General features: G+C 43.0%; 1 protein-coding gene across 1 annotated transcript; it reads right to left on the reverse strand.

Moving 5' to 3' along the window:
• Nucleotides 1-1419: 1419 nt before the first annotated feature.
• Nucleotides 1420-90960, reverse strand: F13A1 (coagulation factor XIII A chain). The gene is made up of 15 exons (XM_030552345.1): nucleotides 90818-90960; nucleotides 89738-89917; nucleotides 77630-77818; nucleotides 58057-58308; nucleotides 48353-48471; nucleotides 43937-44044; nucleotides 41143-41317; nucleotides 36761-36899; nucleotides 29901-30004; nucleotides 26168-26256; nucleotides 25079-25232; nucleotides 21925-22212; nucleotides 18177-18337; nucleotides 8780-8916; nucleotides 1420-4085 (listed from the first exon to the last, which is right to left on the reverse strand). Exons 2-15 carry the CDS (start codon nucleotides 89895-89897, stop codon nucleotides 3932-3934), a joined length of 2229 nt encoding a protein of 742 aa, XP_030408205.1. The 5' UTR covers nucleotides 89898-89917; nucleotides 90818-90960; the 3' UTR covers nucleotides 1420-3931.
• Between the last annotated feature and the right edge of the window lie 53219 nt (nucleotides 90961-144179).

The raw sequence follows: 144179 nt of genomic DNA on the forward strand, positions 1-144179 counted from the left end.
TCATGGGTAAATTGAACCTCACATGAACATGGATCCACAGACCAGAGCAGGCTCTCCCTATGCTATAAGGCTGGTCATTTATCAAAGCTGTACTCTGACTTTACAGCTGTTAAAATGATCATGTTTATGTTTTAAATCAAAGGCACTAAATCGCTCTTTTGGAGTAAAGATGCCATCACTGGGGGGAAAAATGAAGCACTCACTGCTGTTGGTCTTACAGGGATGCTAAATGCTGCTGCTTTTTCCTCTATACTATCTACAGACTCTTCTCTCTCCTTGCTATCACCATTGCAGGCTCTCGGACATGCTCTGCTGATTTCCCGCTTTAACAATTGTAACCTTCTCCCCTCTGGCAGCTCCCTCGCTCCTTAGGTCTGTCCAAAACACTGCTGTTAAGCTGATGTTTCTTTCTCTCATCCTGGCTATGTTTTTCCCTACCTCCTAGCATTCAGCGCTGGTTTCCCTTCTTCTGTATTCAGTTCAAGCTTCTCGTTTAACACATTCAGCAACTCTCCACCATGTCTACAGTCTGGACTCCATTTCTCTGACAGCCTGTACTGCTTTTCCTCACTGCTTTGTTTGGTTCATAGATCCAATTCCGGCCATGTGATGTCATTCAGGCCTTCTCCAAAGTTCAGAGGTGTTGGGGATTTGGGTTGGGCCCATTTCTTTTGTTGTTAGTGTAATTTGGGGGATGGCAGAGTGTGTATAGAATAGATTCTCCATATAGCATCATATGTGTAAATTAGGCCAAAGCCTGGCCCATACTCACATCAAACCTATTAAAAATCTATGGCTCTAGTTCTGAAGTCCTTATTCAATTTTTATTCAGTGAGTCCTTATGTTTAGCTGGGCAACTCTTTCTAGAGAACTGCTCTGTAGAGAGTGGAGAGGCAACGGATCTGAGAGTTCAGTGTTCTTGGTTCTGCCTTAGACTCTAGTCAAACCACTGTGCTTCACTTTATAGCTCTGTAAGTTGGGTATTGTCTCCCAGGGCTGTTGTATAGCTTAATGTTTGTGAAATGCTAAGTGTATATTTAGCTAAGAGGTGCACATTTTAGAAGCTGGGATGTTTGTGAGGATTCATTAGAAGAATATTGGCCATTTAAAGTCCATGGAGTCTTTCTGCTGTCACTGTGATCTGTCCTGCAGATGTTCACTTCCTTGCTGGATAAACGCATTAGGTTCTCAGTTGATAAACCAGGGAGCAAAGCAGTGGCTGTAACAGTTTATACTGGCCCTGGGAAAACATTTTAGGTAAGGAAAGGGCTTTCTCCTTGGTATCACAGAGGTGTTTCTTAAGCAGCCTTTAACTTTCCCAGCCTTCTTTTGCCCCTTAACAGATGCTATAAGTAGCGTACTATATTGCTGGATTGTAGGAGAAATGACAGTTCAAGATACAAAACACAGGCTATGAGCTCTATTCCATAATCAGACTGTCTTTATTTTAAGTTTCTATTATGTTCTAATTATTAAAAATGCACAGAAGAAAGCAGATTTATACTCAGTAGCAAAATGTGGCTATTTTGTATTAGATACTGTAGAATTTAGCAAGGAACATATGATCACGAAACATAATTTGCCGTAACGCATTTCCAGCATGTTATTAACTGCTTAACACACACAGAGAGCTCCTTGAGAGCCTTTGGACACGTAAGGACAAATTTTCAAATGAGGTAATGTAAGTTGTGCTGGCAAAACATGTGTGAGCATGGTTGCATTAAAGCCCAGGTACTCTAAGTACACGCCTACCCATTACCCATATGAACGTGCCCACTTAGGCATGCAACGGGTACTTATCTTTCAGTCCTATACTCATCACTGTAGTATGAGGTGTATACATACACATTTTGTATGTGCAACTTACGTGTCTCTGTATGAAAATTTGTCCCATATAGTCTAACAAAAAAGCAAGCCATCTCTCCCCTACGTGGCCTTCTGTCATTGAGAGAATTCCTGCGCTTAGCTGTCCTAAAAAAATTACTTTTACCTGGGTACAATATCTGTGGGTGTGGGGAGGGGAGGGAAGGGGTCATGGGAAAGAAGAGGAGCATGAGACTTCAGAGGTTAAGGCAAATCATCTTTCTCTCATTGATCAGACCATAACATGATGTTACCTATAAACTGCACAGTAAAACTATATTATTTAATAGATGTAAGGCTTGCACCTGCTTCCTCTCTTATCTCCCTTTATAATGATGAAGTATTCCACACATGCAGTTTGTTAGCATGGGCTGTGTCCTTTTATGTACAGTAAATCTCTACAGCTGGGCAAGCAAAGGTTTTTACTGCAGATGCAGAATAATTTGAGACCCATCCGTCTCCCTCTCCCCCACACACTCATTTTATAATGAATAATATGCGGTGAAGTATTGCAGTAGGCATTCATAATACACCCAGGGAAACAAGGTGTGTTTTGGGGTTGGGGAGGAAATGTGTATTTAGGAGTAAAATTCAAATCCCCTAGAAAAATTTTAGTATGACTCAGGGTCAATCCCGTAGCTGTTTGGCAGCACTGTATCTCCTAGAGCTCCTAAGTCACATCAACATCATGGAGAGCCACACCATTGCACAGAATGCATCAGGGCGTACTTCCTTTTCGGCTGCGTAACAGTGTGCAAGAAGAACAGTGAGCCTGGAATCAATAGAAATGTCAGGAACAGCTATGGGTAGGATCAGTCTTAGAAATGAGAAGCCTGGGGCCCCATTCTTCCTTATGCAGGAATAAGTTGTAAAGGACAGGGGATGCTGAAATCAGGTTGTGGAGTTTCCATCTCACCCTTCTCTTGGGGTGGGGGTGGCTGTACCCTCCCCCTGGAAGAAGCTATGATTCCATCCTCTTACCCTAGGAATATCCAGAGATCTGTGCCAATCTTCCCTCTCCCAAAACTAAAGAGGCATCTGCCATGCCCAGCCCCACTGGCTCCGATTCGCTAATCAAGAATGCTGCTCCTGCAAAAACTGAGATACTAGAAGCTCACTTGATCACAGCTGCTTCCTGAACCATCCCTAAAGGTTCCACAGCACAGAGGGGACGTATTCATTTGCACTTGGTTCCTTTGTGGGTTTGGGAGGGGTAGAATCCAGAGACACCCAGCCTGCTGTCTGTCCACACCTTTGTATCCCTATTTGCCCACTTTCCAGGGCTGTGCAGCCTGAACTCCATAAAGGTACTTGGAACACCTTCTGTCAGCACTGGCTGTCTGCTACACACACCTGGCACTAAGGATAATAAGGTTCCCCTACTAAGCGTGGGGAAGGAGAGAAAGTAGGTGTGGCAAGACGGAAGCCTTGGAACACAGGTGAAAGGTTATGACTAATGAACTGAGGGCTTAGTGCAGTGACCCCTGGCAGAGATATGGTAGCCTAGGGACAAACGAGAGGGACGGTGTGCTAGCAGCAGACAGAGTGGGGGTAAAGACAAAGCAAGAAGCCAGTGTCTGTATGTATGGGAGGGCATAGCGGAGTGCTAATTGGGAGCAGCTCTGAGGTACCAAACCCTGATAAATCCTTTCAACAAAGTGAGCTGCTCTGTGCATTTGAAAACTTTAACACCACAAGATATAGCAACCCGTTAAGCTACATAAACCATGTTTTACCATAAAAATGTATATTTTTTTTGTTCAGTGAAATATCAAGCCCTAATTAAAACTGAAGAGTGTTTCTTCTCCCTCCCAGTACCAATGCAAAGGGGTATACATTCATGTGAACTATAACATATGCCCTGAAGTTACTTTTAACGAGTATTATTTTAATTTGGAACACTCATAACCTGATAAATGCATTCCCAACCCTCCCTGGTGTTTTCTGTTACTTTGCTTCATTGACATGTAGATTTATTCGGAGATACGACAATAAGAGCTGAAAATATTTCTTCAGTTTTTTTCCTATAAACACTGATAAATGAAAGGCTGAAGAAGAAAAGTCTTGTTCACACAAGTGGTTTCCTTTCAACCTCTAGGTCCAGCTCGCCATAGACATGTCGTAGGGCATCACAATTCAAGCTTGCAATTAGCTTTCGAACTCCAGCTTGTCTTGGAAAACATTTTTCTTCCCAGGTCAAAGTAGAATTCTTTGGAATTTCCCTGAGGTTATAAAGCAAAATATCAATGTTTTGACAGATTGGCAGGGTGAGATTTCTCAGCCTCATACAGAATTTGAGAAGTCCAGAAATGATCAATCTAGATTTTTTTCATACTGCTCCCATCTCCTGGACATTGCAAAATTGTTCTTGCAATATATTTTCTAGGATTTTTTTCCAACCCAATTTAAAATTTCCCCCAAAATAATGGGGCTTCCCACACTTCTCTTGGGAGTCTATTTCTCAGTCAAATAGGTCTGACTGGGAGGAAGTTTTTCCAGCTATTCAATTTACATTTTCCCCCTTTTAATTTAAACCCATAGTTTCTGTCAATCCCATAGGGTGGCCCTTATTTTCAATGTATCAAATTTTCTGCAGGTATAAATGGGCAAAACTCGATTGAAGCCAAGGTGGCTATGCTGACATGCAACAGCAGAGAATTCGACCCATTATTCTGTGTTTCCATGAATCCATGAAATCTCGTTCAAAATTCTGAACTTTAGTGTAAATTTAGTCTTTCAGCTCAGTTTTCTGTAATAAGTTATTTGGGTGAAACCTGCCCCCACTGAAATCAATGGACGTCTTACCGTTGACTTCAGTGGGACCAGGATTTCACCTAGTCTCTCTCAGGTGGCTCAAGGAATGCATATTCATTTTAGCATCTTAATCTGCACTATGCTGCCACAAAATAGTATTCAGCAGATTTTGTCTAGTTATTCAGTTCTTCCCCTTTCCCCTCTGGTCCTGGGAGGACCTGAGAAGATTAGCTGTAGTTTCCAATGCGAATACTGAAAGCAAATTCATGTATGTAGTTCAAACAATTCCTTATCCAGAAATATCCAGTAGGAGGAGTGGTGATAGAGAATTGAAACACTCTGCCAGCTCACATTGCAGTAATCAGAGAGCATCTTGTCATGGTCCACTTTTACAGATCACTTCCTTTTGTTCATGAAAACAAGTTGAAATGTTCTTATGAATCCTGCTGTTAGCAGTTGCACTGTTCCATTATGTATGGCTCCTGATTGCTTATAGCATCAACAAATTGCACTCTGTACTGTTCTTGATTTTCAATTTTATGCTAAGGTTTAAGTCACATAGACAGCCTCATGTATTGGGTTTGTGTGTTTTTTAGGCAGTTTCACAGCCTTCTCCCTGTCCCTGTGTACAGAAGTTGATAATTGGTACTTACTGAATGTGTTTAGGGGAATGCAGCCTGCTTAATGGAAGCAGTGGAGGATGTGAGCTAGGTATTTATAAAAACAAACACTGTTTTACAGCAAGGAAGAGGATTATGAACTGCACACTTCTGGATTGTGAGGTTGTAGTGATGTGGGGCCTGATTCTCTCTTCTGTGTAAACATCTGAACAGAGTGAGTGCAAGGTGGCTTACTACCATGAGTTTAAGTAAAAGCAGAAGTCAGATTTGGTAACATTTTACACTGTGCACAGGTGTAACTGACTACACTAGGTTCAAGGCAGGGGAGAATCAGGGTTGTGATGGGGATTTCTTGAGTAAGTCCCAAGCTAAGCACAAAATACTTTGGAGCAGCTTTAATGCATGCACCCTGCAAAAAACCAAAGCACACTGTTTTGAAGAGAATATATGCAAACTGCTCTTAGCACATTCCTTCTCTTTTCTTTGTTCCTAAAGAAATGTATAACCTGTCCTTCTATAACTGACTTGTCACCAAATACAAACTTACAATGGCAGAATGGTGAATTACATGACTTAGATGCCAGTGCCAGCTAAAATGCCATTAGTTCAGAGTGTGTGGGGGAAATGTCCAATATGGGAAGCAATGAAGGCATTATATGCTCCTTTAGGTAGAAAAAACTGTTCATTATACATTGTCAGACATGAGCCAGATCCTCAGATGATGTAAATTGTCATAAGATTAAAGTTTAAAGTGCCTACATTTCATTGACTTTCAATGGGACTCAGGCTTCTGAGTCAATTGGGTTCTTTTGAAAATATTACCCATAACTCTAATGAAGTCAATGGAGCTACACCAGCTGAGGTTCTGGCCCTGTGGACTGACATTATAAACTTTCCTTCTTATGCAACACTTGTTGTAGGCATGATCTTAGTATAAATGTAATTTGGAGATTTTTATTATCCTAAATCTGCCATTCCACATGCACTATATCTGTCTGATCAGGCCCTGACTATACAAAACAACTCTCAAAGCGCATTGAAAGAGGCCTATTGATTTAAGTGGACTTTATATCAGGCCTTTAGCTAGTATGTTCACTCTTGAGGTACTTATATGACCTTGTCCTCACTGCAACTGAATGTCTTGTGGCCATTAATGTATTTATCCTCACAGCAGCCCTGCAAGGTAGGGAAGTGCTGTTATCCCATTGTACAGATGGGGAACTGGGGCACAAGGTAGATGAAATGATTTGTCCAAGGACCACAAAGAGGCTGGGGCTAAATTGGGAATAGAATCCTGATCTCCTGTGTCCCAATCTACTGTCCCATGCACTGAATCAGCCTTCCTCACCTCCATCACCTTTAATTCAAGCTCAGAGTTTTGGAAAAGGATAAAGTGACTTGAAGGAGGATCTGAATATGGGCTGGTCCTAAATCATTTTAATAATGCTATTAATTGTGTGGCTAGTTGCTAGCTTTGAGACGTGTAAAGGCAATGCCCCCAACTACAGGGGCTGCAACTGTTAAAGGCTTTTGCACAAATCATGCTCCTTTCCCTACTCAGGCCCATGGCTAAGCATCAATATATAGCCCTATGTGACATGCCTAAATCAATGGGCAGAGGCAGGAAAAACAGCCTGGTCTCCTGACTCCCCGCCCAGTGCTTTATCCGCTGGACCACACTGCCTGTTATCTCAAACCTTATACATAAGTCAGTACTATAAAAATACAAGAGCTGTTATAGACATTTCTAAATTCTTATCCTCCTCAATACCCCTCTCTCCAAACAATAACTAATTCCAAGAGACCAAAGGGAACACCTCCAGTGCGAGATAGCCCAGTGATGGATGGAGATGCAAACTCCCCCCCCCCCCCCAAAACCAACTGATTTTAACTTTTTTGCAAATGAAGTCAAACTGCCCTAATTATATTTGCCTGGGAGTGAACTTAGTGATGAATGATTCTAAATAATGTGCTGAGCCATCGACACACTGCAGCCATTTATCACCTTGAATACATAGAGGCAAATGGGATTATTATTTAAATAAACTACAACTACCCATGGTTTGTCCCCTGTGTGCTTGTGTGTAACTTGCAGCCTTTATCCATCCGAGGAAAGTTAATGACATAGGCAATCATTTCCCATTTTTAAATAAGACCTAGGACATTATCTTAAAGGGATGGGGGGCAAGGGGGCGAGCGGAAACTGTGGCTTGAAGAAAGCAAAGTATCCGCTTGATTAATCATGTTTCCTGGTAACTCCCTTTCTTTGGATGCACCTGACAACTCTCACTTCCTTGAAGGTGAGAGCAGTCAGCAATAGTTTTTAGAATAAGTAGGGCTGCAAAACAATGGGTGCTCTGCCATGATTCTCTAATAATTGAGGCCATTTTCAAAACTAGTATAGCCCCTGTGGAAGATCCTGAGCCAAATTCAGTCATGCTCTAAACTGTAGTGCATGTTACACACTGTCCAATGCCCTTTAACACCTATTTTCTACCCAACTCAAATCCAGGATCTGATGACAATCATTTTTACATTGGTCCAAGTGTGATCAGAATCAGATCCCTGATGCGCAAATATGCTATCCTTTATGCTACTGCTGAATTACTCCAATTTTTCAAAGGAACCAGGGCCTCAATCCAGCTTCTAAATTTGAGTGCCCAATACTGTGCCAACAGCAGAACTTGTGCATGCAAATAAGACTTGCATCCAAAAATCTTTTATGCACACACAGTTCTACTGTTTACACACACACACACCACATCACACTCAAATGTAAAGTGAGTTCTGGAAAATTTAGCCCTTACATCTGGAAGCAGCTGTGCCAGTGATGAGATTCTCTCTAAATGAAACAAAAGATTAGCCAACAACACAGGACAGTCCTGTTTCTCAGACTTGAGGTCATTCTGCATCAGGCCCCTGCATTTCAGGATAGACCTATTTAGGAATGCTGTAGGGACACAGTTATTTACTCCCATGTTCAACACAGTGATCCCCTCCATGCTCTGCAGTTTCACCATCAGACCCATAGAGACAGATTTGAAAAAGGTGTTTAGATTCAGATAGGTGCATAAAGGGATTTGCAAAAGCATCTATCAGAATCTTTAGGTGAATCTTTTAAAATCTTGCTCTGAATCTATGCAGGAGCGGGGAATCCCTTTTTGGAACACCCTCCCTAAAAAGGGGGTCCTATTTATGGTTTCACCACAACCCTTGAGTAGTGGGCAATATGTGGTTGAGTAGTTGAGGCAGAGATTAGATTTGACACAAAGAGGACAAATAAAAAAATAACGGAGTTGAAAATTGCCCACATCACCAACATCTCCAAAGCCCCTTCCCAACTCCCAAAACCCTCTAGTAATGTGCACAGTGACAGACTGACCTCTTCCAACTGTTACTCCCCCTCCATCCATTACAAATCCTTAGAATAAGAAGCAGATGCTTGAATTACAGTACATAGATCAACAGGGATAGTTACTTTGTGCTAAATCCCATATGGGAGAAGGGAATGAACAGCCCATTATTTCCACCCTCTTCCCTACCTGAACATTTTTGTGGTTGTCCTCAGTAGGCCAGGTCCATCGAGACGTACCAAGACATTCACAAGCTTTTGGTTCAGTGGGTTGGTGAATTCTACTATCACAGACATTTCTTTGCCAACTACCTTCTCTCCAGGAACCTACAAAACAAGGGAAGAATGTAGATAATAAGCAGAAAATTATAAAATCCTAGCATGCAAAGTCTCAATTGTTAGATGCACATTTAACAAAATGTGTATTTATATAGATGGCTTTTTGTGAAAGAAACAATGTAAAATGAGCTATTAGTTTTTTGGGCTTGGTCATGCACAGAGAAGATGACCACCGCCCTCCCCCGGTCCCCCGCCCACAACATGTGGAACCACGTTTCTTTTCTTTGTGCTCACTGCTCTACAAATCAAAACTAGTTAAAATACCTAGATGCAGCTGGGGTGACTGGCCATTCACTCTATGGAAAGTAGCAATGCATTCTTTACTGCACCAAATTGCAATGGATACAATGACCAGGCAAATTTTTCGCTGGTTTAAATGTGGGTTTTCCCACTGTGAACGATGCAGTATTCAGAGACTGAAGTAAGCTGAAGTGGAAAAAGAGAGAGAGAGAGAGAGAGAGAGAGAGAGAGAGAGAGAGAGAAAGCGCCAAGCTTCACCTCATTTCTGCACACAATCTGTCCGAGAAGATTTCATAACATGTATGCTAGTGAGGATAACGGAACCACAGAAGGACCTGCTATACAATTAAAGTGGAGTAATGCACACATATCTATTAAAGCACTATTAGCCCTGGTCTACACTATGGGGTTAGGTTGAATTTAGCTGTGTTAGGTCAATTTTAAATGAATGCGTCCACACAACCAACCCCATTCCGTTGACTTAAAGGACTCATAAAATCGACTTCTGTACTTCTGCCCGGTGAGGAGATTAGCGCTAAAAATCGACCTTGCTGGGTTAAATTTGGGGTAGTATGGATGCAAATCGATGGTATTAGCCTCCGGGAGCTACCCCAGAGTGCTCCATTGTTACCGCTCTGGACAGCACTTTGAACTCCAATGCACTAGCCAGGTACACAGGAAAAGCCACGGGAACTTTTGAATTTCATTTCCTGTTTGGTCAGCGTGACAAGCTCAGCAGCACTTAGCAGCACAGGTGACCATGCAGTCCCCCCAGAATCATAGAGTGTAGAATGTTTCTACACTCCCCCCTATCATCTCCATCCCTGGTTATCACAGATTAGAAGGTGAGACAAATGCACTCACGGTGACATGTTTTCCAAGCTCATGCTGTCCACCCGCACTGATAGGGCACAGCGTAATGCATGGAGGCATTCAGTGGCAGAGGCCAGGAAAGAATTAAGTGCATGCGAAGAGCGGAGGTAGGACACGATGCTAAGGCTAATGAGGGAGCAAACAGACATGATGAAACATCTGTTGGAGCTGCAGGAAATCCAACAAGAGCACAGACCCCTGCTGCATCCACTGTATAACTGCCTACCCTCATCCACATGTTCTATAGCCTCCTCACCCAGATGCCCAAGAACGCAGGGGGGTGAGGAGGCTCCAGGCACCCAGCCACTCCACTCCAGAGGATGACCAAAGCAACAGAAGGCTGTCATTCAAACAGTTTGATTTTTAGTGTGGCTACAATAAGCAATGTGGCCTTGTCCTTCCCTCCTCTCCTACCCCACCTGGGCTATCATGTCCATTATCTCATTTTTTTTAGTTAATAAAGAATGCATGGTTTCAAAACAATAGTTACTTTATTTCAAAGGGGGGAGGGTGGTTGGCTTACAGGGAATTAAAATCAACAAAGGGGGTGGGGTTTGCATCAAAGAGAAATACATACAACTGTCACACCGAAGCCTGGCCAGTCATGAAACTGGTTTTCAAAGCCTCTCTGATGTGCAGCGCACCTTGCTGTGCTCTTTTAATTGCCCTGGTGTCTGGCTGCTCAAAATCGGACACCAGGCGATTTGCTTCAACCTCCCACCCCACCATAAACGTCTCCCCCTTACTCTCACAGATATTATGGAGCATGCAGCAAGCAGCAATAACAATGGGAATCTTGGTTGCGCTGAGGTCTGACCTAATCAGCAAACATTGCCAGCGAGCTTTTAAACATTCAAAGGCACATTCTACCACCATTCTGCACTTGCTCAGCCTATAGTTGAACTGCTCCTTACTACTGTCCAGGCTTCATGAGCCATGGGAGCAAGGGGTAGGCTGGGGTAGGTGCAACCGTATGGTGCTGCCGGCTGTGAGAGTAGCCTGAGGCAGAAGCCTCCAGCTCGCATGATATTCCAGGCAGGACTGAATCTCCATGAGATGAAACTTAAAGAAGAGAATGACCTGGACTCTCTGGCTCCTATTCAGTGCTCTAGGAGGAGGATAGCCATATCTGTCTAGGCACCCCTGATCGACCTCACCGAGGTCTGCCAGGAGCACCCAGGAGACATACAATGGCTACCAGTCCTACTGCACTATCTGCCACGAAGGCAAGGAGCTGCTGCTGAGTAGCAATGCTGTACCGCATCTGCCAGCAGCACCCAGGAGACGTACGGTGACAGTGAGCTGAGCGGGCTCCATGCTTGCCATGGTATGGCATCTGCACAGGTAACCCAGGAAACAATAGTCTGCTGTTGCTTTCACGGAGGGAGGGAGGGAGGGGGCCTGATGACATGTACCCAGAACCACCCGTGACAATGTTTTTGCCCCACCAGGCATTGGGAGTTTAACCCAGAATTCCAGTGGGTAGCAGAGACTGTGGGAACTGTGGGATAGCTACCCACAGTGCACCGCTCTGTAAGTCAATGCTAGCCATGGTAGTGAGGATGCACTCCGCCGACTTAATGCCTTAGTGAGGACACACACAATTGACTGTATAAAATCGGTTTCTAAAAATCAACTTCTGTAAAATTGACCTAATTTCATGGTGTAGACATACCCTTAGAGACAGACTTTTTATGTATGATAGATAAGTCGGGGCCTTGATTATTATGAATACAAAGAGGATTTTATATTGAGGTAGAGGACAGAAAGAAACCTTGTAGATCTCATTCTATTCTATTGCTATTCTTACACTATGCCCACTACCTCTGTCCCTGGCATACTGGCTTCCAGACTGAAACAGCCTTTTCTGCCTTGTCACTTCTGAGGATCTTCTTAATTCTGGCCTGGTAGGGGGACCTCTGATTACATCACAGTTGGGAGACAAAGTGTGTCCCCACCTTCCATGCACTTCAGTAAGAGAGGAAGATGCTCAGCACCTTGTTGGGGTGCTCAGCACTCCAAATCACAGGGTTAGTGAATGATAGAGGATGAAGAGTGGGATCTTGTTTAACAACTCTGCTTTTTTCAGGCAATGCGTGAAGTTGTGCACAGCCCCTTGCACTATCATGGTTGGTGTATGTGCAGGGTCTTCCTTTTCTTAGTTGACTTAAAAAAAGAAGTAGAAAGCTTTGTTGGAATATGCAAACTTGTGGCTGTAAGACCAGCCAGCAGAGTGGGGTGGAACTTGGATCTAGAAAAGGGGCTTTACAACCTTTAGGTCGAATTCTTGGGTCTGAGCAGCACAAAGCAGCAACAAAGCTGGCTTAAGCAGCTTCCTGAGGAATCCACCAAAAATGTAGAGCTGGGGTGGTGGAGCCTACTCCAAGCCCACTTCCTCTCTCTGTCCCAGCTCCCGGTGCAGGAGGTGTTCCCAGGAGAAAGAAGGTGCTCCTGGGAAGAAAATGCTCCTGGTGTTGTTTATCTAGTCCCTTTTATCACTGTGGTGATTAAGCACTCCAGAATGCACTACTAAAATATTTTTTCGTTTTCCGTACGATAAAATTAGGAGCACTGGTTTGTGCCACTCAGGATCCTCTAAAGTCTTGTGCACAGCTTTCCATTCTTTTGCACTCATCTTTAATGCTCTGGAGGGAATTCCAGCTCAGTCTGTTCTCTGTATATAAACTTTCTATTTGGCTGTTCTCAAAACCCCCTGTATATAAGAACTGGAAATGGATGCAGCACAGATGAGGTAAAACTCTTTGGCCAGTATAATACCACATGGCTGATGTGTAATGATAGCATTAATAGCCACATCTGTGACAGTCCAGTCAAAAAGTCCTGGCACTATCAAGGAACCATGATGTGATTGGAATATCAGAAACTTGGTGGGGCAGTTCACATGACTGGAGCACTGTCATGGATTGGTATAAACTGTTCAGAAAGGACAGGTATGGGAGGAAAGGTGGGGGAGTTGCATTGTATGTAAGAGAGTGGTATGACTACTCAGAGCTCCAGTATGAAACTGGAGAAAAGCCTGTTGAGAGTCTTTGGGTTAAGTTTAGAGGCGAGAGCAACAAGGGTGATGTCGTGGTGGGCATGCGCTATAGACCACCAGATCAGAAGGATGAGGTGGATGAGACTTTCTTTGAACAACGAACTGAAGTTTTCAGATCACAAGCCCTAGTTCTAATGGGGGACTTCAATCACCCTGACATCTTCTGGGAGAACAATACAGCAGTGCACAGACAATCCAAGAAGTTTTTGGAGAGTGTTGGGGACAACGTCCTGGTAGAAGTGCTGGAGGAACCAACTAGGGGCTGTGCTCCTCTTGACCTGCTGCTTATAAACAGGGAAGAATTGCTAGGGGAAGTAGAAGTAGGTGGCAACCTGGGCAGCAGTGACCATGAGATGGTTGAGTTCAGGATCCTGACAAAAGGAAGAAAGGAGGATAGAAAATATGGACCCTGGATTTCAGAAAAGCAGACAAACTCTCTTAGGGAACTGATGGGCAGGATCTCCTGGGAGGCTAATATGAGGGGGAAAGGAGTCCAGGAGAGCTGGCTGTATGTTAAAGAAGCCCTATTGAGGTTGCAGGAACAAACCATCCCAATGTGCAGAAAGAATAGCAAATATGGCAGGCAACCAGCTTGGCTTAACAGTGAAATCTTTGGTGAGCTTAAACTCAAAAAGGAAGCTTACAAGAAATGGAAATTTGGACAGATGACTAGGAAGGGAGGAGTATAAAAATATTGCTGGAGCATGCAGGGTATAATCAGGAAGGCCAAGGCACAATTGGAGTTGCAGTTAGCAAGGGATGTGAAGGGTACCAAGAAGGGTTTCTACAGGTATGTTAGCAACAAAAAGAAGGTCAGGGAAAGTGTGGGGCCCTTACTGAATGGAGGAGGCAACCTAAATGACAGATGATGTGGAAAAAGCTGAAGTACTCAATGCTTTTTTGCCTCGGTCTTCACAGACAAGGTCGGCTCCCAGACTGCTGCACTGGGCAACACAGTATGGGGAGGAGATGAGTAGCCCTCAGTGATGAAAGAACAGGTTAAGGACTATTTAGAAAAGCTGAACATGCACAAGTCCATGGGTCTGGATCTAACGCATCCGAGGTTGCTGAGGGAGTTGGCTGATGTGATTGCAGAGCCATTGGCCATTATCTTTGAAAATTTGTGGGAATCAGAGGTGGTCCCGGATGATTGGAAAAAAGCAAATATAGTGATTATTCCCCTCTATTCGGCACTGGTGAGGCCACAGCTGGAATATTGTGTCCAGTTTTGGTCCCCCCACCACATCCCACCACAGAAGGGATGTGGACAAATTGGAGAGAGTCCAGTGGAAGGCAACAAAAATGATTACGGAGCTGGGGCACATGACTTACAAGAAGAGGCTGAGGGAACAAGGGTTATTTAGTCTGCAGAAGAGAAGAGTGAAGGAGAATTTGATAGCAGCCTTTAACTACCTGAAGGGGGGTTCCAAAGAGAATGGAGCTAGGCTGTTCTCAGTGGTGGCAGATGACAGAACAAGGACCAGTGGTCTCAAGTTGCAGTGGGGGTAGTCTAGGAAAAACTATTTCACTAGGAGGGTGGTGAAGCACTGGAATGGGTTACCTAGGGTGGTGGTGGAATCTCCATCCTTACAGGTTTTTAAGATCCAGCTTGACAAAGCTCTGTCTGGGATGATTTAGTTGGGGTTAGTCCTGCTTTGAGCAGGGCATTGGACTAGATGACCTCCTGAGGTCTCTTCCAACCCTAATATTCTATGATTCTAAAAAGACCCTCTGACATCTTCAAATTGATGTCAGTGGTACTGAAAAGTTTTCATGGAGTCCTCCTCTCCTCCCACCCAAAATTGTTTTCAATGAAAAAACAAAAGTCCTTAAAGTAAAAACTCTGGCTACCCTCCCTACCCCCAAATCAATACTTGCTGGGGGTGGGGGTGGCGGGTGGACAACACCTCGAAAGTTTTCCACTGGGGATAAAAACCTCTTCTCTGACCAATTCTAGTCAGTAGTACTTTGTTTTAATATTACTTCTAATAGTCTAATAGTCTAAGGACTTGGCAATACTTGCAAGTGAGAGCACATTAAATCAGCCCCGAGTGCCCTAACTCCTGAGGCATACACACTGGCAAGGCATATAGAGTACCAGGACTCTGCAGCTGGACTGCTCCTGGTAATCCACCTCCACAAGAAGCATAAAGCTTGCTGCGCCCTGGCTGAAATGCCTGGGTGTCAGTGTAGACAATGTGTTGCATTACTGTGCTGTGATTGGCCTCCAGAAACGTCCCATAATTCCCTGAAGTCAAGTGGCCACTCTTGTCATTGTTTTGAACTTGACTGCAGGTATATCCCCTTTCAAAGCTCAGTTTCTGACAGCCGGCATGCTTATCTGCTCTGGGACAAAGCAAACCATTACTGTAGAATGCTGCTGCTGTGAGTGTGTGTGTGAGAGAGAGGTGGAGAGGAGGGGGGTCTGCTGCTGTCTTAACTTACAAGACAGCATGCTGACATGCTCTCAGCCCCCCCTAAACCCACTCTCTCTCCCCCCACATACACACAACATGCTCCCTGTCTCACTCCGCCCCACCTCATTTGAAAAGCAAGCTGCAACCACTTGCACACTGGGATAACTACCACAATGCACTGCTCTTTGTGGGGCTGCAAGAGCTGCTAATGTGGCTACACCAGTGTGCTTGCAGCTGACAGTGTAAACACATGGCAGCATTTTCTCTGCTGTGGTCTCCAAAGGCTGGTTTAACTCCCAGCGCTTTACATCTGCAAGTGTAGCCAAATCCTAAGAGATTGCTATGGGCCAAATCCTGGTATCCTCACTTAGGGCTTGATCACCTCCACCCTGAAACAGTAAAATGTAAGACTCCCACTGACTTCAGTGGCATAGGATAAGGCATTTAGGACCAAAATGTCAAAAGTGCCTAAAGTTGCAGGCAGACACGTAGTAGGATTTCCAAAAGTGCCTATGTAGGTTGGCCACTGAACTCCCATTGAAATCAATGGGAGTTGGGAACCTAATTTATTTAAGTGCTCTTGATCACGTGAGTTAACTCCATAAGAGTTGAGTTATTCTGGGTTTACACAGATGTGACTGAGAGCATAATTTCATCATAGCACACTAAGGGTACGTCTACACTACCTGCCGGATCAGCGGGTAGTGATTGATCTATCGGGGATTGTTTCATCGTGTCTAGTGTAGACATAGATAAATCGATCCCCGATTGCTCTGTCGTTGACTCCGGAACTCCACCACGGCGAGAGGTGGAAGCAGAGTCAACGGGGGAGCGGTGGCCATCGATCCCGTGCCGTGAGGATGCGAAGTAAGTGATTCTAAGTCGATCTAAGATACATCGACTTCAGCTACACTATTCTCGTAGCTGAAGTTGCGTATCTTAGATTGATTCCTCCCCCATTGTAGACCAGGCCTTATTATTGTGACCTGGCTTCAAGCTAAATTTGAAAGAAACCATTATAATTCCAATGATTTTTTAGCCAGACATAGAAAGATCAAGATGTATATATGAAGACATATGAGGAATAGGATTTTTCACCCTTTTCACTTACTTAAGGATTTCGTAGTCATCCAAGTCACATATTGAAGGCTCCCAAGAAAGTTCGGGAAGATGAGACTTGCATTTCTCACATTTCTAAAATTAAAATTGAGCAGATACCCCTACCACTTCTCTCTTACATGCACTTGAAAGAAAAAAACAAAAAAGCAGGCCACCTTTGTACATCACAAAGCAGCGAATAGGGCACAAAACACAATTTTGTTTTTTTACCCTTTGCAGGTCACCTTAAGCTTTTATCGTTTATAGAATACATGGTTATTGAGCAAAAACCTATCACTTTCATTAACTATTCTCTCATCACAAGAGAGAAGGGTGGATAAGCTATTTTAGAGCTTAATCTGGGGATTTTGTGTTGGAGGTTCTGTCTGAATACTGAAGGTACAGGATTATACATTTTTAAATTTGGCTACTGAAGATGCTCTGTAAAACAGAACCTCCCCTGTCTGAAGAGAATACTGATAATCATTTACATTCTTTAATCAGACCATAGTGACACTTCTGTATTTCATGAGAGTTTTTCTGCAAACGTCTCAGTATTTTGAGTCTACAATATCTGTTCTACTTTCTCACCTTTTTTGTAGCTTATCTGCTGTTTCACATGGATATAACTATGATTGTAGGACCTCAGAATTTTTGTATGTTTATTTTAAGAAATAAAGACTCTTAAACAATGCTGCCATTTGAGCTACCTCCATTACACTTCAGAGCTGACCCTCCCTTTGAGATGATATGGGGTAGTTCATAGCTATTGCTTCAGTCTGTCTGCAGGGTCAGGAAGATTGTTTTGTATCTATTCACATTTGGAAGGATAGTTATATAAACCCATCTTGCCTGTGCCCCCACCATTTCCTAGTTTGCTGCTCCTCCTACCCAAGTAATAAGAGGGAAAGTCCTGCTCACTTCTGCTGGAACATGTTCAGTGCAGCTGAATTCAGGAGAATTTAGCTGCCAAACTAACAACCAAGTCTATCTGAACATGCACAAACTGAGATTTTTCAGAGGCTCATAACTTGGCCTTCTTGGGTGAATTTTCCTGGGGATGGCAAAAGGCCCATACCTGACATCAAGGTGATGTCCTTACCAAATTTCAAGTCTCTCCTCCAAAGTAGGGAGGTGATAGACCTTAACAAAACAGTTGTAAGACTGTTTAACATGTGCAAAATATATTTTCTTCATTTTTGCTGAGCCTTTCAAAAAAAAACAACCAACAAATAAATTCAGCCTCAGGCACACACCAACATGGAAAATTTCAGCCAAAATGAAATTTATAAGCAACTGAAAACAGGGTCTGAGTGGGATGCATGAGGCAACCGAATTAGATGTGATGCAATCAACTCTACTTATTTTTATATCTGACCCTGTTTTAAGCTGTTTATAATATTAGCTTCTAAAATTTGTTTGGAAAAAGACCCCCAGGTTAGCCACCTAAGCGCTGGCCCAACCCATAGATATACATAATAGAGGTCAGTGTGACAGTGATGCAGAATGTATCCTGAACTCAGGATAGTTGCCAGTTTCCTTTGTTGCGTTCTGAAACTGACCTTGATGTGCAGCTTGGGGATTTGCAATACAGAGGTCTTCTGCTTGGCCAGAATCTTTTTCGTTTCATTGAGACGTGCTGTGACGAAGAAATGCAAAGAGGCCTGTTCCAGCAGCTGACTCATGTACTCCACCGATTTGATTAAGACCTCAGAAATTTTAGCTGATGGGAGAAAAAACAAACACACATAATAAAACTGAAGCTTGAAAGCAGTATAGTTACCTATTATTACTTTTGTCCTGCTGATGCCCTGCAGACACAGTACAGATTTGCCCCCCACTGAAGAGACTGTCAAAGGCACACATGGGAATTAGGTGGTCAGACAAAAGCTGCGACCCCTCATTTTCTGCTAAAACTTTCATTGTGTGTTACCTCCCTTTCCCACATCTGTTCCTTTTGTCCTCACCTTGTGCAACACCTGTCATTTAAGATTGAGTTCTCTGGGATAGGGACTATCTTCTTTGTTACATGTCTGTCCAGCGTCTGTCCAGTGCCCAGCATAATGGAGCCCTGATCCTTGACTGGGGCTCAGAGGCACTACCATAATACAAACAAGATGTAATAAATAACTCTCATGGGCTTTTAATGGGAGAGTGAGGTGCTGAAATGCCCTTGGTGAATCTCCCTCTAAATGTTTACTTCTCTACTTCGTTCCTGTGCCACTTCCACTTCTTTTTGAGGGTACCCATGCAGGCGGAACAGCAACCAATTGGAGGTGTGAATGCGCACAGTGCTACTGGCAAGGTTTCCTGTTCCTCAGCGCAGAGCCCATTGCTGATGCCAGCTGTTGACCTACATCAACGCTATCTGCAGCAGGAATCTCTCAGCACTCTCTCTCTCCCTTAAGAGCTTTCACTCTGGTCCTGGATGACAATTATTTAAAGGAACAACTTCCTGGGTTGGAATGTTAAGATGCAGGGAATCATTGATTTTAACGGTATTGAACAGCAACTTCCAGTCCAGCAAGGGTGTTAGGATTCAACAGGCAGAAGCTCACATAGATCACCTAGGCAATCAGTCACTATAGATCCTGATTCCTTGCCTGGGCAAACTCCAGTCTTGTTTTTCAAACGTTATTAAAAAGTATCAAGGTTTTCCACCCGCTTATTATTCATTTGTATTATCGTAGCACCTAAGAGCCTCAGAGTCATGCTGGACTAGGCCCCCAGTGTGCTTGGCACTGTATAAACACCCATGACATTGAATTCAAACTGGGTAAATCATATTCACCTCTTTCCACTCTTGTTCCACCTACATCAAAATGGGTCCCTAGAGTGGGCTTCAAAGCTATTCCCAGGATGACCACCTGAACTAGATTCACCAAGCCAGCCTGGAATTTTTTTGGTGTGGTCCCATCTCCTGTAAATGAATTTCCCATCATATCTCAAATATGTAATTATAATCAAGACTAGGTGTTTTTTATCTGTGCAAAAAATATTTGTTGTACTATACGTGAAATTTAATTTACAATGGAGAAAAAAAGAAAAATTTCAGATTAAATTTAATCACAGAGAAAAAAGAAAAATGGAATCTCATTTCTGGTAAGATGCCAGTACAACTTACTGTGCCCGGGAAATCCAAAGGAGACACAAAACTGAACTGCCTTTCAAAAACACAGAGAAAGCTAAATATAACTAGTGGAAGCAGCAGCACCTTTGAAGGCACTGGCAGGTTTAAGCTATTCAAATCCTCAAAGATGTTTCCAACCCCCACAGTTCCTTTAATCATTATTCTGAAAATCACGCACCTGGTTTCTGTTTGAAAACTTATTTTGCTCCTTTCAGCAGTGCAGTCTAGAAAGAATGCCTTTGACATATTTTGATCATATAGTGATATTCTATTACCTTCAAAATACACACACACACACACACACACACACACTCTCTTACTTCTTGCTATGTCACTAAACCTACAAATTCTGCTCACATTCCTCAAAATACGTTAAGGTGATTCTGAGGGTTGCCAACATTGTGTTTAAAAAATAAGGGACTGTTTTCTTAGCACCCTCACCCCACCCATCTTCCTGATATTACTAATTATTATTATTATTAATAATAGTAGTAAGCAGCTGTACTCACCTACATTTGCCAGGGCTATTTCTTGCTGCTTTTTGCAACACTCAGCAACTCCCAATCTTGTCATACAGCGGTGAAAAAATAAGGTATGTCCCTTATAATAAGGGACTGTTGGCAACCCTAGCAATTTCCCCCTGGTATGCTAGCTTATTCTAGATGGAGGCCCAGTCTATATTCACTAATCATCATCAGTCATTAGAGTTTGGAATTTATGAAAACATTCCATATACCATGCCAAAGCTTAGCAAAAATTATCATTGTGGCTATAAACGTATCCTAGTAAATTCACCTTAGTGCAGAGGATTTCAAACAAGTACCACTGCATCATTTAAACTCTTTGTTAAGTGGAGTCAGGGTGACTTACATAGAACTTCAGCACAGGGCTGAATCTGACCTGTGCAGTTTAGCTTGGAAAAGAGAGGGAGTGCTGAGATATTTGCACATCTCTACCGAACATCTAAATTATCTCAGTTATAGGGATGCAATGGGATTGCAAATGAGAGTTTAGCCGAGAATTGAAATTGATTTACTTTAATGGCTAGCCACATATTTTTTATAAAGTTTGACAACTTTACAGGCGACATTTAATAATTGATTCAGAGCACTTAAAAATTGCTTGTTATAATAAAATCGGTTGGAACAAGTCGATGCAGCAGAGAGCAAGTACATTAACAGTTACTGAGTACTCACAAATGAATTAGATGAGTCAGAAACAACCAACAAACAGCTATTGTCTCATCATATGAGACTGGAGCTAAAGTTTTGATTAGGGTCCATCTGTAATTTCTCATTAAGTGGATGATTATTTTATGGAGATTTACAAGCTCAAAATAGAAATTTACAGTTGTAGGGAAAAATCCTGCCCTAAGATGTGCAGAATTGATGAGGGAACTTTTTATCCCAGGCAAACAACAGGGCAGTATCTCTCCCTAACAGTCCAGAGAGGGCTAGAAAGTGGGTACCACCATCACAGCATGCTCCACAGGGTGCACGGTATCTCAGATAGGGAGTGTGCTGTCAGCTGGCTAGCGCATATGCTGTGGTTAGCAGCACATACTAGCTAGGGATGTATGCTGTTCCTTTTTAGATTGCCAGAAATATGCACCTAATACTGTATTCTCATAGCCTCTCCTGAACCATCTTATGCTCTAACTGCACGATAGCTCCTGTGCCAGATGTGCACCCGGTGCCACTCTACTCCCTTCTCTTGTAGGGCTCTCTCAGATAAGGGAAAGACTTTGCTTTTATTTTGTCATTGTAACCTCCACCCGGAGAACCAGAGTTTTCCCTTTCCTTTCAGATAAATTACAAGATGGTCAAAGATGTGAAAATGACAGTTTACAGCTTAACACCTGGGCCCATGCTCTCTCTTTCTCATTAAATAATAACAATCCTTATCACTTATTTAATAATTCAGCACTTTCATTCTGTAGAACTCAAAGTTCTTTTTGAACGTGGATAAGCATTATCATCCCAATTTCACATATTGGGGATGGTCACAGGCAAATACACAGTAGACTGAGGAATAGAACCCAGGTTTCCTGACTCCCATTCCAGGGCCCTAGCCATGGTTATGTAATTTGGGCCTATCACTGGAGGGAGCTTCACGGGTGTCAGTACACGCAGATAAGAAAGCAAACAAAAGGCTGAGACTTAAAGTTTTCCCCATCTTACATGCCAAGGGTTCCAGTGTCACATCAAAAGTATGGCTCTTGAATTCATTCTTCGTGACACCCGTATAAAACACAATATTGCCAGACAGATAGGCTGTTGCAGTATAATGGTTGTGGCTGTTGTTTCTGAAAGTTACAGTGACTTTGAAGTCACTGCCGAGTGTTGCATTTTCCACTTGAAAGTCCATGTCGACATCGGTCCCTGCCTGCTCCATAGTATCCTGGGTAGCCTGCTTTTTAATGCCATACATCAGAGCTGTCTCAAGGGCCAATCTCTCTTCTTCTGTGCCTAGGACAGGATGGAAATTATGTTAAAAAAACCTGAAACAACAGGACCTAATTACCCGGTTCATAATGATGCCACTTTTCCGGGGTCCAGATTGGTGTTTTCTGTATGGCAGTAACAAACATCCCCCAAAATCTTTTACAAATATTTTGAAATTATTTCTCTTTTTAAATTACTTCAGTTCTTATAAAAAACTACTAGATCATGGGCCAGATCTACAGCTCATTAGTCAATGAAAAGACTCCCCTTAACTGTAATGATCTCAGGATCTGGCCCTTAGGTTTCTGGAGACCTGGAGCTAGGTAGAGGACAATCTGAGCAGTGGCAGGGGTAATGCATGCTTCCCCACCAAACTGGCCAGCTAATGTACTAAAGAGACCACATTTATGAGTAAGAGGGTAGTTCAGTCTCCATGTCCATTCAGTTCCTGGCCCCTTTGCTGAGACTTCCAACTATTGTACCAGTCAGAGATTGGCAAATACTGCAAATAAAAACAAAAAATCACTTGCAATTTTTAAAAATAAAAATAGCCAAATTTAATTCAATGATATTTGCCTTATTTGTTTTCTGTGAATTTTTTGTTCACAGAAAGACAGGATGTTTCAAATACTTATGCACATCTGCAGTTGCTTGAATATTTGTGCTGAAGAGTTCATTGAGCCATGCTAATAGCTTGTGGACTGGGAATCATCCAGTCATGGCGCAGAAATGCTACTATATGACGTCAGTGATCAATCACACTGTGTGACTAGTGAAGAATAAGTAGTGAATACTTGAAGCAATAGTCAGATAATAATTACTGTGGTTCATCATTAACCTAAACTCAATTGATCAGTGGGACTTAGAAAGAAAAATCTCTGTACTCCAAACCATGCAGTCCTGGGTAGAGCATCTTACTTTGGATTAAAATGTTATTTTGCTTTCTCTGCTTCCCTAATATCACAAATGAATGGGAGAGTGTTGCTAAAGTAAATTAGTAGAGAAGACGGAAGAACACTACCAGCTTTTGAGTATATCTGATTCTAGATACGTGTCACAGCCCTGTGGACTTAATTGTTAGCATTGGAAACAGTCTCAGGGTAGCAGGGCTGTGTGACACTCATCCCTTTTCTGTTAAAAAAAGACGCACTTACCAAGACACTGTATTTGATGTGGAGGAAGCCCATAAGGAATTACTGTCACCCAACATGTGTCAGACCTTCTGTAGCGGATGATGAAAAATTAGCTAGTCCCCTTGTCTCAGCTCACCTCAATTGGTTGGGTTGGGGTTAGAGAAGAGCCTTGCCTCACCCACTCTGCAAAATTCCTGTTTGCAGGCCCTTAAAGAAATAGTAACTGATTTTCTCCCACATGCTGCTTATTTCTGGGATCACTTCCTCTCCACCAATACTTTTTATTTCCTAGGGCTCTGCATACTTCAAAACCTCTCAAAATTTTAAAGGACCCTGCCATGAGACCTAGGACATGCTAACCTCTAGTCACCCCTACTCTTAAGGGTCACACTACCCTGTCACACTTCTGAAGTGGATGATGAAAAACCACTTGTAAAATCTCCTCTTCCAGACACACACACATTGTCCATATTAATGGTGTGTTTTATTTATTTATTTATTTTTTAACTGTGCACAGTGGAATCAGACTGAGGAACTGGCACTTGGATTGCGTATGAGTTCCGCTGGGTCTCATCTGCACAATAATTAATGAAGCATGACTGTGTATGTTTGTCAGTACTCTGTTAAAAGAGACTTTAATAATTAGTTGTCTTGTAATACTGCCCAAAGGTTTCAATCAGGATCAGGACCCCATTGTGCTCACCACTGTATAAACACACAGGAAGACACAATCCCTGCCCTGAAGAGTTTACTATCTAATTTACATTACATTCATGTAGTTTGCGTCATGTCAGAAATTAACAGGAACATGGCAGAGCTGAACAGCACGTATGCAACATGCCTTTCTCCTCTCCCACAAAAAGGCATTCCACAAAACGTTACGATGACAGAGTCCTGCTTAGACCTAACCTCTTGCTAACAGTAGTCAGGACAGAAGGCCCAGCAAACCTTTTAGCCTACGTAAGAATGTTAACTGCATTTTGGGAAAATATGACTATAATTCTTCATGGAATAAATATTTTTTTATTAACTGTTTTGACTCTGGTCCTTCAGTAAACACATAAATGTACTTCAGATACTGTTAGTCTCCAGGTGAGAGGATTGTCTGTATTCAATGTAGGGAATAACTAAGTGGCCCACGTTGTCTTTGGCAACACCACACGTTTACATCAGAGGCAAATGTATGGAATGATTATCGCAAACTGGGACAGACATGATATGAAATGTCTTTATTGAAGTGCATACCTCAGAATGGTGAAACTTCAAGGGGTAGAGTTAAGCATAAGAAGATCCTCACAATCTCTGAATGGATTGGCCTTAATGACCCAGGACAGATCTAGGTGGCATAAATCGGGCCAGCTCCACTGACAGTAGAGCCAGGCCAGTTTACACCAACTGAATGTCCAGACTTCATGTTTAAAGCATTTGAGTACAGAATATGAGTGATCTTTGCCACAAAGTCTCACCTATTGTATTAAAAGCATAAATTCCTTTTGAATTAAGTAAATTCATCTATGGTTTCCCTCTGTTTTCAGATTTATCAACTCCTGTCCACGGTGTTTTTGAGTGACAGCCTAAGGAGATTTGTAATGTGTTTGACGTGGAATTAAGATGCACAATGTTTTTCACATCACTTGGAGAAAGCTGTGTGAGAAGCCACCTTGCTAGAGGTTTACATATCAACTACATGAGACCTATTTAAGAAAAATCTACGTCTGTATATACAATACTTTGTTTTGCCATGTGCAGTAAGTTACCTTCCTGGAACTTGTACTGCTCAGTAATGTCCTTGGTTCCATCACGACCGATTTCCTTGGTCAAGATTAATTTCCCAATGTGGGTCTTATCAATGTGTTCAATCACTCTGGTTCCATCTTTCATTGCTTTTGAGTAAACAATATCACTATTTACCTATAAAATTAAACAACAAAGCATTACATCTTCTGCTGGGTTTAAAACCAGTATGTCTTCCCCTTGACTCAATGACACAATCATCAAGTCCTGCTGATTTCAACAGTCGGAGATACATGTTTAAAATTAAGCACGTATTTAAACACCTTGCTGAACTGGGGCCCAAAACACTTCCAAAAAGGGCTTGTGTTAATGATAATTTGGTAATACTTTAAACTAGCTGCCAGATACAATTCTCATGTGGCTTTCCTACCACAGTTGCAGGGGCAGACCTTCAGCTAGTGTAAATCCGCTCCATGTATAGTAATTGGAGCCAATTTTCACCTGCTGAGGATCTGGCCCAATGTGTCCTTTTGAATAATCAGTAGCTATTTAATAACACATTTCTGAAGATTGAGAAGTACTGGCAGCAAGTCTGGTCTCCATGATGCCTGTAAAGGTACTTTCCTGAGTTGAGGGGCCCCACCATCCCAGCAGGAGCACAATTATTTTGCATTCTAGTAGAGTCCCACTTTGTGCTAGGTGCTGTCAACACATACAGGAAGATATGTGCCCTGGTCCAAAGAGTTTACAACACCACCCAGAGCTTCAGAGCCTGCTGGGGAGCCTGCCTGCTGTTACAGTCCTTTATGAGAGGCAGGGGCTAATGCAGATTGTGTTACGGAAAGCAGTGACTAACTTTATCTGCTGCTCTGGTAACTCTGGTATAATTTCAGCTGGAGCAACTTCTTCTGATTACTCCTTTGGCAAGCAGTGATTGGTGAATTTTATCATTCACAAGTGTCATAGCAAACCTACTGATCTAAATATAATTCTATATTTCTATTTTACATGGGTTGTATGGGAAATAACACTGCAGCCCATGTATTATACCTAGAGACTGACTTACTGTCCCATTTAAATCACTCAAAACAGTATTTTTTTCAGGTACATACCTCTGCAAAAACAAAAGGAGCATCGAACTGGAAGCAGACATGACCATGTTTAATAGCTTGAACGGAAGCAGGGCCACATCTATACATACCTGAATTGAGAGGAGAGAGGGAAGAGAAATAAAAGGTTGAATTTGTTCTTTTTAACTTTAGTTAAAGTTAATACCTTGAATGTGCTCGATTGGGAAAAAAAAGTAGTCAAAACCATTAGCTTAAAATAAGAACATAAAAACAACCACACTGGGTCAGACCAACGGTTCATCTAGCCCAGTATCCTGTCTATAGACCGTGGCCAATGCCAGGTGCCCCAAAGGGAATGAACAGAACAGGTAATCATCAAGTGATCCATCCCCTGTCGCCCATTCCCAGCTTCTGGCAAACAGAGGCTATGGATACCATCCCTTCCCATCCTGGCTAATAGCCATTGATGGACCTATCCTCCATGAACTTATCTAGTTCTATTTTGAACCCTATTATAGTCTTGGTCTTCACAACATCCTCTGAGAAGGAGTTCCACAGGCTGACTGTGTGTTATGTGAAAAAAAATACTTCCTTTTGTTTGTTTTAAACCTGCTGCCTCTTAATTTCATTTGGTGACCCCCTAGTTCTTGTGTTATGAGTAAATAACACATCCTTATTTACTTTCTCCACACTAGTGATGACTTTATAGCTCTCTATCATATCCCCCCTTAGTCGTCTCTTTTCCAAGCTGGAAAGTCCCAGTCTTACTAATCTCTCCTCTTACAGCAGCCGTTCCATACCCTTAATAATTTTTGTTGCCATTTTCTGAACCTTTTCCAATTCTAATATACATGAAATAAAAAGATAGTCAGGCTTATGACACTAAGTAGAACCTGTCTCCTCTGCTGCAGGCATAATATTCCTCTGGTAGCTGTACTGCAAAGATCGCATATTACACCTGGTACAAGCACAGCACTGCAGGTGCCTTTTGACTCATGTGCTAGGTGTGTGATGCAGCAACAAAGCTGTTTATTAATGAAAATGGAGACTTTGCTTCCCTTCCACTTTCAGGGCCTCATTCTGCTACCCTTACAAACTCTGCTGGCAGTGAGACTACTTGCAGAGTGAAGTACTACTCAGTATGATAAGAGTATCAGAATCAGGCCTTCAGTGTCTGAGCCTATTTAAAGAAAACGAAGAAAAAAAAGCTTTTACAACACTTCTCCCCTCCCCCGCAATATTCCCCACTCTAGTTTTTTTGATGTTCTAACCTCAGCTTGCCCACAGGTGCACATGCATGCACAGACATGCGCACTAAATTCAGCTAAGGTAAGATCATGGCCCTGATTCTTACTTGAAAATGGTGATGTTTTCATCTACTTTTTTAAAGTGATTTGGGGGTTTCTGAAAAGTGATGAACTGACAGAATTTGGCCCCTATTCACCATGATTTCAGTGGAGTTACACCTGTGCAAAACTGGAGTAATTAAGTGCTGAATCAGGCACTTTGTCCGCTGGTTAACCCCTGACAAAGCACCGACATGTTGCTCCATGTTTTCCTTATTGCCCCACAAGCATGCTTCAATCCTCAGCCACAGATACTACTTCAGAGGTCATTCAGTCTTTTCTTCTCTGCTGGGATTGTTAGCAACTGTCAATTAATGTCAGTTTCATGACACAGAGCCCTGTTTCCTAGGAACTGGACTGATAGCATCAACTCATTTCCCATGCTCTAGGCCACAGAACAGCTCTCTGTTGGTAATACCGTATAGCCACAACTGACCTAGACGGGAAAGGCTCCATGTTCTATTACCAACTCAGTGAACCATCCAGTCCCAAATCTGAAGCTATCTAACAGTTGGCACCTTAATGACACACTTTTTGCTCCACTGTTTAGCATAAGCCTCAAGTGCTGGAAATGTCATTCAGTACGAGTTGATTTGAGTTAAAGTTGACAAGCCTGGAGGAGCTCAGTCTGTCAGAGTGTGAACTTAGGAAACATCTGACTGCCGCTGTTTTAAGGATCTATGTTTGAACGGAGTGAGGAGGAAATTAGGAAATGTAACAGCAATAGTGGATTTTCATTTTTCTCTACCATCTAGAGAATGCAGCCACAGGAGTTTACAGAGGGATTGTAGCAAGGTGGCTACCTGCTCCAGCCCTGATAGGGTTAAAAAATGGGAGAGGTTGGGAAAACAGCTCAGGCTGAGTGGGAAGTAGCCACAACTGGATCATGCCCTAATCAGGCCTCAACTGGCCCTATATAAGAGGCTGGGAGCCAGGAGGTCGGCAGACTCCCGCTAGCTTCTGAGAGGGAGGGACCTGGCTGCAGGGATCTGAGCAGAGTACCTGAGTGGAGCAGGGCTGGGAAAAGGCAGAGGAGCTGGGGAGCTCCAGCCTGGAAAGCTCCAGAGTGCAGCCTAGCAGAAGGCCAACGGGTACTGGGGGTTGCAGAGAACAGCCCAGGGGTAGGCCAAGGCAGCAGGTCCAAATCCAACCTTGCCAGTGATGAGTAGACTAATACTGCAATCTGCCCCAGGGCACGGGGCTAAATGATGACTGGCAGTAGCCTTATACTGAAGCAAGGTGAGAACAGTGAGTGGTGGTTCCCCAGGGAGGGGAGACCCTGAGAGAAAGGGGTTACTGCCAGAGGGGCAGCACCCAGAGGAAGGGGCACCGGGGTCCTGGGAGGGACACAGGGCCAGCGGGAAGGCAGATCACTGGCCTGAAGAGGGTGCTCCAGGCTGGAAGTTGAGCTAATTCCCTGAGAGACCAGCAGGAGGCACTGCAGAGGTGAGTCCCACAGGCTTACAGGGAAATTAGCATTATGGCATATATTATATACACCCAAAATACTTGGTTTAAAACTGTTACATCTCCTTTCACTCTTCCACAGGGCAGTTCTGTTATCACAAATACATTTAACATTCCTGGGGCTGGGTCCAAACTCCAGTGAAAGTAACTGGAGTCCTTTCACTGGATTCAATGTTCTTTAGATCAGGCACCTTTCCCTTCCCTCACTCCACTGTGCTATAAGTTGGCTTGCAAACTGGTCACAGGACTCATGGAAATCAGGAGTCCCATGACTTCTCCATTTTTTGCCTTGAGCCCTTTGACTTTTGGTTGGCTGTGCTGTGGAAAATACCTCAGTCTCTCCCCACCCTTGAAGCCATCACTGGGCTCTGCTTATGCCACTTGCTGAGGCTGAAGGGCGGGGGCCATTCCTTTACTGAAAGGGGATGTAAATATGCCTCAGCCTATAACAATCAGTATCAAAATGTAGGACCAACACCTAAATACTATGGTGAGGGCACTTTAGAAATCTGATTAAATAACGTTTGTGGTTTCATCAAAATTTTCCATGTCTCACCTGTGATTTTTTCAAAATAATTTCCATTATAAAATTCTTATCATTCCTATCAGTATGCACAGAAATTCTGCTTTGAACATGCTTTCAATGGGAAACAGTATGCAGCCCTCCCACCCCCTTAACAGAAGTCAAGGTTATACATGGGTTGCATCAAAACCTTTTGGTATTGCAGAGTATGGAATGCGAGTCGTTAACACATAATACTATATGAAGTACATACTGTCCAACCCAACAAGAATGGCTGAATTATGGCACAGAGTGTCTTGTTTTCCTCTGACCAAATTCTATGCCCACTGAGATAATTGGTGCTTTTACATCTATTGGGGGAGAAGGAGGAATACATCTCCAAATCTTCTCCACAGGCACCGACTTCAGTCTAAAATACAAAGACTGCAAGCAGGATTACCATCACTGTTTTCTTGAGGAGTACTATCTACGACTTGCCATCCTCCAAAACCAACGGGAAGATCAGGTCTTGTCATCCATGCCTCGTTCCAGCAGTGATAGTTCCTTACATGGGAGAACAGAAAAGAATATTCAACACTGAAGCATAGAAATAAATATCAAAACAAGCCTATGTCTTAATGACTCACTGTTGCAATGAAAATCTCATAAGAATTTCCTGGGTTCAGCAGTTTATACGTTGCAGAGGACAGATCAAGCCAGATCCCCAGGCCCAATAATTTGGTGCCTGCTGAAGCTTGATGGGGAGCATCAGAAAGGTAGGTGTAAGCCTTCTTCGCAATCCCCTGATCCTCAAGCTCCCTGGCACCAGTGCAGTGCCAAGAAGCCAATTAGAGGAGCCTGAAACATGCTCTAAATGGCACTTAATTGCATAGGTCCCTAAAAAGAGATTCAGGTATCTGGGGATTGTTGGTGCAAAATGGTACTCCTGCCACAACCCTTTTTTGTCAACCATGTTCCCAAGAATGGGGGCCATGAGAAGGGTTTCAGTCAACTCTATTTCAGAGAATGCCTCTATGCAAGAGAAATCCCTAACTGTGCATGCACCCTCGTGTTAACACTGCTTTGTGCCTCTTGAATGGTATAAAGCAGACCTAGCCAGGCTGACGACTTGGTATATCTTAAACAGAGGTTTCAGAACCAACAATACACCTGGCAATATGCACAACTATGTTCATTCTGATGGTTAAAACAAACAAATGAGCTTGTCTGGTTTCTGTGTAAAGTTGCAGGTGCAGGTTTATTAACTGACCCTGCGCTAGATATAAAAAAATATTTCCTTAACTCCTTGTAGGTCATTTTTGAATGCTTCAGACCAAAGACTAAACTTTTTAAAGAGGAATAGTTGCATTAGTTTGCAGACGATACTAAGCTGGGAGGGGTTGCAAGTGCTTTAGAGGACAGGATAAAAATTCAAAATGACTTAGACAAACTGAAGAAATGTTCTGAAGTAAATATGATAAAATTAAATAAAGGCAAAGGCAAAGTACTCCACTTAAGAAAGATGAATTGCACACATACAAAATGGTAAATGACTGCCTAGGAAGGAGTACTGCAGAAAGGGATCAAGCAAATATCATTCTGAGGTGTATTAGCAGGAGTGTAGTAAGCAAGATACAAGAAGTAATTCTTCTGCTCTCCTCCACGCTGATTAGTCCTCAACTGGAGTGTTGTGTCCAGTTCTGGGTGCCACATTTCAGGAAGGATGTGGACAAATTGGAGAAAATCCAGAGAAGAGCAACAGAAATGATTAACGGTCTAGAAAACATGACCTATGAGCAGTGTTCCCTCCAATTTTTTCACCTCATATGCAGAATGAATTTTGTTATGTGCCCCAATATGCAGGTGATGCGTCACACATCACTTGCATATTGGTGACACATCACCTGCATATTGGTGCACATAACAAAATTCATGTGGTGGGGGTGGGGCCGAGGGGTTTGGAGTGTGGGAAGGGGCTCAGGGCTTGGGCAGAGGGTTGGGTATAGGGGGTGAGGGCTCTGGTTCCGGGTGCAGGCTCTGAGGTGGGGCCAGAGATGAGGAGTTTGGGGTGCAGAAAGGTGCTCTGGGGCTATGGTGGGGAGACTGGACTCCCCCTAGATCTCTCTCCCTGCAGCAGCACCTGGGCTGGGGGCGATTGTGGGGGGAAAGGTGCCTCCCCATGCTGCAGGAGCGCTGGGGCTAGGACCGCATGATAGGCGCCCTTCCCGCAGCAGGTCCGAGCCAGGGCTGGGTTCAGGCCTGGCCTGGCTGCCCCACCCCAGCTGTGGCTGGGTTCAGATCTGGGTAGAGGCAGAGTTGGGGGACAGACTAGGCTGGGGCCAGGGGAGGGACCCCTCTCTCCCAACAGGTCCCCAGGAGGATTCCCTGAGCGCCTGAGTGGCGCTAAGAAGGCAGCTGCGCAGCTTACAGGGAACTTAGCCTATGAGGGAAGATTGAAAAAATTGGGTTTGTTCAGTCTGGGGAAGAGAAGACTGAGGGGGACATGTTAACAGTTTTCAAGTACTTAAAAGATTGTTAACAAGGAGATGGGAGAAAAATTGTTGTTGTTGACCACTGAGGACTGGACAAGAAGCAATGAGTGTAAATTGCAGCAATGGTGATTTAGGTTGGACATGAGGAACAACTTCAGGGTTGTTAAGTACTACAATAAATTGTCTAGGGAGGTTGTGGAATCTCCATCACTGAAGATTTTTAAGAGCAGGTTAGACAAACACCTGTCAGAGATGGCCTAGATAAACTTAGTCCTGCCATGAGTCATGGACTAGATGATCTCTAGAGGTCCCTTTGTATGATTAGGTCTAACTTTAAAAAAATATGCAAAAAGCAATTTACTTAGTTAGAATTTTCCCACTCTCCCTTGGTAATACTGCAGAAGGTAGAGAGACCCCAGCTGAATCACCAGTGCCATGTTGCTAAGTTTACCTTGGAGGTTTTCCATGTAAGCAAAAACTAGGCCCAGATCTCTTAGTTTCTAATTAGTTCACAGCCTCACATGCTATGGTTGCCCATGTGAGAGGTCATATCTCCATGGGGCCAAGTTCCATTGGTCTTGCAACTAGGTGTGCTGGGGTGCTGCCACACCCCTTGGCTTGAAGTGGTTTCCATTACATACAGGGTTTACATTTTGGTTCAATGGCTCTCAGCATCCCCACTATACAAATTGCTCCAGCACTCCTGCCAAATGCTGTTCCATGAGCCACATGCGTTATGTTTAAAGGCATTTAAGTGGTTAATCTAAGCACTGAGACTTGAAATGCCCTCACTTGGCTGGATGCTTGAAAAACACCATCAGGTCACCTCATTTACAATTTGTCCAGAATATTTCAAAGATGAACAGCCCTAAAGAAAAAGATGGCTCTTGTAACTTTCTGAAATTTTATTAGCGCTCAAGGAAGAGCACAAACAAGGAGGAAAAAAACCCAACACGAGTTTCTCGCAACAGCTTCAAGAATCAACCAAGTGTTTGAATTCTGTTATTGCCGAAAACTGGATAGGGGAAAGTAGCGATTTTCTTTGCAAATTATGTGTATCCTGCCAGCAGAGATGACTAAAATTGCACCTGTGTATCCACTGATACTTCCCTAATGCATGCAATATTAGCAATAAAATTACAGACAGAATGGATTGTTAAACTCCAACCACTTCATTAATAATAGGTGAAAAAACAGAAATGGAGAGGAGTCAGTGGGATCTGAGGCTTGTCTAACAAGACATTTCAAAGCAGAAATAAATGCTTGGATCAGGGAAAAACTTGTCAGTTAGGAGAGTTAATGAAGCAGAAGTACAGAAAAAGAATTATTCAAGAAAAGTGATGCACACAACTTGAATTTTTGATACTGCTGAATGCGGTGCACTGAGTCATTCTCACAGAGTCTTTGGTGAACCACTCTCTGGTAGGTGGATTTTTGAAAGTCACGATGATGCCATGTGAGACGAACCAATCTCTGCCCTGAAGCACTTAAAATCCAACTTTGAATCAAACTCAGTGTTTTGAGTGTGACAAAAGGACAAAATGTAAGAAACAGTGAGAAGGGAGCCATGAATGAAACTAATCTTATTTGGCGAGTAGACACTGCAATGTAATAACTTGACTGTAAGCTCTTTGTGGCAGGGACTGTTTTTTTTGGTTTGTTTTTTGTTGAAATAGTGCCTGGAACAATCGGATTGAGATTTATATATGTTACTGCAATACAAATGATAAATAAGTATGATGACATTGGGTGAGGATGGATAGATATTCACTTGCGCTGTCCCAGCTTTTGGGGGATTCTTCCATCCCTAAAAGGTAATATAAAGTTCCTTCCGGCTCCAAAACATACTGGGCCACATGCTTGGCTAGTGCAAATGGGCACTGTTCTACTGACTTCAATAGAGCTATGTCACTTACTACCAGCTGAGGATCTGGCCCTATATATAAACAATTATTTAAACTGAAGTTGTAGCTCTTATATCTAAACCAGCCAGAGACTAAACAACGTGATAGAATAACTAATAAAAGATGACCAGGTGGGTTTTAGGCCTGGCAGACAATTTAAGAAGAGTACTTTACATGGTTCATATGGTTAGGACATATTGGATGAGAGAGGACATTAGGATTGAGAATAGTGCTGAAGACCTGTCTTCCACACCACAAGAAATTTGGTTTTGGAGTGAGAGAGAGGGTGGAGCATGGAAGATTGGAGTTCATCACCTCAGAAGAGATCTCTACTAAGGCCTCCATCCTACAATGAGCTTGGCATGGAAGAAGCTCCTGCACCCACATGGAGCCTCATTGACTTTATCAGGGATTGGAGATCATACTAGGATCAAGGCAGGATAGTAGGATCCTTTCAAGGTATATTCCTTACATGTCTATACATAATTAAAAGAAAACTAAAGTAAGGAGAAGCAGTCAGTAATGACAGTAATCTGACCAAGTTTTTAAAAATAACTTCTGGAAAAGTCTGTGTAATTCTTTATATATGTTTTTATCCTGGGGAAAAAGTGCTTTTTTCTAAAAATAAGTAAATGCATATCAGATGCCAAACACTTTGATGCAGCCCCACACCTAGAGAAGGGTCTGAACAAAAATCCTGGATCCAAACATCCCTGAATTCCAGAGATGTTTGAAATAGGAACACAGATCCATCTTTTGCAGCTTCAGGGAATAAAGCAGTAAACTGACATATATGTTCATAAAGGAAAGAGAGCCTAACGTCCAGTTACCTAGGGATTATAAATAAACTAAAAAAGAAAACTCAAGAAATTGTTTTCAAAAATTGTTATAAATACCTTGAATGTGTCATCTTAAAAAACCAAAAGGCTACATGGAAATAATGTCAAGGATAAGACACAAACCATTTAAAGTCTGAGTTAGAGCTACAATAGAGTGGTACAAGGTAATGAAGAGAAAGGACACAGAGGAGAAATGGAAAGTGCTGTAAGATAAATTAATGTGCGCCCAAGGGATTACGTGCACCATGTAGCAATAAATACATTATGAGGAGAAAGGGATGAACAAGGAAGTTCCCAAAGTAATCAAAACAAAGAAAGAGGTATATAAAGTGTGAGGTATAAAATATTGCAGGCTAGTTCCTCAGCTCAGGGGAATTGGCACGGATCCCTTGACTTCAATGGAGCTTCATCTATTTACACCTGCTGAGACTCTGTCCCTAACTTCAGAGGAAAAATTGAACAATTATTGAATGAAGTGAAAAATATTGAAAAATGGTAGGGAAATGAAAAGGTGGGGACAGAAAAAGGAAAATTCACAAGCAGTTAAGACAAATGTGACTTTGAGTACAAACGGAAAAAGAGCTTGATGAAGCTGTCAGTAGAGTGTCTAGCAGACTGCAGTAATACTTGGCTATATGCACAGGGCCTGATTCTCCTCTCACATCAGTTATACACCACTGTATATTCAATGGAGTTACTCTGAATTTATACCAGTGTAAGTTGCAGGAGAATCATAGCTACAGAAATGTTCTAATGTCTTCTGATCATTAGAGTAAATGCTAAATTTTAATTTTGGAACCCTGGAACCCCAAAGTATAGGCTTCAAAATAGGGATATTACAGACACAGAACTACGCAATGTTGTTGTAGATGTGTTGGTCCCAGAATATTATCTCACCCACCTTGTCTCTCTAGATACAGAACTATTTGTTTTCTGTGCAATTCATATAGGATGGCACATGGGTGGTTCTGTGAGATGCACTGACTTATGCTATTATGAAAGAGAATTTTTTTTTGGAAATTGACATGTAATTCTTACATAGATTCCAAAACCCAGATCCTTTCCTGCTGACAATGGAACTCATGGGGATGACATCAGGGATGCAATTGTAATAGGCTCAGTCTTTTTGTCCTCAGGACAATAGATTTGTTCCAGTTTTTATGTTATAAAGAATCCAGTTCTTGGAATGTTAATGAAGTGTCATGATGAATGAATATTATTCTACCGATGAGGTGAAGAAATCATTCACACAAATCAGGAACATTAACAGTGGGCAGAACAAGAATCTACTGAATGTAGGAATGTGTACAGAAGGCAGATTGATTGCTCCACAGAAAGAGAGATGTTGTGGTATGGTAATCCACAGATCATTTCTGCTGAATGTAGCACTTAATCAATATATATTGCTGTTCTCACTCCAGACAGGAGAATGGGAAAGTTTGAGGGAGAAAACAGCAGAATTGTCTTCTGCAAATCTAAGAAGGTCTTGGGTCAAACAATACACTGATCAGATATCCTGTTATTTTTATAAAGCTAATTGAAGTATTAAAGAGACCTGTCCTATATCTTTTAAAAATGTGCCTGGTTTATTTTAAAGTTTGCCCATCTGCAACTCTGGATGCAGGTACCAAATTTAAATAAAACATGCAAATAGGAAACTATCAAAAGCAACAGAAAATTTCCCATGACTTCAATGGACATTGGATCAGGACTTAAATCCAAGCTGTGAAATGCTGCAAATACCAGCAAAATTGGAGATACCCAACATATAGCAAGATTGGGCCCTTTGTTAGGTTTGCTAGAGTTCAGCAATTATTGTACTTAAGTGTTCACCCTCTCTTCCATGTTGCTTACATGTGTGGTACATTGAATGCTGACTCTTGAACTGATCCCTTGCCTTTTTCCATGTTGAGCAATTTACGTTCATTGGCCTATTTATTAACTAGCTTTTATTCCACAGTTTGCAATTATGTCTTTCTATAATCTAGCAGTATTCTTTAAGGTATACAGCAGAGACAAACTAAACCTCGACCATCTGTCATGTTTTATGTGCACAGAGACAATAGATTTGCTGGGACAGCTCACCAGATTGAGTCTTTTGTGAGTTTGGGGTCCACTTTCCCTTCTTCATCCACAAAGACATCCAGTTGTAAATTGGCATCATTATCATGGGCAGAGGAATAATTGGTAACAATTCTTCCAGGTATCCCTATGCACCTCAAAACTGGAGTGGAAAGAGAAAGGAAATTAGAAGGATGATATGAGGCAATATGATGATACATGGACAAGAGGATGAGTAGATAGGATGAGTAGATAGATTGGAGGAGATTATAGGTATACTGCAGGTAGAAGCAGGGTGGGAGGATGGAAAGATCACCTGAGCCTTTATTCTTTCAATTCTTTCCATCTGTAACACACACACACACGCACACGCACACGCACACACACAGTCTGCCTTTAGCACATGAGGGAAAAGTAACAGGTAAGCTTCCCCAAAAAACAAGACACAATAGAAGGTAAACACTGGACCTTCCAGCAGTGATAAGCTTTGAAGTGAATAGAAGACTTTATTAGAAGGGCAACCATTAGAAGGTTTCTTGGTTTTAACTTTAGTTGGAATTTTCCAATGTTACATTTGGAGGAACCTAGAGAATCCAAAGAATATAACAGAAATCAATTGATATTGAGAAAGAAAACTGAATTATTTACAAGTGTCAGGGTCAGAGAGTTTAAATAAAGCACATTACATAATTTGAACCAATCGCTCAGTAATAATACTTTGAACTTCTGTAATCACCTTTTATTAGACGATCTCACATGAATTAACAAAATGCATTAAATCCCAGAACATTTCAGTGAAGCAAGTAATTGTTATCTCTATTTTTATAGATGGGAAAGCTAAGATATAGTCAGATTAAGGATCTTGTTCAGATGGTCTGGGGCATCATGGGAGTCCCATGGCCATGGTATAGCATAGGAGATGGAAGTCCAGCCAGGGACGCACAGCTCTCAAAGAAGAATGAGTGGTAGGGGGAGGGGTGGAGTCTGAGGCATCTGAACAACAACTTTCATGAGACACTGCAGCGGCATTTCTGAATTGCATATTTCAGTTTTCAGATGAGCTTTTGTGTTCTTCATTTTTTGGATGAAAAGCCAAACGTTTCCACAGAAGGCAGATACAGTTTGGGGGAGGAGAGGGGCTTGAAAACCCAATTTACTGTCACAAAACAATGTCAATGGAAAAGTTTGGACAGCGCTATATGGTACTATTTTGGCTAATCTCACTACTGTGACTTTCAATAAAGAGCAACAGCACACATTTGTTTTAAATTGTTTGATGATAAATTACCTGGATGCATCTCATACATTCATCTCATACATATCTATGGATTAAATTTTTTTCAAATGCCCTCCCAGACTTCCAGCACATCAGCACCATCGGGGCTCATTGAAAATAATTCATCTGACTATTTCAAGATCAATGATTTAGCTTACTTTTCTCCAGAATGTTTTTTCATTTTAAAACAGATGATTGTCTTGAATCAGTATGGTAACCTTGGAAAACTGGATTGGTTACAATTGCAGTCATAAAATGTTACAAGCTTCAAATAACTCAAAACTCAAAGCAATCATTTTAGCTGAATTAGCCTTCCCCATATTCACCGTCGTCTTCTTGACGCTCATTTGCAGGGACTCCTTTTCATGTAAGCAGCCTATGCTAGATATGCCACTGCCTAGCGTTTTAACTTGCTAGTCATCCATTTTTTTTGTTTGTCATCCGGCTTCGTAACAACAATGCATGCTAGATCTCTGACTGCACTTGTTACGTTAGTAGGCCTACCTTGCCAGATTCTGTCCTAAGATGCGCAATACAGGTGGCCCTGAATCTACATTGCATTACTTCAGTTTTATAAATAGGGTATAGCAAGAGGAATGCAGAAATGAATCAGTACCAATAGGAGCTGTGCACTTGTGCTTCAGAGGGCAAAATTTGACCGATTGTGTATAATGGGATGTCTGCAATGGAGGAGGTTTTAGGCGTACTGCAGGATGGAGGTGGGAGGGTATCCAGGGGAAAATGCATCATCCATTGACTATAGAAATTTCAAATGGCTGGTGGTACCTACCAGCAGAGGCATGATCACAACACTTGTAGCATGTAGAAGATAAGGTTGTATTGGAGCCCTGCTAGTCTTGATATAAGTATGATATTTGTTACAGTGTGTGGGTTTCAGATGAAGAGATGTATATCTAAACTAAAGACACACACACAGTTCTCAATATTCAGAAATGAAGGTTTTGGATGTCTCTCTCTTGTCGTAACCATTCCACAGCAATAGAACTTCATGGTTTCAGGTCTAGCTCTCTGGCTGCTGCACTTTATAAAACAGAATTTTTACTTTTGTTTGGGGAGTCAGTGAGCAGAAATAACGAATTTAGTGCTTGTCAAAGGTGGAAGATTGGCAGCCCTCACAATTTAAGAGGCTTAATTCTCCACTGGCTATTCATGCTATGAGCAGGGCTATACCACACATTCTTGTCTTGGCTACTATTTTTGGAGCTGTATCAGGGCAGTGAAACGGTGAGAAATTTTAAGAAACAGCTGACTGTTGACAAGGCCATATAGTCTTCCATGCTAGTCAGGACCTGAATTTCTACTGCAAAAATCAAAGGGAACAAATATTTTCAAAAACCTTTCAGGTCTTCCTCCAGCAATTAGCTGGAGCTCGCAGAGTGGAATGGTCTCTGAAGATTTGCTGCTGCTTTTACTATCTTTGTTTAGGATTATCAACACCTGCAAACATCTGGTAATTGAAATTCCATGGGGAATTGACTATGGTCATAGTATGTTGGCTTTACTTTTGCTCCCAACCAGGAATCAACCCACTCCAGAAATCCACATATTCCTAGATTCTTCACTAGCAGACACTTTGGGGAGGGCCAAGTCCTAGTTGATGGAAATTGGCATTGCTCCCAAAGTCAATAGTACTACACTGATTTACACCAGGTAAGAGTCTGACCTATGTTTTCCCTTATCTTATTAGATCCAGAAAGGTATGGAACAGAAACAGATAACGCGGCATAATCTTAACCTAATTGCTCAGTGCATTAATAATGCAACTTCCAGGTCTGCCAGTATGGGTAATATCACTGATATAAGAATATAATGGAAACAAACAAAACTGATGTGCCTGTATAGGTCATGGATACAACATCAAAGAGAAAGTGAGAGGGTTTCTTTGGGTTAGTTTGTTTATCTAATTTCTTCTTAACAACTTAAACATGGAGTCCCATAACCTTGGTTTTGGCCAATGAGTTTATGGCTGCAGCTCAGAATAAGGTGTTGCAAAGATGTCCTTTATGGACATCTAGTGATCCTGGGATGACTATGTGCCACTCTGTCACCAGGCTAGCAGTCATCTTAGTGGGCCAACCAAGAAGTTGGGGATCAGTGGGGTTTAGAGAAACCCAAGCCATATCCTTTATACTCCAGCCAAGCCCCTTACACTTGTAGCAGGGACATTGATATAAGAGCTGCTATACTGGCTTTGAACCTATAGAGGATCCCTGTATACTGGCATAATCGTCCTGGACCCAGTTATGAAAACACTCTGCACTCCCAGATTTTGGCATGGGCAGAGTATTCACATGTCTCACAGTTCATGTCTTTCTTGGCCTCTAGAGGCTAGTAGTTTGACACCGGTGTCGAGTGATTATTTGCTATGGTGCTCCTACAGTTTCAATTGACAGTGAAAGTTATGACAAGCATTGCTTTCCCTCACTGGGATATGAAATCTAGAACCTCTCTGCCTTTGATGCAACACTGAAACAAACTCTGATCTGATTGTTTAGTTTAACCTCTTGGTGTACCAAATACATGATACACCAAGCCAGTATTTTCCTCCACAGAGCTGACTCACAAACTGCAAAGAAGTGTTGATCGTGTCAGTTACACAGAATATTACAGGTGCTGTGTCAATACACCTCGATCTTGCCAAGAAGAATCCTTGCTATTCCAGTCATTAGGCTTTCTTGAGCAAAAAGAGACTGTCAGTTGTGCCGCACAGTGCAATGGCTTTGTGATGTGGTCAGTTGCCCACAGTGGGTTTAGACCGAGATCACTCATTCATGATTTCCATCTCAAATTTCCAGAGGAAAACAATGACTATTCCATTTACAAAGTATCCACCTGTCCCAATCCCCATTATGCCCCCATTGCCCACAAATCACTAAACACATATTTTACCAGCCATTTTAGATGCAAAAGACAGACTTTAGATAGCTAGAAGATTCTTGTAGAAGAGAAGCAAAAGTTGAATGCATACAAGCATGTTCAAAGCATGGCTGTTTTAGCCATGTATGGTAATAACTCCTGCTATTTTTCTTGAACATTGTAGAGCCAACAAATATCTTAGATCTAAAAGCTATCTGCACTAGATAAAAATATCACTTTTTAAAATACTTACATGTATTGAAGACTCCAGCAAAGACCCAGCACTGACCGTACCGCACTGGTGTACCAGAGCTATGATATTCCAACAGGATGTCTACACTTCCAGTCCAGGCTGACGGTGCTACTCCATAAGCATAAATATTGTCCCAACTGCCAGCAACCACGCCCTCATCATCTTTAGCATTGATCTAATGAAAAAAGAAATTTTGTAAATCTCCCAGTATGTTAAAGCAGCAAAGAGTCCTGTGGCACCTTATAGACTAACAGACGTATTGGAGCATGAGCTTTCGTGGATGAATACACACTTCATCGGATGCATGTCATGCTCCAATAGGTGTTAGTCTATAAGGTGCCACAGGACTCTTTGCTGCTTTTACAGATCCAGACTAACAAGGCTACCCCTCTGATACTCGATGCCTATATGTTAAGTACGTCTAAAATTTGACAAGGGTAGAACTAGATCCAATGGTTGGAAGGTGCAGCTGGACAAATTCAGACCGGAAATAAGTTTCACGTTTTTTAGCAGTGAGGGCAATTAGCCATTGGAACAACTTACCAAGGGCTATGGTGGATTCTCCATCACTGAAAATATTTACATCAAGATTGGACGGTTTTCTAAAAGATATGCTCTAGTTCAAACAGGAATTAATTCAGGGAAGTCCTCCAGCCAGTGTTATGCAAGTCAGTTTAGATCAGGGTTTTTCAAACAGGGGTGGCCGCTCGTGTAGGGAAAGCCCCTGGCAGGCCGGGCCGGTATGTTTACCTGCCCCATCTGCAGGTCCGGCCGATCGCGGCTCCCACTGGCCGCGGATCGCTGCTCCGGGCCAATGGGAGCTGCTGGAAATGGCAGCCAGTACGTCCCTCGGCCTGTGCTGCTTCCAGCAGCTCCCATTGGCCTGGAGCAGCGATCCATGGCCAGTGGGAGCTGCGATCGGCCGGACCTGCAGATGGGGCAGGTAAACAAACCAGCCCGGCCCGCCAGGGGCTTTCCCTACACAAGCGGACCCGTTTGAGAAACCCTGCTCAAGTCCAATGGTCATTGGACCAAATGACTGAAAGTTTCAATCATGTCACCAAATGATTAACTGGGTGGAACTGTTTTGACACAGACATGCTAAGCTGTCATTTGTTTGTCATGGACTATTCAATTATATGAAGTGCATTTTCTACTGGTAGTTTAACACTCCATGGAAGTGTCACACCTGAAGTGGGACCTGGGGATGTACCATCCTCCAATGGGGGAAAGAGAAGTAATCAAGTCAAGGACACGATTCTTTGCCAGAAAGGGGACGGAAATGGTGAACTCAAGTCAAAATGCAACATATATACATTGGCAGTTTTCAATGGTTTACTATTAATAAGCATGCTTACTGGAAAGTGAATATAGACTAATAAGTGACTCTGAATCCTACTGAGAAATATTGGGCTTGATTCTCCTCTCACTTATACCCCAGTGTAACTCCAGTGACTGCACTACAATTATTCCTGACATATTGGTGTGAGAGAAGAAACGGGTCCACTGTTATTTTTAGAGCTGAATCTAATAGCATGCATCTAGCATGCATGAAAACAAGAAAGATTTTGCTGCGTAAGTTTTTTCCTGGTAAGACTATATGTGGAATTTTGCTGACTAATGACTGAATTGATAGTCATTAACGAGCAATACATTTCCTAGTTAGTAGCAATCTGAACCAAATCAGTTGAGGCTGTGTGAAAAACCTCATTCGCCATGTACCATTTAATTATGTTAATGCACAGCAACTACACTCTTGTCAAATAAATCACAATTTTCATTTAAAAGCTTTTGGTTGGATTAACTACTGTTTTCTAATTAGAAAATCCTGTGACCTCTGGGATGGAACAAGGTAAGTATTCAGTGACAAAACCAAAGGGTGAGGGGTTGCATCTAGCTAGCTGTCATGGGAGACATACTGTACAAGACACATTTCAAGGACAGTGCAGTATTTCAATCTTTAATCTGTGCTATAACCAGTCACTAAAAGGCTACACTGTGGCTGTTAAGATGCAGCCCTGGGGAGAATGGCTGGGGGTGGAAAGGGGAAAGAGGGACACTGCAGAGTTGATCTGCACAAGCAGGAATCCTGAGAAGCACTGGGCACACATGTCTCAACAGGGGCTGTTGCATCCCTTATCAGGGTGGAGTGTGTGCTCCTCCACCTACAGACTTGGGTCTACTGGATGGTGAAGGAGGTCCAGGGTCACGATTCTCACCCTTTGGGGTGCCTCACACTGCTGGCAGCCCCAATCAATCTATTACAACAAATAATTATCATCATCCTCATTTTACAAATGAAGAAACTGAGGCACAGTGAAGTGGCTTTCCAGAGGCCAAACACCAAAGCCAGGTCACAGTCAGAATGAACATCCAGGCCTCCTGACTCCCAGTCTAACCACCACGTTGTCTTCCCTGCTCCGGGAAGATGGACGTTAACAATTATTTGACCTGCTAGATACTGGCATGGTGCCAGGTGGAGTGCCATCACATCAAGAAGTGCGATGGCTGAAAGTGGCACTTCTATCAGTGTGGTCCTAGTGTCAGACACAGATGATGGGCAGACACTAAGATATCATCCCTCCTGGAGTGAGACATCATTCATGGTGGTCTCTAGAAGTCAGCATGAGTAATAAGAATAAGTCAGATCTGACCTTAGCGCAGTACACTGGAACAGGAAAGTGAGCTTCCACCTATTCAAAGTGGCTATTCATGATCAGCTTTCAAAATAGAAATAAAGTTGAATAAATAAAAACATGCTATTTCCAATACATTTTGGGTCTTTATTGCATACCACTGCAGATCCAACGCGACTGATTTTGACTGGGTTCCCCCGCCCAGAGAGATCTAGTTTTGCTCTATCCATCAAGTGTAGGCAAGCATCCAGAATGCCCTCTTCAAACTAAAAAAAAGGAAAGACAAAACAAGAAAAAAGAAAAGAGGCTGCTTCAGTTCTTCTTCTAGAAAGCAAACAGGAATCTAATATTCTTTGCCCCTACAATAAATTGATCAAGGTCACGTTTTAGTTCAGTGTTTAGATACACAGGTTGTTGAGGTTTTTTGTTTACTAATTATCCACATTGAGCAAGAAGTGTTCCATTGTGAGAAAATGTAGTCTCACTTTCATGTCACTTCTGATCTAGACAGTTAAAGGTTATGGCAACAAAGTAATTTTTACATTACATAACATTTTAAGTGGCTATCAAGAATATAATAGGAAATTCTAACAACAAGAAGAATGCTGATCTATTCAAAGAGAACTCCGTGTCCTTCACAAATCCTAGACCTGTTGATTACAAGGACCTTTCTGACATAGCCACAGTAGTGCCCAAAGCTGAACAATGAATGCTTTACCAAAGTTAGGGCAAAGTCTCCATACTTTAAAAAGTAATATGTTTATACCAGTGTTTAAAATTAACTAGCTATCAGATACATTATATTGATTTGTTCTGGCCTATGCAGTTTGGACTAAGAAAATGGCAAGTGACCTAAAACGGTCTTCTTTAAAAACATAGTCTAAAGACTTCAACTTCTGAAATCCAGTAATAGCAAGTGCAGGAATGAATAGGGGGCAGAGGTGACTACATAGACCAGAATCCATCATCAAATAACTTGCCCTTTGGTGTAGTTCAATTTGCTTAGGAGAAATTGGATAGCAGCAGAAAATACCATAGTCCCCTGAAAGAGGCAAGGGGACAGAGAAATGCACATTAATAAAATGATCATCTTCTGTATTCACTGAAAATGCATATAACAAAGTTACATTTCTATTGCAGGCTGTGACATACATCAAAAGGTATGAACTACAAAGCTCTTCCTCACTCATTTAATTCCATACGAGGAATGGGAAGGCGCTATATACAGTATGCATCCATTTCTTAAAGAAACAAATATACTATAAAGGTTTTGTTTTCTAATTGATCTAAAACAGAAAAACTGAATTGATGATGTCAGCACCTGTCTAAGGTACTGATATATTGTTGCACTCTCTACTACAGTATCAACCAAGAAAGTCAGTGTACATTTATCATCATTCAGCTCCTTGGCTCTGCTAACCACAATTGCACTAATTTGGTTTCTTTGGCATTTAACAAAAACTCATTATTAAATAATCAGTTATAATCTTAGAGTGCAAAACTGAGTTCAGTGGAGGTCAGCATTCCCCACCCAAGGAGCTAATGACAGAGTCATATCATCCACGGAGTGTTCACACTGGAGATCAGTTGGATAAACTTATTGGTATGTATTGGAAATAATCCTGGACCAAGGATAGCTCTGTAAAGACACCCCTTTCTAAACAGCATCCTCACAACAGAGGATGTAAATCCTCTGGTTCACATCTGCCGGCACCAGCCCTGTCTGGTACAATTCACTCTGCTCCGGGCTTGAACTAAGGACATGTCGCTTTCACCAAAGTCAAAAATCTGTTTTCTTTGCATTTAGTCTTCACTGGCCTCAAAGACCTGATGCAGTAAAGTATATTCTGAGTTAAACCCTTGCCATCTACAGTTTATTAGGTACTCATTTAATTATTGCTGCCTGAAGATCTCAATCTCACTGGCAGAGAGAGAGAGAGAGAGAGAGGGAGGGGGGGAGAGAGAGAGAGAGAGAGAGAGCGAGAGAGAGAGAGAGAGAGAGAGAGAGAGAGAGAGAGGAATTGCTGTCATCCTGGTGGTGTTAAGGCCCCACTGGCCTTAAAAATCTATGAATTGACATAGTACGTGTTTAGAGAGACAAGGTGGGTGAGGTAATATCTTTTATTGGACCAACCTCTATCGGGCCAGTAAAAGCTGTTACCTCACCCACCTTGTCTATTATCCTGGGACCAATGTGGTTACAATACTGCAGACAACAATAGTAAGTGTTTGTGAAATAACTGGGTTAAAAGGACAAGAGAAGAGATAAATGGCCGTCAGCATACTCTGGTGACTTCGTATCACTAGAGCAGCACAAAGCAGCCATAAACCAGGCTAGACCTATACTTCTTCACCTTCCATGCCAGTTATTTTGCAAAAACTACATCAAACTCAATGTCATGTCTTCATCGCTGGCATTCAACTACTGTCTAGCAAAAGATGGACCTGAAGCAAAACACAAAATCTGAAGATCTCCCAAATGTAGGAAGTGAATGGCTGCTTTTGCATTGCCATAGCAGTGCCAAGTATCCAGAGAATACTGCTGAATTTAGCCCATGCAGCACAGAGCAGTCACTCTCTGCTTGAGACAGCCAAGGACAAAAATAATTAAAAGCTGGATTCAAGACTGAGGTGTTTTGGCAGAGCAGTTTGGAGAAACAGCTGCAAGTAATGGAACAGCTACATGGAAAACAAAGCTGGGGAGGAATAGACAGACACAGAGATCTTGTCTACACACAGACTTGCACTGGTTTAGTTAAACTGGGGCAAACCCCTGTGTAGACCCTCTTATTTCAGTTTAAGTTAAACCTGTTTCTAATTGGCATATGCTAATCTGAAATAAAAGCTGGTTAAACCAAGATAAGAGTGTCTATAGGCCTGTTGTACCAGTTTAACTAAATCCATACTTTTTTTTTTAAATCATGCCTTAAATTAAGCTGGTGCAACTTTGTATGTAGACAAATTTGAGGACCTGATCATAATTGTATTGCAAAAAGCACGAAAATCACTGTAAATCTGAGCTCCCTAGTTTTCTGGCTAAAGCACCCTTTCTGCTCAGATCTCTTCGAAACCTTGATTTTCCCTGTATTCCCTTTGGGTTTGGCTTTTCTCAGTGACTAGCAATTTACTCAACACAAGGGGAAAATCACCATCATGATGAAGGGTTCAATTGTTTCCCCATTCCCATTTATTCCCAGTGTCGGATTCCCTCTATTATTCTTCCTGGGTCCACTTTTCCTGCCCCCGCCACTCGCTTACTTTCCAGAATGGTGCTGGCCATTTCTAAAATGGCAGCCACAATCTCCTCAGCACGTAGTGGTCCTGTTTTGGAACTTCATCTCCCATTTTTAAACTTTCAGTTTGAGCATAACATCCAAATGAGCATGTCTGAAACAGGCTTGTAGGATATAAAATATCACTATTCTCTATATACAAACCAAACCACCAATACTGCAAATATGGCCTCATTTTCTTCCCTCTGTCCTATCCATGCATGGTGCCTGCCTGCACTTTAATTCACTCCCACTCATGTTCTTCATTCCCAACATCCATGATTCCTCAATTAAATCACACATTTAGAAAACAACATTTTCAAAGTGACTGAATATTGGGCAATACCCAAATGAGAGACAATTGTGGAAGTTAGGAAACACTGTAAACTTCATTTAGTTGAAAATTTGGTTGAAAATACAGTTTTCAGGCCTAATTTTCCATTGCCTTCAGCAGCTTATTACACCTGTAGGACTTCAATGTTCGATATCACTTTCACCCAAGTTCCATCTGTGTTTCACTAAAGGAAAAGGACAGCAAATGGAGCACAGCAGTGGAAAAAGTTGGGGCCTCCAGGTTTAAATGAAAAAATGAAAGCACCTGACACAGGTACATGGAACAACCAACATGTCCATGGACAACGAGCCAAGTGTTTGAGAGGAGTCAGGGGAAGAGAAGGAAAATCAACCCATGCAACTTCTCACAGGAAAATCAGTTTATGTTAGGAAAGTTCCATAATCCAGAACTATTTAAAAAAAATCAACATATCTTATAACAAAAAAAGTTTTAAGACCCCTCACAGCCTGTGTCAGGATAATGTGTGAGAAGAGAAGGTATTTCCACTGAGCTGCTAGAACTAAAGAGAAGAAGAGGAAAAGGCACAAACTATGCCTGGAATTGTATTAGACAACGTTTGAGGGCTATTTCATTTTTAAAAAAAAATTAAAGCTTAAAATCACTGTCCTCCTTTTGTCTTGAGCCAACTGTCTTGATCCTGGAGAGGCAATAAAGCAGCAGAAGAAATATTGGCGCATTTCAGAAATGTCAGCTGATTCCTTTAATTCTCAATGGACAGCCTCTCAATATCTGAAATGTGCCCCTAAAACTAGCCCTTTAAATATTAGATATTAAGAAATTACTCGTCTGGATTAGGTATATACCCACTTCATGCAATATTAAAATGATGCCCACTGTGTTTCTCAGAAAGGGAGTGATAATGCACTCAAGAGCCTACAATCTGGTATCAATTAAACTAACTTGCAGAGTACCACTGGGGCCAGCCAGAGAAATTTTAAAGGGCTCACCTGACCATAATTCCAGCTTCTGGATTTTATATTGTTGATGTCTCCATGGAAAACAACACCAAGGTCATTCAGGACATACTCTTCCCTTTCCTTCTCGTCATCCAGAAACACAGAATCCTCTGCATCAGAATTTACACACAATAGCCATTAATACTGCCACTTTGTTTTTATAGTCGACAGATTTTAAAGCTACTGTATTCTAGTCATCTTACGTGAAAAGTGTCTTTTGTTCACCAGGCCTAACTTTATTTCTTCCAACACAATAGAAATAATAACAATAATAATTATAGCAATCACAGTTAGAAATAAGACATACGACTTAAAAGTATGCAAGATGAAAAATGCTGACAACTCCTGACTGTTTTCAGCAGGATCTGTAAAGCGTGATTAAAATGTCACATTTTATCAACCATTTTATGATTACTGTGCATCGCTGATTTAAAAGGCTGAGCGCCATGACGCACTTCTATAAAACAGATCAAACACCAACAATTTCAAACTCATTAATGTTAATGGAAAATAGCTCAGTATCGAGTGAGTTAAAGAAAAATCTGTACTGACTTAAAAAATGATTATAGTATTTGGACTGTAGGTTTTCCCTCATATGAGCTAAAGGGTTTGGATTCTTTTCCCGTAAATATGGGTGTTTTTGTACATTTGGCCAGGAAATACTTACCTTTCCAAGAGGAAAACAAGTTGAAGAGTACTTTGTCATAAATGTTTTAAGAAATCTTTTCTAAATTGATCTCATGTCAATCAAGAGAAGATAAACTCTGAGCCTGCAAACACTCTCTCACAAGTTTAAAACACATGAACAATTCCATTGAAGTCAATGGGACGCTCACATGCTTAAAGGCAAACATTGGTAGATCAGCAGTGTAAATTGACTTGGTTCTGTTGACTTCAGCGGAGTTACCACACACCACCTGAGGATCTGCATCCCATGTGTAAAGGCTTGCAAGATGGGAGGCTTAGAGATATAATGTAATGGCACCTGAAATCATGTGTCGTATGCAATGAAGTAAAAGCACAGCCACAGGTACGAAATGAAATGAAAATAATGGCTTGTGATATGAGGCAAGTATGAAACTATGCTGTGCCACCACTGTGCTGGTGGCTCTCCATTGTGCCATCGAATATGAATAATAGTGTAGAGTGGAATATATAGTTTATTTTAAATAGCCTACAGTTTTGAAGCTATTTAAATATGATATGTATTTCCATTTTAAAAATTCTTACTTTGTCCATAAAACGGTAGCTTGGGTTGAAACTTGGGGTGAAATCTGCCCGGAGGAGCCCTGGGTTGGCTGAAGCCCAGAGCACGCACCTCCCAATCTTGTCCAGAGGAGCTCCAGGCTGGCCAAAGCCCCGAGCCCTCCCACCTGTCTGGAGAAGCCCTGGGCCAGTTGCAGCCACAGCTGTGCCTCCCCTCCCCTCCACTCTGTTCCCCAGACCCAAGCCACCTAGATATGTTTTTCATTATTATTTGGATTTCTATGATGTCAAAGCATTTTTAAATTTACTTCATAATTGTTATACAGACAACTACTTTTACCAAAAAAGAAACAAAAAGAAACAATAATTAGAAAGACAAGAACCTTTGTTTTTATTCTGTTAGGTCCAGTAAAGAATAGAGATAACTGTGCATGATTTTTATTACTGAGTCTGCAAAAAAAAAAAACAAAAACCCAACCTTACATAAATAAATTACAATGATTTGGATGAATATATGTGCATAGTAATTAATTAACTTTAGGAAAAATAAATAATTTTAGGAAAAAGTGTCAGTGCAGCCACCAGCAAGAGTTGGTGGCCACACTCTGAGCCCACCAAAAAATTTGTTGCGAGAACCCCTGCTCTAACGGCTGGGCCACCAACAGATAGGTTTATGAACCTGCTACTGCTATGCACTGAGGGTATAGCGACACTGCAAGTGAAGGTGTGACTGCAGCTCAGGTAGGCACACTCACAATAGCTTTAATCTAGTGAGCATGACAGAAAATAGACATGAAGATATGGCTGCACAGACTCCAATGCAGCCTAGCAACATGAGTACGTGTACCCAGGGAACCAGGTGAGCTTGTATGGGCCACACTGAAGCCTGCCCAGCAGCCATGTCTTCACTACTATTTTTAGCATGCTAGCTAGATTAAAGCTAGCAAATTGTGCCTACCTGAGCTGCAAATCACACCTTTGAATGGCGTGTAAACATACCCTAACAGACCTGGGTCTTTTAGCTCAAGCAGCAGAGGATCACAGTTTTTGATTCCGAGGTTACTAATATAAATTTAAAAGTTCAAGACAGATCTTCAGATGGCATAAACTGAAACAGTTCCATTGTTTTATATGAGCTGAGACTCTGACCCTAAGGAAGTAGCTTGTCAGGTGAGTTTTTCAATTTCTGATTCCTAGCTCTGAACAACTCCTGCATAGCACTTTGCCAATAATGTTGCAAACTTCACAGATCATAAGGTTTCTATAGCCTATTTTATTGGTGTTGATTTGCGTAGTTTGTAAATTGAGCTACTGTATATATTTACTCACTGACCTTTGTGTTTTATTAAAATTTTTTAATAAATTAAAATTTAAAATTTATTAAAATACCTTTGTAGAAAATGGGTGGAGCGAGAATATTTAAGGGAATGAAAATTGCATTTTCTTCCATCTTTACTGATAATTTACCCATTCAGTAGAGACAGCCTATGATTTCATGACAGCAGATATTTCCTTTCACAGAATAAAAATATCCGTTGATCTTGTGGCTATCAATCCAACTGCCTTTGTTATTTGAAGATTATGTAATCGTTGCAAAAATCCAATGAAGATTGGTTAAATCCTTTGCCATTCTGTTTTTGTTTTAAATATTTGTATTTTATTAAACAAAAAAAAAAGGAGAAAAGGATCTCTGCTTTTACTGAAAAGTGGAAATAAGCCCTGGAAACCAACTGCTTTGATTTTTGACAGCTTTCAATACCACTGCCGCGGTTGAGAAGAAAACATGAGACATTTGTGAACTACTTTGATTCTAAGCACTCTGCAAGCAGTACAATTCCAAAATTATCCTGTGCTAGTGGAGCTACAGCGGCAATGAACAGGAGGATCCTATTAATTCTACTAATTAGGTTTTACCTTGGAAATAAATAAAATTCTAGCAATGCTAGAAAAAAAGTCCTACGTTTAATTGCCTGTATTTTACCTCTATGAAGATTAGTAAGAGTGGTCTTAATGAAGTAATGCAGCTAACGGGCCCATAGGTTGGCTCCTTTGTGAGATCAAGAAAGGGAAGTCCACAGGAAGGCCTTCCCGCCTTGCCCCCTAATATACGGGCCAGAGTAGCATACCCTGTACCCTCTTGAGCACAGGAAATGCCCTCTGCTAACACTTCTTGAGAGAGTCAAGTCTCTCCCAAGAGGGCAGGGAGGAGGTGGGAGTCACATCCTCCATGCAGCTGACCTACTGCACAAGTGAGAGCCTAGGCTGCCTCCCTTTAAAGGGCGCATCAACAAGCACTCTCCATGAGCACTGGGGAGCTCAAGCACTGTTGTGCCTCCCTGTAACCAAATGGCCCCCAGGGCTTCTACTGTGACAGTATAACTCTGTGTCTCTCCTAAAGCCACAACAGGGCTCAGAGTAAGCAAGGGTTAGTATGTGTGCCTGCAAAATGTACCCAACACATGGCCAAGTGCAGTGCACCTCCCCATCCCCCAGGGCTGCTACTTTAGCCTACGAGCTGGATTAGCAGTCAGATCCCATCGACATCACTGGGGCATTAAATTAGGGACTTTGGGTGAATTTCACCTTTCTGAAATCGATGACACTTAAGGTATGTCTACACTATGTCACCACCACTGAGGTGTATAGCTACACTTCAGTGAATGGCTCTGGGGAGGAGGGGAGGCAGTGGGGAAAGGCTCTGGCTGTGGGGAAATGCCTGCGCCTTTTCCCCACTGCTGGGGGGGAAGGCAGTGGGGAGGACACAGGAGACTACAGGAAGTAGGAGACTAAAAATAGCAGTGTAGACATGGGGGGCACTGCTTGGTGACAGAGAGAGCAGTGTAGGGTATACACTAGGGCTGTCAAGTGATTAAAACAATTAATTGTGATTAATCACACGATTAAAAAAATTAATCGTGCAATTAATCGCGCTGTTAAACAATAGAATACCATTTATTTTAAATGGTTTTGGATCTTTACTACATTTTCAAATATATTACTTTCAATTACAACACAGATTAAAAAGTGCACAGTGCTCACTTCATATTTATTTTTTATTACAAATATTTGCACTGTAAAAAAACAAAAATATTGTATTTTTCAATTCACCTCAGACAAGTACTGTAGAGCAATCTCTTTATCATGAAAGTTGAACTTAAAAATGTAGAATTATGTCCAAAAATACTGCCTTCAAAAATAAAACAATGTAAAACTTTAGAGACTACAAATCCACTCAGTCCTACTTGCTTCTTGTTTGCAATGTCACCTGAAAGTGAGAACAGGCATTCGCATGGCACTGTTGTAGTTGGCACTGCAAGATATTTATGTGCCAGATGCACTAAAGAGTCATATGTCCCTTCATGCTTCAACCACCATTCCAGAGGACATGCTTCCATGTTGATGATGAGTTCTGCTTGATAATAATCCAAAGCAGTGTGGACCAACGCATGTTCATTTTCATCATCTGAGTCAGATGCCACCAGCAGAAGGTTGATTTTCTTTTTTGGTGGTTCGGGATCTGTAGTTTCCTTATCAGAGTATTGTCCTTTTAAGACTTCTGAAAGCATGCTCCACACCTTGTCCCTCTCAGATTTTGGATGACTCTTTAGATTCTTAAACCTTGGATCGAGTGCTGTAGCTATTTTTAGAAATCTCACATCGGTGCCTTCTTTGCGTTTTGTTAAATCTGCTGTGAAAGTGTTCTTAAAATGAACATATGTAGGGTCATCATCTGAGACTGCTAGAACATGAATTATATCCAGAATGTGGGTAAAACAGAGTAGGAGACATACAATTCTCCCCCCCAAGGAGTTCAGTCACAAATTTAATTGGCAAATTATTTTTTTAACGAACATCATCAGCATGGAAGCACGTCCTCTGGAATGGTGGCCGAAGCATGAAGGGGCATATAAATGTTTAGTATATCTGGCATGTGAATACTTTGCAATGCCAGCTACAAAAATTACCTACTAATGCCTCTTTTCACTTTCAGGTGACGTAAACAAGAAGCAGGCAGCAGTATCTCCCGTCTATGTAAACAAACTTGTTTGTCTTAGCAATAGGCAGAATAAGTAGGACTGAGTGGACTTGTAGCTCTAAAGTTTGACACTGTTTTGGTTTTGAGTGCAGTTCTGTAACCAAAAAAAAAAATCTGCATTTGTAAGTTACACTTTCACGATTAAGAGATTGCACTTCAGTACTTGTATGAGGTGAACCGAAAAGTTCTATTTCTTTGTTTATCAGTTTTACAGTGCATATATTTGTAATAAAAATAATAATATAAAGTGAGCACTGTACACTTTGTATTCTGTGTTGTAATGAAAATCAATATTGAAAATGCAGAAAAACATCCACAAATATTTAATAAATTTCAACTGGTGTTCTATTATAATAATGGCGATTAATTGACAGACCTAGAATATACCTTAAGGTTCTGGCATGTCTTTAATCTACTTGCCTAAGTAGTGCTTTACTGTCTACACTGCTATTTAGATCCATGCTGGGGGGTCATGCACAGTATGTACTTGACATGCTGCTGCAAGGAGTGTGCGGGATAAACATAACCATAGTAGTTCAAATCTGACCCACAAATGCAAATCTAGGGGAAATTTCCTATGACACAAAGTTGGATTCACAATAGTTTATCTGAGCAGTTCAGGGCCATCCATTTATATCTCAAATTATATATGGTCTATTCAAGGATGAGCGGAAGAAATTTGTAATTAGAGCAGCAAAAATGTGTACAACTCCAACAGCTTAAATATACTGCTCAGTTAGCAAAAGGCTGTAATGAGTGTACTCCTTTGTGTAAGTATGGCCCAGATCGGTGATACTCAGACTGAGGCTTACGAGTAGCAAGTAGCTCTTTAATGCGGCTCCTGCAGCTCTTTGCAGCACATGATATTAAAACCCTGTGTGAGTTAATTATTAACCAATCTAAGTTATTAACCAATCAGGGTGCTTTTATTATGTTGTTAACCAATTATAGGTGATAAAATAATAATGCTTGGTTAGTCATTTCGCAGTGAGAATAATATTATAGAGAGAGTTTATATAGAGAGATACACATACATACATACACAGAAACAGAGAAAATGAAACAATGAATTCACACTATTGTGGCTCTTTTGGGTAATGTGATTGCTAATTTGGCTCTTGAACCACTGAGGTCTGAGTATCACTTGCCTAGATCCTTTGTTCCTAGATGTACACATTTACATTTAGCCAGATTTAAGAATATATTATTTTCTTGCACCCAGCTTACCAAGAGATCCAGATTGTTCTGCATCAGTGACCTGTCCTTTTCATTATTTATCATTCCCTGAATGCTGATGACAGCTTCCTGGGTGCTGGTTGGTGAGTCTTGCCCACATGCTCCGGGTTTAACTGATCACCATATTTGGGCTCGGGAAGGAATTTTCCTCCAGGGAAGATTGACAGAGGCCCTGGAGGTTTTTCGCCTTCCTCTGCAGCATGGGGCATGGGTCACTTGCTGGAGGATTCTCTGCACCTTGAGGTCTTTAAACCATGATTTGAGAACTTCAGTAACTCAGAGATAGGTTAGGGGTTTGTTAAAGGAGTGGGTGGGTGAGATTCTGTGGCCTGCATTGTGCACAAGGTCAGACTAGATGACCATAATGGTACCTTCTGACCTTAAGTCTATGAATATATGAATCTACGAGCACTTCATTGCAGTTTGCAGCATGTCCTACTGGTTTCCTCCACTGATCTATTTTTATCTGATTTTTGTCTGTTTGGTCATATTCAACAGGTGTACATAGCATGATAGTAGTGAGTTCCTATAGGGTTGGCTAAGCATGTGACATGAAATGGTTGTGCATTCGTCATGAGGATCTGCTCGATGACTTGACTTCTTAGGAGGATTTTGCACTGGTTTGGCTCAGGATGATTGGGGGATGGCTGTCATCTTGGCCAACACACGGGACATTGAACCAGAGACGTCCAGAACTAAAAACACAAGCAGCTACAACTTATGCTAAGGCTCCCTAGCTGGGGCTGTAACAGACTCATATCACCTACAAATCAGACATGGAGGGAGATCTGTTAACATCCACTCAGCAGTGAGTTATATTTGCATGGCTACATCTGGCTGTGACTCCACCCACTTTTCTTCTGGCTGTGCACCTAGTTTCTTCATGGAGCATCTTCTTACTGTGCAGTTTTAAGGAACAAAACTCTACAGTGTTTTTTAGTACAGTTCATGGTGCTGTAGCATCCTGTCCTAGCCATGGGCGGATTTACAATAAAACACACCGTGCTCTGGCACAAGACCCCTCAACAACATGGGGGCCCCAGGGCTGGGGACTCAGGCTGCTCAGCAGCAGCACTTGAGTGTGGGGGGGGGCTGCTCCATGGGATGGGGGCTGCAGGAATAGAAGCTGTGGGGGCCAGGAGAGCAGGGAGGGAGGCTCACTCCCAGCCTCAGGGGAGCAGGCGGGAGGTGTAGGTGGTGGGAGGGCTGCGAACACTGGCCGGAGGACTCAGGAGCACAGGGCAGTGGCGCAGCTGGCCGAAGAGAAGTGGCGCTTTGAAAGGGAAACTGCCACTTCTCTCCAGCTGCGTGACTGCCCCTTCTCCTCCTGAGTCCTCCAGCCTGTACTTGCAGGGCCGGATTCAGAAAGGGGGCAAGGCTTTAGGGGCTGCAGCCCAGGACTCCAGGGCCCACTTATCCCTGGCCCACAGCCCATAAAGCCCTTGTGTTCCAGCCCTACCTGGCCGGGGGGTGGGAGGAGAGGCAGCTCTGAGAATCGCGGCCAATAGGAGCTGCAGGGGGTGGTGCCTGTGGGGAAAGCACAGGGCCACACGGAGCCACCTGAACTCCCCCCACCTGCATTCCACACACCAAAAGGGAGCTGCCCCATGTAAGTGCTCCGCACTCAAACCCCCTGCTGCAGCCCTGAGCCCCCTCCCACACTCTAACTCCTGGCCAGACCCCTCCACCCCCAGCCTGTTCCTGCACCCTAACCTCTTCCCAGATCCTGCACCCCCACCCCACTCCTGCACGCTAACTCCCACCCAGACCCTGCACTCCCAGCCCCAGCCCGCTCCTGCACCCTAACTCCCTCCCAGATCCTGCATCCCAACCCTGAGCCCCCTCCCGCATCATAACTCCCACCCAGACCCTGCACCCCAAGCCCTCTCCTGCACCCTAACTCCCACCCAGACCCTGCACTCCCAGCCCCAGCCCGCTCCTGCACCCTAACTCCCTCCCAGACCCTGCAACCCAACCCTGAGCCCTCTCCCACACCATAACTCCCACCCAGACCCTGCACCCCAAGCCCACTCCTGCACCCTAACTTCCTCCCAGACCCTGCACCCCAATCCTGAGCCCCCTCCCACACCTTTACTCCTATCCAGACCCTGCACCCCAACCCTGAGCCCTCTCCCGCACCATAACTCCCACCCAGACCCTGCACCCCAAGCCCACTCCTGCACCCTAACTCCCTCCCAGACCCTGCATCCCCAGCCCTGAGCCCCAGGAGGAGACTGCAGGGGAAAAAAAAGAAAAACAGGGGGAGGGGGGATAAGAGAGAATGCTCCCCCCCATTGGGGGGGCAAAAATGAAGCTGAGCACAGGGCCCCACTAACTCTAAATTCGCCACTGGTCCTAGCTCCTTCTCCTCCCTCCTTTTTAGTCCTAATTCCACTTAAGTAATGTCACTTCACTCAGGATTAATCATACATCTTCCTAAACAATATATAAACTAATCATTGCCTATGTTCTCTTGGACCAGAGGCAGGTAATGAACTTGGGCCAAATCACTCCATGTACAAAACAAAGTGCTGCAGAGTACTCTATTAATAATGCCAAACATTTATCACAAAGTACGATGCTTGTTATTTGAGACTAAAGAAACTTATATAAATATTATGGGAAAGAGATTATATTTACCAAGAAGGAAGAGTTCCAGGACATCATTAAAGCATTAGCTATACCAAAAGTTTGAAGCCATTCTAGATTCTGGATCTGTCTATATTTCAAGTTTTATCACGTTAAGGCACAGTGCTCCTAAACTGTTTTGAAAGGGTGCTGATCGGAACTTGCAACTTATTTGTACTCACTTCAAAAATGCCTTGAACATAGAATTCACTTTGTAAAATGCATGTGTGATCACAAATTCTGATTTTATAGGCACAAATGGAACACTGGGTTTTAAACATTTAGTTCTTTGCACCCTGAACCAATGCCCACTGAAATCAGTGGAAATACTCATTGAATCAGACACAGAGAGAGAGTGATCAAGCAGCTATCCAGGCTTCTAGGTACCTTTATCAAAAGTTAAAGTAAAGCCACCAGCTACTGCCCACCCAAACTAGAAAATAACTAACCACAAGTTAAAAAAATAAGAAGACAAGCCCATACAATAACCCCCTCCAAACTTTATCAACCCCTGCCTCCCCAAAAGCCTGGGGGAACAGATGGGCCTTGCCGCAGAAGTATGAATATCTGAATATTGCACACCCCTCACCTGGGCACCAGGGATTAAAGAGTATGTAGGTGTCAGTCTCTGCGTTTCTCTTTGTCCGGAGGATGCCATAGGGAGTCAGGACAGCGACATAGAGGCGGAATTTCCCCACAATGCATGTCGGAGCAGACATGATGGACAGCCTAATGGAACTGTCCTCCTTCCAGGTAATCTTGGCTCCCCATGTCCCACTTTGCAGTTCTTCAACCAAAGGGATTGGGATGTAAGTGCCTTTGTTTTGCTGTGGATAACGACCTACAGTAATGAAAAGAGAGGAGGATCCTTCTGTGAATGTATTCAACAGCTTTCTAAATGCCTCAATTTAAGTTTCTCATCATTTCCTTGTGCTTCCCCCTCCTCGCCATGTGTTTGATGCATCCATCAGTTGTCTCCTATTCAATTTATATGGGACTGTCTTTGTTATATGTTTGTACAGTCCTTAGCACAGCAGGGCCCTGGTCTGTAGGCATTGCTGCCATATGAATAATAGATAACACCATATCTCAGTATTGTTTAGCTATTGCATCACACTTCTCCTGAACTCCAAACTGATCCTTGCCCTAATAAATCGTAAGTCAGCTCTCAGCAAGCTCTTATACAGATGACTGGAAAGCAAATGCACAGGGACAGACAAGTCTAATAATAGAGTGAAAATATAGCATTTATGTACTTTGAAGTGGAGTATGCGGGCATGTAACTGATTTTCCTTTCCAATTATTTTTATAATGCTGACATAGAGATAGTCCCAAATCTGAACATCCCTACATTTTGGGATAACATAAATCCAGCTCTGGATCTGAACTTTATAACACAGCCCAGCCTCTGAGTTTCTACTATGCTTCCATCTGATGGATTGTGCAGGACCACATACATAGCCATTTTTGCCCTAAAGTCCAGGGATGGTCATGCAGCAACCCAGATACCTTACATATTCTGTTTATTGGGGCATGCAACCAGAAGAAAGAGTCCTACTAAAGAAAAAGGAATTAGAAAGAAAAAACAAAAATTGATAGCAAACATAGGAAACTGAAGTGCAGGGCATCTTAAAAAGGCAATTAAAAATTAAGGTGTAGAGGGATAGGAGATGACAGTTTTGTGGCTACTAACAATTTGGATCTGAATGTAGGATTGCCCTTTAAACTGGTGCTGGATTTGATCCTTCTTCCCTTTACAGTGGGTATTTTGCTCCCACTTCTGATGTACAGTAATTGTATAAACCAACAGCAGCAGATGACAGCAGAGCCAATCAACTAGCTTAACCCAGACACTTGAAACCCACATACACGTACTGATTTTGAAAATACCTTTCTTACTCTTTTGTAGGGGGTTGGTATTAATGCTCGAGTGCACATTAGACTTAGGAACCAATTCTGCCATTGGATACACCAATATGGTACCATATAAAAGCTGAACAGGATCCACAATAAGGGAGGTGAGAGTTCCACCAGCACAGAAGCAGCATGGGGCCTTTTGTAAGCCACCTTTGTCCCCAGTTCCCTGGACTCCAACGAGAAACTGCAGAACTGGAATTAATTTGCAATCTGGACACCATCAAATCAGGCCTGAATAAAGACTGGGAGTGGATGGGTCGCTACAAGAACTAAAAAAAAACCCAATTTCCCCATGCTAATTTGCCCCTACTGTTACTCACACCTTCTTGTTAACTGTTTGAAATGAGCCACCCTGATTACAACTACAAAAGTGATTTTTCATCCCAGCTGATAATAGCCTACTTTAACTAATTTGTCTTGACCCCCACACTGGGTAAGGCAACTCCCATCTTTTCATGTATTGCTATATATATCTTCCTATTGATTTTCCACTCCATGCATCTGATGAAGTGGGTTTTAGCCCATGAAAGCTTATGCCCAAATCAATTTGTTAGTCTATAAAGTGCCACAAGTACTCCTTGTTGTTTTTGCTGATAAAGACTAACACTCTGAAACCTCTCATGAGGTACAGCACAGACTCTAGCAGCCCTTAGATTCAGATGTTTAATAGGAATTCAATGGTTGCATGATAAGAGAGAGGGTCAAAAATCCTGACAAAACTTCTGATCTGTGCTGTAGTAGGAGCTGTGCTACTGATATGAAGATTAGATTTGTTAAAGTGATAATGGCTAGATATTTTCTGCATTTGAATGAATATATATTTTTAGAAGAGACATTATCAGGCACTTAAGGACATGTTCAGCTTGAAGGACATGGATTGTTCTATTGAAGTCATGGGATCACTCATGTTGGAAGTTAAGCACATGCTGGTGAACTGGGTCTATTGTGAATAAGATTCCATTTATATATTAGAACTCAAAAGGGAAATAGTAAAGCTAAATTACAAAGATATTAAGAATCGGATATTGCTCTGAACTTCATAAAGTGAATTCATTGAGTGAAGTTGAAAGTAATAACAGAGTTCAATGTAGTTCAGAGACAAGGTCTCATAGCTGAGTGTTATTGCAGAAATCCTTATAAACAAGTTGGATTATTCAGTAGACATCACTAGCAACTTCCAAACCATCTAATCCCAAAGAGCAGGTAAATTGCATGGTTTAGTCAATTAAAAAGATAAGATAAAAGTCTGAACTTTGTGCTGCTGAAAGTTGCCCAGCTGACAGCCCATTAAACCAAGGGGCAAACTTTTAAAGGTGTTTAGGTGCCTATGTGCTTTTGAAAATTCCACTAGGTGCCTAACTGTATCTTTAGGCACCTATATCTCTTTAAAAAATATCTGTTCCAAGTCTTCTGTTTATCCATAGAACAGATAGAGCAGTACAAGCTCCTTTGATGTGCCCTGAGATGTGACTCATCCTTGATCTAAATGGTCCTCTGGAGATGGGAGTAGACATCAGTCTCTGGCCCCTCTGAGATTTCCAAAAGGGTGCTACTGTGTGATGTTATTTTTTATGAAGTGGGTGTATGTCCACTCAAAACTGAGCTGTGGCTACAAATAGAGAGATAAACAATCATTAAATGGTAATGCCTTTGTCACAGGCCAAATTCAAACTAGTGAGCTAACACTGATATCCCTCACAACCACCTAACAATCCCTTGCACTGACTAGTTCTCATTTTTCTTAAGGTATGCCTACACAGCCGATTTTAAAGCACTGCCACAGCAGCACTTTAATGTCGGCTGTGTAGTTGCAGCTCCAGCGCTGGGAGACAGCTCTCCCGGTGCACTGTAATAAAACCACCTTCGTGATGGGAATAGTTACCAGCATTGGGAACATGGCTACCAGCACTGGTGCACTGTCTACACTGACACTTCACAGCACTGAAATTTGCTGCGCTTGGGGGGTGTTTTATCACACCCCAGAATGAAGAAAGTTTCAGCACTATAAGTGGCAGTGTAGACAAGGGCTTAGTCACGTTTGTCTAAAGACACCTGACCACAATGGAATTGTTCTTAGTCACCGGTTGTGTCCCCTTTGCTAACACTGCCATCAAAGTTGCTACTTTTGGTGGTTTCCATAATATGGACATCTGTCCATTGGAACCTGGATTGACAGCAAATTCATTTCATACGAATCACCCTGTGTCCATCACACAGTGACAAATTTTAGTGACCAGAGACCTGAACTGATTCAAGCCAACAACTTTGATGAGACTGGGTCTATTTTGTATCTTTTTACGAGTACACTTAAGGGGATGGCTACACTGCAATTAAAAACCCAGGGCTGGCCCATGTCAGCTGACTCAGAACTGTGGGGCTTGGGCTAAAGGGCTGTTGAATTTCAGTATAGATGTTCAGGCTTGGGCTGGAGCCCAGGCTGTAGGACCCTGCAAGGTAGGAGAGCCCCAGAGCAATTCAACAGCCCCTTAGCCTGAGCTCCACAAGCCCAAGTCAACTGGCATGGACCAGCCACGGGTGTCTAATTGCAATGCAGACATGCCCGTAGCCCTCTCAGACCTGGCAGCGTATTGCTTTATTAAATGTAAACAAGTAGCAAAAAAGAATTGCCTACTAAACATCGCATTCCTCTGGTAATTTTTAAATTACAGCTTTTGTCATTATCTTTTTGTTTTGTTCCCAACTTTATGCCCTTTCTGGCACTACTTGTTTTTAATCTAAGGTTGTGTTTAGTGGTATCAAACACTGTCTGCCAGTCTAATAAATGAATTATAGTTCCATCTAGTTGTAAAGCACATCTTTACTTCAACACAATGAGGAAAGCTCCTCAGAACAGCAATGCCTCAAGGAAAAGGGCAATCCTATTCACTAGCTTCAGAGTTAAGTAGAGTTTATGCAGAAGCTTTTGCACCTGATCGCCCCACCCCTTAAACCATACATGTGAGTGTGAGTGTAAGCGAGAGAGAGAGAGAGAGAGAGAGAGAGAGATGTGTGGGTGAGTGTGTGTGAGAGAGAATGAAGATGTGAGGAAAAAAGAAGCTATGCAAATCAAAAGTGATGAATGGGTCGACTTTGACATTGTTTAAGATTTCTTTAGCAGATAAAGGCCTAATGTTAAATGTGAATTGATATAGTAATACAAAGTTGCAGGATAGAACTTAGTGATATTGTCTTTTTTTTGGCCTGTAAGGCCTTTAGTTATTCTTTGTCATTAGGTAAGATTTTTCTCACTCCCCCTCTTTTTTGGCATGATTATCACTCAATTATTAAATGTACAACACTGCCTTCTGCAAGAATTTCCCTGAAATATTGCTAACACATCTACCTAAAATGGCCCTCATCGCTACAGTATCTGAGCACCTCGTAATCCTTTTATCCCATTAGTCATATTTTAGCCCTTGAAAATGTTACCTATTGCAATTTGTTGGTGCAGAAACTGGATGAATTTGAAAGTCCACGAGGAGAAACTTGCTTGAGGAGGGGCAGGTATTACAGGTTGTTTAAGCAGGTAGGAGGAAGGGTCATATAGGTGTGAGAGATGAGAACAAGAGAGGTCCAGAAGGGTAGCAGAAAGGTCTGGATGGGTGTAATAAAGGAGGCCCCTATTGCTAGGAGTCAGTCAAGATTTGTTAGAGAAGAAGCAAGAAGGTTTAGGAGTGGAGGTGGCAGAGACTGCCAAGCAAGGGATGTTGGGAAGGTTCTAGAGTTGGGAGTGGTTAGGGTGCCTGTGCCGAGTGAAAAAGCTGGGGTTGGTTTGTCACCATTTGCAATGAACTGAGGGCTTGTGGGAACTGACAGAGTGATTCTGATGGATTATGCAATGCATAGTATGTATTCAGTCGTCAATACACATTTACATACTATTTTTTTCCACAGGACCCTGGCCTCATTCAGTACACAGGATGGATGGTGCTCACTTCATGGTATTTTACTTTCTCCTCATTATTCAATGTGTGGCCATAGGCCTTATTTACCTCACACTACTCAAACCCTGCTTTGAAGACAGAATTATTGATTTCCTCATGCACTTTTCTGTGGCACTCATTACTATAGCATCTGAGTGTTTCACAAACATTAATGAATGTTCACCATAGTGAGGTGCAAGGTTATTATGCAGAAGGAGAACTGAGGCACAGAGATTAAGGTCAAAAGTATCCATTAATTTTGAATGCCCAAATTGGGACCTCATTTTTCAGAGAACTCATTATCTAGCATTTTCTATGTTAAAAGCACAGCACCTATTGAGTGCAGTTGCAAGTGCTCAGCACTTCAACAATTCAGACCATACAGTCTTAACTCAGGTATCCAGAAAATGAGGAACACCCAGTTAGTGACCAGCTGTGAAAAGTTTGGTGAAAGAGACTTGCCCAGCATCACAGAGGAACTCTGTAGCAGAGGCAGGAATAGAATCCAAGACTCCAGGGCAGCGTTCAACTGCCTTAACCATGAGACCGTCCTTTCTCTTCCTGCCACCCCATGCCTCTTTCACTACACATCTTCCAATTTGTGAAACAAATGGGGGAGGGGGAAGGGGAAGTATGTAATTATATAATTAAAGTCCATATCATAATACAAGGAGACCAAATTAAGGTTGCCCCTGGCAACTTTAGTTCTGTCATATTTTAACTTTTCAGTGCGTGTCTTTGTAACCTTAATGTTCTTTTAACATATTCTGTGTGTAAATTCTTAGTTGTTTTTTTTTTAAAGAATCTAGCAAACAAACACCATACCCAAAAATCCCATCATGTTGACACTCACACTGGTCATCAGCGGGGCTGGAAGCTTTAGAGCCACCACACAAACCTCCACCACTTGAGCTAATGGAATATCTGATAGAAATAGCAGGTAGTCATCCTCCAGGTGGATCAGCACTAGAAGGGGGTGAGCATTTGGCAGTGGATGTCACAGATATTTGCTGACTTAGAGGAATGGTGAGACTCAGGGATCTTTGACTCCATTCCAGGATCTGGAGGGAGTTTGGTCCAAAGAGCACAGACTCTTCTGCCCACAATCCTTAAATGTGACCCCCTTTTACCCAATCCCTTCCAATCTGACCTTATCTCAGTCTTTCCCACCCATGGTCTCTCATCCCAGTCTCCTTGCCCAGCTATTCCTGGTCCTGCCTTCTGTTCCTCCTCTCCACTAATTTTCCATTCTCTCTCCCTAGACAACTCGTCCAATCTCCAAGCCCCTCACTCCTGTCACAGTCTCTTTGCCCAGCCAGTCCTAGTCTTTTCATCTGTTCTCAGTGCCCAATTCCCCCTCTCCACTGACACACCCATTTTCCTCCCTGGCTCCCATACTCATTCACCTTGTCTAACCAGTCCATGTCCTCTGCCCACAGGCTCCTTGTTCCAATCTACTTGCCCCCAATCTTGCAGACCAGGTGCTTCTCCCTTCTCCATTCAAATCTGGCAGCTTCTTCCTCTATGCTTCCTGGGCCCAGCAGGAGGTCATTGAGAGCATAGCAGAGATACTCCTAGCTCTCAATTCAGATAGCCAGATAGCCTATAGCAGCCCCGAGGTGCAATTGCAGAGAAAGTCCTGGCTGGAGCATGCCAGTGGGGGTAGAATCTTCAGGGAATTAAGCTACTAAAATCTAAGAAATCTCTACTGAGCATGTCCAAACTATGATTCTTCAGAGGCTTAAAACTTGGGCAAATTTGGCAAAAGGCAAAAGGCAAAAGGCACATCTCTGACAAATTTCAAGTTTCTGCTCCAAAGCATATAGGTGCTAGAGCTTCACAAAAAAATGGTCACCAGACTATTTTAACATGGGCAAAAAAACCCATGTATTTCTCTCTAGCCTCATTCTCAGAAACGGCCAAACCATTTTGGCTGAAATTTTCTAAAACAATTCAGCCTGAGGAAGACATCCACTGAGCATGCAAAATTTCAGCACAAATGGTTAAAATTTGCAATGTTAGAGACAATTAATGATAGGGCCTTATAATGGGAAGTGTCAGGCAACCTTAATAATAGGTGATGCTACCAGCTCTGCCAATCATAAAATATTTTCCCTTTAATATTTTTAAAAAGTGAATTTGAGGGTTTGTGAAAAGCCAGACTGATCACACTGGAAGTGAAAATTGTTTATGTACTAACAATACAGTGGTACTACTAGCTCCATCATCTCACAGTCCCACTGACATGCCTCAGGGATCACCTCTTGATGTAAGAGGCAAGAGGAGTTCAGTCTCCAGGCTCATTCGGTCCTTGCTCTTTCTGTGGCCTGAGACTGACAACAGGAGTGTCAGCGATGGCACTTTCTGTGATGCAAACATCTGCCTACTAGGGACTGGTCTGAAACGATCAACACATTTTACACAGGGCACCAAAGGGACACCAGATGGCAATAACGTTTAGTCACTATTGATCTGGTCTGAATTTAAAACAAGACTTCTAAACATGAAAGGCTCACTCATCAATTATTACCTAGAACCATCCAGTCCTCTCCTAACAGTGCTCTGAAGAATGTTTATGGAGTAGTAACTCATCATAATGCTCCAGAATAATCCCTCATTATAAGGAAAGTGCCTCACTTTGGTGCCAGCGTTGTCTCACTTCACTCATGAAACTCAGAAGAGACTACTCCTCTGAAGGCAAGTGGGACGTGGCCCATATTTGTACATTCAGGTCTCAATTGTGTGTGGCTTGTACGGGCTCATGGGGTGGGATGGGGTGAGGAGAAGGGCATCGTTTGCCACTCCTATGTAACAGGGTAAATGATGCAGGTGTGTGGCCATGACTTCACTCAGTGTTCTCACCCCATTCCAATACATGTTCTTTGGGATAGCTAGCATGGACAGTAATACTTTGCACTCTCCGGTGCTGGGAAACTGACTGTGCTTCTTCACCTCATGGGTGCACTGATGTATGGCTCATTAAACCCTCCCGAGTCTAGCTCACTTACCTGACAGAGGCATGTGTGACAGGTTGGATCACAGAAACCTCTGTGGGACTGCCAACTGATGTGCTGAGACTACTTCTGACCCGTTTTCCCTGCCAACGTGGGACTCCAGAACCCTGCCTAGTTTGAGCCAGACATATTAGCCTGCTATAAATCCAGACCCAGGTCTGAACCATGTCCCCCAACAGATGCAGGCTTAAACTGAAAACAGCTTAAGAAGTGTTCCTGTCTCTAACACTCAGATGCCAAGCTCCCAATGGCATCCAAACCCCAAATAAACCTGTTTTAGCCTGTATAAAGCTTATACAGGATAAACTCATAAATTGTTCACCCTCTATAACACTGATAGAGAGATATGCACAGCTGTTTGCGCCCCCCCTCCACCAGGTATTAATACATACTTTGAGTTAATTAATAAGTAAAAAGTGATTTTATTAAATACAAAAAGTAGGATTTAAGTGGTTCCAAGTAATAACAGACAGAACAAAGTGAATTACTAAGCAAAATAAAATAAAACACGCAAGTCTAACCCTAATACAGTAAGAAAGTGATTACAAATAAAATATCACCCTCAGAAATCAGAGGGGTAGCTGTGTTAGTCTGGATCTGTAAAAAGCGACAAAGAGCCCTGTGGCATCTTATAGACTAACAGATGTATTGAAGCATGAGCTTTCATGGGTGAATACTCCCTTCGGCAGATGCATGCCCTCAGAGATGTTTCAATAAGCTTCTTTCACAGACTGGATGCCTTCCTAGTTTGGCCACAGTCCTTTCCCAGTACTGCCCTTGCTCCAGCTCTGATGGTAGGTAGGGGATTTTTCATGACTGCAGCCCCCTTTGTTCTGTTCCACCCCCTTATATATCTTTTGCACAAGGAAGGAATCCTTTGTTCCTCTCTGGGTTCCCACCCATCCTTCTAAATGGAAAACCACCAGGTTAAAGATGGATTCCAGTTCAGGTGACATGATCACATGTCATTGTAAGACTTCAAGCCCTCATTCCTCCCAGCCTGACTCACAGGAAGGCCTGCCTGCAAACAGAGCCATCCACAGTCAATTGTCCTGGTTGATGGGAGTCATCAAGATTCCAAACCACCATTAATGGCCCACACTTTGCATAACTACAGTAGGCCCTCAGAGTTATATTTCATATTTCTAGTTTCAGATACAAGAGTGATACATTTATGCAAATAGGATGACCACACTAAGTAGATTATAAGCTTTGTAACGATACCTTACAAGAGACCTTTTGCATGAAGCATATTCCAGTTACATTATATTCACACTCATTAGCATATTTTCATAAAATCATATAGAGTGCAACGTCACAGCATGAATCTGGCTCAGAGTTTACTGGGCCTGAGTATGCCAACACTGCCTAATTATTTGGAAGTAAACAAATACTTAAGAGTGAACTCCTAACCTCTTTGAAGTCAATGAGAGTTCTGCCATTCAATATGGCTTGGATTCCATCCTTACTGCTGGCTTGAGGCTTTCTCCTGCTGGTGTCCAGTATCTTATTTAGTAACAGAATGTGCATTAAGGAACTCCAAAAACATGAGGAAAGGCACCTACAGAAACCACAGCCCTGCCTTTTGTACAGGGAGATAAACTATGACCATCCACCATCATATCAGCAACTGCTACAAGCATATTGATTTAGAAGTAAAAGAATAAACAAGTTCAATTAAAACAAAGACCTGTAGTCATCTACACACATATCCCACATAGAAATTCGCTCTATTTAAAGTATGTCTCGGTTGCTTGGTATATCAGCATTACCTCAAGGTTCTGTCAGTTACTCTAGTCTGCTAGGCTTACTGGCGGATATAGTTGTAGAGCATAAGGCAGGAATTTACAGTGATTGTGGGGGAGAGAGGAAGGAAGGCAGAATAAGGTTCAGTCAGTAACACAAGAGTGATCTTCCTCCAGTTAACAAGCTCTTTAAACAAAACCCTGCCAAACAGATACACTAATGTTGTTATTTTCAGTTTAACAAACATCAGGCCAGTTCTGACTCAGGGAAAACTCTCATGGGCTTTCCTCCTTCAGCTTCATTGTTCTAATCAAGATTGAAGCTAACATGTCATTTTGGTTTAATACATTGTATGTGCACCAGTGAGCACATACTGATATCAGTATTGCTCTGCAATTAGGGCATATTCGTTAACTACTGCTACAGGGCCAGCAGAGGGAGTGCAAGATGTTTTTGGATAGGTCCCACAAATCAGTGGCAATACTTTTGTTGGCAGACAGAGTAATGGGATTTTCTTTTAAAGATATATTTAGAATCCAGAGGATATTCCCCCATCCGCTCCAAAGTGCATTAGTTTTAAGATATATATCAAAATGTGGGGACCCCACACTATTTCGCAGTATCCCTTTCAGCCACATTCTCATTAGCAGATATTTAAAAAAAGAGGCCAGAATCTGTCTTCCTTTGGGAGACTTATTATATACACAGTGAGGTTAATATTTTTCTTGTTCGACTCATTCATTTTACCCAGAAAGACCCTTCATACACAGCATAAAGAATCCATTTCCAGGCAGGTCCTGGAAGTATAATAATTGTGACAGGATGATAAATAAGTTGGAGCTGAGAGCCAGAGTATAGTAGCCTTGTAACAGAGGTAAGCCTTATTATAACAAACAGCCTAAGGATGTTAGGTACTCTGGGACCATGATCAGCTAACACTCATGAATAATTTTTACAAACATGCAGCTGTCAAAAAAGCAACAAATAAAAACAAAAAACCAACCTTCCTGCCTCAAATGATCACAGCCTGTAAGAAGAACAAATCCTTGAAGATATTAGTCTCTCTAAGAGGCTGCCTTAGTGTCACATCTGGTTCCCTCCTATCTTCAAACAGCATTGCCTTTAGAAGGTTGGCATGCAGACTTGAAAACATTTATAAAAAACACACATCAGCACAGCTTTACCCAGATCTGACCACATTCCCTGGGCTAAAACCTGCTAAACACCCACTGCAGTTACTAACTCTTAGTTATTAAAGGCATTTAAAAAAAAAAAAAGAAGCTAAGTTTTAAAGTTTCTGTTGTAGCATAGATGCAATTGGGCAACAGAATCTAGGTCTTTTTTGCATAAAAAAATCCTGATTTTGTAAAAGGTCTCAGAGAATTCCTTTCCTATGCCTTTCTAGCTGTTGGCAAACAACGCCAGGGTGAAAAAATATATATCCTTGACATTATCATGCAGAAAACAAACAGATTTGTTGTTCTTAGCTAGCAGCTGGCATGAAGTTGTTTTTATGTCCTGGACCAAATTTTAGGAAGCGTGTTCTAATGGTCATAAATAATTCTGGCTCCAAAGAATGGGAATTTCTTTAGAAAATGGAAACAATATGGGACATGACACGGACTCTCTGCTCAGCCCATCATGCGTTCCTGCATGTTTATGAGAATCCATTCTTTTTAAAGGGGGAAAATATTTACTTAATTAAACCATGGTGTTTGATTAAACAGGCAGACAATATGCTTTGCCACAATGTCACAGTGACTGAGGCAGTCCTCTTTTGCATATTGTCATAATGACCCAGACAACGTGCTTTACCAGACACGCTGTCGAGAAAACAGACCATCCCAGACAATGTTCTGACCATCTCAGGCAATAGTCAGAAATCTTTTCTGAATTCAATGGGCAAAAATGACTCCACTGGCAAAGTTAATCTCACAAAGCACGAGATTTACTGCTTCTGTATTAAATGTCAAAAAAAGTTCTGCTCAATTAAGAGTGACATTTTTTTCTTTAAAAGTAGACTAAGGACCTGGGCTCTGGAAAGACTCCCATTGACTTCTGAGGGCTTTGGACCAGGCCCCTAACCCTGTAAGTCTTTTCTCAGGCAAATACTCTCTTGACTTTCCTGGGAGTTTGGCCTGGATAAAGCTTAAAGGATCAGGCCTTAGAATAATTTACTCTTGACTGATTTCATATGAGTAACAATCCCTCTGAGCATTGCCCTATAAGGCTACAGAAAAGAGAGAAGGAAGTTTCTGCTCTAGTTTCAGAGAAATATTCCATGATTTATAGATGCATGGGAAGTGGGGGTAAGATTAGCTGAGAGGTCTGGGATTTATGACCATTTCTGAAATGTATTGATAAATTAGAGGTTTATGATAACATTTATAGATAGACCAATATCTATGGATTTATGAAGCAATTTAAGGAAGGTATGACTAGCCCTAAGATTTACAACCATGCATAGAAATATCTCATTAGAATAAGGATATACCATATAAAGTCATCAACAGTTTTGGTAGTGTACAGGAAACTATTCACTCCTGGGGGAATTCTGTGTCAAAAATTAAAAATTTTGCACCAAAAAATTAAAATTTCTGCAAAATTCTGCATATTTTATTTGTCAAAATAACACAATATAATCGCACCAGTTTCAATTATTTTGGTAATTTATTTCAAAATACTGGTCAGCAAGAATGTCCGTAATAATACAGACAACAAGAAAGATTCCTCCAGGAGTAGAGAGGTAAAGAACCTCTATGACAAACCAGTTCCTGTTTCTCTGTTATGCTTTTGTTGGGAACCTCTGAGTGGGTGTGTCACATGTGCCAGCTGGGCACATCTTGGGGGAAAATTCTTCCCTTCCAGTCTCAGACACTCACTACCCTTTTCTCGCCCCTCCCCACCGAGTCCCTCCATGGGGCATTCCCCACCACCACCACCACACGGCCCACACACCTGTACACCCTATCTCCAAGAGCCCAGCCGCAGGACACCCTCAGTCCCTACCCGCAGATAGGAGTGGTGCCAGGGTGTTTGGCGCCCTAGGCAGAGGTCCTTCCGCGCTCCCGGTCGTTGGCAGCAATTCTGCAGTGGGGGGGTCCTTCCATGCTCTCGGTCTTCGGGGCACTTCGACGGCGGGTCCCAGAGCAAGTGAAGGACCCGCCGCAGAATTGCCGCCGAAGACCCGGAGCACGGAAGAACCCCCTGCCGCTGAATTGCCACCAAGGGCAGCAAAATGTCGTGGCCCCAAACCCTGGTGCCCGGTCGCCTAAATGGAAGCGCCGGCCCTGCCCCCAACACCCAGCCACAGTGAGCCCCCCAGCCAAGACACCTTCACCCTGTACACCCCAGAGCCCAGCTGCAGGGTGCCCCAGCCCAGAAACCCGCAACCCTACCGGACGTGCTGTAGAATTCCCCTGGGAATAGAAACTACTATGAAAAGTGAGATTGAAGGCCATATTAGCAGCCCTAATCATACAGTTGTTTTTCAAAGAAATCATTGTTAGAACTACCAATTCTAAATAAGCACTCATATTGGAGCTTTCACAGCACTGGTGCCAGCTTGGTTATCTGCAGATGGACAGATTCATGACAAGCTCCCTTCCTGACTGTGAAAAATCAGCTGTAGAGCCTCCATTGGCACAAAATACCTGCATTTGCCCCTTCACCAGGAGGCTGCCAGAAAGCCAACTCGACCAGTAGTGAATAAGACCAGGATGTCTGGTGGATTCCTTGATTCAGTGCATTCATTTTATAGCCTCAGCAAACAAAGCTGCCATTGAGCTCCTAAAGCTAGAAGAACTTAAGTTACTCTTCCCCTGGACAACCTGTTCAATGAGGTGTTACATGTGAAACTTAATTACGATTGTCTAAAATGTTAACATTTACATTACTTCACTACTGATCATCTTAACAGAAACATTCTGCTAAGGTACTGTATTCATTAGATAGCTTTGTGGTACGGTGTTGTGAAATGATGTATTTTTAAATGCAGCTGCATGAACTATTTGTAATGAACAATTATTCAGTTAACTTCACTCTGCTTGGGAGTTGTTGGCAATCAGACTGAGTTTTTGCAAATTTGTTATTCATAAAATGTCTCTAGAGAACAAATTTCAGGCTATTGAGGGTAGCAAGGAGAGTTCACCCCATGTGACTCATTACCAACTAAAAGGATTCTGCAATCCAAATTTAGCTTAGTTCATAGTCCTGTTAGGAATGCACAAGCCAGAATGGAATCCGGTTCACTCTCCCATAGCGGCATTAGCTCTGCAACATTAACAGAACTAAAGAGTAGTAAAAATTTATTTTAGACAGGAAAGTAAACAGCGATAACTCAGAATACACGCACGGACCAGGTCTCTGGAGTATACAAGTGCCATTGTTACTCAGTCATTTCAGTGGTGCTGGAACATTTTTAATAATGGGGTTGCTGAAAGCCAGCCCTCTTATCCCTGTCCACTCCCCACATCCCCCGAGCTGAGGCCAGGAGCAAAGCCTCAAGCGTGGGGTGGCCTCAGAGCCCCAGGGTGCCCTCAGATCCCCAGAGCCAGCAACCAGGGCCCTGAGTGCGCGGGGCTGGCGGCAGCTGGTAGCATTCCTACTTCCTGTGCCTATGAGTAATTTTTTAGAGCAGAACTGGTCTTTAATCTATTAAATCTCCATGCTGAATTACTGTCAGCAAGAATCATCTTTACTAAACACTAGGGTGACCAGATAACACATGTGAAAAATTGGGAAGGAGGTGGGGGAGAATAGGCAGTTATATAAGAAAAAGCCCCAAATATCAGGACTGTCCCTATAAAATCAAAACATCTGGTCACCCTACTAAACACATACGTTCTGTGTTGGTATCTACACAGCACTCACTAAGGGCTTGATCCTGCAAAGAGAACTCCCTGCAAGGTGCTAAATATCCTCAACCTCCACTGAATTGACCAGGAGCCAAGGGCATTTGCTCCTGCTGAGATACTCAGCACCACACAGGATTGAGCGTTAAACACCTCAAGCCCCATCCTGGAATGCATTAAATCTGCTGTAAAACTTGGGATGGTTTCTTTTGTGATGGTCTCTTATTTGATTATTTTAATTTACATATTTGTGAATAGAGGAGAGGAGGATCTTTGCACGTCATTACAGTCACCTGTAAGGCTGCTTAATATCCATCAACTTGAAAACTTTCAAATCTACAACATTCCTCTGACTCACTACTTCTTTTCATGCAATACCTTTTACATTCTTATCTACCAAAGCTCTGGCTTGGGTTGCAATGATTTGCTGCTGCTGTCTGCCAATTCCTTTGCAAGTACTGCTTTCATTTGGTAAGCCAGGCGCCTGCTTCCCAGGAATATGACACTAAATGCAGACAGAAGTGAGTTTCCTCATGGGCATGACAAACAAAATGCAGAATCTTTCAGCAGCCTCTGTTTGTTCCTAAGTATTTGTAGAGAAACCTCTTCCTCATCCCCTCAAGATCATTAAATACTGAACCTTCCATTAGAAGGAAGTAGCAAGAGGTAAACAGACTGCAAATAAGAAATGTCAACTTAGCTCTCCTACATGACTTCCTTCTCCCATGTGTACTGTTCTGTTTTTTTGTTGTTGTTGCTGCCCACATAAAACCCCACCCCCAACGTGGTTATAGAGAAACATGTGTCGGAGTGCAGAGTATTAAGCAGTGCTCTGGATTTAGTGCTGGCAGTGAGTTCAGTAGGGCTGGAAGCTTATCACAAGATAGAGTAGCAGCTCCTTGCTTGCCTTTTGGAAGCTATGTCCTGCACCAGGATCAGAAAATGTGCAGCAGATCTGACTGCTGCTAGGGTGACCAGACAGCAAGTGTGAAAAATCAGGACAGGAGGTGGGGGGGTAATAGGAGCCTATATAAGAAAAAGACCCAAAAATCAGGACTGTATCTATAAAATCAGGACATCAAGTAATAAACAGTGTACTGCCACCAAGTATTTCACTAATCAAGGGATGCTCACTACCCTAAGTATTGTGAAATTCTATCATCTCCTCAGGGAAAGACATCCTGACCTGTGGGAAGAATGGTGACTCTGAAACACGGCACTCTGTATGGCTACATTTGGAATTTCAAAACGCTGCCCCGGAAGCGCTGCGGGAGTGCTGCCGCGGCAGCACTTTGAAGTGTGAGTGTAGTCAGAGTGGCAGCGCTGGGAGAGAGCTCTCCCAGTGCTGCATGTAAACCACATCCCTTACGGGTGTAGCTGCTGCCCTGATTACACTGACGCTTTACAGCGCTGTATCTTGCAGCGCTCAGGGGGGTGTTTTTTCACACCCCAGTTGCAGCGCTGTAAAGTGTGAGTGTAGCCAAGGCCTAATAAGAGTAAAGCAGCTAAGTCTTCCTTCATAAAAACTAGCTCCTTGTTCTCCTGCTCACCTACAGCTTGAGTGCTTTCAGTTCCCATTGGAGCCTGCGAACATGAGACTGCAAAAAAGAACTACAGACGAGATGCTCAGCAAGAAACAGCAGGATGGCTGAATATGGATTTAGATTTGTGGAAATAATTTGCCACTCATCGATAGGGCCGCACTGAGCTGGTCTGGCTCTGATTGGTAGAAGGTTGGGCAATCAGGCAGACCACCTACAAAGACTAGCATGTGCTGCTTCCCCTAAGCTAAAGGACTAGGTCCATTAGCTCATCCCTCTAAACGTCTGAGATCACTATCATTTCCCATTGGGCTCCTGTTTAATGAAAAAGTTTGCAGTAGCTATTTGCTGGTGACTTCTCTCTGGCCTGCTCCAGACACAGCACTGGAGGGACTGACTAGGATCAGGATGAGAGAGGCCAATGGCTGGGCTGAGCATTTGGAAGTTGGGAAATGCAATGTTTGTGTCTGAATAACACAGAACACAGACTAGAACTGAGCCCAAGCCCAAACAGATGGATCTGGATTTCAAACACTCCAAAGCTTTAAAAAGAAAAAAAAAAGTTTGGCTCTGGGGTTTTGGTTTGGTTCATCATCAAGAAAGGAGTCGATTGCAAAGTTATGATATTGAACTGGGTTTGTATTGCAAGCTTCTCCACAGTGTTCGGATCCATCTCTAATGTGAACTAGGGGGAAGTCTTTCCACGGACTTCAATGAGCCCTGGATCATAGGTTCTTCTGCAATCACTGAAATACCAGACAGTGCCCCTTGCATACCAATACACTATGCATTCCCATGAAGCCATGGTGTGAAACTTGGAAGATGTATGTTGCGAAAGAGCCCTGTCAATGCACATGTATACTTTGTTTAATTGCATCGTGTTATGTATGAGAAATCAATCTAAAAAGTTTCAGAATTCTTCAATAAAAAATTTAAACAAATATCACTTTTATAAAGAATTCTGAAATTTGTTTTATACATCACGCAATGCAATAACAAACTTTCCATTTTTCACTTCTTCCAACTATAGTGTTTGTTTTAAAGATATACAGATGAATTGGAAAAGCCTTGAATTTAATTAAATCCCCCAAAAGACTAATAATCTTTGTGCATATTGAATTTTAAGGCAGTTACGGATGTTCTAGCCAATCAGCTCATTAGACTACCACAACATGCGTCCTAACTCTAATTGAAATGAGAAGTAACAGAGTGCGGGGGAGAGAGGATGATGGACTTGCAGACTGCAACTTCTTCACCATGTATATGTTTAAAAGATAGAGTATGTCTATCATAAAAAGGTAACAAATCTAATAAGTGGATACATGTTCAGAAAAAAATTACTAATACAAGTTTCAAAATGCAGTTCTCAGGAAGGTATATTAAATGTCAATTCAAACCAATTTATACATAATCTATAACAGGAAGGAACAGAGACATCTTAAAAAAAATTCAGAGAGAACTCAGGGTGAAATTGTGGACTTTACTAAAAGCCCTCTGTATGAGGCAGCATATGACTCCGCTGACCCAGAAGCAGAGTGGGAAGCAGTTTGTGACTCAGACCTGCAGTCTGCTTTCTTGCTTTCCCCTTTCTTTACAAAGCACATATCCTGCAGCCTATACCTTGTTTGCACTGGCTGGTGCATTGGGGGAGGGGGTCATTTTCTCTCCCTGTGATGGAAGTATCTGGTGCAAGGGGTCACCATATGCCTGCTTTTATTCTCCTGAGTAGTCGTGCAGGATGACTCATGATCTGGTCTTTATGATTGCTATACCTTTCTGATTCCAAGGTTGCAATCTTTTTTTCCCCTTGCCTAAGAATTTTCCAGTTTAATATATTGAGCAGCAAGTACACATTATACAAACTCTCACAGCTCTATTGTTCTGTTTTTCCCTTTGCGCATAGAACTATTTTTTATATCAACACACACATTTCTGCCATTTCTCCTAACTACGATCTCTTGCTCTTTTCTCTAGATCCTCTGAAATTGCAAGTACAGTAACTCCTCACTTAACATCCTCCCGGTTAACGTTGTTTTGTTGTTATGTTGCTGATCAGTTAGGGAACATGCTCGTTTAAAGTTGTGCAATGCTCCCTTATAATGTTGTTTGTCAGCCAGCTACTTTGTCCACTGCTTGCAGGAAGAGCAGCTCATTGTAGCTAGCTGGTGGGAGCCTGGAACCAGGGTGGGCCGGCAGCACCTCTATCAGCTCCCCTAAGTTCCCTGTGCAGCAGACGCCCAGCAGGCTATTAATTGCCAGGCAGTTCAGTTGTCCCTCCCCCACAGACGAGTGCTGCTCCTACCCTCTGCCTTGCAGCTGCTCCCAGGAGCCTCCTGCTTGCTGTGCAGGGGGTGTAAGGGAAAAGGGGTGCTGATGTCAGGGAGTCCCCATCCCTCCGCTCCTGTACCCCATCTCCACAGAGCAGTGGGGGACATGACAAGGGTCAGGACTGAGGGAGCTCCATTCATGTTGCCTTGTAGAGTGTGAGGCTACATTAACAAAAATGTGTTAACCCTTGAGGGCTCAGCTGAGTGCAAGTTCATCATTTAGCAGCAAGGCATTCCTGGGAAATATCTCTTCCTCTTCCACTCTCTGACTCCACCACCTCAACCAAGCTTCACAATCATCATTGCTGTATACAGAATTAAATTGTTTAAAACTTGGACTGTGTGTGCGCGTATAATGTCTTTTGTTTGGCGAAAAATATTTCACTGGAACCAACCCCCCCCCCCATTTACATTAATTCTTATAGGGAAATTGGATTCGCTTAACATCGTTTTGCTTAAAGGAGCATTTTTTAGGAATATAACTACAACGTTAAGCGAGGAGTTACTGTAACAAGTTTTTCTAATCTGCCGTTAAACATAAACCAGTGATAACAATGGTAATCCAATATATAAAAGTACAGCTTTTGAATATACATAGAGGGACAAACCCTGCTCACATTTCTCATATGAGTAGTTCCATTGACTTAAATGCATGAATAAAGCTAGCCAGATTCAGGCCCTGTTTCAGCAACACATATGCTTAGCTTTAAGCATGTCCTACTATCTCACTGACTTTAATTGAAGAAGCTCAGGCCCTTAGATACTATATTATTTGGGACTGATATAGATATTCTATAAACTTGACTTTGCTAATACTACATAGCTCTTGTTTGGCACTTACCTATAAGGTATTCCACCCAGAACTGGTCCTTTTCAGGATTGTAAGGCCGGTTGAAGTCAATTTGGATAAGGAAAGGCTGTCCACGGCGTACAATCAGCTTAGGGTGGTAGTACTTGTCAGTATGGTGCTCCTGCTTGTTAACATCCCGGTCACCCTTGAACATGTGAACTTCCTTAACTTCCAAAAAATCTATGTAGACACACAAAGAGGGGGGAAAAATCAATTTATTTGTTTCATACTGATATCATACCACTTCTGGGCTCTGATCTTGCTCACTCACTCACATTGAGTAGTACTTGGTAATAGCCCCACTGAAGTGGAGAGAAAATTAATATCTGATTGAGTTTTATACTCATTTGGCACATGTGTAAATGTCTTTGTAGGGTTCAAGAGAGAGGAGAATCAGGCCCCTTATATGAAATGAGTTACATAATAATCCAGTGCTCTAGGGATGAATCAGGGCTGTGTCACAAGTGAGGCTGTTGACTATATAGGTTCCCTGCCTCATTGGTTGCAGAAGCTTGAAGGTGCATAGTGCAGGAGGCTAGGGATTGCAGGATGAGAAGTGGGGTGTGGCAGGGGCAATGGTCCCTTCCCCTCTGTGGCCCCACCGCTGCTCTTCCTCTTCCCTGAGGCTCCACCCCTACTCAAGCTGGAAGCTGGAGCTGGGTTGGGGAGCCCAGGCTCTTCTCCCTGCCCGAAGTGGGGGGGAGGGTCCGACACCTAGCCCCCGGCCTGTGTCCCCGCTGCCTATGTCCCCAGTCCAGGGCAGGTGGAGGATCCATGTCTCCCCACAGCTGCCCATGCAGCTCTTACCCCAACCTGGATCCGGCTTCCGCCCTGGGCGTAGTGCCTCGAGGGCAGAAGAGCCACAGCCGGGCCATGTGCATACAGATAGTATTTAAGGAGTTGTGTTTCTATGCTGAAAATTGGGTCCTTAAGGTCTTGGAGTTAAGGTAGATGACCAAAAGATGACATGTCTCAGACATCTTCCCTTCAGGCAGGAGGTAATAGACACCTATCTCCCTCTCTGGTTATTTGAGTATCGAATGCCTCACAATGTATGCCTATTGGCGCCTGGGGAGAGGTTAAGGATTATAAAATCTACAAGAGAGAAATAAACAAGCTGTGTGTGTCCTATTTATGAATAAACACAAAGGAATGGTATGGAATATCTTGGGGTGGAAGGAAACACATAGGATCCTTCATGTAGGAGGCAAATTGGCAGTATGCATGTCTAATAAAAGGAAAGTCACAGCCAACCTGGCTGTAAAGTGATGCAAGGATTTTGGGTAAGCAATATTCTACAAGACGTGAGAGGATCTTGTTAATTAAGTCTAGGCTCTAGAATGTTTGTTGTGATTTTGTGTGTAACCATTTGTTTCCAATACTACTTCTTGCTAACACTTGAATCGCTAGGCTTTTTTACATAAACTTACACTTGATTTCACTGTCAACATATCTAAGTGCTGTGAGTTAAGCAGAGCAGTGATGTGAGGTGGAACTGGCAGAGCTGAGGTGTACTCTTTCTGTGGAAGCAGTGAATCTGTGAATACTGTGTGTGTCCAAAGGAACAGGGGATGGACACTTCAGGGAGACAGAGGGCTGGGAGTTTGGGATGTGCCAATTGCTAGTCTGTAGAGTAACAGTACGGTCTGTGAGGCTTAGAGGGCACTGCTTGCATTGCCTGGGGCTGGTGGAATTGGGGAGCTCATCCACGGCAGGTACAGAAAGGCTTCCTCACACTAAGGGCAGATGGTAGCGAGATGCCTCACACTCCTGGGTATCCCCGGGAACCATCCCAGAAGAGCCATTCTCCAGAACTTGGGTTGAAGGAAAAGGCTGGCTACATAGGAAAGTGGACCTCCTCCTCCTGGTGCTCCAGGTATGAGCACCTGGATACTGGGCTCTTCTGAGCAGATGTCACAACATCACTAAGTAAATATCACATCACAACAAAACAAGGTTGCCCAACCTGAGCTTGCTGAAAGTCAAGCTCCTTTGTCAAATTGGAACAGGGATGGTTCAAGTAGATTAGCAATTCAACCTGAGCCCTGCACTACTCATATTTTCTAAAGATCAGAGTGTTTGTTCTTGGCACAGCAGTGAGATGGTCTCCTCTGCTTAATTTCCATCCAAGAAGTTTCAAAATTGCCTCTGTTTTGGGTGCCCAACTTGAGACACCTTGGTCCTACTGAAGGCACGGGTATTGCATGTGGTCAGCACTTCTGAAGGGCAGGCCAAAGGTGGACCCTAAATTGGGGATCCAAAAACTGATGTATCCAGAATCAGAGGCCACATCTGAACATTTTGTCCCTACTTCTTTTGACCCATTTGCTTGGTTCATGGGGCAAAAATTCGCTATAAACAATACTAACTTAATTAAATCTTCTACTCAGGTAATTATATCACACCTATCACTGGGATACCTGAACTCCTTGCAGAAAATATTCATGCTATTATCTCAAATTGGCTCACAGCAGTAGTTTATTCCTAAAATGAGCCCTGGGCTAGAACAGCTGCAGCACTCACATATACAGATGTATCTATCCTAAAACATCGGTGATCCTGGTAATTATAACAGTGCATCTGAGTGGTGACGCTTTGGGCACAATACATTAGAAATTTTCCCATACCTGGATGAAATCCCAATAGCTGAAGTTAAGAGACTTAAGGTGGTCTCATGAATGATGCAGATACATAATGCATACTGGAGACAATCCTATTGTCTCTGAATTAAATTTTAATTCAGCAACACAGAGAACTGTGGTTACCCAGTTGTGGGGGATGGAGGGGAAATCTACTGCCTCAGATGCTATCCTATTGGCCTATTATGGGAACACTTTAGTAAGGCATATCTCTGAGTGCTCCAGAGTGGAACATACTGGTGGCAGTCAGAGGGTTAATCCTATTGCTATGGTAAAACTATGTAACAAGCTGTTTCCCCATCTTAATTTTCACCATGCTTCACAACACGTATCTCCCACTGAGCACTTCCATTCAGTTATGCTGTGATCTGAACTTGCATCATTCTGTCGCCAGTTGTATGAGTCAACTTTTCAAGAGCTTCTTCTGTTCTATCTAAAGCACCACTGTGACTAGGACTCTATGACATAGGTATCCATATAAATACCTATTTAAGCTCCCATAAAGCTAATATTTTTTCTGTCCCACTTGCCTTCTATGGCTTGCTTGCTTTCAACATTCGCGCTGATAGAATCCTTTGCATTTTCCTTAGAAGGCAGATACCCTAAGTATATTGGCTTGTTATGCACACAGCATTTTCTTTTTATATGCTAGTGCCCTGAAACACAGGCGCTGACTCCATGTGGGGAGCTGGCTGCCAGTAGGTACTAAGCACCCATGGAAAAAATTTAGTGGGTGCTTAGTACCTACTGGCAGCCAGCTCCCCTCTTCCCCCCCAGCACTTCCCGTCTGCCAGCGGCCCCGCTGATCAGCGCCTCCCCTTCCTCCCAGCTCCACCTGCCCGCTGCGATCAGCTGTTCCATGGTGTGCAGCAGTCACTGGGAGCGAGAGGGAAGAGAAGGGATGGTGCACGCTCGGGGAAGGGGTCGGAACTGGGCAAGAAGAGGCGGGGCAGGGATAGAGGGGGTGAGAAGAGGCAGGGCACCAGGGCATGGAAGAAGATGGTGCCTGTGCCCTGCAAGATCTTTGCAAAAACCTGGGCAGGTTCATTCCTGTGTCTATACTGCAGGCATAGGCCTTGGCACAGAGCCCCAGCAGCAGAAAGTCTGACAGGAAGGGCAATTTCAGCTGTGGAGAATGGTAACAGCCTAGAGGCGAAGATGAGGGGGACCAGCTCAGCTCAACAAGTGGACAGTGCTAGTAAGGGAGGGTATGTGGCTGGGGCAGCTGGAGGATATGCTGATAAGCTTATCCCTGCTGTAGCTTCCTCTGGTTCTGGAGCCTCTGGTGAAATTTAAAGCTGCTCCCCCACCTCCTTCTGAAACCCCTTTGGGTTCCCCCTCTCTTGCCCTATCCTCCCTCAGGGATATCTCCCAGGCAGGGATGAAGCATTTTTGTAAACATACAGCTTTAAATTAAGCTAGTGAATGGCCTGTGTAGCCATTTATTGCTAGAGCAGAGTGAAATTTTGATTTCCTATATAGATGACAATGGGTTAACTGTCAATGTTAGACTGTCTGATGACAAGACAGAAAAATTGGGGGGTTATCCGGGGTTGTTTTGTGACTTGTGACAAACGGCCAATAATTAAAGTGGTTCCTTCCAGTAAAAACTGATTTTTGCCAAGCTAGTCTGAAAGCTGTATGTATTGTAACTTGATGGAGCTGAAGGTCAAAGTTCAAGTTCAGCTTGCAGCCATGTCTGGTCCCAAATCCTGCCGCCAAGTTCAAAGTAGAGCAGCATCAGTGCCTACTCACTAGAGTACCTGGCTAGGGGTCTGAAGATCAGAGTTCTATTTCTGAGTGCCACTAATTCCCTGTCTCACTCCTGTGCGTCAGTTTCCTCTTCTGAGAAATACGGTTAATACCGCCCACCTTGGTAGAGTGGTTTGAGATGTTGGGTGAAAGGCACTATATAAAAGATGTGATTTTTGTTAAAAAAAAATCAAGCTCACCCAACCCCTTAAAGTCCATTTGGTGGTTGTTCTAAAGCAGACACCCCATAGCACAGAACATTAGCAGTAAATGGTTCCAGTTACTACAACTCAACTTAAAAATGTTTGACACAAGGAGCAGGGCTTTACCTCATCACCATTCTGTAAAAGGAAGTTTTGTCTTCCTTCTTTCCACCCTGGATGTGCCTGTCCTTGCAAAAAGATCATGGACCCGATCCTCAGTTGGCATAAACTGATGTAGTTTGAATGTGGCTGCAGCTATGCCAGTTTACACCAGCTTCAACAGCGCTATGCCAGTTCACACCGGCTAAGGATCTGGCCCTCCCTTTTGTAGACCTTTAACAAAGGTGACTTTGGGGAAATTGAGACTCAGAGACATGTAAGTGGCTCTCACAAGGTCACCCAGCAAGTCAGTGACAGAGTCAGGAATTAGGCTTCAATGGAGCCATGTACATTTGCACCATCTGGGTATCTGACCCAGAATTTTCTTAAGCTTTCTGTGGGTGCTTTTGAATATGGAGTACCAGAACTGAACCTTAGACAGAAAATAGGTCCATTTCATCCATTGATCTTAATGGAGTAACACACAGGATATATTTGGACTAATGTTTCATTGTCATTTCATGAAATAACTGACAAGATGAATACCCTTCCTTGAATAGTCTATTTTAAACTAGAGAAACAAAGTTCTGAGAATTATAATTAAAGAAATATTCTCCAGTTGACATTTCCTGCTGAGATCAGGGTCATATAGACCTAGCCTGTTTGAAAAATACCAGAGACACTTGTGGTTACAGTTAGATAAATGACTATGCAAAAATGGCATCTTCTCATGCCACTATACACACAGGGAACAGATGTAAGTTATATTAGCTAACTTCATAACAAAACCATCCCCCCATCCCCTCAGCACTCCTGCTAGCATCAATGTAGCTATGAAAGAATGGGCTGGAGTCTATTCCACCTTACACACCCTCAGTCAAAAGGTCAACAGGATCTGCCTGGAGGATCTTTATAACTGGTCAATATTGGACCCCTTGATGATCAGCTGTCAGCATGAGTTTCCAATGCTGAACTAGGAGAAAAAACCACACCCATCTTTCATTTTAGGAATTTGTAAGCTAATGTTTGCACTTTCCACCGAAGACTACAGCTGGGTAAGCAGGTGTGGCTTTGTTCTAAACTGACTTGTGCTCCCTTACAATCATGTTGCATTGGCTTGGAATGCATTATATAAACTGCCACTATTATAATTTGATGAAGAAATGAGATATGTAAGTAATTAGGGGCTAAACCAGACCACTGTACAGTGCTCAAGTAAATCAGCCTTGCATAGAGGTTCTTCTTGGAAGCAGGGAGGCACAGATAGGGTGACCAGATAGCAAATGTGAAAAATCAGGACAGGGGGTGGGGGCTAATAGGAGCCTATATAAGAAAAAGACCCCATAATCGGGACTGTCCCTATAAAATCGGGACATATGGTCACCCTAGGCACAGAATCCAGCCTGCCCTCACTGGGGGTGAAGAACTTGTGGTCAGAGGATCTGTGGAGTAGCAGATTCAGAGTTCACGCACTCATCCTTCACCCATTTTGCCCCAAGTCTCCCTTTCCTATCCTTGTACAAAAGTGGGGAAATGGGCGATGCTCTGCTGGGGAAGTGCAGTCCACATTCATGACCTTCCTGCACCTGACAGCCCTACCATGAGCTACTTCCTATGTCACTGATCCCCTCTCCATCCCTCATTGCTCAGGCCACTGAATAAAAATAAGTGTAGGCCCTCACAGTTGCATTAATGAAAGCCATGCACCTGATTCATTCCTTTTCTAAGATTATTATTTATCAGGTACCGATTGATGAAGCTGTTTAAGTGTAGTTAAGGATGCACAAGTAAATCATAAAGATGCTGGGCTGAAAGGGGTCTCAAGCACTCATCTAGTCCAGCCCCTGCATGGAGGCAGGACCAGTATTCCTTAAGACCATCCCTGACAGGTAATTGTCCAATTCGTTCTTAAAAACCTCCAATGATGGGGATTCCACAGCCTCCATTTGAAGCCTGTTCCAGAGCTTAACTAGCCTTACAGTTAGGAAGTTTTTTCTAACATCTAAACTAAATCTCCCTGCTGCAGATTAAGCCAACTACCGCTTGTCCTACCTTCAGTAGTTATGGAGAACAAATTGATCACTGTTCTCTATATAACAGCCCCTAACATATTTGAAGACTCCTCAAGGCCTGCTCAATCTACTTTTCTCAGAGGTAAATATGCCCAGTTTTCTTAACTTTTCTCCATAGATCAGGTTTTCTAACCTTTTCATCATATTTGTTGATCTCCTCTGGACTCTCTCCAATATGCGCACATCTTCCTTAAAGTGTGGTGCCCAGACCTGGACACAGTACTCCAGCTGAGGCTTAACCAGTGCCAAGAAGAGTGAGACAATTGCCTCCCCTGTCTTACGTATGATATTCCTGTCAATATACAACAAGGATTAACTTGTCTTATTTATTTTTGCCACTGCATCATATTGTTGACTCATATTCAGTTTGAGGTCCATTATAACTCCCAGCTCCTGTTCAGTAGTACTAATACCTAACCAGCAATTTCCCATTTTGCAGTTGTGACTTTCATTTTTATAGTGTAGTACTTTACACTTGTCTTGATTGAATTTCATTTTGTTAATTTCAGACCAATTCTCCAATTTGTCAAGGCCACTTTCAATTCTAATCCTGTCTTCCAAAGTGTTTGCGACCTCTCCCAATTTGGTGTCATCCACAAATTTCATATTTTCCACTCTTTTATCCAGATCATTAATGGAAATATTGACTAGTACCAGACACACTGATCCCCATGATGATACACCTTCCTAGTTTGACAGAGAACCATTGATAGCTATTTTTTTAGTATGATCTTCCAAGCAGTTATGCACCTACCTTACAGTAATTTCATCTAGACCATATTTCCCTTTTTTGTTTATAAGATTGTCATAGGGGACTGAGTCAACAGCCTTACTAAAGATCTGGATAAATCACATCTCCAGTTTCCTCCCTATCCACTAGGCAAGTAACTGTATCAAAGAAGTAAAATAGGTTGGTTTGGCATGATTTGTTCTTGACAAATCCATGCTGGCTATTCCTTATAACTTTATTATCCTCCAACTGTTTACATATTGTTTAACAATTTGTCCAGTATCTTTCCAAATATCAAAGTTAGGCTGACTGGTCTATAATTCCCAAGGTCTTCTTTGTTGCCCTTTTTAAAAGAGAAGTACTATGTTTGCCCAGTCCTCTGGGACCTCACCAGCCCTCCAGGAGTTCTCAAAGATAATGGTTCCAAGTTCCTTAAGCACCCTAGGTTGAATTTCATCAGGCGCTACTGACCAGAATACATCTAACCAACGTAAGTATTTTTTAAATCTCTTCTTTCCCTATTTTGCTGTGCATTCCTTCCCTCTAGTTATTAATATTAATTGTGTTATGTATCTGGCCACAAGTAACCTTTTTGGTGAAGACTGAATCAAAAATAGGTGTTAAACACCTCAGCCTTCTTGGCGTTGTCTGTTATTAGCTCTTGTTCCCCCACTAAGTAGAAGGGCTATACTTTATTTTGTCTTTCTCTTACTCCTAATGTATTTATAGAACCCTCTTCTTATCATAATGTATTTCCCTTGCTAGATGTAATTCATTTTGTGCCTTAGCCTTTCTGATTTTGCTACTACATACTTGTGCTATTCTTTTATATTCATATGCATAAGGGTTGCAGAAGTATGTCCTTGTCTTTTCTCATCATCAGCTGTATGCTGCGTTGTGGGAACCCGATCTAGAACAAATCAGAGAGGGAAATGTCTGTTTGATGTAAAAATGCTCAGCATATTTCTTACTACAGCCCTTATGGAAAAGTCCAGTGGAATTTAAAAAGGATGAAACTTTCGTAGCAGTTACTCAAGAAGCCTATAGAATTAAACAAAGAACAGAAACCTTGTTCTAGAGTTTTTAAACCTGCTGATTATCTAATAGGGAATTGTGTCTAGTCTGTGGACAGACTTATGACAAATGTTGGGGTTTAAAATTGTATATAAAAAAAGTTTATCATAACCCCATCCACAGAGAGGATACATGATAAGCATTCTCTATATAGAATTTTAAACCCCACCCATAAAAAGGATACAATTCCTGATTAGAATGATCAGAAGGTTTAAAAACTCTACAGCAAGGTTACTATTCTCTATTTAATTCTATGTAACTTTTCCATTGGGGAATCCTGAGTTCCTCATTTCCCACTCTAGTTTGCTCTAGATCATTTTCTTATAGACAGAGGCATACAGCCAATGGTGAACTAACAGAGCCCTGGTGGGGAAGGGCAATATTTTGTCAGAGCCAAAGCACATTTTTTTCCTCGTGCCTGGAACATCTGCTCACCTCACTCCCTCAGATTTACCGACACTCCATTTATAACAAGGCTAACAAGATCATCATTAACTTATGTGAGGAAATCTCATGAGTTTCCAGTGGAATGATGTTATGCAAAGGTGCTATCTCATAGCATCTCCTCAATTCCCTCCCAGTGCAGGAACACTCCACATAAAAGTTGCAGTGCCCCCTATTGACAGAAATTACATGTGGGACTTCTGTGGAGTTGGAGGAAGAATGGAATGTGATGCATCTTTGTCTCAGCATTCTGATTCCTCTGACAAAATTTGGGACCATTCAGTGGGAGTTTACTTCTATTTTCACTCTGCTTTCAGAAATAAGAAGCCAGGTCACTCCTTCTGTTATTTTCAGACCAGCACCTTCAAGAAACTAAAAAGGAAATTCATCCTATAGCTCCAGTATCTGTTTGCTTCATCTCATGTCTTTTTGAAGCTTGTGTCAAAGTGCAGCGATCTATGCCTGCAGAATTCCCACACACACACTTTCAACATCAAAAGTGTTTAAAATTAACAACTGTACATTGACTGTATGCAGCTGACCTGTGCCTTTACAACAAAAGTTGTTGTTATGTTAGTTGCAATGGCCAAAATATCTGCAAGGCTCCTGGTAGTTGTATGCTTTAGACTTTAGCATTAATAGAAAATAAAACTAGGAAAGGGATACAATAAAAAGCACAGGGATGCTTAGAGCTTTCTACAGACCCCTTTGAACAGCTGAACCTCTTTGTTCAAAACAGAGAGCAAGCCACGGAGGGACAGCCTTGAAGCAAAATCCTCTTGATTGGCAGACATCAGTGTTGGACCAGATGTTCAGGGCAAGCTCGTTTCATGTGCAAGAAGGAGCAATTTGATGACTTAAAATATGGCAACACATTAGCACAAGTTAAGGTGCTTTGTTAATAAAAAAAATAGCCTTCAAACTTCATGACTTCCTAAAGAACAAGACAGAAATGGCTCCAAACTAGAAGAATTGTGGGGACTTTATTGATTTGAACCTCAGGTAGTTCCAGTCCCAAAGGCATGGATCATTGGTAAGTCTTTGGATGGTGCAAAGGAGGATGCGCTGGGTGTTTCCTGTCCAGTGCTAGTAAGAGTGGACACAAGTAAGGATAAGTATTGAGCATATCTTCCACAACTGAGCACCAGGAAGTTTCAAGCCCCCAGACATGCTTCTGCTGAACTCACTTGGGTAAAAAAAGGGGCATGATATGGATGAAGAACGAGTGTGTCTGGGGAGATATGGATGTCAGTCTCTAATTTTTAGCTGGTTAATGAAGCACTCATCTATTAGCCCACCATAAAGCCTTATTCCTCCCACTAAGTAGGAGTAACTTTGCAAGCAGAGCAAAGGAAGGATGGTCCCGTGGTCAGGGTGCTGACCTGAGAGCTACAAGTTCAATCCCTTCCTCTACCACAAACTTCGTGTCTGACCTTGTATAAGTCACTTAGTCCCCCATTTGTAAAATGGGAACAATAGCACTTCCTATGTCACAGAGGTGCTATGAATATAAAATCCTTTGGTTACTGTGAGGTGCTCAGATATTGTGGTAGCATAGGCATGGAAGCAGCTTAGGCAGAAAGCACGCTCATTGACACAGGCCTCAGCTCCCCGGCATGTCCTGTCCTGCTGGCAAATTCTTGCCTTGTGCTTGTCTGCACAACACTGTACCTGCTCTGTGCAGCAAGCACCAACCCCAAAATGCAATACTCAGTCAGAGTTGTGTGTAAGACATGTTGGTCTAGAAAAATAAGAGGCCAGGTAATTCCTTCTGTTATTTCTGAAAATGGGGTGAAAACAGCAGCAATTCCTCTCTCCCCCCAGTCACCATCACACACCCTGCAGATCCTTTTCAAAGTGTATTTTCCTGGCTATGCTGACTGCATTTTCCTCAATTCTGCTGGAATAACATTGCTAAGGGATAATGTGGGGCAAATGAGTCCCCTCAGAAGCCGCAAATCTTTCCAGGCAGATTCTCCCCTTCAGCACATTATGATATAAAAGAACCTCTACACTTACCTATTTAAAGGCAGAGTTCTAGGCCATCAACTTCCTTGCCTTGTACATTAATAATCTCTCGGCCTGCCAGCGAGGCAGGAGGTGGACATTTCAGACTTCTTAACACCTTTTACTTGCCCTTGCCAGTCATTACAAAGGATTCAAAGGCATTATCCAAAATTTATGTGATCAAAACAGTAAGTAAATCCATAATATTTACCGCTAGGGAGGAATCTTCTATTCAATTCCTTCCTCTACCACAAACTTCATGTATGACCTTGTATGAGTCACTTAGTCCCCCATTTGTAAAATGGGAACAATAGCACTTCCTATGTCACAGAGTGCTGTGAATATAAAATCCTTTGGTGACTGTGAGGTGCTCAGATAATTTTAATTTTGTTGGTGGAAACCCCCCATAAAAATCTACCCCAACTCTACCCTTATACATGGGTTCTGATTTCTTTAAATGTATGTTGTTTATAAGTATTATTTTCGTATTATTTTCAACTGGCATGTGAACTTGTTTGTTCTAAAGACTTAGAATTGTTACTCAATGCTGTGTGAGATTCAAGTCACATGATATCAGTTCTGATCCCTGATTGTAAGCTTTGTAACCAGGAGCATAACAAGCAATTTCTGGTAATGTTAAAGACTAATTCAAGATTTGCAAACATTTTCAGAAATAACCTGCAATCATCTGAATGCTTTTGAACAACAAATAATATGATCCCCTCAAGTCACAATGCACTGAACTTAGTGTTATAGTTGTCAAAATATTCCTGAATCTGCCTCCTCCATCTACTACTTGACATGGTCAACCTGAGGCAGTCCACTTAATTTCTGTGCATCAGCTTCTCTGCCTGCAAGACAGAGAACTTCCTTTCCTCTTTCTGACAGGGATGGTCATTGGTTAAACCCTATAAAGGCCTTTGAGATCCTCAAATGAAAGGAGCTACAGAAGTACAACAAATTATCATTACCTACCTTTGTTATTACAAGTGTTTTTGTTTTACTTCGTAGACATAAACAGAAGAAGGTACTGGAAATATAGAAAGGGTTCAACACTTAAAATGTACAGCACACTGTACCTTTCAGGTTAACTCCCCTAGGTACCAAAGCAGTCATCTCCATGACAGGGACCTCATCTTCTTCAGCATTGGAGATGTTTGGGGGGAGGGCTCTTCGGCCACTCAGGCTAGAGGGAATTGGTTTTTTCTTCTCTTTGTCAGCGTGCGTTGGTTCAGACATTGTAACAGTGTTGCAATCCCCTAAAAGGAAAAAGGAAAGCAAGAGAAAAGAAAAGCAAGTTAGAACCCCACGTCTAAAAAGAAGAAACAAATAATCGTGTGCAGTGCCAATGAGCTACACCTTGTCAGTCTCACATAAATAAAACAAAGGCAGAAAGCATCAGTCTAACAATGGATTACAATCCCCTGAGGCTTGGAAGGTATTTTGTGATTGTCAAAACATATGAAAAAGAGAAGAAAGAATAAACCCAAACACAAAAGGGTTTGTCTGGGAACAGCAAGACTTTGAAACATTTGGGAGATTCCATGGGTTAGGATTAAATACATACACAACCCTCCAAAAAGGCATCACTGCAGATTAAGTGGTGAATTAATATCCTTGATGAGTGAATCTCACAAATTCTCTACCCTGATTTAACACACACACACACACACAAAGTATACTGCATCATGAGTCTGAAACACTACAAAGTGTTTGAAATGAATGCTATCATGTTTTGTATAGAGCTTCTACATCTTTTACACATACAAAATATCTGAAGATTTTCCTACAGACACACAGACAATAAAATCACCTCCCAAACCCTGCAGGTTGCAAGAAAAAGGGGAGAAAAACTTTCCCTCCACTGAGTTCTCTAGAGTAAATCAATTAAAGGGAAATTGCAGATATTGGATGATAAGAGATTTCTCTTTGAGGCAGCATAAAGCTGATTTCACATCGTGTGTGTGTGTGTGTGTGTGTGTGTGTGTACACGCATGCATGCATGTGGCAATGACAAAGACACTGCAACCTGCTCAGAAAAAATACTCAATGCTGAGAACTCAGCTTCTTCCAAATACCCATTCAGGCAGCATTTCAAAACGTGGAAATTATTTAATAGCATTAATCTTTTAAAGAAAGTGTTTAGCTAGCCAGGGTACCTTCTTTTCAGATGTTCTCTTTCCTGTTCCTGGTAGACTTTCTCAAGTGCAATGAAATCTGGAAATAGTCGGGGGCTCTTAAGTAACTGCAGTATATCCCCTTTCCTTCCCCGCCCCCCAGCCCCCGTGGGGCTGGGAGACTTCCCTTCTTGGCAAACCCTCCCCACACCACCTCCAGGCAGCAGCAACAGCTGCTGGAGCCTTGGATGCCTCTCGCTCTTCTGCCCCACCCCTACACATATACATCAGGAGGATTTCAATATACAATTTTCAGTGTATATGTTAAAAGAAGTTTTGCCAATGCAGAACTCAGCAGCACCTCAAAGGGGGTGGGCGGGCAGGGGCAAAAGTAGCTATAAGCCACCTTTACTGCTCCATACTCCTGGGGCTAATCCTGGACCCTCTCATTGCTGCTCAAAGTTCTGCCAGGTGCACAGCCCCCAAGGGGATATTATTCCATCTGAGGATTGCCAGATTATAAAGGGGCATTCCCCTTTCCCTTAAGCATGCCCCTGAAGACAATGGCACAGATCCAATCATGCTATCTGTATGCTACTTGGGCTTGTCACACTCGGGAATTTCAGCAAGCTGGTTAAACTTGCTGTATTGCCCCTTTGCACCACTAGAGTGGTGCACAGGGGCCATGTGGATCTGGCCCAAAGCTGGGTTATTTCACTCAGTCTTAAATACAGGCCAGATCCTTAGTTGATGTAAATCCATACAGATGCATTGAAATCAATTTATACCCACTTGAGTATCTGACCCAGAGCCTCTATACTGTACATGAACAAATTTCCCACATACTGTACATTGAAGTTCTGTGCACGCAAATATCTACATGCACAATTTTGCAAGTGCAAAATTAAAGTCACATTTATCATTTGGGGCCTGTATATCTGCAGTTAAATGGCCACAGCTTGGGGAATTAAATCACCCTTCTGTCTCAACATGTATTAACTGCTCTTTTACAGATAAATCCTAGTAGCAAAATGTGCTCTGATCCCCTCAGCACCAACGAACCCCCCACATTGCCTCCAGACACAATAATGTTCCTCCTCCACCCCACATAGTAAGAGTTGGTGGGAAGTAAAGGGGCAGAGAAAATGCATGAACTGAAGAGCAGCTGTTTTGTACCATCAGCGCTCTTGCTCTTCACATGCATTGCAAGCTGAAACTCTCCTGGAATTTAGTCCTGATTGAATCAGCAGGAGTGCCCATGCCTCACAATGGTGTTGGTGTAGCTGACATACTATGGCCCTGGCTACACTTGAGAGTTACAGCGCCGGTGGTGGCTTTATAGTGTTGTAACTCACTCCTCATCCACATTGGCAAGGCACATACAGTGCTGTATCTCCCAGGCTATAGCGCTGCTTGTACTCCACCTGCACGAGAGGAATAAAGAGTATAGCGCTGGTGCTGCAGCGCTGGGGTGCCAGTGTAAACAGGGAATAATCTTAGTACGCTGTAACTGACCTCCGGAAGCTTTTCATGCTGCTTTTAAGTAAAGATAACACTCTTTGTTTTGTTGTGATGCCTCTGTTTGTTTTGTTGTCAACTCCGGGCTCCTGGAGCTGCTTATCTAAAAAAACAAACACAGCTACTGTTTGCTGTGACTAGGCAGGCAGGGGGGCTCCCTTTGGAACGCACACAGCTAGTGTTTGCTTGAGGAGAGAAACAGCACGGCAGGCGGTAGGCATGGGTTCCGTTTTGGAGTGGCTACTTATCTGGTTTGTGAGGAAAAAAACGCTGTTTGCTTTCAGTGAGCGTGAGGGGGTGGGGGAGAGGGTTGGAACTTGCAAGGTAGGGAGCTGACAGTGTCGGCTCCAAAAATCCACTCTGTCTCTCCCCCACACTCCCTGTCACACTCCACCCCACCTTCCTTTTTGAAAAGCACGTTGCAGCCACTTGAACGCTGGGATAGCTGCCCATAATGCATCTCTCCCAATGCCGTTGCAGATGCTGCAAATGTGGCCACGATACTGCACTGGTAGCTGTCAGTGTGGCCAGACTGCAGCACTTTCCCTACTCAGCTGTACGAAGACAGGTTTAACTCCCAGCGCTGTACAGCTGCAAGTGTAGCCATATCCTATGACACCTGGAGAGCTGCTTACACCTAAAGAGTTGTGCAGAGGTCCTGGCTCAGGTGGGGCCAAATGGAACTCCACAAGTGGCAATTTTTAAAGTAGAACTCTAGAGCTTTTTCCATGTAGGGAGAACCTATGTCTCCATAGTTGGTGAAGGAACACAGTGAAGCAAAGAAAGTATTGTTTTAGGAGGGAGAGAAACTCTTGTGATTAACATATAGTGCACAACACAGTCAGTGCTCAGTAAATAAACACCACTAGTCCTTGATTTCCCATGCTCTGAAAGACAACCTCAAATGTAATATGACTAAAAAGCTATTTGAAATACTTGCTGAGGTCTGATCCTCACCAGTGGAATAGCCCCCGGGGCCATTTTAGACTCATAGACTTTAAGGTCAGAAAGGACCATTATGATCTTCTTGTGGTTTAAAGATTTTAAGGTGCAGAGAATCCTCCAGCAAGTGACCCATGCCCCATGCTGCAGAGGAAGGCGAAAAAACCCCAGGGCCTTTGCCAATCTTCCCTGGAGGAAAATTCCTTCCTGACCCCAAATATGGCGCTCAGTTAAACCCTGAGCATGTGGGCAAGATTCACCAGCCAGACATCCAGGAAAGAATTCTCTGTAGTAACTCAGATCCCACCCCATCTAACATCCCATCACAAGCCATTGGGCATATTTACCACTAACAGTCAAAGATCAATTAATTGCCAAAATTAGGCCATCCTATCATACCATCCCTTCCATACTTATCAAGCTTAGTCTTGAAGCCAGACATGTCTTTTGCCTCCACTGCTCCCTTTCCAGAACTTCACTCCTCTGATGGTTAGAAACCTTCGTCTAATTTCAAGTCTAAACTTCCTAATGTCCAGTTTATATCCATTTGTTCTTGTGTCCACATTGGTACTGAGCTTAAATAATTCCTCTCCCTCCCTGGTATTTCTCTCTCTGATATATTTATAGAGAACAATCATATCTCCCCTCAGCCTTCTTTTGGTTAGGCTAAACAAGCCAAGTTCTTTGAGTCTCCTTTCATATGACAGGTTTTCCATTCCTCGAATCATCCTAGTAGCTCTTCTCTGTACCTGTTCCAGTTAGAATTAATCCTTCCTAAACATGGGAGACCAGAACTGCACATAGCATTCCAGATGAGGTCTCACCAGTGTCTTGTATAAAGGTACTACCAACTCCTTATCTCTACTGGAAATACCTCACCTAATGCATCCCAAGACCGCATTAGCTTTTTTCACAGCCATCTCACACTAGTGGCTCATAGTCATCCTGTGATCAACCAATACTCTGAGGTCCTTCTCCTCCTCTGTTACTTCCAACTGATGCGTCCCCAGTTTATAACAAAAATTCTTGTTATTAATCCCTAAATGCATGACTCTGCACTTTTCACTATTAAATTTCGTCCTATTACTATTACTGTTACTCCAGTTTACGAGGTCATTCAGAACTTCCTGTAGGATATCCTGGGTCCCTCTCTGTATTGGCAACACCTCCCAGATTTGTGTCATCCGCAAACTTTATTAGCACATTCCCACATTTTGTGCCAAGGTCAGTAATAAAAAGATTAAATAAGATTGGTCCCAAAACTGATCCCTGAGGCACTAGTAACCTCCTTCCGGCCTGACAGTTCACCTTCTTAAATCCAGCTCCAGCAGTAGGGGAAGAAGGAGCAGAAAGCCAGCTTAGAGTCAGCTTTGCATCCCTTCTCCCACCTCTCACTCAGCTGTACTGCGCTCTGCTCTGGCACAGTTGAAGATTAAGACAGGAGGCCTAATTCTGATATCATTTGCACCTGATGTGTCAGGAATAACTCCATTAACTCAATGGAGTTACATGAGGGTAAACTAGTGTGAAGGGAGACTCAGGCTCAGTGTCCAGCTAGTGGTTGCTAGTTGGCAGCAGATACAATAATGTGCATACAAAAACCAGACATATATGTGCACAAACTGGCTGGTGGAGATCACCCCTTACTTACAGCACAATGTTTGTGATCGTTTAATCAGATCAGACCACTCATCATGTTGCAGTGTGGATTAGAGACTGAAAAGATGGGCAGTTGGCATTCTGTCCCCCACACAGAGAGCTATTGCCTACAGTCCAGTAATGTAAATTAAGGATCAACCCTTCTGCTGGCATAACTCCACTGAAGTCATGCCTTGAGTTACAACTGTAGAGAATTTGGCCGTATTCCTAGCCTAGCTCTTAACATAGCTAAGTACCTAATGGTAAAGAACTGGCATCAGCTGAAAATGGGAATTCCCCACTCCCTGGATGCAAATTGGAATTCCCAGCTCCTTGCTTTGCACCTTGTGTCATCATGTACACTGCATGTAATGTGGGTGTAAAATGCCAAGTCAGAATTCTTTGCTGACTTACATGAGTGGTGGTGGCTTTATACACACTTTGCACAAACATAAATGACAACACAAGAGCAGACAGGATACAATCAGGGACAAGAGTCTTTTAGTTTTATTCTAAACTGCAACAGAATCCCTTTTCTCTGTTCCCCCCACATGAATAATGGGCCTCATCCTAACAGTATTAGGAACCAGTACGTGCTGCCATTGCCTTGGGACAACAGAGGATTGTCTGAGGATGGTTGCATTTGTTTCTAGTCTATGATTTCTCTATACCAAGGCTCATGATCCAGCATTTCAGCTCCCTGAATTGTGGCTGCTGCAGTGACATTACAAAAGCTGATATAAATATTGCTTCTATGCCATGTCTGTCAGGGGCCTGCAACACAAATAAAAAATTCAGCCCCCAGAGGAAGTCATGTGCTTCCCCATGTGGCTGTGGCGCTGTCAGAGCTGGGAGGAAAGCTTTCAGTCACAGAGGGTGAGCAAACGGACGGAGTGGCACAACCACATTCAATCCGTAGTGCTAAAAGCCTGGTGGTTGCAATACCCCTCTGTGCCCATTCCCATCTCTCAGGAGACCTCTGGGGAGCTTTCACAAGTCTGGTAATGACACTGAAAGCAGAGAGACCACATTTGCAACAGCAGTGGGGCTTTGCATCCAGGGAGTGTAATGTTCTCTAGATTGCAATTTCTTTACTTTGGGGGGAGTAATGCAAATTCATGCTTATGACAGCTCCAGATGGCAGGTGTTTTTTCATTGCTGCAACTTCCTAGGAATGAGACTTCCTTACCTATTAGCCTGTATTGACCTTAATTTACCTTCCTGTGGAGCAGTGGCTGTATGGCTCAAATCTATTGACGTCAGGCGTGATGCAGTAGGGTAAATGGAAAACAGAAATCCCTGGTTTTCCTTTAGTGCCTGCCATTAAATGTAATTAATGATGCACCGGAAAGTCTGGTGATAGAGCACTCTTCTTTGTGAAGCTGCTACTCCACTGTAAACTGCTGGGAACCAATGAGTCAATGGCAGTTTCCCAGGAGCAGCCTTCCCAAGTTCACAGGCCTGATCCAAAGACAGGTGAAGTCAATGTGACTTTTTTCCATGCAGAGAAAGAATTTTTTTGTTCATTTTTAAAGTTAAGCATGTGACTAATCCTCTTCCATGCAGGGTATGTGTACACTGTAAAGTAAGCCCAGGATTAGTAGAACTCACGTTAGCAGACCCTGGATTTGTTAACCTAGGGTTTGAACATCTATACTCATTTGTAACCCCATTTTAGGAAAGTTGAACCCTGGGTCCCAACGTGAGGTTACAGCATTTACACTGCATTATGAAGGCCCAAGTCCAACCACTCATATCCCAAATTTCCTTGCACCCTCCTAAAATGTGTCTGCTTTAGCCCTTTGTACATAGTGTAGCATGAGAAAACTTGACTGTCCACCAAACTTGACTTTCCAGAGGACAAAAACAGTTGGTCCATGGGATTGTGGGATGCTTTCAGTGGACTCCCAGAGCACAAATCCAGTGGGGCTGCATCTACACTGAAAAACAATAGAGCTTGGACCCTGAGACCTGGCTTGACGTAGGCTCAGACCATCCATCCCAATGGGGACCTGGGTCTGAGCCCTGGGTTAACATGAATTGTGTGTAGATGGAAGAGGAGTTAGGCTTGAGCCTGAGTTCAAACCCTGGGATTACACTACAGTGTAGAGTAGACATACCCTTAAACACCTGCTTGAATCCCATTGATGTGCTTAGCTGACTCAGGGCGATAAAATGTACATGTCTGATGGAAAGATGGAAGCAACTTTTGCTGTAGCTATATGTACACTCCAACTATATTATGGAAGAGTCTAGTGAAACTGCTTTTTTGGCTTCTCCTGAAGACAGTTACCAAAGTGGGTGTTGACCATCTTTCTGTTCCAGCACTGACCAGCATCTTTGTACAGATGAGCTGAGTAATTTATTAATTAAGCAAGTGTGTAGTTTAAGAAGGAGGTGCAAGGGTGAGTTGTAAAACATCCCAACTGTAACATCTGAGGTAGTTGGTCTGTTGACAGTTGATGATCTGAAGGGTTGTTACATTTTAGTCATGGGTATTTTTAGTAAAAGTCCTGGACAGGTCATGGTTGACCTGTCCATGACTTTTACTATATACCCCTAACTAAAACTTGGGCCAGGGGGCTGCCGGTGCTGGTGTGGGAGGTGGCCGGCAGTGTGCAACCCGGGCCCCCGCTGGAGCTGGGAGGAGAGTGGGCAGCGGCACAAAGCCTGGGCCCCACTGGTGCTGGGAGTGGGGAGAGTTGGCAGGGCTGGCAGGCGCCCTACCCAACTCCAAGTGGCATGTTCCTGCAGCTCCTAGGGGGAGGGGCAGTAAGGGAGGGTCTGCACGCTGCCCCTGCCACAAGCGCCAGCGCCGTAGCTTCCATTGGCTGGGAACTGCAGCCAATGGGAGCTGTAGGGGCAACACCCGTGGGTGTGGTCAGTACGTGGAGGCCCCTAGGCCCTCTGCCTAGGAACTGCAGGGACATTCTGGTGAGAGCCACAGAGCCCCCCCCCCCCATGTAAGCACTACCATGCACCCCAACCCTCTGCCCCTGTCCTGAGCCCCCTCCAACACACCCAAACTGCTGCTGCTTTCTCTGCAGAAAGTCATGGAATCTGTGACCTCTGTGACAGACACGCAGCCTTAGTCATAAGGACTTGAAAGGAGGTGCTGTTTCACTGTTGTGCAATTCTTTTTTAAACTATGAACTTCTGAATCATTATCCACATTTTTTAACAGATGTTTCATAATTATGGATGTGTGCAAGCTGTAGGCTTTGATTTTTACAAAGTCAGCAAGTTCTTTCCTGTTCCCACTGTAATCTTCTGCGCTGTGGTTTGCGAAGGATAATCTAACAAATGAATCCTAAACTCTCCCCATGTTCCTATTTCTCAAAACAGTGCTGCAGTGCTTCCACAAATTTATTGACTAAACACACAGTAGCATACAAACTACATCACCTTTATATGACGGGGTTATTACAATGAGTCAGTTATTTGATTAACTGAAGTTCATTCCTTCACAAAACTGTTTGTTTATGCTCCAACTCTCATAGTTGGCCCTGTATACTTCGGTGTTTTAAAAAAAGAAAGCATTTTTCCTCTTACCCTTGGTGCTCCTCTTTTCATCACTCACCTAGCTCTGTCTAAATCATTTCTTCATCTAAAAGGCTGTCTCTGAGTTACCTGCAGATGGTACTTCAAATGCCCTCCTCATCTCTTTGCTACAGTGATGCTTCAATGGCAGAGCTGCCCACTACACACAGCTGAGACAAAAGAAAAACATATTCTTGATGGAGAAACAGGCAAACAGAATCCCTACGGGTGAGTATGAATGGTTAGGGTCAGGGCAATTAGTACATGGCACGGTCAGCACTTCTCCTGTGAACCTCCATTAAATGTGGGGCCCTAAATGGGCACTGATTGTATTAATTAGCCCATACTAATGACTTTGCATTTGCCTATACTTCCAGTAGTTTCTGATTTCGCCATTCAGCATTTCTCTTCATTTTGAATTACCATGTCATTGAGAAAATGCTTCGAATCAACATTGTGTTTTGAAATCTTTATTTGAAATGACAATTGAAATGTTTTGTTCATCCCAAACAAAACTTCTTTTTTGTTTCAGCAGGAAAAAAATATCAGTTTTGGTTTGAAACAGATCAATTTTTTTCAGATTTTTCAATTTGGCCATCAAACCGAAAAATCAATTATTGACTCAGCTGTATAATAAGTCATCAAGATGTGTAAACAACAACCTAAGTAATTTAATAATCTCACTACTATAGCCCTTGTCCTTACAATGCCCTGCTCCAGCCCTACTGTTTGTCACTATCTCTCATCATTTCTTGCCTAAAGTTTTAGGCCCCAATCCTAGGGTTACCATACGTCCGTATTTTCCTGGACATGTCCGGTTTTTGGTTCTTAAATTGTCATCCGGGAGGAATTTTTAAATATCTAAAAATGTCCGGAATTTTGCTACATTGGTCTGGACGCCTTTTGTTCCAATATCGGGGACCACTCACCTCACTGCATGCACCAAAGTCCCGGGACTGGCGGTGCTTCCTGGGGCAGCTCTTGGCGCCTGCCCGCTGGCAGGAGCCTGCAGTGTGGGTGGCCCCTAGGCACAGAGGCCGAGGGGGTCTCCGCATGCTGCACCGGCTCCCTCCTGCCCAAACAAAGCTGTGGGGGCAGGGCCCTCTGCCCCCCTGATCTGACCCTAGGAGCCAGAGGGACCTGCCGGATGCTTCCCGGAAGCCGCCCCAGGTAAGCACTGCTGGGACTCCCAACCTTGCCCCCCTAGCAGGTCCCTCTGGCTCTTAGGGTCGGGTCGGGGGGGGGGGTGGAGGGCTCTCTGTACGCTGCCTGCGCCTGCAAGCTCCACTCCGTAGCTCTGGCAGCTCCCATTGGTGCTTTTCCCAGCCAATGGGAGCCACGGAGCTCATGCTTGTGGCGGGCACAGAACTTGGAGACCCCTTGGCTGCCCCTAATCCTAGGAGCCAGAGTGACCTGTGGCAGGAAGGGTGAGTAGGCAAGCGGGGCAGGGTGAAGAGGTGAGCGTTGAGCCAGCAGCAGGTTGGGGGATGAGTAGGCAAGCTGGGGGGGAGTGGTGAAGAGGTGAGCAATAAGGGAGCCAGTGGCTGACTGGCTAGCTGGCAGGCGGCTAGAGTGAGAAGGCAAGTGGTGGGCAGGGAGGGTGAAGAGGTGAGCAGCGAGCCAGTGGCGGGCGGGGGGCGGTGAAGAGGAGAACGGCAAGGGAGCCAGCAGCAGGTGGGAGCATGAGGAGGCCATATCACTTTTTCTTATATATACTCAATATAGACGACTTGTAGCGCACAGCATATATAACAATATAACAACACATTAATACAATGCAAGTTGGTAGATACTGGTGCAAATTCCCCTTCTTCCCCCATGGAGTGTCCTCTTTTTTGAATGTTCAAATATGGTAACCCTATCCAATCTGGCAATTGAACTCACCAGCATGGATACATACCCTCATGTGGATTCCCCCCACTGACTTCAATAGGACTCTTTTCAGGCACAAAGTTCCATGCTGAAAGTCTGTTTCTCAACTGTAAACTCTGTATTAATTTTGTGAACTTTTGCTGATACTATTTATCATAAATGTAATTTTTAACTATTTTCATTTAAAGCCGTTTTATCCCATATGCGTAGGAGTACCCTTAGATTTCTTTCCAAAATGTTATTGTTTTGTTTTTATTATTTCAACAATACATTAGAAAGTCATCAGGAAAATATCACAGCATTAATTATGTGAGCAAAGTAGGAAAGGCAACTGACACATCTCTATTGTTTTTAAGATTGATCTTTTCCTAAAGTTCCCTTCTGTTGTTTCACATACCTCTGTATTGTTTTTCCAGACTCAAGAACATTTGTTGGTGGCTCCACATACACAAAAGTAAGGGATCATCAAATGCAGCTGATAAATGTGGGTTGGGTGTTATGTTTGCTTGCATCTTCCTCGGATGCTCCAGTACATGAAGGTGACTTACCTGTAACCAGAGTTCTTCGAGATGGGGTTTGCATAGTCACACTCCTTGGGTCCTTCAGCCAGTACAGGCTAGATGGCAGAGCCTTAGCTAGCAGTGCTTGTTGGAGCCCTCAGGTACCCATCCCACCTCTTCCCTCAGCAAACATTCTGAGGCTGGAGGTACAAAGCAGCATGGGGCTGTGTCCACCTTAGTCACTTCCCTCCTGATCCCACGTCCTTTGTGGTGTTTAGGATCCAAGGAAGAGGGGAAGGTGGATAGGGACCATGAATATGCAAAGTGTGTCTTGAAGAACTCCGGGTTACAGGTAAGTAACCTTCATGTCTTCTTCAAGTGACCTCTCCATATTGCCACTCTTGGCAGAGATTGGCTAGCAGTACCCGTTGTCATAACATTTTTTCCCAGATCTGGACCTTAGCGTCCAAAATATGGGTGTTAGCATGAATTCCCCTAAGCTTAATTACCAGTTTAGATTTGATAGCGCTGCCACCAATCAGGAATTTTTAGGGCCTGATACCCTCTGGTCCCCCCAAACCTTCCCTGGGGGACCCCCAGACTCAGATGCCTTGAGTCTTACAACAGAGGGAAATAACCCCCTCCCCTTGTTTCCTTGGTACTTCCTCCCAGGCTCCCCTCCCTGGATGACCCTATTAGATTCCCTGTTTCCACTCCTGGAAACACAAGTACCGAGAGAGCTAATCTCTCTCCCCCCTTCACCCAGAGGGTATGCAAAGTCAGGCTTAGTAAATCTAACACAAAGAGATTTTCACCTTGACTTCTTCCTCCCACCAATTCCCTGGTGAGCTGCAGACTCAATTCCCTGGAGTCCCCACTAAAGAAAAACTCCAACAGGTCTTAAAAAGAAAGCTTTATATAAAAAGAGTGAAAAAAGGACATAATATAAAGTCTCTGTATCAAGGTGGCAATACACAGGGTCAATTGCTTAAAGGGAAAAAATGAATAAACAGCCTTATCCAAAAAGAATACAATTCAAAACACTCCAACAACTACACACATGTAAATACAAAAGAAAACAATATAAACCTATTGTCTTACTATCCTTGTACTTACAACTTGGAAACAGAAGATTAGAAAGCCAGGAGATAGAAAAATCACTCTCAGAGCCGAGAGGGTCAGACCCAAGACAAAGAACAAAGAACTCACACCCAAAACTTCCCTCCACCCAGATTTGAAAAAGTCTTGTTTCGTGACTGGTCCTCTGGTCAGGTGTTTCAGGTTCCCTGTGTTAACCCTTTACAGGTAAAAGAACATTAACCCTTAGCTATCTGTTTATGACACCCCTAACTTAGGAAGGTGATCTGTGAAATCCTAATATAATAAAAATTGGAGAACTGCTTTACCAAATTGTGCATCTGATCTAGACTTCCCCAGCATGGCTTCAAGAAGGATTCCAGCCCTCAGATCCAAAGAAAATGGATCTGGTGCTACAACACAGAGACAGAGACCAGTCCCCAATGACTGTGTAACACACTTTACTGAGAGAGAAGGAACAAATACACAACCTCAGGAGCTTGATCTGGACTGAGGAGAAGTAACACCAACAGAGGAAAGTGTAGGGATTACATCAGGTTCTTCTCCTCCATAAGATGCTATACTATTCCATAAGATAGTGGATAGAACATCACAAATACTGAAAATTCTTTCAGTGTCCATAGAAAAAGCAGTGTGCCCAATATTAGTCATTCTTGGGGCATCCAGGAGGCTTCTTTCTTACTATACTTCCACATTGCAATAAAAATCTCCCAGCACTGAGTCTCAGAGCCTGAGTCAATTGGCTCAGACTAACAGGGGTTGAGCTTTGGGGCTAAAAATAGAGGTGTAGATGTTTGGGCTCAGGCTGGATTTTGGGCTGTGAGATTCACCTCCCTCATAGTGTTTCAGAATCCAGGCTCCAGCTCAAGTCTGAATGTCTACACAGCATTTTTTAGCCTGCAGCCTGAGCCCCGCAAGCCCAAGTCTGCTGACCCGGGCCTGCCACAGCCGTGCTATAGGCCTTTTACTGCAGTGTAGATGTAACCTTATAATCTTGCTGGACTTTTGCAACCAGCAAAATCATTGTGGTTGGCACCATTTGAGGTGGTGGAGATGGATCTGGGTGATGGACCTGAGATATCATCTCTATTCGTTGATACCAACCCTCAGATAGGCTGGGAGATTGGCTCCTTGCATTTAGCTTCTAAGCAGTAACTTAGATTCCAAAGCAACTGGACCCAAGATATGACTCTTGCCAGAGAATCCTTTCCAATCCTATTTCTTAGATAAACCAATCCACAAGAAAAAAAAAAGTTATTGGATCAGACCTGACAGCCATGTATTTGAAGGAAAACGAATTAGCTGATTTTTTATGCTTGCTATGAATTGCTCATCTAGCTACAGCTAACAACATGGCAGCACAAACAGGCCCAGTGGCCAACTAGTGCTATCCTCAAATGCTGAATTCATGGCTGTCAGGTTTCACACTTCTAAGCTCTTTCTACTGCATTCAAAAGCAAATATAGTTAGCTGTGCATGCTACTTGTAATGTAAATGTTTCAAGCACTTCTTTCAGAAATGTGCACGACAAAAATGAGAGCTTTGTGGGCATTGACAATATCAAATCCTTGGAAAGGGTATAAAGGCCATTTTTTGTTCTCAGTAAAACATAGCTCTTCCGAAGATGCCTTAAATACATGGAGGGAAACATCTGGAATAATCAAAATGATGGTCTAAACCTAGGGTACATCCACACTACCCGCTGGATTGGCGGATAGCGATCTATCTATCGGGGATCGATTTATCACGTCTTGTCTAGACATGATAAATTGATCCCCAAACGTGCTCCCCATCCACTCTGGAACTCCACCAGGGCGAGAGGCGGAAGTGGAGTCGACGGGGGAGCCGCGGCCGTCGATCCCGTGCCATGAGAGCGGGAGGTAAGTTGGAATAGGATATGTTGACTTCAGCTATGCTATTCTCATAGCTGAAGTTGCGTGTCTTACATCGACACCCCTCCCCTCCAGTGTAGACCAGGCCTTAGTATCAGAGGGGTAGCCATGTTAGTCTGTATCCACAAAAACAACAAGGAGTCTGGTGGCACCTTAAAGAGTAACAGATTTATTTGGGCATAAGCTTTTGTTGGTAAAAAACTCATTTCTTCAGATGCATGGAATCACCAAAATATCTTAACGGTCTTCACATCTGACAGCTCTGAAAACATTACACATTTTCAGGACTGTAAACATTCCAAAAAAGATGTGTGATCTAGCTCGTATAACGCTGTCTTAATTATATACAGCGCTTATCACTGGTTTTACAGCATATGAGTCATGGTATAAGCTTGTACTCTGTTGCTCGGCTAAACCCCACAGAATTAGAAATCTTTGCAGTGAATACTCAGAAAACCATGCCTTGCTATACTCCCAGTTCATGTTTGTTGGATTCATTAGGAGACAGTGGGTTGAAGGGTGCAACAACGAGATGAAAGGAATTGTGATAGAAAATAAGGGCTCAGAATTAGTAAGAACATACAGTAGAAATGTCTTGAAATCTTGTGCTTCTCTAGTCGCATTCATTTAAATGTACTTAGACGCTGGAAATAAATAGCTGTTTTGGTGTTTGTTTGTTTTTTTAAGAGAGTTTACTTCTAAATATAAAGGGGTGGTTTCCTATAAAGCTTAAATCTTTCCACTGTTTGTTAAGGCTTTTAGACACTTATGAACAGGCAATTGAAAGAACTGTGCAATCTTTTAAGGAATATTTGTTTACTTTCTCCACACCACAGAATCTTGTTCTTAAAAAAACCCTCACCTGTGAGCAAACATTTTTTAATTGTATGGAGCGTTTTAGTGGTTGATTCCCAGACAGCGTGGCACAGGCTGCTTGCCATCTCTTCATCTTCAGGGCCTTGTCTCCTCCTTATGTCACACTGTATGTTGAGCTCAGTGAAATTAAGGGATGATAATAAGCACCAGATGCCTGATTTCCCCCACGCCCCAAAGAATACTAGTCATTGTCACAGAAGACAATGGAGATGACTTGTGTTCTGTGTGAGGGGAGAACAAGGCCCCAGGTAGGCAACGTTTCAAATAATTCTATTTTTTCCATTGTGAGTAGTCCAGATACGCTCTGGAAATCCAGCCCTTTCCAAAGAGTCTATTTTAAGAAGTACAACTGATCCCCAACTACATGTGCCTCAACTGATCATATATATTGGAAAGACTGCACACGTGCCTTGTTCATAAACGCCTAGGAAACGAGCTCATTCCCAAGGGTATGTCACCTGGGGAATAACTATTATTATAGGGCTTTCTGTGGCAGCTGGACTGGGGGAAGTGGGAAGGTTTCTAGTTATGGAGGGGGGCTGAGAGAATTAATTCCCACCACACCTGCCCCTCTCCAATCTGGAACTCCTTCCCCCTATGCATCCTCCCCTGTGCCCACCAGGCAAATCATCTTGTTGGCCAGCAAAAAGCAAGATGGAATTAGACTGTGAGCTGAAAGTAGGGGTGAGGAACAAGCAGCATGGAGATTTCTTTGGAGAGGGAAGTACAGGTGGGAGGGGTGCTAGCAGAGGAAAGGGCACTCATGCAAATACAAATGGCAGCCCTTCTTCTGGTGCTTAATGGGGACAAGATAGAAGGTTCATGCTAGATGCCTCATTTGGGGACAGATCCTGCAGTCAAGAGAAATGAGCTCACAGCTGGGAGTCAGGAAATGTGGATTCTATTCACATCTTCCAGTAACTTGTATAACCTTGGATGAATCAATTAATCTCTCAGTGCCTCCATTCCTTTACCTGCCCAAAGTGAATTAATAATACTTTGCAACTTTTGTAAACAGCACTGAGCTCTCTGAACAAAAAGCATTATCGGGCAGATTTTGAAAGATATGTTGGTGCCTAAGGATGCAGATAGGAGCCTAGCTGGATTTTCAAAAGTGGCTAGGCACATAACTCCCATTGGTGGACACTAGGAACTTTTGAAAATCCTGCTAGTCACTCATCTGTATCTTTAGGCACCTAATACTTTTGAAAATCTGGTCCTATGTAAATGAAAAGTATAATATGCATTAAAGGTTTCTAACCATGTGTAAGGGTGTGGACTCACTCCTGCAGCGCCTTCAGCTGATTGTCTCTGGGAATTAGCATTTCCAGCCTCCAGAGCGCCCTCTGCAGGCCAGTGTCCTGCTGCCACTTGGCCCCCGTGTCCCTCCCAGGACCTCGGTGCCCCTTTAACTGGATGCTGCTCCCTGGCAGTACCCCCACAGTTCTGGGTCTCCCCCTCCCAGGGGAACTCCCACGCACTATCCCCATCTTGCTTCAGTCTTGGCTACTGCCAGTCATCACTTAGCCCCCATTCACTGAGGCATACTGCAGTGTATCAGCCACTCATCACAGGCAAAGGGGTTTGGACCTGCTGCCTCTGTCTACCCATGGGCTGCCCCTTTGCAACCTCAGTACCTAGTTGGCCTTATCCTAGACCTGCAGCTGCGGGGGTTTCCAGGCCAGAGCTCCCAAGCTCCTCTTGCCTTCCCCCAGCCCTGCTCCACCTTAGGTACCCAGGTACACTCCCTAGCAGCCAGGTCCTTCTCCCTCTAAAGGCAGAAAGAGAGTATTTGCTCCTGGCTTCCCTCGCCTTTGTAGTGCCAGCTGGGTCTGTTTGGGGCATGGCCACAGCTGAGGCTGTTTTCCCCCAATCAGCCCAGCTTTTCCCCTGCCACAGCTCTCTCGAAGGGCTGTTTTAAGCCCTTCCAGGCAGGAGCGGGTGACTACCCTGCTACACCATGGTAAACATCCATATAACAAAGGTCTTACTACAGGCTTTCAGAAAGGGTCTTGATTAATAGAAAGAAATACAAATCATTTATGGTATAATAACGTATTGTTAATTTCAATGAGCATGTTAGCAGACAAGAAAGACACTATTAATTCTGAAGATGTGTATTTCATTGGCGAGTTATTACCTGCATGTGTCATTTAAATAGAAATTTCTTTGATGAGTTAACACTTCTGTAATCAAATATCAGTGCACTGTTATACTACAGTATGTTTTTAATTAGCAGTTGGCATTTATTTAAATTACAATAACTGTCTTATTAAATCAAAATGAAATGCAGATGAGGGAATCTTAATATAAAGTATCATCCAGAGAACACTGTGAGTAATGATGCTTGAATTGTATTGTTGCGAAACAGCATGTATCCAGACTAAAAGCAAACAAAACCAAACTCTTGCTCACAGAATCATATATTTTAGTTTTTACCAAGAACAAATGAAATAAGGGACGAGGCCCTAGCCACATTAAAGATCAAATTCAGTCCATGAACCTCCATGACAGCTGTGCTTCTCTGGGTTAATGCAGATCACAAAACCCCAGGACGAAGTGCATGAGAGCTGAGGACAAAGTATTCTCTGTTGAGCGGATCTGGTTATGAAAGAAACTCTCAGAGGAAATCAGGTGAATGCAGAGTCTAACCATCTTTGCAAAACCTTCCTCTTTGAGAAAGCCTTTCACCATCAGGATGATACCCACAACACTGTTATCCCTTTCTACCCAAAAGCCCTCAACTGAGCTCCCATCCAAAAGAGAAGAAAGTAAATTAATCAGATCTAAAATATAAAAAACGCAAACACCCTATCCCAAGCACAGTTTTGACCCCAAAAAGGGAGAAGTGCCAGAGACTCCATGAAATCCACTAGGGCTACTGCTATTGATTTTATACTGAAGTAGCACAAAAACTGTGGTGTTGGATGGCAGAATAGAACCCTAAGATAAATAAGACGGAATAAAAATTCCCCCACAAAAGTCATCGTATAATGTCTGAGTGCAACATTAGCGCTACTAAATGCTTTACCGCCAACTTAAAAAGTAGAGTTCACAAAAGAGCCATCTCAGTGAGTAGAAGGGCAGCAAAGAGCTAAAAGTCAATTATGGGTCCCCTCTCCCCCAAACTGAAGAGATATTATGAAAAATATATGTGTGGCAGAAGCGAGGGTATATGGCCCACCACTGTTAAACATGGGTGATAAACTCTGTTAAGAAAGAGAGGGCTTGTGTTCATGTTGATTTCTTTTAGTTTAAGTGGTAAAGTGAAGAAGGCTAATGTTTGCAATCAAGCATACTTATGCTATCAAGTTAGTGAAATACACCTGTGCTGAAAGAGGCAGTAAATGGAAGTGAAACCAAATAGTGTGTGTATAAGGACACTTGATCACAGAATGGAATAATCAGAAATGTAACTGTTTGATTAATAATGCCATGTATACCAAAGTCCTCCATTGTTGTTAAAACGTGGAGAAAAGAAATGGAAAATTTATACAGCTGTTGTGGCATATGGGAGAACAACAGCTCTTTAAGTGACTTTGCATTGTATAATGGACTGTTAAAACAAGTTTAAAGAGCATCAGAGACTACAGACGGACTTTGTATATATTTTATCAACTTTAAACTGGACATTTCAGCAGCTAGCAGAGTGTTGATGAAGAACCTGCAACTTGTGCATGCATAACTGCAAAGCTGGCCCAGGGATGCACCACAAAAGGGCCACCGAAAGCGGTTTGCAGAGGTAAGTTGCTGACTAGATCAAACCAGACAGTGTTCAAGACATGTCCCAAGATTGTTGCACCAATAGATATGGCCTACTTTGTCTTACGCAAGCTGGTGAGACAAGATGAGCTCCCGAAAGCCGAAGAACCCTGGAAGGGAGAATACTGAGGTCCTTGGCCTGCTACCCAGGAGTCCTCCTGGTGACATCAAGTGCCTATCTCAGAGAGACACCTTTAACTGTCTCTTCCTATTTTTCAACAATTCAGGGTGCCCACTAGCACACCAAGAAAAAAGTATAGTTGTGTCCATTCTTTGCCTCCTACCCCCCCATGTTTGCAGCATCAACTCTTGTGAACAGTAACAAAGCTGAAAGCTGACAGCTGAGCAAAGATCTGGTGCTAAGTAACACACAGACTTTTTCTTGGGTAATGACTCAAATCAGTCAATTGACCATTTTCTGAAACTGGGTATCTAATTAATAAGGAAGTGTACATGCTTTTGAATATGTGTTAAAAATTGTCGCAGAGTTATACTGTGTGTCAGTGTTTTGTAACAGGTTCCAATCAAGATTGTTAATGGTTAATGGTTTCATACAGCCTTTCAAGTTCTAGGTGCGTACCAACATAAAACAGATCAAGTGTACAAGCCTCTTGAACTGCACTCAGTCTATATACTCTGTCATAAATGTAGGAGTTTTGGTAGTTAGGAACATTAATCAGATCCTGGGGCTAACATCATTCATTAGGAAATAGGTAACAAGGGCTGACTACTATAGGTCCATTGGGAAGGAGACCTTGGTGAATTGGCATGTAAGTAATTGATCAAATTATCTTTGATTTAGCTTTGGATTGTTTTTTCTTTGCAGCTTGGATAACCAACTGGCACACGTGAGGCCATATTCTGAGGGACTCAGTCAAAAATTTTAAACAAGGTCACCTTCCCAAGACCTGAGATTGAGTATAAGTGTTGTTTTCTATTGTGGTTGTATGATTAGATTCCAAAAACCTGAATGGTTATATCAACCAACTTTCTAGCTTACGTTAGCCCAATCATAGTTCAATACCATTTTTGCCTTCTTATATCCTATACTACTAGTTGATGTTGTTTAGGATAGTTAACAAAACTTAATATAACTAAATTAAACTCTCAAGTCCTTTTCTTTATTTAAACAATTGAAATTAAAAGAGCCCTAAGAAAGATGATACAGCTAATCAATTAAATAGTCGCTTAACTAAGGTTTGTTTTATACCCTATCTTTCTTACAGCAAGAAAGAGAAAAATCACAGATAGAGCACAGCATGTTACTCTGTAAGAGCCATCCTGAATTGATGCACAGCAACCCTCCTGCCTCCACACACAGACAACAATCTGGGCAACGCCTTACTTTTAAAGGTATAGCACACAAGAACAGAACCACTCTACAGTCACCTAATCATATACACTAATCATCTTTTTCTTTCTCCAGCAGCACATGTGGACCTTTAAAAAAAGCTAGCTTGCTTCCTGAGTTAACTAAAATGCAAAAATGTCCAAATATTTGGACAAATGGAGCAAATATCTAAGTGGAAATGTATTCCTCAATGAAGAGGGAGCAGCATGAACAAATGCTCTTTCAGTTTTTCCTTTCACCCACACACCCTTATAGCAACATTGCAGGACTACAGCTATGACACATGTCAAACTCCAGGAGGCTAGAATAAATGCAGTAAGAGTTCCAGGATGCTGTGGGAGTCATTACTATCAGCTGCTATTGTTTTTCTCTGGAAACTATAGTTCATGAGCCAGTACAAAACCATATGCCATGTGGCATAAGTCAGGAAAATAGAATGCCACAACTGCAGTAGTGTATGGACACTGGCAGATAACAGACACTGAGGTCAAAAAAAAAAGAGAGGTTAGTCCATGAAAGTTCTTGGAAAAGATTTCATAGCGTTTTTTTAAATGAATCAAAAAAATGTTGAGGATAACCAAAGTAACAACTTTAGAACAAGGGCAATTGAAATTATAGCAGCAACATGAGAGACTCACATGCAGAGATGGAACTTTATACCTGTGGTCTTTACACTCACAGTGTCTGCAGTTGCTACCCTGGTTTTCTCCCTGGCATGACCCACCGAAAGAGCAGTGGCCCCAAACCCTACATTTTATGACGAGTGACACTGCAAGATTTGGTGATAACTCTAGCACAGTTTAGTTGACCCTGGGCTATTAAATCCCACTGTCCTAGGTACTGTACCCAGTCGGTTACTAGATATCCCAAACTAGGAAGGGATACAGCAATATTGCTTTGATTGTCTAGCTCAGTGGTTCTCAAACTAGGGCCACTGCTTGTTCAGGAAAAGCCCCTGGTGGGCCGGGCCGGTTTGTTTACCTGCCGTGTCCGCAGGTTCGGCTGATAGCAGCTCCCACTAGCTGCGGTTTGCAGCTTCAGGCCAATGGAGGCTGCAGGAAGGGCAGCCAGCACATCCCTCGGCCTGCACCATTTCCTGCAGTCCCCATTGGCCTGGGATGGCAAACCACAGCCAGTGGGAGCCGTGATCAGCCGAACCTGCAGACACGGCAGGTAAACAAACCGGCCAGGCCCTCCAGGGGCTTTCCCTGAACAAGCGGCGGCCCTAGTTTGAGAACCACTGGTCCAGCTCTTTCACACTGCATAGTTCCTTTAAAAACTGTGATCATGGAGCAACCTAGAAATAATTCTAGCTATAATTTTTTGTTGTTTTGCTAAACTAGGAATAAAGATGGTAACCCAATGTACTGACAAATAATCCACAATTTCCTACCAATGCCAGTGAATTATATTAACCTGCATCACTAAAGAAACGTGCACCTCCTAACACCAAGTGCTGTCAAACAGGAATTTGACCTGTATATGCTTTGCATCTGCAGACCTATCAATCTATTTAGGGCTTTGAAATGGCTGTATTTTTGTGCTTTACCTGCAACACTGTGAGGGCTTAGAGCAGTTTGTTTTCACTAAGTTGCTTCCTGGACTGTTCTTTTCCCCTAGTAACTTGCAAATGAGTCACTTATCTTCTTTGGGAAAACAAATCATTCTGGGCAGGGAAAGCAACATGCATTCAAGACAAAGTTTTCTCTTTGACCCACTTTCAGAGTTCTTCATTCTGGACTTTCATATTTAATAGCCCAATTAAAACACACAGACGCTTGCAAACCTCTCTCTGATTACATGTGGACAGTAGCTTTTCCTCATATTTTGATAACCTAACCAAACATCTCCATGATGGCAAAGTTTCAATATATATTTTAGGAGGTTTTTTTATGTATTGAAAAAAAAGTGGGAATTCTTTCCTGCTGTTTAGATTCCTCCCTTTGTGCTATCATTTCTATTAACTGGATCTGGGGTGTGTAATTTTTGAAGCTATGGTATTAAAACATTAGTAAATAGGCATTTTTGCAATGAATAAAAAATATCTAGAAATACATATTCAATTTTAGAAAGCAAGGTACAGTTAAAAACATGGATAATATTGTATCATAAAGAGGTTTTCTGGCCTTCCTTATTAATTCAAAACTTCCATTGATGTAGTGGGAGTTTTGCCTGAGCAAAAAACGCATGCTCAGATCCTCAGCCAGGCTGGATTAAACTTTCAGAGTGGTGCTTGCATAGTTAGGATGGATGTGCAACATGGTGCTAACATTAATGGGAGTTGCAGGCATAGTTCCCCAGGCATGTTGCTAAAAATGTCTTCCTGTAAGTACTACAACCCTTTTTTTTTTTAACTTAAAAAGGGTCCTGGCTGTCCTACAGAAGGGGAACATCACACTTGGTTGAGGCTGCAGAGCGAGCACTCCTCTCTCTACAGGAAGAACAGCAAATGTCAGCTCCCCACCTTCATTTACACTTTGATCAATAAAGTTGCTGGCAGTGAAAACTGACATGCATGGTAAGAAAAGAAACAGTTTCCCTCTAATGAAATAGGTGTAGGGCGAAATCCTCCTATATTTAATGTGGATGGGAGATACATTCTAGCATGACACTCTTACATTCTCACATTAAATCAGAGTCATGGTGTTGACAATATATTTAAGGTTGCAAAGCAACTTTCATTGCATCAGATACCCTGACTGACATTAAATAATCTCATGTAATTACTTGAGGCGTAAGGTACTACTCAACATCAGTAAATATATCTGAATCTGGCCCATTGCAAAACCTTCTTTTCACTCACTCCTAACTTTCTGAAAACTACTGCATTTGGATGACACTTCACTTCAGCCCAAAGATCAATCATTCTGGAAAGTTGGCTAAAATTCTGCTTTCCATTTGGCATTTCCAGAGGATGTTTTTCACTAGTTATAATATTTTGCATATTTTTTGAGGGAGGAATTGTTTGTTTTGCATTCAGACGAATAAACAGGGGCTTGTTTTGGAGCCTTTAAAACATGCCCTCATTGTGAGCGTGCTTGGCAAGTTTGAAGGAACTTAGTTCAAACACTTGTACTCCTAATGCTTTAACAAGAAGATTGCAGAAAACATTTTCCCCACAATGTAATAAAGTCCATTCCTCATGGGGCTCCATGTTTTCCTGTTTAAATAAAATGCCCTCTCAGAACCGCAACCAGGGAGGGAGGTAACACCACAATTATACATTAAGTGCACTTGTTGGATATCTTTATACTATGTTCCTGAAAAATATGCTAAGTATATTGATACTATAGTACAGTCTGTGTGTGTATATGTGCATGCATGCCCAGTGTCTCCCTGAAGAGGAACCAGGTTTCTGCTCTTCTGAATTTTTAATTTTTTTAATATATAAGATTCCTGACCCCTGCTGCAATCTTATGCATTCCAAAGACAAGCAATTTGCTCCTTAGTATTTTTACAAGCCCTACGGATAAGTAATCTCTGGTAGAGATAATTAACCAGTCTAGCAACAGTGCAAATCAATCAGAAACAGGGAAATAACCTCAAGCTTTCCTTTGCTGTGCTAGTGGAATTTTAACAAGGGCTTCTCATGGCCTCATACTCACCTCTTCCAGTGCATCACTGGCCGTATTAGAAAACCACCTGGGTCCTGATTCAAAGCTCACTAGAGTCAATGGAAGTCTTTTCATTGACTTCAATGGGCACTGTATCGGATTCATATTATCCCTATGTATGGTATCCCACCTATGGCTAGAATGTGGTAGGTGTATGTGTCTGTGCAAGCAGAGCAAAAGGGACTTCCCCCCAGTACCCAACATTTGGCTGAGCACAACCACATCTGAGTGCAAGGACCACATGAGGCTAGTGGTACTAGCAACCCCAAAGGGGCAGAAAGAAAGTGGGGCCGTAGCTGAAGCCTGTGGGAATTGACCAGCATGATGTGCCTTCTTAAAAAGTGACTTTAAAGTGCATGCCAAATGCTCCTAGAACCCCTACTGGATTGATACAGAGCTCCATACTGACCCCAGCATGGGGCCATTTCTACAGAAGACCTACCTTGAAACAGTGGTGGGCAACCTGTGGCCCATCAGGGTAATCTGATTGCGGGCCGCAAAACATTTTGCTGCTGTTGATCGTTCCCAAGCATGGTCCCCTGAAGCTCCCAGTGGCCATGGTTCACCGTTCCTGGCCAATGGAATCCGCAGGAAGCGACGGGCCGCAGGGATATGTGGGCTGCAGGTTACCCACCACTACCTTAACACAAGAGAGCTGGTAGCGATTTGACAAATGAAATGGGGAGAAGAAGCAGAGGAGAAATGGAGGAGATGGTGGGTTTACAATAGGATCTGGGTTAGAGAGGTTGAAGTGAGTGGAAGGAGGGTGCTGGATAGGTTGAAAAGGTTTGGAAGTTCTGGAGAGCCGTCTGGACTTATAGATACTTACTTGATTACTTGAAGCAAATCTCCAAACTTTTGGGGTGGGGTTTATTCAGCACTAGGGCCCTACCAAATTCAGGGCCATGAAAAATGTGTCATGGACCATGAAATCTGGTCTCCCCCTGTGAAATCTGGTCTTTTGTGTGCTTTTACCCTATACTACACAGATTTCATAGGGGAAACCAGCATTTCTCAAAATGGGGGGCCTGACCCAAAAGAGAGTTGCAGGGGGGGTCGCAAAGTATTTCAGGGGGGTCGCAGAATTGCCATCCTTACTTTTGTGCTCCCTTCAGAGCTGGGCAGCTGGAGGGTGGCAGCTGTTGGCCAGTGGTGGCAGCTCTGACAGTGGTGCCTCGCCAGCAGAAGTGCACAAGTAACTGTGGCAATGCCATACCATGTCACCCTTACTTCTGCGCTGCTGCCTTCTGAGCTGAGTAGCTGGAGAGTGGCAGCTGCTAACTGAGGGCCCAGCTCTGCAAGCAGCAGCGCAGAAGTAAGGGTGTCAATACCATACCATGCCATCCTTACTGTTGTGCTGCTGCTGGCAGCGTCTCTGTCTTCAGAATTGGGATCCTAGCCAGCAGCCGCCGCTCTCCAGCTGCCCAGCTCTGAAGGCAGCACTGCCACTGGCAGCAGCGCAGAAGTAAGGGAAACAGTACTGCAACCCCCTCTACAATAATCTTTTGACCCCCCCCCACAATGTCTTTTTGGGTCAGCACCCCTACAATTACACCACTGTGAAATTTCAGATTTAAATAGCTGAAATAATGAAATTTCCTATTTTAAAAATCCTATAACTGTGAAATTGACCAAAATCATCACTAATACAAACCTCTGATTCTAAGAGTTTTTATAATGGAAAAAGTCACAATTTTAAAGCAGCATTCTATAACACTGCAGAGTGAGCATTTATAATAACTCTATCACTTGGAAAAGATAAGAAGAAATTTCATTTCTGGTGTGATGTGTGTAAAAAAATTCTGATACTAAAAATTAACAATGAAAAGCCTCACTGCAGCTGCTGGCCGCACAGTAGGCTGCCTACTACATCATTGCCTGCAAAACCCAAGTTCCTAGCTGAAATTATAGAGCAGTTCTTTTAATCTAGTCTCAGTTTTTCCTCTCCACTAGTCCTTTCTACTGTATCATCGTATTTCCATTGATCTTTCGCACACAAAAAAGCACCAAATTCTGCTCTTTCACCTATGTTAATGCAGAGGATTACCATTAAAGTCAATGGAGTTACACACTGGTGTAACTGCCAGCAAAATTTGGCCAATTGATTCCAGAAAACATTTGCTCAGTGGACGGGTCACACTGTACCTCTTTACAGACTTTTATTTTAATCTTGCTTGCGTATGGGTGAGAGAGAGAATTTCAATTCCTAAGCACGTCTCTCATATGCCTATCTTGCAATGATTGAAGTCAGATAGATGACAGCAGAAGATTCTGCTCTGCACACTGAGAAAAAATTACTGAGAGTTTAGTGGGATTTTAAAAGGATGTGGATGGATGCTTGAAAAAATATATAGAAAAAAATTCTGTGTATGTAAGAACAACCACATCACTGGCACATGACAACATTGATCTAACACAGACAGAGAGTGAAATTATGCCTCGTCCTGGATGAGAGTAATAGATCCTGGAGAGTGCAGAGGGAACCCTTCTCCTTGTCCCTTCCCTCTCTTGCCCTGGGCATCTGTGCAGGAGAGAGTCACCATTTGGCTTCCAGTGCACAAGGGAGGAAAAGGACTAGCACTGTATCCTATGCCCAATGACCCCTGCAAAAGGAGTGCTTTGGGGCAGGGTGTAGGCCAGGCCAGGGACATACCCCCACATGTGGCAGGATGATTTTTTAAAAGTGTGCAAAGGCCACTTCTGACTTTGCTCTGCTCCCAACTCCCAGAAAGGGCTGCACCTAATACAAGCATAATGCCTTCCGGCACTGCTTCCTTAGCTAATGCACCTCCGTCCCCTCCAAAGCATGGCACAGTCTCACTGGAAGCAAAATTTGGCCCTGAAGATGTACACTGATGACATTCTATTAATATACAGTTAGTCTATTATAATTAATATAGTCTGTTAGTCTATAAGGTGCCACAGGACTCTTTGCTGCTTTTACAGTTCTCATATTGTTCTATAAAACCCCAGGCATTATCATTAAACACTGTTATGCTGTGCTGAGTAATTCTTAATTCAGTTTTTTAGATAAGACATAAGACCAAGGTCCTGACCGTCCACCGTCACCGTCATTAAACATCTTATGGCACTTTCTGCATGTGCTTACCCTCATCTCCTGGCCAAATTCCAATCAGAGTAATTACATTCTTCCTAGCATAGTGTTGCTTTGTGTTGTAAAACAACTGCCATATCCCAACTTGAAGCAGCTGCATTGCCATGTCAGGTGAAGCAATCCTTGGGCATAATCTGAAAAGCATTCGCTTTTAGACTGTTGTGGATGAAAAGTGCCATATAACCATAAGACCAAAAATAATAACAACAGATATAACTTACGAGGTTGGGAATTGCAATCACTTGTGTGAATTTGATGGACAACGCCAAAAGATCTGAAGCACATCTACTGTTATTGTGAGGGGGATATAGGAACAGGTTCTGATTTCACATACAGTGGAGAAACTCCACTGCATGTTGAAGAATTGAACAGAGTTCAGAAAACGATTCAAGGGCTGGAGAAAATGCCTTACCCTGAGAGATGTAAAGAGCTCAATCAAAGAGAAGATTTAGGGCTTGGCTACACTTGCAAGTTAGAGCGCATTAAGTCAGCCCCGGGCGCCTTAACTCCTGAGGTGTCCATACTGGCAAGGAACATAGAGCGCCCAGACGCCACGGCTGGAGGGCCTCTGGTAATTCACCTCCTCAAGAAGCATGACACTTGCTGCACCCCAGCTGCAGCACCATGGCGCCATTGTGAAAGCCCTGGTCTGTTAATGCGCTCTGATCGGCCTCCAGAAGTGTCCCACAATGCCTATTCTAGCCACTCTGGTCATCACTTTGAACTCTACTGCCCTGCCCTCAGGTGACCAACTGTCAGACTCGCCCTTTAAATTCTCTGGGAATTTTGAAATTCCCCATCCTGTTTGCTCAGCAAGGCATCTTTCCAGGTGATCATGCCTCCATCCGCCAGGCAATCCCCAGTATGGAGCAATGACGAGGTGCTGCACCTCATCAGTGTTTAGCGGAAGGAAGCTGTCCAGTCCTAGCTGTGCTCCAGCCATAGGAATTACGATACCTTTGAGCAGATATCAAGGGACATGACGGAAAGGGGCCATGTCATAAACAGATAGTTAAGGGTTAATGTCTCTTTTACCTGTAAAGGGTTAACAAACAGGGACCCAAACACCTGACCAGAGGACCAACCAGGAAACAAGATACTTTCAAATCTGGGTGGAGGGAAGCCTTTGTTTGTGGGTTTTGGGTTTGTTCGTTGTTCTCTCGGGGTCCTGGACGGGACTAGAGGTGCAACCAGGTTTCTGACAATCTCCGTGCTACGGTCTCTTATCTATTCAGAATAGTTAGTAAGTAAAAAGGCGGTTATAGTCTTTTAACTTGTTTTCTTATTTGCAGTTGTGTACCTGCTGGAAGTAGCTTAAATTGTGTTTCTGCTGGAGAAAGCTTCTTTCTATTGCCTATAAGCTAAAAAACCCTGTATATTTACCATCTTGATTACAGAGACAAGTTTTATGTTTTTTTTCTTCTTTTATTAAAGTTTTCCTCTTTTTTAGAATCTAACTGATTTTTTGGTTATCTTTTGTAAAACTCCAGGGAAGGAAGTCTGCACTCACCAGGGAATTGGTGGGAGAAAGGAAAGAGAGGAGAGAAGAAAAACCTGCTCTCTGCGTTTATCTCTGTATCTCTCTCTGGGGAAGAAGGGAGGGGGAAGGGGTGATTCAAGGAGTTGAATCACAGTGGTCTCCTAGTGTACCCAGGGTGGGAAAGAGCTGGGAGGAAGAAAGGAGGGGGGAAGGGAAATGGTTTATTCCCCTTTGTTGTGAGACTCAGGGAATCTGGGTCTTGGGGGTCCCCAGGGAAGGGTTTGGGGAGACCAGAGTCTATCAGGCGCTCTACCTAAGTCCTGATTGGTGGCAGCCTATCAGATCTAAGCTGGTAATTAAGCTTAGGAAAATTCATGCTAGTACCCATATTTTGGATGCTAAGGTTCAGATTTGGGAATTATACTATGACAGGCCATGACCGGGACACACTGCAGTGCACAGTTAAAATGAAGGAGCTGAGGAATGCCTACCACAAAGTGCAGGAGGCAAACCGCCACTCCAGTGCTGCCCACACGACCTGCCGTTTCTACAAAGAGCTAAATGCGATACTTGCGGGTGACCCCACTTCCACTCTGAAGACCACCATGGACACTTCAGAGGCCGTAGCAGCACAGAGTTCAACAAAGTAGGAGGAGGAAAGCAGGAGCGAGGGTGCTGAGGAGGAGGGGAACAGCCTGACTTCCCTAGATGCATGCAGCCAGGAGCTGTTTTCAAGCCAGGAGGAAAGTAGCCAGTTAAAGTAGATGGCAGGGCTGCCCGGGGGTGGGGGCAAGTGGGGCAATTTGCCCCAGGCCCTGGGCCCCTCAGGGGCCCCCACGAGAGTTTTTGGGGGCCCTGGAGTGGAGTCCTTAACTCGTTCCGGGGGCACCGGAAAACTCTCGCGGGGCCTGGGCCCCCAGAGTTTCTTACGCTCCGGATCTTCGGTGGCAATTTAGTCGTGGGGGGGTTCTTCTACCCCGAGATCCGCCACCGAAGTGCCAGGTCTTTGGCGACAGGGGAGCCCAGGCCTCCTGAATCCTCTGGATGGCCCTGGTAGACAGTGCTTGGGAAAGAACAAACAGCGGAGGTGGCTTTTGGGGGGGAAGGAAGTTGTTCAGTGCAGGCTCTTGGGGTGAGGAGGTTTAGGGCTGCATGCATGCCTAGATGCAGAATAGGGAGTTGATGTGCTCTCTCACATCACGGAAATTGGCCTCAGTGATCTCGTCAAAGGTCTCATGCAGAAACCGGGCAATCCGCTTGCACAGGTTCCTTGGTGGAGCTACTGTGCTCCTTGTCCCAGTAAGGCTAACATGTCTAATCTAATGGCACAATAAGAACCAATGCGTGGAAGTTAAAAGTTAAAATCAGATACATTTAATTAGAAATAAAGCACAAATTCTTTACAGTGAGGCACAAACTACCAAGAGAAGTGGTAGATTTACCATCTCTTGATGTCTTCAAATCTTGCCTGGATGCCTTTTGGGAAGATACACTTTAGTCAAACACAGGTTATTTGGCTCAATGCAAAGTGGGTAACTAGGTGATACTCTATGGCTTGTGATACACAGGAGGTCAGACTAGATGATATAATGGTCCCTTCTAGCTTTAAAATGTATGAATTGATGAAGACTCTGGTCCCTATAATGTAAATAAGATATTCCAATCCTGCTTATACTAGGAGGAGGGCACTAACAGTTACGTGTATATAGATAGTAACCCTCAGTAACAGCAGTTGTAATTCTGGGGACAATGGGTGACAGCGAGTATCAAAGCCTAGGTCAACTGACTCGGGTTCACACTACAGGACTAAAAATAGCACTGTAAACATTAGGGCTTGGCTGAAGCTTGGGCTCTGAGACCAGGTTTCAGAGCCCCAGCTCCATCCCAAACATCTACACTACTATTTTTAGCTTCATAGCCTGCACCCCCGAGCCTGTCAGTTGACCCAGGCTCTGAGATTCACTGCCACAGGGTTGGATTTATTTTGCAGTGTAGATGTACCCTCAGAAGTTGCAGATGTGTTGTAAATGGACATAATGCATTCCCTTTGGAATACCTGAGGCAGGTTGTTTTTTGACACAGTCTTTACTTCCCAAGATTTTGCTGGTGCCTGGCTGCTTGTCGTAATCCTCCACCAAAAAGGAAAAGTAAACTAACTGCTGTTTGCTTGACATGGAAGAGTGTCTGGTTTGGTGCACCAGCAATAAAACCTAACTATTGCTAATAGCATCTTCCAAAGCTGTCAGGGACAGTATTATATGTGTATTTTCAACCTTTATGCAGACAGCAGGATCAATATGAGCTAAATTTGCATTTCATAGCTGGAACCAAAACCACTTCATACCAATATAATTAAAAAAACCATCAAAAGAACAATGAGACACTCTGGCACATGTGTATGTTTTCTAAAACTGTGCATAATGAGGGTTTCAGAGATGCACAACTCAACCTCCCACCTCATAGTTTTATTAGCCATTATCCTGCGTGAATCTGGAGCGACCGCACAGAATGCAGTAAAAAGCATTCATTTTTCACATTTCTTCACATAACTGACAAATTTATTACTGTAGTTAAAAAAAGGACACATTCTTTGAAATCCTCAGGGTGTCTTGGTTATAAAGGTGCCAAATATATTTCTCTTTTCATTAGCATTCAGGTCTCCACAGAGCCCACGCCAGCCTCATCTGCTTTTTCATTGTGCATTTTGCAGATCATGCTGCAGCCGCACCTATTCTCATTTTATTCCAAACAACGGCTAACCAACTAGACATTGTTGGATGCTTTTTGCCAAAATGCAGTGAGGGTTCTGGGGATGCACAATTCAGCTTCCCTCCTCAAATATTTAGTGTTGGGATGATGCTGAATAATTACTAATTACTGTGGCTGGCACGAGTGTGGTAAAGGTTGGTGAGTTTGAATTTGCTGGAGGATTCTGGGAACAGGGTTCTCTTAACATCAGACAAGCCATATGGACACTTATTGAGAGAGCTGACATTGCACTTGGACATTGACATGACTATGCACTTTGGATGTTTAACCCAGGGCTCTGTGTGTACCTGTGGTGATGTGGAAGAATTATGGTCATGGTCAATCACGTTCACCAAACAAATTACGCAGAAAATACATAAATGGTGAACCTGAAACTGACTGTCCTGGGTCAATTGACCCTGTAAAACCACACACAACCACAAGAACTGACCTAAGAAGCAACTGATTGATGAGAGAACAGGGCCACCCAGAGAGCGGGGCAAGTGGAGCAATTTGCCCCAGGCCCTGTGCCCCGCAGGGGCCCCCAAGAGAATATAGTATTCGATAGTATTGCAACTTTTTTTTATGGAAGGGGCCCCCAAAATTGCTTTGCCCCAGGCTCTCATAATCCTCTGAGTGGCCCTGTGAGAGAATGATTGACAAGAGAGTAAATGTCAGCCGACCTTCAGTCAGTCCATGTTGTCCCTTCCAAAATATTAATTAGAAAAAGAACAAGCTATGTAACGCCAACGTAGCATATTTCAGAGATATGTGACTCCTTCGAGAAAAGGGTATAAGTATTGGGAAATATCATATGCTCAGTTCTCACCCCAATTATCATCTGAAGAGGCCTGTGATGCTGTAAGATGAAGGACCCAGGGTAGCCAACACCCTGCTACAAGGGACTTTCGGGGACTTTAGAGCAGAGGGTTTCAAGGTCGCCAATACCCTGCTCTGGGGGATACTTAACAGACTAAGTGCTTGAGAGGAGAAGAGACAGAGGCCTTCATCTACCCGCTTTGTTTGTCAATCAGGATACTGTGTATGCTTGGGTAATTGAGGCTTATTAGGAAGTAGCACTGTATAACCTTTTTCTGCCAGTCTATGATTCTTTCAAATAAATAGCTTTGCATTGAAGACAAACTGAGTCCAGGTTTTTACCGGCACTAATACTGCAATCTCTGCCCAGCTGTGGGCCAATAAAGTCCCAGCCCTTCATTTAGTTATCTGCAACTAACCTGCCTCAATCTGGCATTATCTCTTGCAACTCCATGAAAGTCTGTTTTTTTGAACAGCTGCCACCCATCCCTCGCTAAGTACTGTAAGACTAAATACTTCCCTCAGCTTGTAAAACTAGACACATTTGTCCATTGTTTGAATTCCAAAAGGATCAAACAAATGTAGGATAAACACAGGAATCCTTGCCTTCTTCAGCAGGCTTTGCATATCTTCTACAACTCAAAAATGTAAATACAGTGATAGTGCAAAGCAATCTACACTGCTTCTCTCATAGGCAATGGCAGAGCAATACACTTTACATGGCCATTTCTGGTGCCATACAAGCAACCCCTCTTTACGATCAGATGGCTCCTGAATGTTCAGATCTCCTTCATTTTAGAGCAACAGAAATACAGACTCACACTGAGAAAGTTTGCAGCACATAAGCCTTACGTAGTTGATACCTCCACATAGATTGCACACATTTTTCCTTAACATTCCTTCGGGTTGGGTGTGTGAGAGTGGAATATTTCAAAGCACTAATTATGCTATACACTATGCACTAATTAGTTATGCACTATGCTAAATCACTATGCAAAGAGCTGTCTGTAAAGGACACTGGGGGCCCAGATCCAAGCTGGTGTGAATCAGCATAGCTCCATCAACTTGAAGTATGTACTGACAGGGAATTAAAAATGGGGCTATTGCTGGCAGGACTGGAGTATTCATGAGGTTTTGAGACCCTGGAAGCATAGGGTCCTATATGCCTGCATAATTTAAATAGACCTAAGGCATTACTGGCCACTGAGAAGCACTTCTTAAGATCTTTAACTCTATACATATGTAGACAGGGCCAGATCCTAAACTGGCAAAAAAAAAGAACAGTGAGATTGTATTACACCATTTTACATCAGATGAAGATCTTGCCCACAGCAAACAATAGTAACTTTCTTGGAACACAGACTGTGGGCTAGATCCTCAGCTAATGTGAACTGCATAACTCCATTAACTTCAATGCAGCTGTGCCAATTTACAGCAACTGAGGCTCTGACCCTATATAGTTGCAGGAAGGAATATTTATCTGGATTTCTGATTCATGGAGTGGGAGAAGGTCATGAAAGGCTGTGGAATCTTAGAAATACATCAGGCAGGGGACTGAAACTGCCTGAGGGGGTTCCCAGGCAGACAAGAGGCAACTAGACAGTCTGGTAGTTCCCGGAGGTACTGGATCAAATCATGCGTCTGCCCAGGAGACGTATCTTCCCTCTCTGTTTCAGCCCCTAATAACAATATGGGATCATAGAAGCATGAGTCTCTTTCTTCTCCAGAGAATAATCAACCTTTCACTCTTTGCTTTAAGGACCCAGAACCCCCAGTCTCCTATATCTACTCTTCTGCCACTCCTCCATGAGGTCACAAATGACTTGGGCAGAGGATTAGATTTGCACTTGTATGATCTCTGTATTGCCCAGCATACCCTGATTTGCAGATCCTCTTCATAGAAAGGAAGCTCCTTCTACCCCAGATTTCTTATCTACTTTCACAGGGTCCCTTATATCAACAACAGCAGCAGCATGAGCAGCAGCATTAACAGTATTTACCGATTGCTCCCTTTGGCCACGTCCAGACTAGGTATTAAAATCGATTTTAGATACGCAACTTCAGCTACGGGAATAACGTAGCTGAAGTCGAATTTCTAAAATCGAGGTACTCACCCGTCTGGACGGCGCGGCATCAATGTCCGCGGCTCTCCGTGTCGATTCCGGAACTCCGTTCGGGTTGATGGAGTTCCGGAATCGATGTAAGCGCGCTCGGGGATCGATACATTGCGTCCAGACTAGAAGCAATATATCGATCCCCGAGCAATCGATTTTAACCCGCCAATGCCGCGGGTTAGTCTGGACGTGGGCTTTGTGTGTTTAGCATCCTGACCTAATCCTGATGGTTTAGTTTATGGAGATTTTACCCTTCCGAAGGAGAGAGACTCTGAAGTAACTGAGCCCACTTCAAGTTTAAATGTCCTTCTACTTCTATTTTCACTTCAAGTGTTTCTTCCTCGTGTCACCAGAGGTCTGCCAAACCTAAGTGTCCTTACTGCAAGGGTACATCCAGACTACTCGCTGTATCAGCGGGTAGCGATCAATCCCCAAACGCGCTCCCCATCGACTCTGAAACTCCACCAGTGCGAATGGAAGTAGTGGAGTCGACGGGGGAGCCGCAGCCGTCAATCCCGTCCCGTGAGGATGAGAGGTAAGTCAGAATAAGATATGTCGACTTTAGCTACGGTATTCCCATAGCTGAAGGTGCGTATCTTACATCGACATCCCTCGCAGTGTAGACCAGGCCCAACATGGTAGTTGTATTTCCCGTCCAAGATTTATGGGCTTGCCATTAGCTCCTTGCAGCTTCATGCTTTTTTCCTGTAGATAATTAGGGTTGCCCTAGAGGTCAGCACTCCCACACTGAACATTTCTTTTAAACGCTCTTGATAATAAAACTTCTTTTCAGACTTACTGTTTCAGTGTGAAGATTAAACTAGTTCTTCAGGCTCTACATGAGCCTCCATTTGACCCAAGGGAAACAGTTCCTTTGAAATGACTAATTCAAAAGGTCCTTTTTTGTTTCCTGTGTGCCATTATTTCTGCCCACTGAATTTCAGAGCTTGCTGCTTTATCCCCTGAGCCTTCATACATAGGTGCTGGAACTAGGGGTGCTCCTGCACCCCCTGGCTTGAAGTGGTTCCCATCATATACAGGGTTTACAGCTTGGTTAAATGGCTCTCAGCACCCCCATTGTACAAACTGTTCCAGCACCCCTGCTTTCATACCTTGTTTTCCTCAAGGACATGTCTAATTTGTGAACTTTTCTTCCTTTATTCACAATGTCCTTCCAGTTTCCTCCTGAATCAGGGATCTGTACTGCCCTCATTGAGTTCTTCTCCCTGAGAAGTAAACCTTCAGTTTTGCAAGTAAGCCTTATCTGATTTCAGAGCAGCCTTTTTTGAGAATTTTTCCAAACAATATAGTGTGACTATTAAAAAATCTCTAGGTGGGCATAGAATACAGGATGAAGTCTAAATTAATTGTCAGCCCTAGCACAGAAAGAACTCCCAACCTCCAACAGGTTTCCCACCAAAGAAGATAAAGAGACAACATCCTCACTCAAGCTACCCCATATGGAAAAACTGATGTGCCTTTCAGGTCAACAAACTCAGGCTCACTGCATCATGCTTGAGTCTCTCTCCCTTGCATTTAGAGTTTTCCTTCCAGTCAGGTACTTCTCCTCTCTCTCAAGTCATAAGTATCTTTAGGTTAAGCACTATGGCATTCAAATCTGGCACATTGACAAGAATCTTGAAGACATCTAGCTTGACACCCAAAAATTCTGCAGGTTAATTTTTCCCTCATGCCTTTCCAAGAATAACCTAAGCAAAATACTGTTAAGTTAGAGATTAAACTTGTTCATCAGTAAAAATGCTGCTTACAGGTAAGAAATAATGTCTCTTCATTCAAGGATCTTGCTTTACAAGTCACCATCAATTTGAAATCTAATCAATTAACAGAAAGAGTTACATGTAATTTCAAGTACTGCACTTGACCCAGATTCCCCCTGCCAATTTTTGAGGTTTTACAGATACACTGTCCTGCATTTTTAAAAATATTTTTCTCTTTACTGTTATGTGAAAAACCCAAACAACCAGCAAGGGATGCTGACTAGCTAGCTGATTAAACATGAAAAAGAGTGAAAGTGACTGTAACGTGCTTGGATGCTCTGCAAGAACGAGGCCCAAACACATTGTGAGTTATTTGGCTTTAATGAAGGTAAAGTGACACATTTGCAATGGGGACCCTGGGCGTTGCTGTTACTTTGACGGGGAACCCAGCACCGAAGCTCAGCTTGGCCTGGGTCGGAGTCCAAAGGCGGGACCGGGAGCATACAGCTATATATACACAATACAAAAGCAACTTATACATATGCAAAAAGGGACTTCCCACAAGCTATGCCCGCCCTTTGGCCTAAGGCCATACAAACTGGTTTTAACCAGTTAAAAGCAAATTATAACTGGCATGCCGTGTCCTACAATGACCGGCCACTTAGCAAGCAGGGGTTTTCCACAAGGCCGCCGAGAAAGCGGAGATACCCTAGCTAGGCCGTGACACAGTCTTCCGCAGTCCCCTACAGTGACAATATGCAAAGTGCTGTAAAATGCACAAACTGGAAAAAAAAACAGAAAATATTGAACTGAAATATCAAACTGCAGGTTGAGTTTGCTATGCTGGCAGCTAGAAAAATAGCTTTTGACTTGGGAAGTGAGTGTCTGCAGGGTCCCATTCTGCCTTCAGTTACCTCACTGATGCCATCAGACTGGCACAAATGAAGCTGAGGGCAAAACTTGGCCATTCCTATGGGAATAAATTGAGAAAGAGTAAATATGGAATAAGGTCACTTTTCAGAGTAGAATTATTCTAATTAAAACAACTGCAAAACCATTTTTTTCCAGACTCAGAGAATTCACTCCAATGCTACCATCCGCAAGGTGAGAAATTTCCAGGTCACTGTTTCCTGTTTCCCTTCACTTCACAGATGCCATCATCTTCCCCGTAACTTAGTTCAGTTGAAGAATGAAGGATTGTTGAGCATGGGACATTCTGGAAATTCCCTTGTTTACAGCAGGGGATGGGGAGGTTTCCTTACATCTCTCAATATCTCACTTGCTTCTGACCTGTGGTAGCAAGTTTTCTTGGGCACTGGTGAAGACAAGGCTGTTTGCCAGCCCCATTCAGCCTTCAGCCTCATCTCTTCATGTTCAAATCTAAGTGGGCAGCCCATTCCACTCACTCTCTGGCCTCCACTATATTCAGAGTGCCAATTGAGCAACCTGCTTGTTCTAGCACAACAGGACCAGCATCTCCTTAACTGATAACTGGAGCTCTGCCTCATGAGAGCTGAGAGTGGACTCCTCCAATGCGCAGTGGACATCAAGTGGGATCCTGCAATGCTTCTTGGAAGTCTGGTGGAGGTAGGCTGCTGGTGAGTTGTGGTAATTGGAGGGGGAGACTGGCCTCCACTGATGAGCCAGTATGGAGAAAAGAAAAGAGGGAGAAAGTCAGAACAAATAGGTTCATGAAGCCAGGGTGCCCATTGCTTAAAAATCCCAGTTTATACATTGTGCAGAATCAAGGGCCCAATCCTGCTCCCAGTGAACTCAGTAGAAGCCAAGGTAGAATAAGGCCTGATATGATATTTTATGCATCCTTAAGGAAAGTTATTCAATGAGTATAAGATGAAATATCTATGTTTGGTTCCCTTTAACAAACACCTCAGGAGAATGACCTACATTCCTATTTCAAGTAAACATAAAAAACAAATAAGCCCTCATACCACACAGCATTGTTTTCACCTTTATGATGGACTTTAGTAGTCAAAACTTAGGGCACGGCTACACTTGCAGATGTAGAGTGCTGTGAGTTAAACCAGCCCTCAAAGACCTCATTTGCGGCATTTACAGCGACATTGGGAGCAGTGCATTATGGGCAGCTATCTGACAGAGCACCTCTTCCTATTCTGGTGCTGTGGCTTGTGGGAAGGGGGGGAGGCGTGGGGCATTCTGGGTCCTCTCCCAATGCCCCGTGATGTATTGCTTCGCATCCCAGCAATCCCTGTGCTTCTGTCCACATTTGGCGCCATCTTTCAATGTTTTTTGTATTGCACGCTCTGTCTTTCTGTAGACGAGTGGACTCACCCCTGCGGTGCCTCCTGCTGGTCTGTTCTGGGAATTAGCTCATTCCAACTCCAGAGCACCCTCTGCAGGCCAGTGATCCACCTGTCCTCTTAGCCCTCATGTCCCTCCTGGACACCGGTGCCCTTTTAACTGGGGTGCTGCCCCCTGGCAGTACCCCACCAATCTGGGTCTCCCCTCTCTGGGAAACCCCCAACCCACTATCCCCACTTTACCTCAGTTTTGGCTACTGCCCACTCTCCATCTAGCCCCCATTCACTGGGGCAGACTGCAGTATCAGCCACTCATCATAGGCAAAGGGTTTTGGACCTGCTGCCTTGGCCTAACCCTGGGCTGTCCTCTGCAACCTCCAGTACCTGTTGACCTTGTGCTAGGCCGCAACCTGGGGCTTTCCAGAGTGGAGCTCCCCAGCTCCTCTGCCTTTCACCAGCCCTCCTTCACTCAGGTACCCTGTGTCCAGCTCCCTGCAGACAGGCCCATTTCCATCTACAAACAGAGAGACTGTTTGGGCTTCTGGCTCACAGCCTCTTATAGGGACCAGCTGGGCCTGATTGGGGCATGGCCATAGATGAGCCTACTTTCCCCAATCAGCCCAGGCTTCTTGCCCCAGCCACAGCCCTCACTTGGGCTGTTTTAAGTCTTTCAGAGCAGGAGCAGGGGACCACCCTGCTACACTTCCCTTTTGGTCTGAGGGAATGGAACCTGAACTTGTGAGGAATATGCTGATGGGTCTCACCAGCACATCAGAAATTGCAGTCAAGTTACTCCTTAAGCTACAAAGTGACAGGAGTCCGATGATGATGTTGACTCTTGTAATGCGTACAACATGAGATTGCTTGTGGCATTCATAGACATGCTCACCACAGTGGAACGCCGCTTTTGGGCTCGGGAAACAAGCACTGAGTGGTGGGATCACATCCGCATGCAAGTCTGGGATGACGAGCAGTGGCTGCAGAACTTTCGGATGAGGAAAGCCACTTTCACAGGACTGTGTGATTAGCTCACCTCCACCCTGCAGCGCAAGGACACGAGATTGAGAGCTGCCCTGCCCGTGGAAAAGCGGGTGGCTATTGCAGTCTAGAAGCTGGCAACTCCAGACAGCTACCGATCGGTCACTAACCAGTTTAGAGTGGGAAAGTTTACCATTGGAATCATGTTGATGCAAGTTTGCAGGGGCATTAATCGCATCCTGCTCAGAAGAACCATGACTCTGGGTAACGTGCATGACATTGTGGCTGGCTTTGCACAAATGGGTTTCCCTAACTGTGGATGGGCAATAGATGGTATGCATATTCCAATTCTGGCACTAGCCCACCTAGCCTCCGAGTACATAAATCGGAAGGGGTATTCTCTATGGTTCTCCAGGTGCTTGTGGATCACCATGGGCATTTCATGGACATTAATGCAGGCTGGTCCAGAAAGGTGCATGACACACACATCTTTCGGAACACAGGCCTGTTCAGGAAGCTGCAAGCTGAGACTTTCTTCCCAGACCAGAAGATCACCGTAGGGAAATCGAAATGCCCATTGTGATCCTTGGAGACCCCGCTTACGCTTTAATGTTATGGCTCATGAAACCCTACACGGGGAGCCTTGACAGCAGCAACAAGCAGTTCAACAACAGGTTGAGTTGCTGCAGAATGACTGTTGAGTGTGCTTTGGCCATTCAAAGGACCGCTGGCACTGTCTGCATGGGAAGCTGGACCTGGCTGATGACAACATCTGCATGGTTATAGCCGTGTGCTGTACCCTCCATAACATTTGTGAAGTGAAGGGTGAAAGCTTCACTCAGGCATGGATCATGGAGGTTCAACACCTGGAGGCTGAATTTGAACAGCCAGAGACCAGGGCTATTAGAGGTGCCCAGCGTGAGGCTATAAGGATTAGGGATGCCTTGAGGGAGCAATTTGATGCCGAAAGCCACCAAGGATCACAATGGGCATTTCGACTTCCTCTATGGTGATCTTCAGGTCTGGGAAGAAAGTCCCAGCTTGCAATCCACTTGTGCATGTTCCTTGGCAGAGCAACTGTGCTCCTTGTCCCAGTAAGGCTAACACGTCCACACCACTGTGCCGCGAGGGATGGGGGGACCATTGCTGCACACAAGCAAGCAGCAGAAGGGCCAGGGCAGAAGCCACATTGTAGTAGAAGACCCTCTCTTGTTTCCCAGGTCACTCTCAGCAGAGAGATATCTTCCAGGATGAGCTCATCTGTGAAAAATGTGGGGACAGTGTTCAGTATAGGGGCCCCCTGCAGCTGTTGACTCTCCCCAAAGCACAGAACCAAGGCAAAGAACCAACCCCAGAGGACAGTATGGCCCTGAAACAATCAGTCCCCCTTGACCCCTGTGCTTACTCACCATTTTAGGACTCCTGTGGGTTATATGCACTCGCTTCGGGATGGGCACTTTCTGCTATTGTGTACACTGTACTCGTCTTTAAGTATGGCCGAATCATTGCTCTGTCTGGTGTGAACAATGCTGCCTCTGCTAAGTGTTGCATTTTGGCTTTACAGATGCAACTTTGAGATCCCAGCTGTCCTTGTTATCAACGGCGAAAAGACTGCAAACAATCAGGAAGTGTCCGTGAAGAACCAAAGATGACCTGCTGCATTAAGTCATTAAGCCTGCAGCCCTTGTCCCAAAACTCTTTCCCTTGCTGAGCAAATAGGAAGGAGAATTTCAAAATTCTCAGAGAATTTAAAGGGCAGGTCTGATGGTTGGTCACCTGAGGGCAGGGCAGTAGAGTTCAAAGTGATGACCAGAGTGGCTAGAACAGGCATTGTGGGACACTTCTGGAGGCTGATCAGAGCACATTAATAGACCATGGTGTCCACACTGGCACCGCGGTGCTCCAGCCAGGGCACAGCAAGTGTTAGGCTTCTTGTGGAGGTGGATTACCACGGGCACTCCAGCCCATGGCGTCCGGGCGCTCTACGTGCCTTGCCAGTGTGGACACCTAAGGAGTTAGGGCTCCTGGGGTTGATTTAATGTGCTCTAACTTGCAAGTGTAGCCAAGGCCTTAGCAACTGAGATCAGAACTAAATCCAACTCCATAAAACCTTAATCAGCTTCCCTGCACTGTTAGGAGTATATCACAGATTTTGCTGCAGACATTCTATTGTGTAACTTATAGCCCATTTGAGGAGATGGCAGCTCATTAAGAAGTGCTAGAGTCTGAGACCAGATCCCTTACAACTTTTCACAATGCCTCATGCATCTGGTTAACAAGCAGCTTTGAACAGCATCTCACACACCTGAGAAGAGCAAGGCAAAAAATATGCAGAAGCAATACTTTGAAAAGTTCCCCTCATCTTACGCACCATGTCGATGTACTCTGCATGAAAGATCATGGTCATATAATATTGTTGCAACAGAACCAAGAAGGGAGACGCAGGAGCCTATTGGTTTATCTGTCAGCAGAGCAATTAGAATGCATTTCAGAGGGTGAAAAGGCACTGAAATCCAGCCTGGGATTTGCTACAGAGGAAAATGGCTAGCTAATGACAGCTGTATACTCAGAGTCCTTCTTCCTTATACTGTTAGTTACCTACAAGATTTGAGGCTCATTCTCAGTATGAACCATGCTTTAAAAAAAAAACAGACCCGGCATCCTCACAGTATATTTCATCTAATGGGGTTCCAAAACTCCTTAAGACATTATACGCATACATAGGTGTGTGACAGTGCATGCATGGGGGGGTGGGTACATATGTGTTTATAGGGAGAGAATACCTGATCTTGTGTTGTGCAATTTTATAAAACAGCAGTTCTCAACCATTCTCATACTGGGATCCACTTCAATGTTTCCTCCCATCTAACTGAAATCTAGCCAAGCCCCCACCCCTCCCCATTCAGCAATATGAGGAGGGCAGGATGGTCACAACTACCAGATGCCTGATTGCAGCCCCCTCTCCCCGGAGTACCCCTAAAATATTTTATTGGCAGCCAATTATGATTTATGATCACTCCATTATTCACAAATAGTGCAGCCATTTGCAAGCCATTAGGCAGGGCAACCCAAACAAATGCCAAGAAAACCTTTAGGCACCATCTTGTATGATGTACATGCCAGATATGTTACAGAAGAACTATTTGAGAAATGTTTTGAAGAGTTTAGCATTTTTTATTGGGACTATTTTGTGTATCATTCCACTTACCTTACTTACAATGTGTCCAATTGCACAGATCTTTGAAGGAGAGGGGAAGATATAAGAACATATTTTAAACCCCTCTAAAAGTGAACTGAAATAGTATTCTAAATATAAATATATCCCAGCTTTACAATCCAGTATCTCAGAATCTTCTAGAACAAGTGCTGTGTGGACCATTATAGAGCTGAAAATCACCACTTTTCAATTATGCACATATTCTATTTCTAGGAGTCCAGAGTACTGAACCTTAAATCAATCAGTGTTACACAACTCATTATTGCCCATCCTGGGCTTCAGGGCAGCATAATTTTGTTGCAAGGGAGAGGGACATGCTGTATTTGGGGGACAGAAGGAAACATTTTGCAGGCAGATTGATTTTTTTAAAAAAGCAGTGAAGGGTGAGGGTATTTGATCTTCCTTGGAGAATTGGCAAATTTGAGATTAAATCCCAGAGTAGATAGATTGAGTGGGCAGAATGCAGGTTAGGCATTTAAAGGTGCAGGATAAACCCACTTTATTACATGGCTCCACAATTTATCATGGATATCATCACCACATATTGGGCACAAGTATATCTATAACTACAGATAGAATATGTGGGTCATTTCACCTGGCACTGAAATGCATTCAATTCTATGGCAAAACAATGCTGTTTTTTAACATCACTAGCTATGCACTACATGTTAGTTTAGATCAGAAAGTGAAGAATACGACACGCAACTGAAATTTCTTGGTGGGGACTGAGTAGCAGCATGGACTCTGGCTAGTTTGCAATGGGCAACACCATTACTTGTATTAAAAAAATGAGAGAGAGACATGGGATTTTGTCATTACAAATGCTGCTGGTTGATGGTCAGAATTTCCTTCTGACAGGAAATTTTTGAGATTTCAAAATCTAGTTTTATCCCAAATGCAGATGAAAAGTTGTAATCTCAGAATTTTTCACAAAACAAAATATTCAAAAAGTAATTTGTTACAATTTTATCAAAACTTTTCAACTATTATATTATCACAAAAGTTTTGGCCTAAATGTATTGATTTGACAAGGAGTTATTGTTTTGACTTTTATGTTAACATAATATATTATAAAAGAGTTGAAATGATAATTGAAAGGAAACATTTTGATCATTTCCTGCAAAAATTTTGATGAAATCAATACATTCCCATTAAATGTTTAAATTTAATCAAATCAACTTTTTCTGACAGAAAACTGTCCAATGAGAAAATTTTCAACTAGCTCTAATTATAAGCTGGCAAGATCTCCATTGTAGGTGTAATCTGAAAGGTGAGACTTAGGCCACGTCCAGACTAGGGTATTAAAATCGATTTTAGATACGCAACTTCAGCTACGTGAATAACGTAGCTGAAGTCGAATTTCTAAAATTGAGGTACTCACCCGTCCAGACGGCGCGGCATCGATGTCCGCGGCTCTCCATGTCGATTCCAGAACTCCATTCGGGTTGATGGAGTTCCGGAATCAATGTAAGCGCGCTCGGGGATCGATACATCACATCCAGACTAGACGCGATATATCGATCCCCGAGCAATCGATTTTAACCCGCCGATGCCGCGGGTTAGTCTGGACGTGGGCTTACAGTAACACAGTTGTGTGGGCACTGGTTCACTGTTGACTCAGTGAGAAGAATGTCAGGCATTTAGGAAGAGAATTTGAAAGGCACAAAGTTGATGGAAGTTGATGAAAGTCAGTGGAATTTGGAAACCTAGCTCCCAATTGTGCCTTTAAAAATCTCCCCCTCAATCACCAACGCCATCTCCTGCGTTTTCTTTGATGGGGTGACGGGATGGGGAGGGCTTTCTACTCAAAGACCAGGCCTGAATCTCCTTAAGTTTATGAAAGCTGACAAAATGTCAGCCCAGGAGAGCTGCCAAGCAAATAAAGCTTTGTCACCCCACCATGCCCACTTGCAGACCTCTCGTTCCTAGTCGTTATGTCAATATTAAGCACTAAGTTTTGAGAGAGACAAATCCACATCAATTTCAAGTGCTCTGCTCCTATGGACAGAAATGCTGCAGAGGAAATTGCCGTCACTGAAAAAGGAGCAGCCTAGTTGAAATTAAATTTAAAAAGGATAGAGTAAAATGTATCGATCCCAACCTTTCCAGAATGTAAAATATTAATCAAAGGACCTTTCCTTTACACAAGATAGAGCTGTTAAGCCAAGTGAAAACAAGAAAAAGCTCACTGCAAACACAGGCAGATCTGCTGAGATTTAAAACAGTCTTTGCTTCCTCTACTTTTCAAAAAAAACCAAAACCCTCTTATTTTCATTAATTTTGAAAGGATCTTAATTTAAATATGTTAATAGAAGAAAAGGACTTTGTTTTCTCTTCATGAGTGAATGAATATGAAGGGAGCAGTATATTGCTAACAAGTTCCAAGCAGACTAGCTGAAATGAGGCAATATATACTGGATGTATAGGTTATATGCAAGTTTTTCAGATAATATTGCTCCCCAACTTTGACATGTTCTCTCTTATTTTATATGTCTCAAATATGTGGAAGTGAAAACCACCTGGTAAGCTGGGGAACCATATGACTTATTGTAAAGCCTTTTAATAAATACATTTATCATGCAGCTTTGACTGCCTCACCTGCAGTCTGCCTATTGATCCACTTCCTGGGACTTATTCTAACATTCCCACCTCCATAAGCAACTCCAAACAGCAGCTTTTTTGGGGACAGGGGAGGGAGAATTTCAATTAACTGCCACAAACGTGTTTTCTCCTTCTCACTCTAAATGTGGGATTTCCCCACTCATCTGCTTTAAAAAAAAAAAAATTACCCCAACCCAAGACCGAGGGTGGCTTTTATATATTTTGCCCTGAAGTGGAAATGGAAACTTGATGATAATATAAGTGGAAGCTGGAACATGCAACACTCACTTCTACCCGTAGAAAGTACTGAGATGTTGGATTTCAGACTCATGACAGTGGGGTTATATTTACAGGATTTCATGGCTCACTCTGAAGAGTGGAACTCATCGTAAGTAGGGCCATCTCTACACTAAGGGTGCTACAGCGCTGTCACTATGGTGATCTAACACCTTGGTGTAGACACTTCCTACAGCAACGGAAGGGGTTTTTCCACCACTTCCCTGAGTAATGGGAGCTTTGTTAATGGAAGTATTCTTCTGTCGACCTAGCTACATCTACAGCAGGGGTTAGTGCAGCATAGCTAGGGCAGTCAGGGCCCCGAACACTTAAGTGTAGACCTGGCCTAAGGGGATTGTCTTTATAGGCAGAGTGATATATATTTTAAAAAAATATGGTTTCAAGAACTCTTTAAACATTCCTAAAATTCTTTTATTGTGGTATATACAGAATACATTATGATATGGTGTGGGATAGGGGTTTTTTGACAGTATTTGAGATGACTCACATAGTCTACCTGTGGATTCATCGCTTGTGAATAATGCAATCATTCCTATGCCTATGAAATTCTTTACATCACAGCATCATGTATTTCTTATATACATCAAATATTTTATCCAGCACAGTGTACATCAAAAGGAGTTGTAGTATGCAAACACTTTACTGCAGGGACCATCCTTCTGTGTATAGAGAGACTAGCACAACGCTGCTTATAGGAGCTACTGTAATACAAATAATAACAATATCAAAATCAACCCAAGACACTGGCTAAGAATAGACTACTTCCTGTTGACCACAAGGTGACTAGGTGTGATGATGGAAACAATTGCAGACTTAAGGATGAGTTTCTAGGCAGCCAACCAACTGGAGTGCCAGTGGTGGTCTGAACTGTTATAGAGTTTATTTCCCTACACCCTGCTGAACTCTCCCATCTCCCCCTGTGGTCAACTAATTACATCACAGTGTTGCCAATTTAGTCATTGTCCAACTTCCCCTGCCCGCCCCCCGCCCCATAAATTCAAACACCCTCTCTAATTTCAATTCCTGGGAAAAACACTGGGAGGGTTATCCCTCCCAAAAAGCCAGAGGTGTAGCAGGACAGATGAAGATGCACATATTTGGTCAAAGGGACATTTTGTGATGACTAGTGTCCTTGCTTGGCCACTTTTTGTATGTGACTGGCTCTGGGCAAGGCAACACAGAAAAACACCAAAACGCCACTGCGACTTAATTATAACCTTCACGGACAAATGCAGATCACTTGCATAGGAAGAGTGGTATGTGCTATCTCATTATCTCCAAACTGATAGCTTGCCCCATCACCTCAGAGCTTATTGGTTTCTGTTTGGCTTGCTATCGGGGCAGGTGCTCAGGAGAAGACCTACTGGACCCTTTTCTGGACCTTCAGTATATGGCCTCCCAAGTACTAGGAGAGTCTCAAGGCCCATCACCAGGTGAGTTGCCCAGAGGGGCCCAACACATACAGGCCCAGAGAAGGGGTAAGGGATGTGTCCCAACCACAGGGGACGCAACACGAGATGAAGTCAGAGATATAAACTGGGATAGAGTTGTGCAGAGCCTTGAATGGTAGGAAAAGAAATCTAAACTTGACACTTGAGCATGTGGGCAGCCAGTGAGGAAATCAAAGAAAATGGATGACACGATCTAAATGGTGGGTGAAGAAGATACATTCAGCATCAGCCATTTAAAATATTGAGGGGGCGGCAGTGATGTGTGTATCAGTGTAACCAGAGCAGAGGAAGTTGTAGCGAGGGAAAAGATCTGAGCTGTGAGCAAACTGTAATAATAAATGAGACCACATCCATTCATTCAGTTTTTACTAAGTCCTTATTGAGCAAAACTCCCATTGATGGGAGATGATTTCAGTGGGAATTTTCCATGAATCAGAACTGAGTAAGGACCTCAGGGTTTGGACCATCTTAATTCTTGATTAAAAGAACCATGAAATCCCAAAACAGAAGAAACTGCTATTGGAAGGAAACACCAAGAACACAGATATTGTAGTCAAAAGTAATTTAAATGGTTTTCATTTTTACGTAAATCAATTTTAATTCCAGTTAGAGGCCCTTTAAAATGACTTTGTCGAGTATTCCCAAGGTGTAAAAGCCCCAGCAAATTCTGTCCAAACTTCATTAACTTCTCATTATTGGGATAAATGTATCCAATAAGCAATCCCATCTCCTCTGATTGTCTCTATATTAGTTATTTAAAGACTATTAGATTTTTTTAAAACAAGAGCCTTCCTCTGACTGACAATTTGAAAATAAGCACTTTGTTAGCCAGACTGATTGTATTTCAAAATGCTACAGTCATATTAAAACATGTAAAGGAAAATATTAGTACAATGAAACAAAATGTCATCACTGTGCAGAACATTTCAGAGCTCTCTTTTGGTCACTTTAGAAACCAAAACGTGGGGCAGCTCCTGCAGGATAGTCAGGAATCAGAGTTTACTGTCTGAGTGTATCTGAACCCCAAGGCTGGCAGAAGCTGAAATCATACAGGTGGACAAGCGCTTCTTTCACTAACATAGGACCGATAATAAATAAATAATAATAATATTATAGAGAGAGTAATTGTATTTGGATCATTAATTAAGGCTTTGACTTTGCCCTCAGGAAGCATGATTGCCTCGGAAGGTAGAATTTAGCTTTTGCTTAAGGGCTATAGGCCTGATCCAAAGCCAACTGAAATCCACTGATGCATGATCAGGCTCTTGATTATGCGAAGTGCTTAGTGCCTTCATCTACCATGGAAGTCAGAGGCAGCTGAAAGTGCTCAGCCCCGTACTAGATCAAGCCCTAATCTCTATGCAAACCCTTTGAGGCTGTGTTTAAAAGGAATTTCCCCAGTGGAAATTCCATTAGAAACCTTCAACTGGTCCATACTGGTTTCTACTGAAGGGACAGTTGCCCCAGAACCAAGTGATCAATAAATCCATAGTTCTATTCTTAAACCTAGTTACGAACTCTACTGTTAGGAAACAATTGAAAATTATCAGCAGATTATTGTTATTCCATTATGATTTCAAACTCTGCAGAATCAATTTGCATAGATTTACAGTTTGTGAAGCTCAAATTCTCATTTCAATTAACCCAGTTTCCCTATACTTGAATTTCATCGTGATTTGGAAAGAAAGGATTGGGTTCAGTGGTTCATGCCTATTTGTGTAGGTTTGCACCAGCTCACTAGTTCACCAGAACAGAAAGTGATCACAAGCCTGGGCTGTGATGCAACGACAGAGCTGTGATTTCAGGGAAATTAATTTCTTCTTCTAGGACTAGAATTACAGTATGTGAAATAAGACATAAGAGCAATAATGAACCAGTGGGGGGAATTACAGGAAGAGTGTATCTTCCAGGAACACACAGAGGTTATGGTCTGATTCTGGAGCCAGAAAAGAACTCTGATCTTAGCTAAACTACTTTTCCCTTGTAAAACTAGGCTATACATTATATAATATGCATTTTATTTTGATCACGTCCCTTTCACAGCTTTGGCCATTTGCATCCTTTTCACCAGACGGACAGAATTTGGGGCACAGTTTAAAAAAAGTGAGTAGGTTCTTATCACCCCACATTCCTTTTCTCCGAGACTAGAGTGTTCATTTTATGTTTGATCAGTGGAGTATTGAAATATCACATCTTTGCCATTGAAATTCTCTTCATATGGAGAGGATGTGACTGTGTATACGTTTCCTGTAATTTCACTCTGTCTCTCTTGGATGATTGTTATTCCAAGCTCCATCTCCCATTTACTTTTGATTATTTCTGTCTCCTTTTCATCTCCTCCCAATATGACTTCTTAAGTGTCAGCAAAACTAGCATTAGGACAGTGAAACAGACACTTTGAGACAGGTTTGGGTAAAGCAAAGAAAGCCTTCTTAGGCTTTGGGGTTTATTTATGGTTAAAATAAATGGGACCACATTCTGAAGTCACCATCAGTTTTGTAACAGTCTGCTGATCACAGCTCAGGCCCAAATAGCATAATACAACACAAAAACTCCAGCAAACTATCCTGGCTCTTATTTGTCTGCCTCCCTGAACTAGACTGTCAGTTTCCTCCCCTACTAACCAGCTAGCTCTCTTTCATTATGTTACCTTAGCTGACTCCTTAACTCCCTGTATGCCTGGTTCAGTAACTTTTCTCAGCCCCACATGGGAGAGAGATCTGTAACAGCAGCCTAGGCCAATGAGGATTCAATTGTCAATACCCTGTTGCCAGACAGTAGCACTAATACCTTCCAACACTTTACATGCTACCACGAACTACTCCCAATGTACAGAAAGAGCTGAGGTGAGCCCATTCTCAGGGAATTCCTGCACTGAGCCTTCAAAGTCATCATACTACTATTGATATTATTTCTTTTCTAGAGTTTGTGGGGTTTAATACTTCTAGATTACCAGACTCTTAGGGTATGTCCCAATATTGGCCCAATATCTAAATCAGTGGCCCAATATCTAAATCAGTACTTTGCCTCAGTTTTTAATAAGACTAGTGAGGAGTTTAGCGATGATGGAGGGATGATAAACGGGAATGTGGATATGGAGGTGGATATTACCGCAACTGAGGTAGAGGCCAAACTTGAACAGCTTAATGGGACAAAATCGGAGGGCCCGGACAATCTCCATCCGAGGATATTAAAGGAACTGGCGCGTGAAATTGCGAGCCCGTTAGCGAGAATTTTTAAGCAATCGATAAACTCGGGGGTTGTGCCGTACGACTGGAGAATTGCTAACGTAGTTCCTATTTTTAAGAAAGGGAATAAAAGTGATCCGGGTAATTATAGGCCTGTTAGCTTGATGTCTGTAGTATGTAAGGTCTTGGAAAAAATTTTAAGGGAGAAAGTAGTTAAGGACATAGAGGTCAATGGTAATTGGGACGAATTGCAACATGGATTTACTAAAGGTAGATCGTGCCAAACCAATCTGATCTCCTTCTTTGAGAAGGTGACGGATTACTTAGATAAAGGAAATGCGGTAGATCTAATTTACCTCGATTTCAGTACGGCGTTTGACACGGTTCCACATGGGGAACTGTTAGTTAAATTGGAAAAGATGTGGATGAATATGAAAGTTGTAAGGTGGATAAGGAACTGGTTAAAGGGGAGACTCCAGGGGGTCGTATTGAAGGGTGAACTGTCAGGCTGGAAGGAGGATACTAGTGGAGTCCCTCAAGGATCAGTTTTGGGACCGATCTTATTTAACCTTTTTATTACTGACCTTGGCACAAAGAGCGGGAATGTGCTAATAAAGTTTGCGGATGACACAAAGCTGGGGGGTATTTCTAACACGGAGAAGGACAGGGATACTATTCAGGAAGATCTGGACACCTTGTAAACTGGAGTAATAGTAATAGGATGAAATACAATAGTGAAAAGTGCAAGGTCATGCACTTAGGGATTAACAATAAGAATTTTAGATATACGTTGGGGACGCATCAGTTGGAAGCGATAGAGGAGGAGAAAGACCTTGAGGTATTGGTTGATAGCAGGATGACTATGAGCCGCCAATGTGATACGGCTGTTAAAAAAGCAAATGCGATTTTAGGATGCATCAGGCGAGGTATTTCCAGCAAGGATAAGGAGGTGTTAGTACCATTATATAAGGCGCTGGTGAGACCCCATCTGGAATATTGTGTGCAGTTCTGGTGTCCCATGTTCAAGAAGGATGAATTCAAATTGGAACAGGTCCAGAGACAGGCTACTAGAATGATCCGAGGAATGGAAAACCTGCCTTATGAAAGGAGACTCAAAGAGCTTGGCTTGTTTAGCCTGGCCAAAAGAAGGCTGCAGGGGGATATGCTTGCTCTATATAAATATATCAGGAGCGTTAACGTTAGGGAGGGAGAGGAATTATTTAAGTTTAGTACTAATGTAGGCACGAGGACGAATGGGTACAAACTGGATATTAGGAAGTTTAGACTTGAAATTAGATGAAGGTTTCTAACCATTAGGGGAGTGAAGTTCTGGAACAGCCTTCCGAGGGAAGTAGTGGGGGCAAAAGACTTATCTGGCTTTAAGACTAAGCTTGATAAGTATATGGAGGGGATGTTATGATAGGATAGTTTAATTTGGGCAATCGATCTTGGATTATCACCAGATAAGTCTGCTCAATGGTCTGCGGGGAGATGTTGGATGGGATGGGAACTGAGTTACTGCGGAGAATTCCTTCTTGGGTGCTGGCTGGTGAGTCTTGCCCACAAGCTCAGGGTTTAGCTGATCGCCATATTTGGGGTCGGGAAGGAATTTTCCTCCAGAACGGATTGGCAGGGGCCCTGGAGGTTTTTCGCCTTCCCCTGCAGCGTGGGGCATGGGTCGCTTGCTGGTGAATTCTCTGTAGCTTGAGGTCTTCAAACCAATTTTGAGGATTTCAATAACTCAGTCCTGGGTTAGGGGTTGTTATAAAAGTGGACGGGTAGGGTTCTGTGGCCTGCCTTGTGCAGGAGGTCAGACTAGATGATCATATTGGTCCCTTCTGACCTACGAGTCTATGAGTCTATGTCTACACTGTAATTATAGGTGTGACTACAGCACATGTAGACATACCCAAGCAGGGCCGTCCTTAGGATTTATGGGGCCCTACGCGGTATTATTAAACTGGTGCTCCTATGCCGGATGGCAGCCCAAGCTTACAGCCTGGTGGGGGAGGGAGAGGAGGGACTTGACAGCAAAGGATAATGAGATGCCCGGCCTGCCTCATGGTGGCGGAGAGTCACAGTTCCCCGCAGAGTCTTCCATGCCCTCTCCCTCATGCAGAATGGACATGAAGAAAGTACCTAATTAAAAGCACTAAAATTTGGGAATAAAAAATGTCAGTCAGGTTTTTTGATATGCCCTGAAGTTTGTAAGAGATTATTTGCAAAAACTTTATTGTAAAGGTGTGTCAGCTGTCCTGCTGAATACAACATTACATATAATGGATACATGATGCAGCTCTTCTCTGTTTTACATTTTCTTAATCAGTATTTCTAAACTGAATTTATATTTTAAATGTACTCAAATCTTAAGCCAGCGTTCTAGATTACTACATATTTAACTCACTGAAACAAAGACATTCTTTTAAATTAATCAGAGAGGTTTAGTGTGTTCATAACAATGTTCATTGCTTTTAGAAAAAGGGAATAGTAATTTACTTTGTGTGATCTCCATAACAAGAGACATAGTTATGAAATTTCACCAACTTTAAAAAAAAATGTTTCCAGAGATTTTAGGTATAACAAGGATTTTGTCTTACTAAGGTACTGATTTTGCTGGAGGGTTCTTTTAAAACTAGTTCGTCGGATAGTCAGAAGTAAAGAAAGGGAAACTCTTTGTCCAGCTATCTGGAAGGGAAGGACTGTTGTCCCTTTAAGGGCTCTCTTCAGTGGGGAGTAGGGGGAGAGGTGGTGAAGGGATGGACAGAAAGGACACAGGAAAACTTGGAAGCCCTTTTTTTTTAACTATAGTAATTAAAATGTGTATTTTAGATAAGGGAGGTCTTTTGAGGGATTTATTTATTTGGGCATAAGTTTTCATGGACATCTGATGAAATGGGTTCTAGTCCACAAAAGCTTATGCCCAAATAATTTGTTAGTCTTTGAGGTGACACAAGGACTCGTTCTTGTTTTTGCTGATACAGACTAACAGGACTACCACTCTGAAACCTGTCAGTATATACCTTGGGGTTGGCAAATGCCTGTTAAATGGCTTTATTACCCCTTGAATGTCTCTTTAACAGTTTCAATGTTGTGCTAATAGGTCTGGCAGGCTGGAGGTTTTTTCACTTTTAACTACTAGATTCCCTCCCAAGGCAGACTCACCAGGCTAGAGCAGCCATCTGTGGGAGCCTGCAGGAAGGGTCAGAACAGGGATAGGAAAACAAGAGGGTGGACACTAAGACCCAGTGGTGCCCCAAATTTTCAGGTGCCCTACGCAGCTGCCTATGTTGCCTATGCCTAATGACGGCCCTGTACCCAAGCTAGCTTTGACCAGGCTATTCAAATAACAATAGCAGTGAAGCCACAGGAGTACGGGTTAGCTGACCGAGTACCTATCAGGGTCCAGGCAGGCTTGTACAACCCATGCTGCCACCCATGCTCCCCTGCTATTGTTATTCAAGCTAGCTAGATCAAAGCTAGCTCAAGTATCTCTGTATGTGCTGTAGTCACACCTCTGACTGCAGTATAGATATAGGCCTGGGCTACATTAGCAGGAGGGTTTGAACTAAGATACGCAACTTCAGCTACGCAAATAGCATAGCTGAAGTCAAAGTATCTTAGTTTGATTTACCTGGCCATCCTCACGGCAACGAGTCGACTGTCGCGGCTCCCCCATCGATTCCACTTACTCCTCCTGCCAAAGTGGAATACGGGCGTCAATTAGAAGATCCATTTATCCAGTGGTGGCTCTCAACATTTCGCCACCCCAAGCAGGGCAGCGTGCTACGGGGGACGCTCTGCCGGTCGCCGGGAAGGTGGCAGGCGGCTCCGGTGGACCTCCCGCAGGTCCACCGGAGCCACCTGCCACCCTATCGGCAACCGGCAGAGCGCCTCCCGCAACATGCCGCCCCAAGCATGCGCTTGGCGTGCTGGGGCCTGGAGCCGCCCCTGGATTTATCGCATCCAGATGAGATACGATAAATCGATCCATGATACATTGAACACTACCTGCCGATGCGGCATGTAGTATAGATGTACCCATAGAGTCATAATACCCTCTAAATGAAAAAAAATCTAGATAAGGTCAGACTAAGTATTTATTCATCTAATTATCAGTAGAGTTGAAAGCAGACAGAGACAGGAATCAGTGCACTATACCCAAATCCGCACATGCAACCAATGTGTGATACTACAGTTTTGGTTTTTCTTCCATCTGCAAATATGGTATTTGCTTTTGAAGAACCCAAATCAGGAATGGCACCAAGTGCTATGGAGGGTGCTACTGTAAGTAGTTTCATACAAATTATGTCCCTGGGAATATCAAGTGGTATTTACAAAACTAGACTCATCAGAAAATCTGAAACTTTCTTTTCTCAAAATTGTGGTCACTTAGCAATTGAGTGATGGATGAAATTATACATACTCCGAATACTTTTCAGGCAGGATGGGGCTCCACTGCTTAAAATGCTTACATTGCTTTACATGACACAATCCATGAGCTGAGGAAGGAGCAAGAAAGGACAATGATGAAATAAAAAATGTTGTATGCATCCCTTCCTGGTCATCTTTTACTTACCATTAACTTCTTAGTTACAGGAGAAGGGGATTTTACAAAGTAATCTCTTCCCTTCCCCCTGTGGGGTTTGTTGTAAATGACCAATGTTGTTCTGATGAAAAACAGAAAAGTTGTTGGCTTTTCTCAATTTTCCCTGCTTTTCCAGTGGCAAAATGGAAAAATTAAGGAGGAGGAAGGGAAAAAAGAGGGGGGTTGGAAACAATATTTTTTTCAAAAACTG

Source organism: Gopherus evgoodei, chromosome 2 (genome assembly GCF_007399415.2).
Source record: "Gopherus evgoodei ecotype Sinaloan lineage chromosome 2, rGopEvg1_v1.p, whole genome shotgun sequence".
Lineage (NCBI taxonomy): Eukaryota > Metazoa > Chordata > Testudines > Testudinidae > Gopherus > Gopherus evgoodei.

Bases quoted from the DNA above. Each gene is read 5' to 3' on its own strand.
- F13A1 (XM_030552345.1), bottom strand. From the start codon at position 89,897: ATGTCTGAACCAACGCACGCTGACAAAGAGAAGAAAAAACCAATTCCC. The intron at 48,472-58,056 runs GTGAGGGGTGTG...ATTCTGATGCAG, and splicing joins CTTTAATCCCTGGTGCCCAG to AGGATTCTGTGTTTCTGGAT. The intron at 22,213-25,078 runs GTAACTTACTGC...ATCCTGTCCTAG, and splicing joins GCAGTACAAGTTCCAGGAAG to GCACAGAAGAAGAGAGATTG.